Source organism: Notamacropus eugenii, chromosome 4 (assembly GCF_028372415.1).
Source record: "Notamacropus eugenii isolate mMacEug1 chromosome 4, mMacEug1.pri_v2, whole genome shotgun sequence".
NCBI lineage: Eukaryota > Metazoa > Chordata > Mammalia > Diprotodontia > Macropodidae > Notamacropus > Notamacropus eugenii.
This window is the reverse complement of record NC_092875.1, coordinates 144,055,068-144,199,246: the sequence shown is the minus strand read 5'-3', so window position 1 is coordinate 144,199,246 and position 144,179 is coordinate 144,055,068. Positions and strand designations below refer to the sequence as shown.

Sequence of the window (144,179 nt, the reverse complement as noted above, 5' to 3'; positions counted from 1 at the left end):
TTCACTATGAGATCTTATGTCCTAATTCCCATTAGGAAATTAGTGCCATTATGTCTAATATTTGTAAAATGTAGATAATTTCGAGTTGGGTGAAATTTATTCTAGTGAAATCTCTCTTCCTTTCTTCCTTTATAAGATCTCCAGTATTTTTCTTTCCCCTTCTTTTCTGTTTTTTTTTCTGAATAGCTTCCTATTGTTGAGATTTTTCCTAATTTTTCATGGTACACTTTTCCTTCTTCCTTATCTGTCTACTGTCTGCTTAGCATATTAGAATTTAATTTTACTTCTACAGCTAAAAACAAATTTGAAAGACTCTGCAAGAGGTTTGAGTAAAAGAAGCTTGAATGTTTAGCCCCATAAGAAGAACACTAATTTACACTGGATATAACAAAAAAGATTGGGTGAATATTTGTTTGGTGTGTCTAAAAAAAGTTTCTTGGTCAAATGTCTTATGGTTGATTGGTTGCTATACTGTAATTCTATGGTCCTTACAATAATGACTCAATGCAATATTACCATTTATTGTGATATTGGTACTTTTTAGACTGTCAGAGTCTTGGCAGAGTCTGTTCCGAACTAGGGTTCTGATTAATCATGAAGTTTTTATTAAGTCTTTAGTATGTGCCAGGCCCTGTGATAGACATTAACATATAAATGCATTTAAGAACAAACAAATAACTCTCTATTGACAATTTACATTCTAATAAGGAAGACTACAAGGAGACAGACAGGTAGATTAGATAGATAGATAGATAGATAGATAGATAGATAGATAGATAGATAGATAGATAGATAGATAGACAGACAGACAGACAGACACAGACAGACAGACAGACAGGTAGGTAGACAGATAGATAGATAGATAGATAGATAGATAGATAGATAGATAGGTAGATAGATAGATAACCTTAAACTAGGACATAAGTAATTGTTCTATTGAATAACTGTTTTGTTTATTTCCAAGGAGAACTTGACAATCATATTATGACAACAGGTACAATAGTTGTTTTTGACTGATTGCAAAAAATTGGTCATAACTATACTTCTCCAGTTGCTTCAAAGCAAACAAATGGTATTCTAAAGTTATTACTATGTACTTTATAGTTCCCTATTACCTTTTTAAATGAATATAATTTCCTGGCAAAAGGGGTAACAAATTCATTTTCCATTTCCCATGTCTATCTAATCTAATTTGACTAATCCATCTACACACATAATATATATGTAAGCATGTATATGTGCATATGTATATGTGTGTGAGTAAAAAGAAGTATAAAAAGAATAAATACAAATAAATAAAAAATAATTTGATGGGGAGTTTAACAGTTGAGAATATTCAGACATGGTTTTATGTAGAAGCTTTAGTACTTGATCTGCATCTTGAAGGGAAAGACGATTCTGTTACTCTAAGGTGAAGATGAAGCAGATTCCAGTCATGGAAGACAGCCAAAACAAATATAGACCGATGAAAGATGGACTATCATATGTGAGAACAGAGAGAAGATCAGTTTGACTGGACTGCAGGTCATATTAGGAAGAATAATGTCTAATGAGGATGCAAAGATAGGTAGGGCCAGGTTTCCCTGGCATAAGTATCAAGGATGGATGACATTGGACCTTTGCTAAAATACATGAGTAGGCTTCCAGTTTTAAAATCTGTTCTTTTTCATCATATAGAATTATAGAATCTTCTCCAAACTGTCTTTGAACTATTCTCCTGTAAAACATTCCCCAAATGGACAACTTAGGGGCATCTGGGTGAAGCAGTGGATAGAGCACCAGGCATGGAGTCAGAAAGACAGGTTAAATTCAGCCCCAGACATTTAGTAGCTGTGTGATCCCCTATGAAAGTCACTTAACCTCTGTTTGCCTCTGTTTTCTCATCTGCAAAATGGGCATAATAATAGCACCTACCTCCTCAGGTTGTTGTGAGGATTAAGTAAGATAATCATTATGAAGTCCTTAGCACAGTGCTTGACAATATAAATGTTAGCTATTATGAACTAACACCTAGCCAAAAAGGTTCGTTGCTATAGGTCTAGAAATACTTGTCCTCATGGAGTAAACCAGAACTAATAGTAGTGCCAAATGGCCTGTGGTCACCTTTCTCTATGTTAGAAGACATTAGGAAGATATGTCCCTTATACTGTATCCCCAACTTGGACTTCCAGAGTGGCAGCATGCTGTGGTAGGAAGAGTATTAGTCTTGGAGTCAGAAGACTTGGGTTTGAGTCTAGGTCTTACCATTTATATATTATTTGACTATACGTGATTGATTTCACTTATTTGGGCATCTAAGATCAACTACTTCTTTATACTTCTAATGCATTCTGGAAAGTGTTTTGTGATCCTGGTCTCCATTACGCCTTGGTAAGAAGGAGAACCAAAGATTCTAAGTTTTATAATTTATAAAATAAATTTACTTTTGATAACTCTGCTTTGATGAGTTAAAGCAAAATATCAGACTTTGTATCCTTGATGATATGGGAATGACTTCTTAGATAGATTACAGTCTAGGAGTTTGGCCAGAAGAAAGAGGAAAAGCCTCTAAATGGCATAGGGGTGAATTTTGGCACAAGATTTTACATTTTTTTATTCCATCCAGGATATGCTGGTAGCTTTGTTCAATTAATGTGGTTGAGAAAGATAATGCAGCTACTAGCGAATCATTCTAATAATCAAAGAGGAAAGACTTCTTATTATAAGTGATTTTTTTTAAAGGTTGGTTTCCAAGCTAAAGAACTGGAAGTATGGTGGTGAAAACTCAGGCTAACTCTGATTTTGATCACATTGTCTATCAATCAATAAGTTAGCTTTCAGTTTAAAGATAAACTAATACAGGCAATTTATATTTTTGCTCTTCCCCAAATTTGGCTTTTACCTTTTATGAGTAACACCGAACATGCAGTTAGTTACCCAAAATGAATATTCTGTTTATGCATATGAATTCTTTGGATTGTCCACTTTAATGACTCAACCTTTAAACTGATTTATAAATACGTAAGAAGAAAATGTCAGCATTCATTTGTCATCTGGCAGTAAACTGTCAGCATCAGTTTCTCAAGTAAAATAGAATATCTTTGCACAGATTGACATCATGGTTTATTATACAACCAGATAAATATTCCTGGAAATTGATAGAAAGATGTGATGCTTGCAACATACACCAACATTCCAATGAGAATTTGAGATTCAATCTTAAAGCTATTTGGCAAATTCAGGAGAATCTGGTCTTGGAAATAGAAACTTATTGCCCATTCCTTTCATTTAGTGTATCAGTAAAAAATTGTACCAGCCCACAAAAGGGAAGGAAGATAGGATGAAAGGAAAAAACAGGACACAATATAGGGAATAGAAGTTAACCATGAAATCATCTGTAGTTACAGGTTATCTTAAACAAGGACCTGAATAATTGCTCTATAGAGCAACTGTTTCATTAATTTCCAAAAGGAATTTGATCACCATATTATGACAACAGGCATGACAGTTGGTTTTGACTGATTTATTTTTATGTTTTTAACTGCAAAAGATGGTCAAAACTATAATTCTCCAGTTTCCTAAAAGCAAACAAAGAGTTTACTAAGGTCATCACTATGTACCTTGTAGTTCCCTATTATCTTTTTGAGTGAATATCATTTCCTTGTAAAGGGGAAAATATTCACTTTGCATTCCTATGCACTTTATAATCTTTCAACCTATAAATGCCTTACATTCAGGCAGACTTGACTGTAACTTTTACCACTTTCATCTTATTCTTGTTTTCCTGACTGCAAGAAGCAGAGAATCTGTTGCCAGTGACTTGGGTATTAGTTTTTGCAACTTCAAAAATCCTTCATGCATTACTATAAGTAAAATTTACGGGGAAGTAATTCCACCAGTAAAGTGGAGGCGTATTAATTCATTCTTTCTGTGAAACTTCCTCGAACTGATTTTGAAAATGCCTTTTGACAAAGAGCCGTGTGAAAGCACCCCATGTCACAAATTACAGAATCACAGAATGTCAGAACTGGAAGGAATTTCAAAGACTTGCTGAAACTATAACTAAACAAATATACACATACACAATCATATATACATACATACACATGTGTATGTATGCATACACATGTATATGTATGTACGTATGTGTGTATTCTTGATGACGTTCCCAACAAGACACCATCTAGTCTTGCCCTGAAGAGTACAAAGCAGGGAGAACCTTCAGTCTCCTGAAGTGGCCCATCCAGTTTTGGGACAACTAAATGTTAGGAAATTTTTCCTAACATGAAGCTTCTTTGCCAGCTCCATCCATCATTTCCATCTCTGCTTTCTGAGGTAAAGGACAAATTTAAGTCTTCTTGAACATGGCAGCACTACAAGTTTTTGGATATTGCTGCCCTGTCTCTCCCAAGGTCTTCTCTCCAGGACAAACATTCCCAGTTTATTTAACTGAATCCCATGTCTCAAGGACCTTCATGATACTGGCTACTCTTTCTCCAGCTTGTCGATGCCTACCTAAAATGAGGCACCTGGAACTGAACACAAAACTCCAGTATGAATGTAAAACTCTGACTAAAATAGAGTACAGAAGGTCTTCTTTCTGGAGGGAATGCCTCACTGCAACTCAGCCCAAATTACATTCATGTTTCCTGACTCCTACAACACACTGCAGAATCCCATTGAACCTGGAGTTCACCGAATCCCCCAGAGGTTCTTCAGAGCCTAACCAGATGTCTCATAGCCTATGCTTGTGAAACTGATACCTTGGGAGAGAATTCTGGGAAGACAGTGGAGTAGGCCTCAAAATGTCAAGCTCTCAAGATTTTCCTCCAGAGAAGAGATAAAATAGCACCCCTGGGGGAACACAGAGCCATGAAAACAAAGAGTAGGGGCAGAACAGGGGTCCTCTTGGGATGATCCAAAAAGACCTGAAGAAAAAGCCCAGGATGAGATTTCCTTTGGATGAAGAATAACCACGTCCAGGCTAGGGTCCACTTTAACAACGTCACAAGTTCTGGGGGCAGCTGGGTTGGGAGACTACCCCAGCTCAGCCACAGGAACTTTCGTCCCCAGGAAAGTGAGGGGAGGTGGGCATTTGACCTGGGAAACATCTTGAGAACCTCTGTTGACAAGGAACACCAGACCCACCTGTGCTGTGGAGAGTGATGAGTTCAAGATGGAACTGGCACACGCCCAGAAAGTGCAGAAGCAGTTGGGCAGGGAACATTGCTGGCTGTAGACACTTACAGGAGGCTGGAAGTCTTAGTCTGAGTTTAACGTCAGAAAGGTGAACCTAAGAGGATCAGAGGCCAGAGGTACCATCCACCATGCCATTGGACTAGAGGTGATTATAAAAACTAAATTGTTACCAAAAAAAAAAAATTATGCACAGGCAAAGGAAAAAGATTCCAACCACGAAAAGCTACTATGGGAATGGAGAAGACCAGAGTTCCTCTTCAGAGGCAGATACTGAAGCAAAGAAACCCTATTCTGTCTCAGAGAGTAATGTCAAATGGTCACCTGACCAAAAAGAATTAATTGAAGAGCTTTAAAAAGACTTTAAGAATCAAATTAGAGATTGAGCAAAAATTAAAAAGAAAAATAAGAACAATACCAGAAAAACAAGAAGATTATGAAAAGAAAGTCAATCATTTAGAAAAGGAGATCCAGAATCTTAAGGAAGAAAATGACTCCTTGAAAATTAGAATTGGGCAAGGGGAAGCCAGTGAAGTTATAAGAAATGAAGAAATTAAAATATATATATATATATATATATATATATATATATATATATATATATATATATATATATATATATATATATATAAAGAATGAAAAAATAGAAGAGAATGTGAAACACCTCATAAGAAAAGCAACAGATCTAGAGAACAGATCAAGAAAACATTGGACTACCTGAAAGTTCTGATCAAAAAAAAGAATCATCATACAATAATACAAAAAATAATTAAAGAAAATTGTTCTGAAGCATTTGAATAAGATGAGAAAGTAGAAACAGAAAAAATCCACTGATCACCACCTGAAAGAGATCCTATGAGGAAAACTCAAAGGAATATTATAGTTAAATTCTGGAACACCCAGATCAAGGACAAAATATTATGAGGAACAAAATAAAATCCATTTATGTATGATGGTACCACAATTAGAATCACACAAGATCTAACATTGGCAACACTAAAAGATTGAAGGTCTTAGAATACTATATATTGAAGAGCAAATGAACTGGACCTCTGGCCAAAAATATCATACCCTGAAAATTTAAGTGTAATTCTGAATGAAAAAAAATGGACATTTATCAATTTTCAGACTTCCAGGACTCTGTTAAAAAAACAAAAATAGTGAACTCAGTAGAAGATTTGATGTACCAGAGCCAAGAGAAATATAAGGTACATACCAATGACCAATTATAAGAGACTAAATAAGGATAAAATGTTTACCTTTTATTTATGGAAAAGGTAAAACCTATGTCTAACATTGTTACTAGTAGCTAGGTAGCTTATAAGAAAGAGAGGGGTAGATGTAAGTATGCTATGACTTTAAGAGGCAAAACCATTCAAGAACAGCTAAAAAGAGTAATTATCTAATACAAATGAGGTGCAAGAGGAAGAAATAATATAGAGGAATTAGACAGGGGAGAATGGCTATTAGTTCTGGAAACCTCCTCTCATTGGGAATGGGTTCAAGAGGAAAAATACATATATATCTAGAAGAGTATAAAAGTCTTCTAAATTTAGAAAGAAATAAAACTTTAAGGGGATGGTGAGGGGGGAGAGGATAAAGGAGGACTGTTTAGAGGGGAGAGTGAGAGAATAGGTAAAAAGGGGGATATAGAAGGGTCTAGATTTAAGGGAATGGGAAGATGAAAGGGATTGCTGGAGCAGGGATAGGTTAAGTAATAGGAGGGCAAGGTAGTTCAGATAGAAGTAAACTAGAGGAGTTAGGAGAGAGGAAAAAAGAGATATGCAAATATAAAAACAAAAGTAGAAGTAGAATCTCTTAGGGCAAGTATATATTTATATATGTATGTATATATGTATATTGTGTGTGTGTGTGTGTGTGTGTGTGTGTGTGTATCCATGCTCAGTTGTAGCCTTGGGGTGGTGGGTAGGGAGAAGGAAGGGGAAAAAATAACAAAGTGAAAAATGTATAGCTGAGGACAAAAGAAAACCTACAAGGAAGCAAAGAAAAGATCGACAGTTTTCAACATATAACACAGTATTTAAACTATAGACTTTCTTGAAATATTAAGCTATTGCTATATATTCTGAATCCTCCTCTATGTTCTGCTGTGCACATGACATATTTTTTTCTTATTTTATATTTTATATTTAAGTTTTAAAAAATTTTTTTTTGTTATGTGTTTAATTTCTAGTATTTGTCTAAAATAAAAAAAAAGAAATTGATTTCTTGAGCACAAATTTAAGGCTTGACAATCTTAACTCCGAGTCCAAAGTAGGTTAGGAGAGTCCTATAGCTGAGGTGCCTGCTTTTCCACCTGCAGGCAAATCAGTCCCATCTTAGGAGCCTGTGTGTTTCTTTTAAGCAGCATACTGTAGTATTTTGCTTTCCAGTCTATATTATAACCCTTCTCTGTTTTAAGGGGATGCCAGAAAGTGTGTGTCTAATGAAAACCTACTAGTTAGTGGCTATAGTTGTGGGGCAAATGATAGCAACCATGGAGGGCAGCAGTGAGAAGACAAACCCTAACCTGCCAGCTAGAATTGCTGCAGTTCCAGGAATCTCATCCTCACCCAAATATATAGTAGTCATACTCCAAGGGAGTAACACCTATGGAAATGTGACCAAGCAATTATCTTTGTAAGTATTGTAGCCCTTGACCTCCCCCATATTGTGGACCTAAAGAAGGTCCACAATACTGTCAAATGGTTCAGTATCAGAAGTATTGATGTCCTTTGTCACAGGAAGTGATACTAAAGATGTATTGCCATCAGCTTTGCATTGCACCTTAAGGAGCATAGAGTCTCTCTATCTGACTGAAAATCCTATAAATGTGAATTCCAACTATTAGAAGGTAAGCTCCTTGAAAACAGGAGATTGTTTTGCTTTTTTTCTATATATTCCCAGAACTTAGAACAACGCTTTTCACATATAAGAATATGAAAATTCTGAGGGAAAACAGGATGGAGTCCATCCTAGTCAAACCAGTATTTCTTTAATGATTGAGAGCACTATGAATAGATTAAACTATTATATGAAGGTAAAAAAGAGTGGAAAGTACATTTGGAAGTGACAGAGTCAAGATGGCAGAGGATCAGGAGGAAGTACAGACTGGAAGAGCTGACAAAACAGTCAAAACTAAAAAAGCTAGGGGTGGAGCCAAGACGGCAGACTAGAAAGACACACTTACGCAGGGTCTCCCCACACAGCTCACAAAATACCTGTAGAGAGGGACTCTGGAGTAGCAGAAGTGGAGAACAACAGAGTGGAGGAGATTTCCAGACCAGGGTGACCTGAAAGGCACATTGGTTGCACCTGATGCAGAGTGGAGCCCAGCCCAGCCTTGGCCACACAGCGAGATGCGATGAGACTCTGGGAGGAGGACACCTTGGGGGCAGAATCTTCAGCAGCAGTGGGTCCTCAGATACCTCAACCCACAGGCATCAAAGGTCAGTGACAGGGTTTTTTCAGCTGGCCAGGAAGGGAGAAGGGCCTTCCCATAGCTCTGGCAGCAGGCAGCAGCCACAGAGGCTTCACAGAAACCTGTACAGACCCTCCATTGTTGGAGCATAAAACCCCTGGGGGTACTGAACATCTGAATCTTACCTCAGCCCTGGGTGGAGGCCCTGGTCGAGCTGGTCTTTGTCTCATACTGAATGGTGGCCCTGCCCATACAGCTTATCTGAAAATCAGCCCCCAGTGCTGACTTGGCAGAACTGGAGGCCAGGTGACTGTGGAGAGGTAACTGCTAAGATTCTGGGCACAAAAATACCTCTCTGCGTCCAGACCAGTACACGCTTAATCATGCCACTTTGGAGGAACTGAGATCTCACAGATTCCCAGAGTATATCCTACTCTTGAAAAAGGACCCAAAAGTCAAGTAACTGGTTGGGAAAATGCCCAAAAAAGGGAAAAAAAATAAGACCATAGAAGGTCGCTTTCTTGGTGAACAGATATCTCCTCCCATCTTTTCAGATGAGGAAGAACAATGCTTACCATCAGGGAAAGACATAAAAGTCAAGGCTTCTGTATCTCAAACATCCAAAATAAATATTCAATGGACTCAGGCTATGGAAGAGCTCAAAAAGGATTTTGAAAATCAAGTTAGAGAGGTGGAGGAAAAACTGGGAAGAGAAATGAGAGAGATTCAAGAAAAGCATGAAAAGCAAGTCAACACCTTGTTAAAGGAGACCCAAAAAAATGCTTAAGAAAATAATACCTTGAAAAATAGGCTAACTCAATTGGCAAAAGAGATTCAAAGAGCCAATGAGGAGAAGAATGCTTTCAAAAGCAGAATTAGCCAAATGGAAAAGGAGGTTCCAAAGCTCACTGAAGAAAACAGTTCTTTCAAAATGAGAATGGAACAGATGGAGGCTAATGACTTTATGAGAAACCAAGAAATCACAAAACAAAACCAAAAGAATGAAAAAATGGAAGAGAATGTGAAATATCTCATTGGAAAAACAACTAACCTGGAGAATAGTTCCAGGAGAGACAATTTAAAAATTATGGGACTACCTGAAAGCCATGATCAAAAAAAGAGCCTAGACATCATCTTTCATGAAATTATCAAGGAAAATTGCCCTGAGATTCTAGAACCAGAGGGCAAAATAAATATTCAAGGAATCCACAGAACACCGCCTGAAAGAGATCCAAAAAGAGAAACTCCTAGGAACATTGTGGCCAAATTCCAGAGTTCCCAGGTCAAGGAGAAAATATTACAAGCAGCTAGAAAGAAACAATTCAAGTATTGTGGAAATACAATCAAGATAACACAAGATCTAGCAGCTTCCACATTAAGTGATCGAAGGGCGTCGAACAGGATATTCCAGAAGTCAAAGGAACTAGGACTAAAACCAAGAATCACCTACCCAGCAAAACTGAGTATAATACTTCAGGGGAAAAAATGGTCTTTCAATGAAATAGAGGACTTTCAAGCATTCTTGATGAAAAGACCAGAGCTGAAAAGAAAATTTGACTTTCAAACACAAGAATGAAGAGAAGCATGAAAAAGTAAATAGCAAAGAGAAGTCATAAGGGACTTTACTAAAGTTGAACTGTTTACATTCCTACATGGAAAGACAATATTTGTAACTCTTGAAACTATTCAGTATCTGGGTGGGATTACACACACACACATGCACACACACATGCACACACACATAGAGACAGAGTGCACAGAGTGAATTGAAGAGGATGGGATCATATCTTAAAAAAATGAAATCAAGCGGTGAGAGAGAAATATATTGGGAGGAGAAAGGGAGAAATGGAATGGGGCAAAATATCTCTCATAAAAGAGGCAAGCAAAAGACTTATTAGTGGAGGGATAAAGAGGGGAGGTGAGAGAAAAACATGAAGTTTACTGTCATCACATTCCACTAAAGGAAGGAATAAAATGCACACTCATTTTGGTATGAAAACCTATCTTACAATACAGGAAAGTGGGGGATAAGGGGATAAGCAGGGGTGGGGGGGATGATGGAAGGGAGAGCATGGGGAGGAGGGAGCAATCTGAGGTCAACACTCATGGGGAGGAACAGGATCAAAAGAGAGAACAGAAGTAATGGGGGACAGGATAGGATGGAGGGAAATATGGTTAGTCTTACACAACACGACTATTATGGAAGTCATTTGCAAAACTACACAGATATGGCCTATATTGAATTGCTTGCCTTCCCAAAGGGAATGGGTGGGGAGGGAGGGATGAGGAGAAGTTGAAAGTCAAAATTTTAGGAACAACTGTAGAGTATTGTTCTTGCTACTAGGAAATAAGAAATACAGGTAAAGGGGTAGGGAAAGTTATCTGGCCCTACAGGACAAAAGAGAAGATGGGGACAAGGGAAGGGAGGGATCTTAGAAGAGAGGGCAGATCGGTGATAGGGAAAATTAGAATGCTCGGTGGAGAGGAGGGGAGGGGAGGGGAGAAATGGGGAGAAAATTTGGAACCCAAAATTTTGTGGAAATGAACGTTAAAAGTTAAATAAATAAAAACAAATAAAAAAGCTAAAAAGTGATTTTTAAAAACCACATGAGAATAGTAATGGAAAAAAATGGGGGCAGGGGATGAAAATTATGAAAACTAGAGAATGATATTATGAAAAGAGAATTAAGAGATTAGAATGAGAGATATAAAACCTTTGCGTAGAAAACAACTTTCTGAAAATTGTTGTTCTCTTGTCCTTTTGCATAAAGACTTCACCTTCCACAATTATCAGGGTAACTGAACATGTGCAAGATAGTGTAATAATGGAGTGGGGGACTTCAAGAAATAGTTACGTTCATTTATTCCTGTACTTTTAAATATTTTTAACTAAAATGAGCATTGTATTTTACAAAAAGGTTTTTATGTAAATTGAAATAATTATAATATTGTATTGTAATCTCTTTATAGTTTTCCTAATATTGAAAAGTTTAAATACAACCTGGTCATAGTTTATAATCTTTTAAATATGTCATTGTAACCTATTGCTAATATTTTATTCATTTTTTATTTATATTCATTAGGAATGTTGGTCTATAGTTTTCCTTCTCCTTCCTTCTCCCTGTCTTTCCCTGGTTTGGTTATCAAGACAATGTTTAGAAGGATTTACTCTTTTCTATTTTTTGCAAAGAGCTATCTAATATGGAAATTAATTGTTATTTTAATGTTTATAGAAATCAGTTGTAAATATATCTGGTTCTTTGTTTTTCCCCTTTGGAATCAGATTTATGATTTATTCTATATCTTTTTAAGGCTGAAGTATTTAAATTATTTCTTGTTCTGTTAATCTGAGTATTTTATATTTTTGCAAAAAATTATGCTTTTCATTTAGATCATCCTATGTGAAATTGTTAATTTCATTTTCTTCTCTACTTTTAAAATTAAATTAGCTAGTCACACACACACACACATACATATATATATATATATATATATATATATATATATATATATATATATATATATATATATATATATATATATATATATACATATATATATTTTACTTTTTAAACCACCACCTGGATTTATTTATTAATTCAATATTTGTAGAGTTGCTTTCAATTTTATTCAACTCTTTGATTTTCAAGATATCCATATTTATGTTTTGTTGGGTTTTTATTTGATGCTTTTCTAGCTTTTTCAGATACATGAAATACTAAATCTTAGTGTAGTATTAAATTTTAATAATTTTAGAAGTTTAAATGCTACAAACTTACAAAATATCTGAAAGGTCAATTATTAAAAATTTTTAAGTGCTCATATGATTCTTAGGACAATTGAACATAACCATTGTCTTGTGCTATGTATTGCTCTAGTCAATTTTCCAACTTTGAATTTTTTTTTAACTTAAATCTTTCATTACATGCTGCTCCCTGATCTGAAGAACTCTATTTTTATTCCTTGATTCCAAAGAATTAAACTTAATATGTAGATATCCATCAGTAATGTCAGTTTTGACATGACCTCACAAGAAAAAAATCTAATGATGATAGAGCAGATGACCACAGTGGCCAAGCAAGAGGACCCCCTCTACCAATCCACCTGTCTCTGAGCATGTCATCCAAAAATTGTCATACACACATTGCATAATAATGGAGTTTCTTCTCTTGTTAAAATCAAAATTTAGAATTTAACATTAGAAGCTCAAAAAACAAAATTCAAAATAAGTTTAAACTTTCAAATAATTGTGTAAGTTTTTAATATTTATAAAGTTATTAAAGTTACAATTGCAATAAGAATTTGGGGACACCTTTTATACATTTTTTAAGGTCTCCTTTGGCTACTTTTCATATGTTTTAGTTAGTTGTCTCATTGTTGCCATTTTATTTGTTGAAATTATTATTTCTGTGATTTGTTTTGGACCCATCAGTTCTTGAGGATTAAGTTTTTTAGGCTCCATTTAAATGTGAATCATTTTCTTCAAGGATTCTTTATTTTTTAATTTTATTGCATTGCAATTATAAAGGATGTGTTTTACTATTACAGTTTTGTGATCTACATCTCCCTGTAATTTGATTTATTTTTTCTTTAAACATTTAGCATTGATATCACTGCATTATATATGGTGCCTTCAGGTATAATGCAATGTCCTTGTTTATCTCTTTTAATGCCACTTATTTTTGTTATTGACCTATTTGAGACTGATTATTACTGATTTTTAAAATTCAAATGAAGCATGTTAAATTCTGCTATACCTCCCAATTTTAGCTCTATGTGAATCTTTGTTTCAAGTGTATTCCTTTATGAATAACATATTTTGCATTGTACATTTTAATGCATTCTGTTCTCATTTTTCATTTTATGGGTGAGTTCATTCAATCACATTCCCTGTTTAGTGTGTTTTCTTCCATTATATCCTCTCATACTTTGTCCTCTCTTTGCTCCTCAATATCCTTTTTTAACAAAAAAGAGTGGTGAAAGAGAAGAAATGTGAATAACACCTGTGGTCTATAGCTGACATGATTGTATTCCACTCCACTGCCCTTGGTCTCTTCCTCTCTCTCAGCCCCTGATCAATGGCTCTTATATTTTTCCCTTTAATCTCCACTTAATGATCCACTCTCTGAAGTTTAATTCTATTTTACTCATGGTTATTTCCTCCTCAACTATATTTTTCCTCTGCTTTTCATTGTTTTGTGAAGCAATACTACTGGAAGTAATCTCATTATTTATCCACAGGAAATGTATCAACCAACTTGGGTGTTAAAAAAAAGTGTACAGAAGATGACTTCAGATCCAGGCATCTGGCCTTCTATAGTACTCCAGGGTTTTCTATTCTATAATAAACCCATTTCTCACTGCCACCTCCTACTAGGATTCCTTTGGGCCATACTTTGGCCTGTTCCTACCTACTATGAAATTTTCCTATGGCCTCGTAGAACATGTCATCATTGGACACAAGGCAACCTCAAAGGAGGAACTTCAATAGTCTGATCACCTATCACTGATACTCATTTCTCAATGATTAGTATACAGCAACTCCTTTGTATTATCCCTACCCCCGTGATTCTGGACTCCCAACTAGTAAAGTATAAACCTGTTTCTCAACCCTAGTTGCCTTTTCCATCACTCCCATTCCCCCAAGAAAGACTTTCCAGTAGATTTCTCTAGGTATGGGTTCTCGATCCTATGTGGTTTAAAATGTTTATCAATTGGCATATGAATACTAAGTGTACTATTTTTCTTCCTTCCTTCTTTCCTTCCTTCCTTCCCTCTTTCCTTCCTTCCTTCTTTTCTTCCTTCCTTCCTTCCTTTCCACCCTGTTTCTTTGTTTTGTACAAATATTTTTGCACACAAAATTACTAATGTGGAAATGTCTCACATGATTATACATGTATAACCTATATTGAATTGCTTACTCTTTCAGGAAGGAGGGAGGGAAAGAAGGGATGGAGAAAAGGAATTTAGAACTCAAAACTTAACAACTAATGTTAAAAATTGTTTTTACATGTAATTGAGGGAAAATATTTTTAAATGATAATAAAATGTTTATCAAAAATTTCAAAGATTTGGCTGAAGACAGAGCACAGCCTTATCAAAGTTTCAGATGACACAACCCTGGGAGAGAGAACTAGCATACTGAGTTCAATCTAATACAATTACTGAGAATATCCGAATCTTATATCTGAGTTTTAAACAACCAACTCACAAAATAAAGGATGGGGGCAAGCATGGTTAGAGAGCAGTTTGTCTGGAAATGATCTGGAGGCTTTATCAGCTACAAGCTTAATGTGAGACAGCTGCATGATAGGGCAGCCAAGAAAAGCCAATGTGATTTTATTATGCGTTGAGAGGTATTGTTTCTATTTAGACCACATCTAGAATATTATGTTTAATTCTAAGTCCCTGGTTTTAATAATACTGATATCCCTCATTTCACATAACCTTAAAGATTTTTAAAGGAGATTTACTCATATTAGCTCATTAGTAAAGACATCAAGTCAGACAATGTCAAGTCTGAAGAAAGGCAACCATGATGGTGATAGGACTCAAATTCATGCCATATAAGGATCCACTGGAGGAAATGGGAACCTTTAGAGATGAGTAGACTTAATCATAGGGGTATGATACTATTTTAAGAGTTATCACATGGAAGGGACATTTGACTTTTACTTTGTGGCCATAGATTGTAGAACTGGAACCAATAAGTGCAATTTGAAAAGTTGTCAAAAAAATTTCCTAATGGTTATTTCAAAGTGGAATGGACTATCTTGGGAGGAAGTAGATTCTTCCCTTATTGGAGGTCTCAACTACTTATTATATATATTGTAGATTCTCTAGGTATAGGTTATACTAAAGAACCGCTAAGATCTTTTCAGAAATTTTGATTTTACTATACTAGGCACTTGTAATATTAAGATTGTATGGTAGAAATAGTCAGAGGACTTTGGGTCATATTTTGACATTGTCACTTATTAGCTATGTGACCTTAGAAAATCTTTGAACTTTTTTGTGTCTCATTTTCATTAGCTGTCAGATTGGTGGCAATAATACTTGCACTTCCTAACTTACATTTTGTGTGTGTGTGTGTGTGTGTGTGTGTGTGTGTGTGTGACAAAATAAGATTATAAATCTTAACTAAATAAATGAATTATTTAAGTAGTGAAAAAAATGGCATAATTATTTCTAAAGATCTCATGATATGATAGATAGGATACAGAATGTATAAAGATAATTAAGTACATTATCAGACAGAGAATGATGGGAGATAAAGGAAAGATATAGATAAAATGCTATAGGAAATTTTGAAGTGGGAAAAAACACTTTCAACTAAGTGGGTGGGAGCGGTTTGGGGCTTTTCCTGGGAGGAGTTAGTACCTGATCTAACAATGAAGGAAGATAAAAACATTCTTACAGATGGATAGGAAGAAGGACTGCCTTCCTGTTTTAGGAACAGCTTTCTGCAAACACATGGATGCCAGGCCTAGAGGCCTGAGGGCTACCCGAGTCTTCTTACCTCTATCCCGGGGTCTTCGGTTGGCCAAACCAGATGCTCGTATGAGAGAAAGGACGTTCCAGAGTCGAACAAGGGTTGAGCTTTATTTCAGGGTCTAGTTACAAGTGCAGGGGAATTCTTCCTTAGGAGGGAGCGAAGAATCTCCCAAGGAGGCAAAGATCTTACAATAAGAGATTGGAAGTAGAAGTATAAGTGGGGAGAGAGGGGGAGGGGAGAGAAGAGAGAGGAAAAGCAGAGCCTTGTTGTCCTCACCGCTCCGCGCCCCTCCGCCCAAGAGAACTTTCAGGCTTTCCTGATCCTACTTAAACCCTCCAGCAGCATAGTTTGCATCTGAATACCGTGCTGTTAGATAACAATAGTGTGCCCAGATCCGGGACAATCTCGAGGGCGGGGAGAGCTCTCTCCCATCACGTTTCTCACGGGAAGAGGCAGAAATACACGAGATAGCTCGGTTCACCTCGATTCCCAGTCGTTTCCTGGGGGGTCTCGTGAGAACTCTAAGATTTAGAAGTTCCCACCTTTACCCGCCCGAGACTGTCCACCTGGAATTGAGCTTCCATCCCCAACACATGGATCCAGGGAAGAAAGAAAGCAAACATTTATTAAGTGTCTACTACATTCCAGGCAGGGCAGCTAGGTGGCACGGTGGATAGAATGCCAAGCCTGGAGTTAGGAAGACCTGAGTTCAAAATCAAGCCTCAGACAGTTATTAGCTGTGGAACCCTACCAAGTCATTTTATCCTGTTTGTCTCAATTTCCTCATCTGTAAAATGAGCTTGAGAAAGAAATGGCAAACCACTCCAGTACCTTCACCAAGAAATCCCCAAATGGGGTCATGAAGAGTTGGACACGATTGAAAAAAATGACTGGACAACATCAGGCAGTCTCCTAAGTACTTTACAAATATTATCTTATTTGATCCTCACAAAAATCCTAGGAGATAAGGGTCATTATCCTCAATTTACAGCTGAAGAAACTGAGGCAGACAGAAACCCAAGGTCACACAGTTAGTAAATGTCTGAGATCACATCTGAACCCAGGTCTTCCTGAGTCCTGGCCCAATTCTCTATCCACTGCATCACCTAGCAGGGAAAGACATGCTGAATCCAAGGAACAGCTCATAGAACAATTGTAATTTGGCTGCATGAATAAGGATAAGCTGAAATAAGACTGGAAAGTTAAATGAGAGCCAGATGGCAAAAGAACTTACAAGCCAGGCTGAGTTTAATTTTTTTCCTACCAGTTAAAGTTTTTATGCAGAAAAGTGACATGGTCAGAAGGATATTTTGGTAGCTGTGTGAAGAATGCACTAGAGACAAGAGAATACAAAAAGAGCATTGAGGATACTCTTGCAACCATCCAGGTGACACGTAAAGAAATTCTGAGCTAGGATATGAATGAAAAGGGCTGGGCTGGAATGAGTGCAACCAAGAGATATTCATTACAAATGATCAATAGGACTTACCATGGGTTTGATTTAAAGGGGTGGGATAAGAAGAGGCAAACATGACTGCAGATTCAAATATGGAATGTGGCACCATCAACTGAAATAGAGAAGATAGAAGGAAGAGGAAAGTAATGAGTTCCATTTGGGACAGGTTGAAATTAAAGTGTTACTGGTATCTAAAGCCCTTCCTAACCTGGCCCCTTTCCTCCCTCTCTAGTTTTCTTATACTTTACTACCCTCCATGTGTTCTATGATCGAAATACACTGACCTCTCTTTGCTCTTACACACACATGAAAGTTTGTGTCTTGTCTCTTTCTTTATGGCTATCCCCAATGTCTGGATTCATCCCCCACTTCCCCTCCACCCCTTTGTTTCACTGACTTCTTTCAAGGATCAGCTCAAATCCCATCTTGTACAGAAGACCTTTTCTGCTCCTCCTCCATTCGTCCCCCTTCAGTTGCTAGTACTTTCCCTTCTGAGAGGACTTTTCCAACTCAGTATACATCTGGCATGTCCCTAGTTGTTACATATTGTCTCCACAGTTAGGAGGTAAACTCCTGGGGGCTAGGGGCTATTTTATACTTTTATGGCTGGTGTGTAATAAGTTTTTTTTTTTATGCTTGTTGATTGCTTGGTCTCATCCAAGTGGGTATGTCTAGCAGGTGAAAATAAGGGGCTGAACTTCAGGCAAGAGATTAATACTCAGTAAAAGATCCGGACAAAGGAAAGCATATGAAGAAGAGACGAGGCCCTGAGGCAGAGGAGTTTCCAATATATGAAGATGTTTGTTTATTCTCTTTCTTTTCAGAAGGCCTGGCATGAAGAGAGCCTGAAGCCTGAATGCCAAAACAGAATGGATTTGCTCCTCAGCATTACATTTGGGGTAGGGAGATACAGAGCAGATGTTTGCAGGAGAAGTATCAGTGCTGAATGGGATGAATTCTCTTACAGTCAGAGAAAGAAAACAAACTCAAATTATGAGATGGGTCAACCAGCCAGAAAATGATAATTTTCCAGGCAGAAAATACTGAAAATATTAGAAAGATACAAAAGCACAAGATCGTAATTCCTTCTTCAAGGTCACCTAACCAGTGCCCTAGCATTGTCCTACTCCTGAGTTAACTGATACCTTTCTCAAGCCATGATCTCTTTTCACTGACTCATAAAACATTCTGTGTGCTTGCAGAATACATAGCTGGCACTTTGATCCTATGTTTGTAACAATTGCAGACTCTTAGACAACTAATCAGGTCAGAAAATCTCATAACCAGGAGAGCTTTTAAAAAGTAGTCAAGCCAATTTTGGGATGGGTCCCCTCGGACAGAAGCTCCTCTATCCTCTCTTTCAAGTCCTCCAGAGAAGATAATTCCATATCATCCCTCAACCAACAGTTCCCCAGTCTTGTAGGTTTGACTTTATTTTCTGTCTAACAAAACTCATTCATGTTGTAATTCAGGTCTCTTTTTTCTTATGCTAACTTCAGAGGTGCCAAGATCTGAGGGAACTTCATCTCAGAGGGAAGGTGTCACAAGAAATCAATTATACTACTCTCTGCTACTATCAACCTTTCCCCAGACAACATCTCCTCCTAGCATCATGGTTCATAGATGTAGGAATGGAAGAAGCTTCCAAAGTCATGCAATCCAACCATTTTGTTTTAGAGAGTGGGAAACTACATCACAGAGGAGTAAAGTGATTTGTCCAAAGTCAAAAGATTTGGGATTTGAACCCAGGTCTTCTGACACCAAACTCAATAATCTTTCCACTATGTCTTGCTGCCTCCCTTTATTCAGTATTATTCAAAAAAGATATGGAAAATTTAAATGAATGAAACTTCGTTTTCCAAGCAGCTGTGAATGAACACCTGTGAATTCTGAGGTGTCTAAAGTTGTGTGAAATTTGATTATGTGATGAGATCTATTAGAAAGTCACAATAGAAGTTTCTAACCAAGCATACAATCATAATGAAGGAAACTGTTGTGTTTTTTTTTAACCTGCTATAGCATATGTCCAAATATCAGAGCTTGTATGCACTTAATTTCTCAGAACTCTAGTGCTCATGAGTTGCTTTGTCTAATGTAAAAGGAAAATGAGCAATTCCTATAGACATTGGAGACAGACAGACAGACGTGACCATGTGTGGCTCTCACCAGGGCTGGGGAATGGAGAAGGCAGTTCCCCAGCCATGGTCACTGTCAATAGAATTAAGAATCAGTTGAGTTTCCAGAGGTTCCTGTTAATCATTCCCCTACCAAAACCAGTGTGGCTGTAGCAAAATTCAGTTAGCAAATTTGCTCCTAAATGGCTGTTTCTGTTCCAAGAAACCATTGCCCAAATGTTCTGACTCCCAGGTGCCAGTCCTCCCATAGCATTTTTCCAGACTGCGCCAACTCCCAGGTCTCAACTGGAGAGAACTCATGGCCCAAAAGAAAGAGCTCTGAATTTGTAGTGAGATTAAGTCCCCTACCTGCTACTTGTTATTGCATCTACTCTTTTGTATCATACTCTTTTCTGTCCTGACGGATCTTTCACCCATGTTCTGTTCTAGGTAACTGCTCTACTTGTCATTCTCCATGCAGGATTATCCATTTCTGCCTTCTAGCCTTTAAAGCTGTATTGATAATGCATTTTTCCTTATTGTTATGAATTTTCTGGTAAATTGTTATTGTATATAGATTTCTTTGTTACTATGATGGATTTGGTTTTCTGGTGTTTGAATAAATGTTTTGGTTCTGTCTTCTGTATGGAGAATCTGTTATACTTCTCAATTCAGAACTACATTTGCAAAATCATAGTTGCCCTCAGTGTTGTGAGTATTGCCTTGATGATACAAAAGCCCAAGAGATCTCCTGTGCTAAAATGTACTCCCTCCTGCTCTCTGTCTGGTAGAATCCTTAGGGTCCTTCTAAATCAGTAGTCAGGGGTTACTGCTTACATAAAGACTTTCATGACTTTCCCAATTATTAGTACCTTCTCTCCTGAGATAACCTCCCACCTACTTTTTAACTATCTCATATGTGTGTAATTATTTTCATGCTTATCTTCTCCATTACACTGTGAACTCTTTTCAGACAGAAAGTGTTTTTGTCTTTCTTTGTATCCTTTAGCTTAACATAATGCTTGGCACATAGTTGGTGCTTAATAAATGCACAGACTGATGCTTTATCTCTGGAAGTTCCTTTGTATTTATTGTATACCCTGAATCCCTTGAGTAGAAAGCAGATTCTTAAAGGACAAGAGACTTTTTGTCTGGGGGTCTGCCATCTAAACTGCAGGGCTCCTTAAATGTTTTCCACTGGTGACCCCTTTGACTTCTGAGTCTTGACCCACAGTTAAAGAAGTGCTTATTAGAGCACCATAGGACCTTGTACACAGCCAAATGCTTCATAAATGTCTGTTGAGTTGAATTTTTTCATCTTGGGCACAATACCTTCTCTTTCTTTGAAGGTTGGACTATCTATGATTCTGTCATTATCCAATTTAGAAGATTTTAGTCTTGGGATAGTAAATTTTATTTTTTTAGTGAGGCCATTGATCATGATACAGTTTGGAAAGTTATCCTAACCAACAGATTTCTGGCTAACTGTAATGACTCCTTTGGCCGCTGGACTGAAAGGGGAAAAACAAAACAAGAAAATGAAAACAAGCCAAACCCCCAAGGCCCTCTCCTATGTAATTGTGGTTGAGAAAGGCTCTAGCATCATTTGCTTAATGAAAAAACACAGTTCATACTTTCTTTTACCAGGGGAGGACAAATTTCCTATGACTCTCCGGACTAAATGGCTACAGGACAAGTGCTGGAAGGTTTGGGAACAGTTGCTGGGATGCAGAGGATGGCAAAAGAAGTGTCCCAGATTTTTAGAACATTTGGAAATCCTTCTCTAGGTCTATATCCAAATTGGACTCAGGGTAAGAAGCAAGGCTGTTCCATTGTGATACAATCTGCCACAGCCGGAAACATGACAAAGCTTCCCAGCCATGTCAGAGTCAGATAAACCCTAGGAGCAGCTTTCCCTGGCATAGAGAAGAGGACTCTATCAAAGCATGCCCTCCAAAAACTGAACTCAAAATCCCTTCTGCTCCTGCTACCCAGGAGGTACACACAGTTCTACTCCCTCAAATTCAGGAACACTCCCATCAACCGGTCCACAGGAGTAGGGCATTTCAGTTTCGACAAAAGTAGCTTTCTGTTTGTCTCATGAAGTCACAGTGTAGGGTGATGGATAAAACTCTGGGCTCTGGACTTGGGACTCAGAACATTTGTATCCATATCCCAGCACCATTAGCCATATGACCTTGAGCAAGTCGCTTAAAATCTGTGAACTTCAGTTTCCTAATCTGTAAAATAGTAGAGGGAAATGTACTATTCAACTCAGAATTGTTGGGAAGCTCAGATGCAAAAGAGTATGTAAATTGCTTTATAAATGCTGGCTATTACATTGCCACATTCATTCCACTGAAATTTGGGACCTATTTTAAGTTTTTCAGTGCAATCTATCTTCCTCTCCCTTGCCTTCTTCCTTTCCTTTTCCATTTCCACCCTTACAATGACCCCTTTCCTTTTTCCTTCCTTCCCCTCCCAATATGTATTTCTGTCATTCTCTATGTCTCTATTTCTGTCCCTGTCTGTCTGCCTTTGTGGCTCTCTCTCTGTCTATCTGTATCTCTCTGCATACATTATCAATGCATAGAGTTCTGGGTTTTCTGTTTGGTTTTGTATTGGTTTGGTTTTATTTGTTTATTTTCCCAGATATCAACTCTAGATAAAAAGAAATAATAAATAACTGGATTTATTCATAATAAATAAAAAATAACTGAATTTAATCCTCACAACAATCCTATGAAAGTTATCGTTATCCCCATTTTACAGATGAGTAGCCTGAGGTTTAGAGAAGTTAAATGGCATGCCTTTGGTCTTGCAATTAAAAAGCATGACAGGTGAGATTTCAATCCAGGTCACATCTCTCAACAAGACTAGTAGTCTCTCCATTATACTGTGCTTCATCTCCTGCCCAACTTTTCTGAAATTCTCTCTTTTTTTTTTTTATGGCATAGTGTCCTATATAAACAGCATAGAGAAGTAAGATTAGTTATAATAACCTTCTCCAAAGGAGGCTCATTGTTTGAATTCTTTACCAACTATCTCTTAGCCAAAACACTGGGTAGGATTGTTGAGAGATACAGTATGAGGCAAATCATCGTAGTAAATGGACCAGTCATTTCAGAAGACCTTTACTTGTGGCTTGGAGTCACCCAGGGAAACATGCCTCGAATGGTGAATGTGTTACAAATAAATCACTTCCTTTCAAATCCCTTTGGTGAAGGCTTCTGATAGGTAAGACTAATTTGATAGCACACTATTCAGATAGCAAAACAAAGTCTTTTCCAACTGAGATAGAAAAGTCTCTTCCCATGAAATAGAAGGAACTACAAAACTCTAATTTCAAAAGCAATGTTCTTCACATATCTACAGGATCAGCACAAGGAACTGCCTTTGCAAAATAACTTTGAGAGTCCTTTCTGCTAAGCCATGACCTGATTCATGGAATATTCACAAATCTGTAATATTCTTCCTTGTCCCAAAGAGAAATGGAGCCATGGGTAGGTATGATTTTGAAAGATGCATGGGTCTTCATTGAATATATGTAAGATAGAGCATTCAATACATCTAATTACCAGGCAAAATGCCATCGAATCCTTTATACCTAGCTTCAGTATTGTTATCCATTGGCTGCAAACCCTTCTTTTTGCCTGCTTAGTGAAAACTTTTTATTTGGCATTTGATGTTTTCTACAATCTGGTGCCAACTTTTTTTTCCAGACATGCCTCATGCTATTTCTGTTTAAATGTTGCAGGCCCTCATCAGGGTGGATTGCTCTCTGCTTGCATGCACACCTTTCTATTTTCCCACCTTTACCCCTTTATTTATATTGTTCTTCACATTTGGAATGTCTTCCTTTCTCTAGCCATTAATGTTAAAGCCTTCCTCAGTTTCCCAGTTGGTAGGGAATGACCTTTTCCCCTTTGGATCTCACATATCACTCCAACTGACCCTTTCTGATGTAGTTATTATGTATTGTTTTAATAATAGTTATTAGTGTATATACTCTACCCCCTAATAGACTCTAAGCACCATTTTCTAGCTAACATAAAGGCACATACCCAGAAGAAGAAAGAAGACAAGAGAGGCAAAGAAGAATAAATGTATTTTTTACAGTTTTTCCTATTTATGATGGTAGGGTTATATGATCTTCATATAACCCCCATAATGTTTACAAAATGATGGTCTCACTTGATTCTCAAAACAGCCCTGTGAGGCAGGAAATATATGGTGTCCCAAAAGTATATTGTAATAAGTCATTAAGTTTTTATATGTAAATCATTAAACTTTACTAGATCAAGACTGCACTACAACTTTTGAAACACCATAGGTAGATACTAGTGTCCTCATTTTACAGAGGAGGAAACAGAGGCTAAAGGAGAATAAGTATCTGGCATACCTATGTTTTATCTAAGTGTCAGAGGGAGGATTTGAAGGAAGGTCCCTTCTGACTCCAAATCCACCACATTCACCATGCTGGCTGAATGAAATCACTTAAAATATTACTGTATTGTTAGGGATATGGGGGTGAGTAAAATAAGGGGATTTATTCCAGAGGTTTATAGAAACTCCAGGAAACCTAGAATTAGGCAATAATTAGAAACCTGAAGGGAACACTAATGGCTGACTGAAGACTTGGGTTTTCTCTTTAAAAACAATCCAAAAAAAGTAACTGGTACAAGAAGGCTATGTCCTCTGAAGAATCCGACAAAGAATAGGGAATCTGAGAAAAATAGAACCTAATATGTCCCTTAAAGTCAATATCAAGAAATGTCATTGGACAAGGTGATTAAGAAATTAGGGTGATGGGATGGTGGCAATTCAGTGATCATCTACTATTACCATCTCATTTTATAGAAAAGGAAACGGAGGCTCAAGGAGCTTAAGTAACTTGCTCACATAAGACATTGTGGATATAGTTCAATATTAACATGTAAAGGGAGGACATTGGTTTCTCTTAAATACTCATTTTGCTTATTAAAATATAGTTTATTATTTAACATATAACTCATATATTTCACACAAGACTTATTAGAAGTTTTTGATGCTTGTCAGCATCTTTTCCAATTACCATATTACTAATAAACTCTTAGCTAGTACAGGAGATAGAGCACTGTGTCTGATGTCAGGAAGACCTGAGTTCAAATCCAGCCTCAGATACTTAATAATCCTACAGCCTGGGCAAGTCACTTAATGTCACTGCCTCAGTTTCTTCATATGTAAAATGGGCATAAATTATTATCATATATCTTAAAGAGTTGTTGCAAGGACCAAATGAGATAATATTTTAAAAGTGGTTAGAACAGCAGGAGGCACTTACTAGATCCTTATTTCCTTACCATATAGAAGCTGTAGAATTTTAACAGCTGTCAGCTTTTGGTAGTACCCTCAATGCTAATCAATCTTAACACTCTCATCAAGAATTGCTATTTTCCCAAACATTTTATGACATATGCTATGGACATAGCTGTTTGCATGTTTCCTCCTCACATTGGATTGTGAACTCCTGAGATCAGGGAATGTCTTTTAACCTTCTTTGTATCCTGGCCCTTAGCATTATTTGCTGGCAGATAATAAAGATTAATAAATGCTTATCAACTGACTGACTCTAAACATAGGCTTTTGAGAATGGAAAGGGGGAGAAAGGAGGCAAACCTGAATGTGGAAGTGAATTAAGAACAGATAAAACAAAAAAATAAATAAATCACAGTGACTCTCAAATGCCTTCCAGTTGATGGAAGGGAAGTGTGCAGATTGGATATATCTAATCTTTTCTGTAGCAGTAACTGTGATCATTTCCTCCTCTGATCCAAAGGGCTGTTACCTCAGTCAGGAAGCAGGTCGATGCCATCATGGCTTCAGTGCTGGAACTGGCGTATAGGGCACCTGAATTTGAATCTTGCATTAGATGATCACCAGCTGCATGAATCTGGGCAAGTGCCTTAATCTCTGAGCTTCAGTTTCCTCTTCTGAAAAAATGGGTATATTGGTACCTAGCTCCCAGGGTTGCTGTGAAGATCAAATGAGATAATATAAATAAAACATTTAACAAAACTTAAAACACAATGCAAATGTTAGCTAGTATAATTCTCTTTCATAGATCATAAATTTCAGTGTTAGAAAAGAGTTTTGGAGTCCTTCAGTCTACCTTATATCTGAACAGAACCCCATGATTACCGCACCCCTCCCTTTAAAAGCTTTCTCAGGAATTTAAATCAAGCTCTTCATCCATTATTTTGAGAACTCCACCCTCTCAAAAAAAAAGATTCAGAGTTTCCCCATCTCCAATACTATAGTACTACAGTACCTCTGACTCTCTGCTGTTCTCTATAACTTTTCAAAACTCTTCCAGAGGGCCTCGGCATCCTCCGCCAGTTCTTGACTTACTCTTTAGTGTAATTTGTTTGGACCAGTGACTTTAATTCACTGAGAAATGCTAGCTGTTTTCTTATTATCTCCTTATAGGTCTCAATTATCTTTTAAAATTTTTGATCCATCCTTCCTAGCTAAGATCATTAAGATCATTCTCTTTGGATGGAAAAATCAAAAGGAAAATGAGACTTGAGCTTTGTGGCCTTCTTTCTACCATCCCTTATGCTTGTCTAGCCTACTCAAAGTAGCAGGTTTGTTTTTTGATCTTCTATTGCCCCCAACAAAATGCACAATGGCCTTATTTTTTAAACAACATTTAGGGCAAATCTTAAGTTTTACTGAGCTATTGACTAGTTCATTGACACTATTCTTGCAGAATTGTGCTATTATTTTGTATCCATCCTTCATAATTTGTCCGTACTTCCATCTTCTACATGTGTTTTGATCAGGTCTAGGTTTGTTGATGACTTGTGTACAAAATCCAGGAGTGTTCTGAAGCTAGATCTGATGGGCTCAAGAGAGGCAATTATTAAATTTTCAGTGTGTTCATTTATACCTTAGAAACTGGAAAATACTACAAAGCAAAACTTGTTTTGTTTTTTTTATTGTCTAGATATGATAGAAAATATTTAATGTTGTAGATTAAACAGGAGTGTGTCATAAATACGTATAACCATATATAGAATATATATATGTATGTATTTATATGTATATATACACATTTGTGTGTGTACATATGTAATTGTTAAATAGTAATTGCTTCTCTTTTACCCAGGAACCCTGAGGGTCTTCCCGTCCCAGTTTGATTTTTTTTTTTTTATTAAAGGGGCCATTCCTTGAGTAACTGCTTCAGGAAGACTGGTCATTGAATGGGTGTATCTCATTCAAAGTGAGAAGGTGATAAGACCTTGTCCTGAAAGGGCCGGGGTCTCATATTGCGTCCTGGACCATCTCTAGTTCTCCTGGTGAATATCAGGCCTCTGGACCCAGATGGCACAGGCGATGAAAGTGAGGTTGGTGACCCTGCACAGCCCTCTCTCACTCAAATCAAAGTCAACTGCAAGTCATGTCAGCATCTCAATGTCATGATCCTCTTCAACAGCGAAGGACAAACGCAACAACATATGTAGGTATATATGTATGTATGTATGTATGATGACTAGTTGTCAAACATTTACAGCATGCCACCGTCCACATTATTCTTATAGTTTTATCATTTCTTTTCATTGGAATCATTTATGTGTATGTCATCTATCAGTTAGTCAGTCAGCAACCATTTATTTTTAAGAACTTCTCATTTTTCTTGGACCAAACTCCTGGGCGGAATTTTTGGTTGTTAGTCTCCCCAATCTTTCCCCAAAACCTTTGAAATAGGCTATCTCATAAGGTAGTGAATTCCTCATCAGCAGTTCAACTATAGGTTCACTGGGCAATCACTCTGAGGGGATGTTGTATTTGAGATTAAAACTTCAATTAGAAGCTGCACTAGGTGATCCCTGTGGTCCTTTTTCAGCTAAGACTCTAGGATGCCAATGTTAACCTTCAGTGATTAGAAGAGGCAGGTTTAGTTGCAATGTATTTAATATTTAAATTTGTGATCCTTACAATAGGGATTGACAGTGGGGAATGTTTAGATGGGTACAAGGGGCTTTTGATTTCTTGAAACTCTTGGGAGCCAGGGTGAGGCAACTTGTAGAATTAAATAACTCTGAAAGAGACAAAGAAAATTACTATAAAGATTGATTGACCCTAATTAAACTTAGACAGTATATTTTAGGGTCTGATTAAAAGGGAACTTCTTAAAGCAACTCAGTGGATCTCTAAAATAAATGTAAATAAATGCCCAGCAGGTGAGGCCCCTTGTGCCTAGAATAGTGCCAGGCATGTAACAGGGGCTCAATGAATATTAATAACAATGATAATCAGGGATGAGTAAGTAAAAAAAACTGAGTCTCAGGTTAATTCTTCCCTTCCTTCTATACCCATTGTCCTCTCCCATGACCTGCACAGTCATCTCTACATTACCAACTAAAGAAGGTCCAGTTACCATGAAGAAATTTCTGTAATTGAAGGTTCCATTTGATGCTGAGAAACTTAAATTTGTAAAAAAAAAAAAAAGCCATTAATATTATACATAGTGAACACTTACTGTACTGATAAATTGTTCTGTCAAGGCTGACTTCAACGCTGCACTGAAAAGCTTGAAACTTTAAAGTGCGGCCAAGCATTGACACATCACTAAAGCAGAAACCCTGATATTTGAGTCTTCAGACTGAATAGATTAAATGCATTTAAAATACCTTCCCTAAAAATATTCATAATAGTTTTAGGTGACAGTTGCACTGGGGCATCTCTATTTGTTTTGTTCAGCTATATTCCTTTGTTTCTATCTGAGACGTCTCAGTGACAGTGGACAATGGAATCTGCCAGATAGAAAATGGGGGGGAATGAAATTAACCCTCCAGAGCAATGGCAGCCACCTGTGCTATGAGCTCACTGTGAGATAGCCACCTACCTTGGTGACTTAGATAACGTCCAAAGTAATTAGGCACTGAGTATATAAGCTCAGTACCCTATGAACAAAGAGAGTGCTTAATGACTCCTAGACTGGAATGGTTGCCTCACTTTGGAAATCTAGTCTGGGAATGGTTAAAGGGGAGTGACTTTTACCAATATTTTTTGATGTCAGGTCACTCCACTGAAAAATAATTATGGGTAAATATATGTGAGGTGGAAAGGGAAGTCATGCATGCTGGAAATTCTCATTTAAGGTGTCATTTGTATAAAGCATGCCCAGGTCCACTTGGATGATTTTTTTCCCTACTGTCATTTATAATTCCAGGTTCAAGCAGCATTGTAGATAGAGAAGGGGTGACTTCACTTTGTTGGTATTCACTGCCTAAATTCTTCCTTCAATTTGCATGCCCCCCCCCCATTTGCTTCCTCAGGTATCCCTGACCCTCAGTAGTCACCATTCTTGTATATTTTGTCTTAGATTCTAAAGCCTCCTGGCTTTAAGCAGACTAGGATACCGACTTCTTTAGGACACTCCAAAGGGCCCTCATCTTTCCTCTGACATTGCCAACACTATGGTACAGGTACTTATCACCTCACACCTGTATTATTGCAATAGCCTGCTGGTTGGTCTCTCTACCTCAAGCTTCTCAACATTTCAATCTATCTTCCACTCAGCTGCCAAAGTGATGTTCCTAAAACCCAGGTCTTACCATGTCACTGTCCCATTCAACAAATCTTAGTGGCACCTCATTACATGGAAGATTAAGTGTAAAATCTTTTGTTTGACTTTTAAAACCCTTAATAAACTGGCTTTTGTTACATCTCCAGTCATATCCTATGTACTGGGAGATGCAGTAACATTGGTCTCCTGTAGTTTCTCACATAGGAAATGTCCTCTCCCTTGTCTGTATGTTTCCACTAGCTGTCTCCCATACCTGAAATCCTTTCCCTCTTCATCTCGGCCTTTGTGTTTCCCTGGTTACCTTCACATCTCAGCTAAAATCCCATGTTCTATACAATGTCTTTCCCAGTACTCCTTAATGTGTTTTCCTTCTGAGATTATCTTTAACTATCCTGTGTGTAGCTTGTTTGTACACAGTGGTTGACATTTCTGTCTTCCCTATCCCTACCTCCCACTCATTAGATTACGAGATGAGAAACTGTTTTTCCTTTTCCTTTCTTTGTAATCTGAGCACTTAGCACTGTGCTTAACACACAGGTTTTTAATAAATGCTTATTGACTTGGCTTCTTCTGCTCTAGCAGTATTGTATGGTGGATATAATCAATCAATAATAAATCAGCATTTCTTAAGTGCCTACTACATACCAGAACCTGGACTAAATGCTGGGGATACAAAAAGAGGCAAAAGACAGTCAGTCCCTGATCCCTAGGAGTTTACAGTCTAATAGGAAAGATATCATGCAAGCAAATATATACAAAACAAGCTATATACAGGATAAAGTAGTAAACAGAGGTAAGTTTCTAGAATTAAGAGGTATGGGGAAAAGTTTTTAGTTAAAGATGGGATTTTAGTTGGGACTTAAAGAAAGTTAGTAGACAGAGTTTTGGAAGAAGGGTATTCCAGGTGTGGGGCACAGCCAGAGGAAATGTTCAGAGCTGAGATGAAGTGTCTTCTTCATGGACCAACCAGGAGGTCAGTGTATCTAAGAGTATGTAGTAGGGAGTAAGGTCTAAGAAAACTGGAAAAGTAGGAGAAGGCTGGGTTATGAAGTGCTTTGAATGCTAAGCAGAGCTTTTTGCCTTTGATCTTGAGTTTATTGAGTAGGGGAGTGACAAGGTCAGATCTATACTTCATGAAAATCACTTTGGTGGCTGAATGGAGTGTGGATTGGAGCCGACAGAGATTTGAGTCAGGCAGAGCCACTAGCAGGTTATTTTAAAAGTCCAAGCATGAGGGCCAGATGATGAGGGTCTGCACTAGAGTGATCCAGTGTCAAAGGAGAGAAGAGAATATATACAAGGATGTTACAGAAGTGAAATGAACAGGGTTTGTCAACAGATTAGCTATGGGGAGTGAGAAATAGTCAGGAATTGAGACTGTAAATCAGAGGGACTGGGAGGATGGTGTTACCTTCTACAGTAAAAGGGAAGGTGGGGGGGAGGTAAGATGAGGGAAAATATATTGAACTCTATTTTGGACATGTTTCATTTAAGATATCTACTAGACATACTTTGAGATGTTGGAAAGGCAGTTGGAGGTCAGAAGAGAGATTTAGCCTAGAAATGGTGATTACATCCATGGAGCTGATGAGATCACCAAGCAGTGTAGTGGTGGGAGAGGAAAGCCCAGGACCAAAACCTGAGGGACACCTAAAGTTTAAGGGCGTGATCTGGATGAGGATTTAGCAAAGGAGACTGAGAAGGAGAAGTTAGATAAGAGGAGAACCAAGAGAGAGTGGTGGCCCAAAAACCTAGAGAGAAAACAGTATCAAGAAAGAGAAAAGGATCAATAGCATTGAAGGCTTTGCAAAGGTCAAAGAGAATAAGGATTGAGAAAAGGCCATTGTTTTGTCAACTAAGAGATTCATTCATTACTTTGGAGAGAGTCGTTATAGTGAGAGTTATATGGGATTGGTGGATTATTCAATTACCTTGGGTCTTTGGGAGAATATAATTTATTTAGAAGATTTGGAAGGAATATTGTCAAAGAGAAAATAAATTAGGATCAAATTGGGGGTCAAAATCAAATTTTCTGTGCCTGTGGTGCCATTGAGGTTAGATTTTAATCTCTTGGAGAGCAGTTTCTCTGGTCACCTTTTTGCTATAACCCATTTTTCTCCTTGTGCTCCAGGGTGATTAAAGAAGGAGGTAGGGAAAATCTTGAGATTACATAGTTGGGTGGGATCATCTAGTCTAACTGTCTTATTTTGTAGATGAGAGAAAAGAAATACAGAGACAGAAGGGAAGTGCCCAAAGTAATAGGAAGAGTCAGAACCAAGATTTGGACCCAAATCCTTTGGCTATAGTCAGTGAGTTTTTCATTTCATCATAACCCTAACCCTAACCCCAGTCCCACTAGTTTCAGAAAAAAAGCCAGAGCTGGGAAGAGACTTAAAAAATCATCTAAAACTTCCACCTGGAAAAACCCTTCTGCCACCCTTAGAAACATAGATTTAGATCCAGAAGAAACCTTAGAAGTCATCAAATTCAATCCTCTAATTTTGCAGATGAGTAAATTGAGACTGGGGCCAACAGGGATTAAATAATTTTGTGGAAGAACCAGACTTGAACCCAGGTCCTCTGAGCTTAAATCCGTTCTTCTTTTCTCTGTACTATGCTGCCTTACATATAAGGCATGTAAGTTGTACTGTAACACTAAAAGAATAACAGTGGATTTATTTGAATATTGTAATGTTTAAGTAACAATTAAAATCAAATCTTTATGTTTCTTCCAATTCTTGCTTCAAGTGAAATTTCTGTCTTTTGGCAACTAGATATTTAGGTCATATTAGGTGATTAAAAAATATTCTATGTACAGCATAAACAGTGGTTGCATCATGAGGGAATGTCTCTGAGCTCTAATCTTAACTCTTCCATTTACTAGACTATTACCTGGACAACAAGCAACAAACCAGCTATGTGCCTACTCTGAACAGACAGAACCTATTAGACAGATCCTTTTAATCATCTGCAGCATGATTTGCTAATTAGTAGTCCAGACTCCACTCAGCTCTAGATTTTCCAAACTACTGGGTTCAAAGGGAGCATATTTTAAAAGGTTAAGTGGGCTCACCTTTTACCTTACCTCAAGCCTCTCTAGGCTTGAGCCCCTATCCCAGTTGGCACCAGATTGGCAGGGTATGACTCATATGCTCCTTAACCCTGTCTATGCAGCTCCTCCTTCACATTGCAACCCTTATTCACCCCATAAATGTCCTCATCACCTATGAGGTCAATGCATCATGTGCTAAAGGCATATAGTCTCTTGAGGAATAAAGTACCAGAAACTTGTCTCAGCGACTCACTGGGTCCACATATCATTGAAGATGTAGTCAAATGGATGTGCCCCTCTTATATGAATAATATTCAGATCTCACATTGGACTTCATATTCTTTATTTTCGTTGATCTTCATAATAGCCCTCTAAAGGTAGTCCAGGTAGTGTCATCACCACCATTTTACAGGGGTCAAAAGGAAGGCCGAGAAAGACCCAGTGATTTGTCTCAGCTAAGAAAGTGAGTACTGGAAAGGTGAGAGATATAGTGGAAATTTAGTCAGCATAAAAAAAGATATAAATAAAAATTTGTTTTTGAGAAAAGTAAAACGTCTCAACATGAGAGAATAAAAGGGCTGTACTTACAGCTTCACTCTCACCATGCATTATCCAGACTGTTCAGGTCTGAGAAGAAGGAGACTGCCTGTTTAGTAAGCCCAAAATATTTTTTTCTGAGGGGACTGAAATGGGGGAAAATGAATCAAATGTATGGGAGGAGTAAAGGAGTGAATTTTCTTCAGAATGCTGATTCACTTGCAACCCCAAATTCAATTTCCTTTTCCAGGGGACTTTATGTGCTATCTTACATATATTTTATTTATTTTCTGTACCTGTTTATGAGTTTGTTTAAATTTTCTGTATCTTTTACAATTTTCGATAGTAAAACAAAGTCCATCCTCAACTTTAAAAAAAAAAAGAAAAAAAATGAGTCCACCGGCTGGGATTCCTTGAAAAAAAAAGGGACTTTTTTTTTATGTTCTATCTTCCATAGCATCTACAACGACACAATGGATGCTCAAGAAAATTCTTGAATCAATGAAATTCAGTTGCTTGGGTCGGGTTGAGAGTACAGCCTGGGTCCAGAGCATATACTTGGGGATACTTGTAGACTCTATATGTCCCTCTTCACTTTCACGTACATAGTGGAATGAAAAGTTCAAATAGAGAATTGGATTCATCCTCAGTGCAAGGAGTCTCTAGCCTAGTTTATTGTCCTCCTTCGGAGGGGTCTTTAATGAGTTTGTTGACTTAAAAAAAAAGTTAAACAGTTAGGAGGCTGAAATCACGAATGGTAATAGCTAACACTTATAAAGCACTTTAAAGTTTACAAAACACTTCACATATTATCTCATTCAATCATCACAACCTAGGAATCAGGTGCTATTATTATCTACATTTTACAGATGAAGAAACTGAGACTAAAAATGTTAAGTGACTTGCCATGTATCACAGAAACTAATTAGTGTCTAATTTCAGTTTTGAATTCAGGTCTTCCTGCTTCCAAGTCCTATTTACCATCTACATGACTCTGTTAGGAACTGAAGATCACATTCTATGTGGGGGCCTGAGTCCCTGACAGAGAAAGGCTTTAGGGTCCTCAATAAAACCCAAGTGAGAAGATCCCCTTCTCCGTCTTACTCTGACAGTGGACATCTTGAGTCTTAGAAACTAATAATTAACTGAAGCCTTTGCCTTCAAGAATAACACAGATGGGGCAGTCAGACATCAAGAGAGGCAGAGACTATCCTCCTCCCAACCATTTTTAGTTTTAATGGTCCATGTCCAATCCTTCAAACTCAAGCTTTATCAAGCCTCCCCCCACCCCTATTTTTTCTAGACAGCAGAAATCCTCCCTTGCAGGAGCTATTTAAAGTCTCTGGCCCTGCATTGAATCTGCAGATTTGGCAGTAGCAGGTTTCAACTGGATTTTCTGGGCAGTAAGTAACGCGCAGCAAATTTACTCTTTTTTAATATAATGGCAACAGTCCTTGGAAGTAACAGGAATGACTACAGGCTGTGCCAAAATTTAAATGAAAAATCTAACTATAGCTGTCCCTTCAGCTCACTGGAAGTGCTGTGAATGGTTATGTGGGGGGTTGGGGTTAAGGAGTGACCTCAGCAGGCTGCTTTGGAGATGAGCAAACTAGGCCATGTCAAATACTATAACATAGGTAAGGTCCTTGTCTTCTTCTAGCATAGGTGTCTCAAGTGGATTTGCTGGAACATTCTAAGGGGGTTGTGTTTGTGTTGGGTTAAAAACTAGCCGGTTGGGTTAAAATGGTGTATGTCTTACATCAAGTGAGTGAGGTTTTATTCTCACATGTTTTCTGTTCATGCCTAAGGGATAACATACAGATTACAACGCACTCACCCTACAACCTAGAGAATCTATGGTGTAATGGAAAGGACTCTGGATTCATATGGGACCTCGAACAGAATCCCAGCTCTGCTAATTTTCCAAATGCCATTGGATAAGGTACTTTGAAAGGTCACAAGGTACAATGCACTTTATTTGCAGTAAGAGGACCTGAGATCAAATCCTACTTGCATAGCCTTGGACAAGTTGCTTAACTTCTCTGGGCCTCAGTTTCCTCATCTATAAAAAGAGAGGCTTAGACAAGGTAGCTTGTAAGGTGCCTTCTAAGTCTAGCTCTATGCCCCTGTAACTCCTTCACTTCAAAAATGAGAGTATTAAGAAAACCTCTTAAGTGTCTTCCAACTATAAATAATGCATTGTTAGGTTATTTTTGAATGCTAAACTAAACATATCTACAAAAATGAGACCATGGAAAATGGGAGGAGTACAAGACAAGCTGCTACATCATGTATTTATTGTCGTAGAGAAAGCCTTCTAAACTTTTGCCAGGAGGCACAGTGGCTAAAGTGCTTGATGCAGAGCCAGAGAGGGCCTGAATTTGAACGTACCTCAGACATTTGTATAACTTTGAATAAATCACTTAATCGCTCTCACCCTCTAATACTTCATCTCTTAAAAAGGGGATAATAATAGCACCTACCTCACAGGGTTATTGTAAGGATCACATAACGTAGCATAATAAAAGATCAAATATAAGATAACAATTAAGAGATAACATACTAAAAATGCTCCATAAGTAAAAACTAATAGTAGTAGCTGTTTTAGTAATATTAAGTAGTAGTTGTTTTAGTATTAGTAATAATGGTAGGTGTAGCAGTGTTTGTAGTAGCATTAGTAATAGTCGTAGTAGCAGTTTTAGTACTGGTAATAATCATAGTAGTAGTGGTTGTATCAATAGTAATAACAGCAGTGGTAGTAGCAGCTGTAGTAGGAGTAGTAATAGTAGTAGTGGTGGTAGTAGCCGTAGTAGTTGTTGCAATAGAAATAATAGTAGTCAGTCAGAATGGCCTGGTTTCTGGTCTGTCCTCTCACACTTACTAGCTTTGTGACCCTAGGCAAGGCCAAACCTCCATGTCCCTCAAGAAACTCCCTAAGACATATTTAATAAGTCACAAATGGGTCAGTGGAGAGAGTTTCCAATCACAGTAATGCCCAAATCACTGATTCACACATAGAAGCACCCCTAACGATACCGATTCATTCTTTCCTGTAATCTGGAGCAACATGGAAAAAATCCTAGAATTACCGACTCAGCACTGAAATAGACCTTGGAGAAACATTTGGTTGACCCCACACATGAACAAGAATGGCCTATACAGCTAGAGACTCTCAATATTTTTATCCTATATCCTTATTCATAGAAATTTTGGCACACACACTTCCAATATGGCCATATTTGCTTATTTATAGATTGTATATGTCTACTACTATACTGATGCTTATGCATATTATAAAACTTACACAGATATGAAGGAAACATTTAATACTATTTGATGCTAGAATCCACAAAGTCAAAAATTTGGGGCTTTTGTTTATGGTATTAATGTTGTCAAATTTCAGATTTGGGAATATTAATTTGACAGCTATGTGGAGGACATATTGAAACAGGAAAAGACTTGAAGCAGAGACAAATTAGGAGGCCCCTGTAACTCTCTGGGTGAGAGTTGATGAAGGCCTGACTAAGGTGGGGATGGATAGCTGTGTGAATGGAGAAAAGGGGATAAATACAAAAAAAATTGTGGAGGTAGATTTGACAAGACTTGACTCCAAGTTGGAGTCGCAGGATAAAGGAGCTTGAAGAGTTAAGGACAACACTAAGATTGAAACCTGGGTAACTTGAAGGATGGTCATGCCCTCAACAGAAACAGGTCAGTTTAAAAGAGGACTAGTAGTTAGGGAAAAGATAATACAATGAGATCTGAGGTGAAAATTGAAACCAACCCATGCCTACACATCCTTTGGTATTTATTCTGTCCCACTGAGAAATTAAGGAGGGAAAGAAATGTGCGCCCTTACCGACCAGTCACTAACATGGTGTGAGTATGATAGAGATGGGAGGAATTTTGAAAGCTGCTTGTGTGAGTGCCTGGGCCATGTTGTAACCTTCCTCAGGGGCTGGCACCTTAAGCAGAAGAGAGTTTCAAAAATTGTACAGCCTTCAGAGGTCAGATGTGGAAGGAGGTCAATTAAGGGCGTGTTGGGAAATAATGAGTGGAGGGGTAATGGGAATTATATTGAAGACAAGGCCTATAAATTGTTGTCACAGGGAGGGTAGAATGTTACCACTCTCTAAGTGATTCATGATATGTTCACCTTGGTGTCATACAACTGCTCACTGGGAATGAAGGTCCATACTTTGGGGTCCACTGCTCTATAGGGACTCCATCCAGTGTCTGCTTGGAGATTTCCACTGAGGAGGAACACATTAGTTCCTGAGGTGGCTCATTTCACTTTTGGATAACTTTAATTGCTAGAAAGTTGTTTTGCTTTGTTTTCTTACATCATTTGAAAACTTCTTCCCTTTAGTGCTTACCATTTGTCCCTAGGACTGTCTTGGGGAGAAGGACAGAAAATACATGCTTCTAAATGACAAATACTTGTCTCTCCCCTTTGCCTCATTCTTATCTCTAAGGTAAACATAATTTTATACCTCACCTGCTTCATCTAGTATGGCAAGGCATAACATTAATAATGTCAACATTTCCTTCAGGAATTTTGAAGCCCTTTAAGTAAAAACTTGCCTGTAGGCAAAATCAGCTAGAAGGCATCACCTACTATAATACTCTTTGACCTCTGAAGACCAGTCACCGTGTTGCTAAGCATCTTAATTGTGGTATCTGATATTTCCAGCACAACACAAAATCTTCAGCACTGGACAGTGGCATTTGATGCGGCCAGCAGTGGGAGCTAATATTAGTACTCCTCCGGTCACTTAGGTAAGGTCACAGAATATAGGGTGGGGGAAGGGAGGGATGTAATGATTAGTGAGACTGAAAAGATAGGTTGGAGCCAGGTTATTTAGAGTTTTAAAATTTAAATAGAAGAATTTATATTTTATCCCAGAGGCAATTGGATGCCACATTGAGTAGGGGAATCCTGGAAAGCTCTCAGCAAGACTTAGATGTAAACTGGTTATCAATCACTCCCTGAATCTTGCCCCTACATTAAATCTCCCAGATTTTTAATATATGTATATTAGTCAGTCTTTCAACTCTGTTCCCACCCATGGGTCATTCCTTTTATTTTCCTTCTGATTATGATGTTTTTAGTTACTCAAGTCCCACCTGCATAGTTAGAACAAACATTTTATCAGATTAATAAAAGCATATTAAAACAGAAATTTTAATTAAGATTGTTATTAAATTTCATTTACCCATCTATATAATCATGATTTTTAATCTTTCAATCCAAGTTCTCTCTGTCCATCTCCTAAGTACAAAGTGGAGGATGTGAATGGAGTGACATCTTTGGGAGACCCACTTGCTTCATTGTCTCATGAAAACCTTGTATCTGGATAGTGTGAATCCCTTCCACCATGACACAGGAATTTGACTTGTTGGTACTACTGACCCAGAGCTAGCTCCCTCTGACTCATCTCAATGCAGTACACTCTTTTTAAATCATGTTTTTTTCACTTTTTTATTTAAATTTATTTTATTAATAATAAGATGCACTAACTTACTCAGGCTCTTTAAGGGTGTTGCTTGGTTATTTAAGTCTGAGAAAAGTTGAAGGGGACCCAGAGGCTGGCTCTCTCCCAACTACCATTATCTTTTTTCCCCTACTCAACTTTAGAAAAGTCCTTGCACTCCTCTGAATTTTCATGTCTCCTCCCTGAATTTGTTGTCTATCTCTAGATTAAAAACTGGACAAATGAAATTGAAATCAGTTCATCATGAATGTTGTTGCACCCTTCTTAGACCAAACATCTTACCTTCCCATCTAAGGACTTTCCAAATTTCTCAGAAGTATGACATTCCTCTGCTATCTTTCAGAAAAAAGCAAAATGTCATCAGGAAACACACAAAGACAAATTCTTCAAGATCTTTTCTCATGCCATATAAGGGAATGAAACAGTCTATGTGCAGTAAATAAATCAGATGCACATAAAGATATTGCTGAAGCCCTAAATGATAAACTGAAGGAATTCACTCAGTCAACAAACATTTATTAAGCTCCGACCATGTACCATTCACTAGACTAAACACTAGGGATATAAAGAAAGGCAGAACACAGTCCCTGCTCTCAGGGAACTCACAGTCTAACGGGGGAAGATGATACATAAAAAAGAAAAATCAGGCAGAATAATTCAAACGAGTAGCCTGGTGGGAAAAGAGAAGTGTACTGTGTTTCTTCCTTAAATGGAGGATCTGGGAGGAGCTCTCCAATGTCCTTCCTCCATCCTCTTCAGTCATAGGGAGAAAGGGACACCAGGACCACAGGGTACTGGGGAAGGATGAGTTTCAGAATTTTGATGCAGTCTTGAAGGAAGATGAGTTATTGAAGACAATAAAGTCAAGGACATTTTCAGCAGAAAATGATGAAGAAAGTGGCAGTCGTTCATCATGAGTTCCATTGTAGTTTCACTAGATAAACTGTTTCCCTTGGGGAAAAAAGAGCTAAAATACCTTCTCAACAATTTCTGTTCATCCTGACCAAAACAAAGCAACAATAACAATAAAATCATGTCACATATACAGTAGTTAACCGAATATTTGTCAAATCAGTTAAAAGGGAGACATTGGAAGGAATACTCGAGCACCATTCCACTTTTGTCATCCCAAGAAGAAAGATTCCAAACAGTCCTGCTGTTGCTACTGAAGCTGTATGAAAGCTTAAGCCAATGCATGAATACACTTTGGGATCAATGTATTTATAGACCTTGAAGTATCATCTTCCTGCCCTTCCCAGCCATACTTCTATGACTGGGCTTTGGAGACAGCCCTGCGGCACACTGCCTGGCATTACTCAGCCACCAAGTGAGAGATCCTTAAGATCAAAACTGCCCCATTGGAAGAACAGGCAGCATTGCTGAATGCTTAAAATGAAGCTCACACCAGGCCCCCAACAGGAGGGTGAGCAATGCTGCCCTCATGCTGGGCTTTGTTGTTTCCTGTATGTTTTGAACTCCATTACATCAGCCTAAAATCTATCTCCTCATCCAGACAGAAGGGAAGTTGGAGGGCCAGTTTTACCACAGAATCTGCTCATCTCTACAGATTTGCAGTGCCAGCTGTCATACATAACTCTGGGGGCATATGCTCGTTTTGTTTAAGGGCCAAAAACTGCAACTTAGTACAAAACCAGCCATCATATTTAATACCCACACATCAAAACTCTCTACTTGGTGGAAAGTCTCCCAGACTAATTCATAAAATAAAAGTAGCTTCAAACAAACTTATATAGAAGGCAGTATTAGGTTTTTAAACACAAGGTTATGGATTGAGAAAAGTCTGCAAATTTAAAAGTTTAAAAGTCAGTCACTAGTTTGCTCTCCTACCACTAATTTTTTTAAAGTTCTCATAGAAAACTAAGAGCAAATTGATCAAAAGAAACCAGACAAGACATCAAAAATGTTTATGCATACAGGATAGAGAGGATGGAGACCAGATGGCCACATTTCCACTGAGGAATGAATAGGAGAAAATGAATTTAAAACTGCAGCAGGAGGACTATAGATTAGACACAAGTAACAACTTCCTGTCAGAAAGGATTACTAAACATGGAAGTGTGTTATCAAGGGAAGTTTTAAAACAAACTAGGCAATCTATGCTGCACATGAGTGCCACTAATGGGGCACTGAGGCAGATGTTGGGAGTTTTTGATCACTCTCTATTATGAGTACTTATTCCCCTTTCCTTGTTTGCTGCTGTTCTCTCTCTCTGTCTCTCTCTGTTTCTGTCTCTGTCTCTCTCTCTATCCATCCATCCATCCATCCATCCATCCATCCATCCATCCATCCATCCATCCATTTATCCATTCATTTTGTCAATCTCTTTCTCTCCATCCATCTCAATCTCTTAAACCCTGTCTCTGTCTGTCTCTGTACCCATCCATTTTCTCAGTCTCTTTCTCTCTCCATTCATCTGAATCTCTCAATCTGTCTCTGTCTGCCTGTTTGTCTCTCTCCATCCATCCATCTTCTCAATTTCCTCTCCATCCATTTCAATCTCCCAATCTCTGTCTCTGTCTCTCTCTTTCAACAATTAAGACTGAGGGTCAACTAAAAGACTCTGGAGGGGCACATGGTAGATATACAAATCAGGAATTGCACAGGAGAAGCTGCCTAAAATGAAAAGGGGAATTAGTCACCAAGTGAGATCAAGGGATAACTGATAGACACCCTGTGGCATCCACATGATGTCTGGAGGAAGGCTTCAAGCATGTTGCTGGACCTCCTGCGGAGTATTTACAGGAGGACAACTGAAAGGGCTTGACAATCTATGATTGTATGAACAATTTCTAGTATGTATCTCGATCAGATCCCTGGTAGCTATTCCCCAATATGCAGAGCATCCCAGTGGAAATCAGTGGAATAAAAGCTCCTAAGGACAGGGACTATTTTACTTCTATACAGATAGCCTTATTCCCTAGAACAGTGACTGACACATAATAAGGGCTTAACAAATACTTGGAGTAGCTAGTTGGTACAATGGATAGAGTGCCAGGCCTGGAGTCAGGAAGACTTATATTTCTGAGTTCAAATCCAACCTGCGTGACTCTGGGCAAATCACCTAACCCTGTTTGCCTCAGTTTTGTCATCTCTTAAACGAACTAGAGAAGGAAATGGTAAACCACTTCAGTATCTCTGCCAAGAAAACCCCAGATGGGGTCACAAAGAGTTACACACTACTGAAACAACTGAAATAATACTTATAGATTGATTGGCTGATTCATTTATTTGTGCTCATGGACAAGATTCAAACAGAGTGGATAATGACGGAGGACATCATAAACTCTATAAAATATTGAGATTACATGTTTGAACATGTATGTACATATATACGCATATACACATATTTGTATGTGTGTAAGTACGTATGTATATGAGTAATAGAGTGGTTTACTGGAGAGTGACCCAGTCAAGGAGTAAGTAAGCAATGTGTACCCACCCTGTTTCTGACTCATACTGGCTATATGATGCTGGCAAGTTACTTAATTTACCAGGGCCTAAACCTCTCTGTTGCAGAGCAGTTGCCAACATTGAGTGTTTCTTCAATGAGTTTCTTATATCAATTAAATCACAGTTCCAGTCCGAAAAAGTATATACATATACATATATATGTATATATACACATGTATATATGTATACATATATGTATGTGTGTATATACATATATACACAAGCATATACATATGCATATACTTCTACATATACATATATGTGGTACATTCAGATATACAAAAAGCATTCCTTACAATGAACTTGAAGGGTAGACCATAGAGGTAGAATTCCTTCTTCTTTAAAGATGAGAAAACTGAGGATCACAGAGGTTATGCACTCTGCTCTGAATCACATAGCCAGTAAGTAATTAAAGTCAAGGCTTGGATTTCTTCTCATGCCACATTCCTAGACCATGGTTTTTCACTAGGACTTTGTTGTCCTTGGAAGCTTCAGGGTGTATTCCTGATTCTCTCCACAATGCTCCAGAAATCACTCTCTTCTAGAAGCTCCCTCCAGCCCTGGACACACATTGGAAGTACCACCCTTTTCAATGATCCTTTCCTCCCATTTTCTTGTTCCTTCCAGAAGCTTCGTTTTAAGGAGGATGACTTGACATCCATATCCTCATTCTTCCCTATGCTGTCAACAGTTAAGTATGTGAGGGTTTTAATGGACTGCCAATTAGGTGGCACCGTGGATAGAGTGCCTAGAGCCAGGAAGACTCCACTTTCCTAAGTTTAACCCTGACTCCCCTCCTGGAATTTGCCTTCAACTCCACCATTGCTTGCCCCCTTTTAGTTTTCCTTTGTGTATTGTCTTCTTCCCTTGCAATGTAAGCTCCTTGAGGGCAAGGACCATCTTTAATGCTTATTTTTGTATTCCCAGCACTTAGCAGAGTTCCTAGCACATAGTAAGTGTTTGTTGACCTAAGTACTAGGAAGCTGGCAAAGCATGGATGTCATAGGATGAGGAGTAGAGGACAGGTGTAGTTGAATACAGGGTCAAGAATAGGAAAGGAAGAAAAATGAAATCAGAGCAGGGGTGAGGGGCTAAGGAAGTAGTGAGGGGATTGGCCTAGTTTAGGAGATTAGATCTTGAAGGGATCCAAAAAGTCATTGAGTCCGACCCTCTCATTTTGTAAATGGGCCATTTGAGTCCCAGAGAAGTTAAAAGCCTTGTCCAAGAGCACAAAGAAAGTAAATACCTTAATTTGGATCTGAACCCAGGTCCTCTGACTCCAAACCCAGTATTCTTTTTATTGCACCATGCAATGGCAATGCCATGCTGGTGACTCCTACAAAGCATTTGTTTGTTTGTTTGTTTGTTTTCCAGTCATTTCAGTTGTGTCTGCCTGTTCCTGATCCCATTTGGAGTTTTCTTTGCAAAGATACTGGAGTGGTTGGCCATTTCCTTTTCCAGTTCATTTTACAAATGAGGAAACTGAGGCAATCAGGGTTAAGAGATGTGCCCAGGGTCACATATCTAGTAAGTGTCTGAGGCCAGATTTGAACTCAGGGAAAGGAGTCTGCCTGACTTCTGGCACTTTATCCACTGTGCCACCTAGCTCATATGCTTACCTGTTGTCCAGCCATGCCTTTTTTTAATGCATTTGTACAGTAGATTTAAAAAAAAAAAACACATATGGAAATTCTTTTTTCCTGTTTCATCAAATGGTTCCAAATCTACCTAATTTCACACCAGGCAGCTAGGTGGCAAGCTAGAGAGAGTATTGAATTTGAAGACTTGAATTTAAAACCTACCTTTGTTGCTTATCAGCTATGTAACCTCTCTCAGCCTCGCATGATATTGGACATAATATTACCAACCTCAAAGGGTTGTTGTGAAGAACAACTGAGATATTATATGTGAAGTGGTTTGTAAACCTTAAAATGCTGTACACATGTAGGCTACTGTTATGATAGTGACCAACTGGGCCATAGTTTTCCATCTTCTCCACAATGACATAAGAATCTTTTTTAAATGTATTGCTAAAATCTAAACATATTCTTTTGAAAATATTTCCCTGATCCATCAGTCCTGATGCCTTGTCAAAACCAAAAAAAAAAAAAAAAAAGAGGAAATTGTGTTGGCCCAATCACAAAACAAAGATCAAAACCTACTGGCTTTTAGTGATCACTCCTTCCCTTTCTAAGGTCTCATATACAAATCCCTCAACAATACTTTCTAAAATTTTTCTGGGAATAGAAGTAAGTCTTACCGGTCTGTAATTTTCGTATGTAACAGGCCTAGATCCAGGGTAAAATAAGTTACATTTATCTAATTTAAGAATCTTGCCATTTGCCCCTCCACTTCACCTTTGGACTTGGCAGTCTTTTCTTTCTTCCATTCAGTTCAAAATTTTTTTATTAAATTTTTTTATTTGTTTTCAGTGTTCTACAATCACTTCCATATATCTTAGATTTTTTCCCCTCTTTCCCCCTTCTTCTACCCTTCCTTACCACTCCCCCCTGCAACAGCATACAGTTTTATATATTTATTCCTATTTATTATAAGGTGAATACATTTTCACCTTAGTCATGTTGCATAGAAGAATTAAAATGAATGGGAGAAATCATAAAACAAAACAATACAAAAGAAAATGGTCTGCTTCATTCTGTGGCCAAATTCCATAGTTCTTCCTTTGGGTGTGGAACACATTTCGCCTCAAGAGTCCATTGGGAATTTTTTAAGTTTTTGCATTGCAATGAATTACTAAGTCTACCAGAAAAATTCCTCGCACACTGTGGTTGTTGCTGTGTGCAAAGTTCTCCTGGTTCTGTTCCTTTCGCATCATCAGTTCGTATAAGTCTTTCTAAGTCTCTGTGAAGTCGTCCTCTTCATCATTTCTTCCAGCACAATAGTATTCCATTGTATTCATATATCACAATTTATTCAGTCATTCCCCAACGATGGGCATCTCTTTGATTCCAGTGTTTGGCCACCACAAAGAGAGCTGCTATAAACACTTTTGTACACGTGGGGCCCTTCCCCATTTTTATGCTCTCTTTGGGATGCAGTCAACTTTTTTTTTTAATGTGCAGTCTCCCCTAGTTAGGGTGAAAGTTTCTTAAGATGAGAGTAGCTTACATTTTCTCTTCGTATTATGAGAGCTTAGCATTGTATTTGGTATACAGTAAGCACTGAATAAATGTGTCTCCCGTTCACTCATTCTTTCATTTTTTCATTCATACATTCCCTCTTCATTCTAGTGCCTTCCCTCTGTGTATCATCTTCAATTTCTTTTTTCTGTAGCTTGTTTATATGTAGTTGTTGGTGTCCTGTCTTTCCCCATCAGACTGAGAACTCCTTGAGAACAGAGGTATCTTTTTGAGTTTCTTTGTATGCCTAGAGCTTAGCCCAGTGCCCAGGTAAGGCCATGAATGAGCATGCCAGGATCAGGAGGTTGGTGTGGAAGAAAACAATGAAGACGACAAAGGCTATAGGAAGAAGTATTCAAAGTTTGCTTGCTTCACAATTTTTCCTGGGATTGACCCTGTCTGCTTTTCTTCTTAACCTCTTCTCTCCTGAGCTAAAAGAGATGGAGATGGAAGGAAGGGAGAAGAGAGTAAGATATTTCCAACAGGAGAAAATTCTTCAGTGTTTTAAATGGATAGCTAGTCTGATAATTCCCCCTGTTAGGAAAGGGAGACGCCTGGGGAGAGGGGAAGAATTCGTAGAACCCATGGGGGAAATCTGGGTGTGAAAAAGCATGATAATTTGTGTACTAGAATGACTCAGAGTTGAAAGCAAATCAAATAACTTGCTTTGTTTTTTTTTTTTTCTGATTTTTTTCCCTTTGACCCTACAATGGCATCAACATCCCAAGGTAACAGATGTAAAGGCAGGATGGGATTTTTTTGGAATCTGGCTGGCTCCTTTGGGCAATGCAGAAAAGCTTGGGCATAAATGACTGGAACAACACAGCCAATATGGGGAAGACTTCCTCTGTCTCTGAAGCTTGGCTGCCTTACTTGGAATGTTTATCTAAAGCATGTTTTCCATTCAGTTGCACAATTACCATGGGGTCAGGTGCCTCAGTAAAGTAGATGTTCTGTACCTTGGAAGAGGTCCCTGAGCTAGTCCCAGGATCAAACTGGAGCAAAATGAGGAAGGATCCTTTGGAAAACCCATCTTTGACTCTGGGGAGTAGGGGATGTTTAGACATTTTTAAAAATCCACTCCTGTAGTCTGTGCTGCAGTAATTTCAGATTCGGGGTACTACTGAGTTGAGCTAATTCATTACTAATGGTTTAACAACATCAATAATAATAACTGAAAGTATTGAGAGTTTTGAAGTTTGCAAGATGCTTTATTTATATCACAGTTAAATATCACAACCACCAATGAATTAGGGTATTACTATCCTCATTTCACAGATGAGGAAATTAAGGCTTAGCACAATGAAGGGACTTGCTAATTGAGATTACATAATAAGTATCTGAGATGAGGTTTACCATGTCCAATGGAATTTTGAAGATTACTCAGTGTTTGACACACAAGAACCAAGGGTTGACACCTGCCATTTGCAATAGAAATATGTCTTGTCCTACACAAGGGATGAAGTTAGACCATCTCCGAAGTATCACCCAATCTAAGGTTGAAACCACTTAGTAGTGGGCTACAAAGATGCATTTTGGTGTAGTGGAAAGAGTGTTCGACTCAGAGATCAAGTCTCTATTCTGCCACCCATCAGACTGTGACCTTGAGCAAGTCACTTAACTTTTATAGTTCTTGGTTTCTTCACAAATAGTCCAGTGAATAGAGAATTTGTCTCCCAGTGAGGAAAATCTGTGCATTAATCCACCTCTGATTCATATTAGCTATGAGATTTTATTTTATTATGAGAATATATAAATAAAAATATTTTTAAAATTATATTTTATTATGAGATAAATTACTTAATCTTTCAGTGCCATCAGGAAAGCCTCTATTGCTGAATTTCAGATTAGGTGGTTGTCTACATTGGTAGAGGGAGTTTCCTTACTGGGAATTCTCTATTTCAGTGAAATCTCAGTTCTTGTAAAAAAAACACAACCTGCCTCCATTGCCTTGCATTATGGAAGTGATCCTGGGTTCTTGAAAGCTTTGTCAATGGAATACAAACTCCAACAAATTCTACTAACACAAAAAGGTTTTGAGTTGAGCCCTGTGACAGATTATGTAGCTGTAATTTGGGAAATAATCCAGTTATTGCTAATGAAGAAGCTCGTCATTAGTAAGCTGGATCACTAGGGGATGACTTTGAAGGACCATGGAAAAATGCAAGAAGCTGTCCCTTTAAAGCTTGAAATTAGGATGAAATCACTGGTCTTCCAATTTACTACCCATGTGACCTAAAGCAAGTCACTTAAACCTCACTGGGCAAAGATGAGGAAGGCAGAACTAGATGACCTCTGAAGGCCCTTCTAAGTCTGCCTCTAGTGTTTTTTGGGGAAACACTAAAATTACAGAAAATTACAGAATAAAATTACAGAATTCTTGAGCATCTAAATAAACCTCTATTTGTTGATAAAGAATACTCCGTATGCTCATTCAAACCAACTACCAAAGCAGATTATTTAAAAATACAACAGAGTAGGTGCTTAATAAATTTGTCTATTTTTTAATTATACCAAAAGGTGTTTTAGACAGTAAGTCAGGCACTTGAATTCTTTTTCAAGATTCACTAGTCACTTGTTATATGATTTTGATCTAAGTCACTTCACTAAACTGGGCTTCAGTTTCCACATCTATAAATTTAGGGGTTGATTTGGGTAATTGTTAATTGTCAATGTGAGTGTCACCTGGGATAGGGACTGCACCAACGATTTCATGAATGTAGGGAATTATGGCATAAAGGGACTCTCTCTGGCAATGCAACTTATAGCATACCTAGAGCCCTGAGAACTTCAATGACATGACCAGGGTCATGAAGCCAACATATATCAATCAGAGGCGGGACTTAAACCCACATCTTCCCAGATCCAAGACTGGTATGCTACACATTCTTTTATGTTAGCATCTTCACCTTATAATTCTATGAGGTATGGAACCTATGGTCATATGGCAAGCAGTATGTGTCAAAGAAAGGACTTGAACCCTAGTTAACCTGACTCCAAGGATCCATCACACCATTAAGGTTTTTTTTTTTTGTTCAATTCCTCTATGTTGCCTAAAGGTCTAGATTATGTCCAATTTCTTTTATGTATTCTTACTATTCACAAATGAATTCAAACATGACAGTTTTCACTAACAATGGTTTACCCATGACGCTCCATTCACTTGACAAGTATTTATTAACTATATTATTTCATTACAATACTGTTCTAAGGACTGAGGCAAACACAAAAGTGTAAGTGGCCCATTAGCTCTTTTCATAAGCTTGCAATTTGACTAGTAACATAAAATATTTATTCAAAGCATAGTTAATTAATGGGGAATTGCATTATACCTAAAAGGTCAGGTGCCAAAAGTGAATGAGACAGACATGGTATTACTGTCTTTATCTGACCTTTATCTTTACCTTCAAGGTACAGACTGATTCATTTTTGTCTTTGTATAGCCACCACCTATCTCTGTGCTTTGTATGTAGTAGGCACTTAATAAGTGCTTGTGTAATCTAGTACAACTAACCCCTCCATCTTAAAGAATCATTGTGGATTTTTTTTTTGTCATGAAGTCATAAACTTAGATTTGGAAGAGATTTCAGATGTGATCTAGTTCAACCCTAGTGTAAACCCCAAATTCCCACTATAATATTCCCAACACATGATCATCCAACCTCTGATTGAAGAAGTTCTCTAAAGACTTAGCAACTCACTTACCCTAAGTCACCTGAATCTATTTTTGGACAGATCTAGTTGCTAGAGCAATTTTCCTTGGGTTGAGCCAAAATCTGTCTTCCTGTAAATTTCACCCATCATTCCTAGGCCAAGTAGAGCAAGTCTAATTAATCCCTCTTACACATGTCAGTGCATCAAATACTTGAAGACAGCTCTGATATGTGGGTGGCACAGTAAAAATAACACAATGAGCTTCCTTTCCTCAGACTTTAAAGGATGTGTGAATTTAGCTCTCATTAATAACATGAAGTGGAAGTGTTGGCAGCATAGAAGTTTAGTGTATGACCTTTTTACTATTATGCAATCCTACACAGAAAAGAAGTTTATCTAATGGATACAAAACTATATTTCCTGTCCAATACAATATTATTCATTCTGGGCATCCTCTATGTTCAAATAACATTGTGCCAAGTGTTAGGAATGAAAGATATAATGAAAAATAATCCCTCCTCATAAGGAGCTTACATTCTACTGACAGAGAGGGAGAAGCCACAACATGTATGTAGATGAGTGTGTCTATGATATTTGAGAGGACAGTATACTAACTAAGGAGTTGGGGAAAGCTTCTCATGAGAGGTAGCATATAAGCTGAGCCTTGAAAGAATCTATAGATTCTAAGAGCTAGAGGTGGGGAGGAAGCAAATTCCATCAATGGGGCACAGCCTATACAAAGGCATGTAGGTGGGAGATGGAAAATTGAGTCTGAGAAACAAAAAATAAGCTTGTTTGGCTAAGAAAAGAATGTATGAAGGGGAGTTTGTATGGAATAAGCCTAGAAAATATCTGGAGTCAGAATGAGAATAGTTCTAAGCATCACCATTAGAAGTTCATATTTTGTATTATAGATAACTGATTGGATTTAGTGAAGGTAAGACAGGAGAGTAAAGAATGAACCCCTTGAGATAGTGGAAAGGTGCTCACACTCTCAGAAGAAATGAGGAAATTAGGAAGAAGGAACATAGGATCATCAATGTAGAGTTAGAAGAGACCTCAGAAGCTATCAAGTCCAAATACCTCATTTAATAGATAAGGAAACTGAGGAAGAGAGAAGTTAAATGATTGTTCAAGGTCACATAACTAACAAGTACCTGAGGTAATTTGTGAACTTAGGTCTTCCAGACTCCAATTCTAGTGCTCTATACATTATCCCATGGTGACATAAGGAGATTTTTGTTGTTCCGTCAATTGCATCTAACTCTTCATGACTCCATTTGGAGTTTTCTTGGCAGAAACACTGGAGTGGTTTGCCATTTTTTCCTTCAACTCATTTTGCAGATGAGGAAACTGAGGCAAACAGGGTTAAGTGACTTGCCCAAGGTCAAATTGCTAGTAAGTGCATGAGGTCATTTTTGAACTCATGATGATGAGTTTAACTGATTCCAAGTCCATTACTCTATCCATTGCACCACCTAACTACCCAAGCAAGAAGATAATAAATTCTCTTTTGGACCAGTTGTATTTTGAGATATCTATGGAATTTCCGGAGAAGTAGCATGGCTAGATAGCCATCCTTGAAGCCAGGAGGACTTGGATTGAAAATCTGACTTAGACATATACTGTCTGTGAGACCCTGAATAAGTAACTTCTCCATGCTCTAAACACGTTATTAAGGCTACAACAATGCAGAAAAAGTGTTGATCTGCATTGATAGAGGGAGTTTCTTCATCTGGGAGTTCTCAAAAAAAATTGAATTACAGATCCAATCCCTATCCTTATGCCACAGATATCCAGGTAGAAATGTCCAGTAGGCAACTGGTAATGAAAGATAGCAGAAATATTAGAACTGGATTATAGAACTAGGAAAAGGCTGCAAGGAGATGATTTTTAAAAATTTATTTATTTATTGTTTACAACATTCAATTCCACAAGCTTTTGAATTCCTAATCTTCTTTCCCTCACCCTCATCTCCCCTCTCCCCAAGACAGCATGTGATCCTATATAGGCTCTCTATGTACATTCACATTAAACATATTTTCACATTAGTCATGTTGCAAAGAAGAGTTAGAACCAAAGAGAGAGCAAATATTATGCTTCGATCTGCATTCAGACTCCATAATTCTTTCTCTGGATGTGGACAGTATTTTCCATGGTGAGTCTTTTGGAGTTGTCTTAGAATCTTCCATTGCTGAGAAGAGCGAAGTCTATCAAAGTTAGTCATTGCAGAATGTGACTGCAACTGTATACAATGTTCTCCTGGTTTTGCTCCTGTCATTCAGCATTAGTTCATATAGGTCATCCCAGCTTTTCTGAAGTCCTCCTGTTCATCATTTCTTATAGCACAATAGTATTCCATTGCACTCATATACCACAGCTTGTTCAGTCATTCCCCAATGGATGGGCATTCTGTCAATCCATGAAGATGATTATTAAGTCTGCATGATGTTATTAAGAGAGAAGTTACAGGGAGAGAAAATAAGAGGACCTGGGGTGTAACTGCAAGGAATACCCATGCAGCAACAGCGGGACATGAATGGTGATCCAGCAAAGGAAACTGACCAGAAATAGTAAAAACAGTAAAGAGAGAGAGAACCAGCAGAGAAAACCAAAGAAGTGAATATTTAAGAAGAAGAACAGTGTTTTAAAAAAATCAGAGAAGTCAAGAAAAATGAGACCTTAGAAAAAGATCATCAGATTTATCAACCAAGAAATCCTAGATGCCTCTGAAGAAAATCATTTCAGTTAAGTGGTGAGATTGGAATCCAATTTCAAGACTATGGGGAAGTGAGTAGATGGAGAGAAGACAAGTATTAAGTGTTTAGCCCCCTGGGACTTTGCCTGTTAAAGGGAAGAAAGATATAATATGAAAATTTGAGGGAGTGGTAGTATCAGGTAGAAGTGTTTTGTTTTATTTTACAAATGAGAAGGACCTGGGCATGTTTGTAGGCTTCTGGGAAGGAGCTATCCCATGGAAAAATATCAAAGGTTAGTGAGAGGATGACAATAATCAAAGGGGATCCTGAAAGAAATGAGCACAATGAGAACAGTATGTAAAGACATACAAGCTGATGAACAGTGAAGTAAGCAAAACCTGGAGAAGAATATGCATGATATGGAAGACAATGTAAATGGAAAGAAGAAAAGTCAATCAAATGAAATGATGCTAAACTTATAATGATCAGATTTAGACCCCAAAAAGACACCTGAGAAGTCACTACCACTGCTTCATTGTAGAAACGGGAGATTCTGTGTGCAGAACACTGCATAAAATGTTCTATTTTTTTTTCAATGTGTTGGAAGGAAGTGATGGCTCTCTGAGAGGAGAGGAGTGGTTATGCATTAGAAAATATGGATTATGTAAAAAAAAAGCATATCATTAAAATTTATTTTTAAATATGCCTGAATTGTTTCAAAATGAAGAGATCAGAAAATTTGTCACTCAACAGTTTATTCACTCATAGTTATCCCTAAACCTGTTTTTCTTCTTGACTCCCTTATATCCATATTATCATTCTTTCATTCACCTAAGCTCTTGTCTTGAGTCATCCTGGATTCTCCTTTCCTCTTCATCTCCATCCCCAGTATATGATGATTCCACCTCTTCAATATCTCTCACATGTGTCCTCCTTTCCACTCCCTCTAACTTCAGTCTAGCTCAGGCTCTCACCCTAACTCTGACCTACTGAAATAGACTCTTAACTGGTCAGTTTTCATTCTCTTGATTTTCTAGTACTGCTAGATATATATTCTCACTTTTATGATAATATTACTCCTATTTCCTAGCCCTATGAATAGTAATAGCAAATTTTAAAGAAGAGTATTCTATGTGAAATAAAAGCTCTGTATTCAAATCTTGTCTAGGTTATTTACAAGTTGTGTGACTTAGACAAGTAACTTTTGCTTTCTTGGTCTCAGTTTCCTCATTGATAAAGTTAAGGGGTTGGTCTAGAAGAGGGGTTGGGAACCTGCAGCCTGGAGGCCACATATGGCCCTCAAGGTCCTCAATATTCAGTCAAAGGGCTGCTCTTGAGGGTCTAGAGGGTCACATGTGGCCTTGAGGTCACAAAATCCCCATCCCTGATCTAGAATAATCTCTAAGATCCCTTCCAATTGTAAACATGTGACAATATTGTCTATTAAATCAAGTCCAAATTCCTTAACCTGGAATTTAAAGCCCTTCTTAATTTCGTCTCACCTCCCCTTTCCAGACATCTCACAGTCAGCTCCTCATATATTCTATATTCCAGTCAAACTGAACTCTTTACTATCCCTTCAAAATGTCTTGACACTCTACTGTCTCTAGACTTTGGCTTTATCAATTAATTTTAATAATAACAATAATGGCTAACACATATAGTGCTAACTATGTATGAGGCACTTTATTACTACTTACTATGTGGTAAGAGCTTTACAATTATTATCTCATTTGAATTTCAAGACAACCCTGGGAGGTAAGTGGTATTATTATCACCATTTTACAGGTGACAAAACTGAGACAGAGGTTCAATGACTGCTCGGGGTTACAATCAATAAGTGTCTGAGGCAGTATTTGAACTCAAGTCTTTTTGACTCAAGGTTGGGTGCTCTATCCATTGTACTATCAGCTGCTTCATACATTTATTTAGTACAATATATGCACCATATTAGTTATTGGGATACAACAACAAACGTTAAACTTTCTCCTACCTTCAAGGGGTTTACAGTCTAGCCAGAGAAAAAAATATGTATGTGTATATATGTATATATAAATATGTATACACACACATAGGGCAAATACGAAATTATTTTAGAGATAGTCACTAGCAGCTAGAAGGATTAAGAAAACTCTTGTAGAAAATGCCTCTTAAGCTGAGTTTTGAAGGAAAATAGGGATTCTGAGAGATGGGAATGAGGAGGAAGTACATTTCAACCAAGGGACTCAGTTCATGCAAAGGCTTGGAAATTTAGTGCTAAATAAGAGGAACTGCAAGATCAGTTTGGTGGTACCACAAAATGTTTAGAGGGGAGAAATGCACAAGAAAGCTGGAAAGGTGGGTTGTAAAGGACTAAAAATCAAATAGGAATTATATGTTTGATCCAGCAGGTAAGAAGTGGCTGTTGGAGCTTACTGAATTGAAGAGTAACATGGCCAGATATGTACTTCAGGAAAATGATTTGGCAGATAGGTGAAGGGACAAATTAAGGAGGAGAGTGGCGAGAATAATTTGGAGAGTACTGGAATAGTCTATGTGTGAAGTAATAAGGACCTGAATTATGATGGCGCCAGCGTGAATAGAGAAGAGAAGGATCCAAGATCATGCCCTTTAGAAACAGTTGAGGGAAATAAGACCATTTAACTTGAAGAAGACAAGGAAAGGAATCACACATCCATGATTTAGATCAGGAAGTGAATTGACATCCAAGGTTCTTAACCTAGTGTTATGACTGTGTTTAAAAAAAAAAATGTTTCCTTTATAATCATATATTTTATTTTGTGAATTTTTAAAAAAACACCACTATTCTGAGAAAGGGTCCTTGAACATAAAGAAAGGTAACAACATCTGCTTAACAGTTTATGAAGCTCTGTCCCCCTCATTTTACAGATGAATAAACTGAATAAAATGACATTAAAAAATAAAATATAGAAATGATATAAAAATGTGAAAAGTATTGTGGAAGTAGAATCAACAAGATTGTGAAAATGAGCACATTTGCATTCTGAACAGCACTTTGGAACCTTGCGTAAAGAGGCACTAAACTATGCCTTCACTTTGACTCAGAGATCCCATGACTAGTCAAATACTCCAAAGAGTTGTTCAAGACAGAAAGAATCAATTTGTGTAAAAAATGTTTGTAGTAATACTTTTTGTTGTAGCAAAGAACTAGTAACTAAAGGGGAAACTGATGAATCGGAGAAATGGCTGAACAAATTATGACATATAACTATAAAAAGAGAAATCTAAGAAAACCTACACGAATTGATGAAGAGTGAGACAATTAGAACCAGAACAATTTACAAAATGATTATAATATTGTATAAGAAAATCACTTTGAAAGACTTAAAACCTCTGATTAATGCTATGACCAATCCTGGCTTCAGATGAAGCATACTTCTCACCTTTTGACAAAGAAGCGATAAACAAGATCTGTACAATAAGACAGCCATTTTTGGACACGGCCAACTTGTGAAATTGTTTTGTTTGCCCACATTTTTTTTTAAATAAAGGGTAGTTTGTATTTAGGGGAAATTTGGTTGTAAGGGATTGGTGGGGGGAGGTGCTTAAGAATAATGATAGCAAGATACAAAAAGAAAACGGCACCAAAGAAACACTAAAAAAAGAAATAAATCAACTTTGTTACTGTTATGTTAAGTTTAATAAATACTGAGAAAGCAAGAAAAACAAAATTCATTACAAAAAGTGAGGTGTTCAGATATGAAGGTGAAGGTAGAAGGCAGTGTAAGGACAAGGAAAGAAGGGGTTTGGAATAGCCAGTGTGACAAATGGAACTGAGACTCATTTAGGGAGGAGTTAAAGTATTGCTTTGTTGCAATACTTTGTTTCCCAGTGGAAATAAGATAACATAAATGTGGAACTCCTGTAATCTCATATTTGTAGAATGTTCCAACTTTAATTTCTCCCATATATTCCATCCATCCATCCTTCAAAGCTGACATGCACATAGGAAAGCAGGTGATAAGAACTTAATGAATGTGCTATCTATCTATCTATCTATCTATCTATCTATCTATCTATCTATCTATCTATCTGTCTGTCTGCCTACCAACAAGATAAAAATAAATGCCTTTAAAAGGCTTTATATTCTACGAGAGTAATTTAGTTTGATATAAGAGGAAAACAAAAACAACATAGTAATTAAGGCTACCCAAAAGTTGAGTGGACAACTTTAGGAGGTAATGAATTCTTCCTTTCTAGAGGTCTTCAAGCATTTCATGATGTCAAACTCAAATAGAAATGGATCCCTGAAGATCTCATATTGACTTAAAAAACCACAAATTAATATTCTTTCCACTGTACTATGCTTTAGTATTTTTTGTTAAATATTCCCCAATTGCATTTTAATTCTGTTCAGGCCATACTCAGAAGCATTGAGGACTGAAAGGGCTATAAGCTATAAGTTTGATACCTCTGCTCTAGAAAGTATTCTTGTCAGGTATAAGTTAGACTAGAAGGCCACAGTGGTACCACTGAAATTCTACAATTTCGCATCGTGAACACAGAATAGTATGATTCAGGGTAGAATATAATTTAGCAAGGTACCACCTTAAAACTATCATATTGGCAAAGTTGACCAAAAAACAAAACTGATAAATGTTGGAAGGGCTATGGGAAAACATGTATTTTAATACACTACTGGTGGAGGTGTGAACTGGCATAACCATCCTAGAAAGCAATCTGAAACTATGTCCAAAAAGCTATTAAATTGTGCATAGCCTTTAACCTAAAAGACACAGTTAGTAGGACTATATCCAAAAGAGACAAAGAAAGAGGAAAAGGACCCATATGTACAAAAATAATATAACAGCTCTTTTTGTGGTGGCTAAGAATTGGAAATTGAGGGGTGTCCATCAGTTGGGGAATGACTTAATAAATTACATTATATGAACTTATGAAATACTATTGTACAGTAAGAAACAATGAAAGGAATGGTTTCAGAGAAAACTAGGAAGATTTGTATAAACTGATGCAAAGTGAAGTAAACAGAACCAGGAAAATTATCTAAGCAATAACAATGTTGTAAAGACAAACAACTTGAAAAATTTAGTATCTCTAATCAACACAATGACCAATCACAATTACAGCTAACTCATGATAAAATATGTTAAACTGCATCCAGCTAGAGAGTTAATGACCTCAGAGTGCAGACTGATACATTTTCTAAAACAATGAATAATATAGGAATACTTTTTCTTAACTTTATGTTTGTAATGGATTTTCTTTTTCTTGCTTTCTCAATGAGTGAGAGAAGGGAGGTGAGAGAAGATAATTCAAACATGAAAACAAAACAAAATTGAATAATGTCATTGGCAAAGAGATATTCAGGCAGAATTCTTTAGGAAAAATAAAAATTTTAAATTCCCACAGAGAAATAAAAAAGAAACTCTAGGAAAAGATCATATCTGAGTCAAGGTTTAAAGGAAGATTATTCCGAAAATTGTTTATGAAAAAAACTGCAGTCTAGATATGGAGTACAGCCAGTATATATAAATAGAAGTAGAAGGTGGGATATGAAGTTTGGGAATAAATTAGTACCTTAGTTTGGTTGGAATGTAGATTGTGTAAAAGGGAGTAATGAATTAAGGTTATAAAAAAGGTAAATTAGAGCCATATGTTAGTTCAATCATCTTTTAGCTGTGTCTGACTCTTTGTAACCTCATTTGGAGTATTCTTGGCAAAAATACTGCAGAGGTTTGCCTTTTCCTTCTCCAGCTCAATCAGGGTTAAATGACTTGCCCAGGATCACACAGGTAGTAAGTGTCTGAGGACAGATTTGAACTCAGGAAGATGCATCTTTCTGACTCCAGGCCTGGCACTCTATTCATTTTTCTTCCTAGCTGCTGTTGTCCTTAGAAATTAGAGGACCTTAAAGGTCTAGGATGCGCTATGACCATGTGATGGGGAAAGATCTGTAATGAATATCAGATATAGGCTCTCCCAAGGTCACTGTGGAGTTCACAGTAGCTGCCATGTCCTCTGTGGTCACTGCTATGGGTATTTAGTTCAAGCATAGATGTCACAAACACTTGAGTGGAGCATGTCCTGCTGGATTAAGGAGTAACAGATGGTCTGGCAGATTCGTGCTTAGTGCCTTAAGCTCAAGGTCCTTGCTACATGACTGGCCTATATTTAAATACCACAAGGGTCTATGGGGAAGAGGGAGAAGAATGGAGAGGTGACAGGTGAATATATATCCTTTCTTAATGCAAAAGAACTTTCTAAAGGAGTTCAGTACCAGTTGCATCAGAGTAGTCCCAGAGTTCTCCTAGACATACAATAAATGGGTGATGTGACAATTTTGTGGTTAAACTAGTAATCACCCTGAGAAAAATAGGAGATGTGAGAGATGTTTCAGGCTTTGCTCTCTTATATGTGGGGAGAGATTGATGTGGGTAAACAAGGGGGTGGCTTCTCCTCCTATTAACAAAGAATTCAACCTTGCAAATTTGAGCCACTAAAGGTTTCATGGTTTAGTAGATACAATGAAGACCTGGGTTCAGATTCTGCTTCTGATACATACCTACTATATTAATTGTGACAAGTCTCTTACCTCCTTAGACCATTCTCTAAATTTTAGAGGTTCTTAATTGGAGTCTTTGAACTTTTTTAAAAAATTATTTTCATAACAGTATTTTAGTATAATTGGTTTCTTTTATAATCCTATGCATTTTCTTTGAACTCAAAAACTTTTAGAATGAGTCCATAGACTTCACCAGACTGCCAAAGGATTAAAGGTTACTTTTATGAATCCTGTATGACTATAATTTACAAAGCTGGTACCAACATGAGCTGGTCATTGGAATTTTCTTACATAGGAGTTCTCTGTACTGATGGAATCCCAGTTCCAATCCCTATCTCCAAAGAGTTGAATTATACTTGATATCACAATTACTAACCAACAGACTGACGTGAATAGAAATATTGTGTTCTGAGGTATTATGTTCAATATCAAATGTCACATTTTAGGAAGGTCACTGATAAACTGGAAAGTGTTCAGAGCAGGGCAGTCAGGATAATGAAGGACTCAAGAACACGTCTCCTTAGAATCAGTTGGAGGAAATAACATTTAAGACAAGACAGGGGATCACATATCCATCATTTAGATGAGAAAATGAACTTACATCTAAGGTTCTTAACTTAGTATTGTGACTTTGATTTTTAAAAAATTGATACTCATTTCAATATAATTGTTTTCCTTTATAATCATATATTTTATGTATTTTTTAAAAAAATCATTATTCTGAGGAGTCCTAGGGCTTCACCTGACTGCCAAAGGGGTCTATAACACAAAGAAAGGTTACAACATCTGCCTTTGAGCTTTTAAAGCTCTATCCATCTCATTTTATAGTTGAATAAAGTATGGTCCAGGTTGATTAAAATGATATTGAAATATAAAATGTAATATAAAAATCACCCAGGTGTTAAGGGCAGAGCAAAAGTTAAAACATAGGTTCTATGATTTAAAATCCAAAGCTTTCCTTTGAAGTCATCTTTAAGACTGTAACTTGGAAATAGACTTCTGTTTGGGGGAAAATGAGGTTGGGGTGGTGGCAAAGCTATAAATAATGAGTTCAAGTTGCAAAGAGGACATTTAAGCTTGATGTCAGGAAAACTTTCCTAAGAATTGGAGCTCTCTAAAAAAGAGAATAGGTTAACTCAGTAAGTGACAGGTTTCCCTTTTCTGGAGGTCTTTAGTCAGAAGTTCAATGACTACTTGTTGGTTATGTTAATGTTTCGGTTGGATTTGAATTGACCTAGATGCTTTTGCATTCCATTCCTACTCTGTAAATCTATAATTCCATGAGAGCCAGCACCATGTTTTTCCTTTCTTTGTATCCCCAACACTTGACACTGTGCATGGCACATGTTTTTTCTTTTTTTTTTCTTTTTTCATGTAAATTTATTTACTTTCAGTTTTCAACATTCACATCCACAAAATTTTGAATTTTTAATTTTCTCTCTATTTCCTCCACCCCTATCCCAGGACTGCATGTAATCTGATTGCCCTTTCCTCCAATCTGCCCTCCCTTCTATTACAGGCTCTCCTTACCCCTTTCCCTTCTATTTTCCCATAGGGTAAGATAGATTTCTATACCCCATTGCCTATAAATTTATTCTCGAGTTACATGTAAAAACAATCGCTAACATTCATTTTTGAAGGTTTGTGTTCCACATTCTCTACCTTCTGCCTTCCTCACCTACCCTCATTGAGAAGGCAAGCAATTCAAAAGGTATATATGTGTGGTCATGCAAAACACCTCCATAACAGTGATGTTGTGAAAGACTAACTATATTGCCCTCTATCCTGTCCTGCCCTCCATTGACTGAATTCTCTCCTGTGACTTATCCCTCTACCAAAGTGTTTACTTCTGTTTACCAGTTCGCCCAATCTGCAGTCCCTTCTCCTCTCTTATCCCCTTTCCCCTACTTTCCTGTAGGGTAAGATAAATTTCCATACCCAATTGAGTGTGTATGTTATTCATTCCTGAAGCCAAATCCAATGAAAGGAAGACTTACTTATTCCCTCTCACCTTCCCTTTCTTCCCCTCCATTGTAAAAAACATCCTTGCCTCTTTTATGTGAGATGATTTACTTCACTCTACTTATCCTTTTCTCTTTCTTTTAGTACATTCCTCTCAACTCTTTATTTTCTTTTTTAGATATTACCCCTTCACATTTAGGTTACCCTGTGCTCTCTCTCTCTCTCTCTATGTATGTATGTATGCATGTATGCACACATATGTGTATATATACACATACATACACACATATAATTATAGTATATATTATATTATATATATAATTATAGTATATACATTATATTGTATATATACTGTTATATTATATATATATATATATATACATACACTGTTTCTAATCAAAGACTTGATTCAGACAAAGATTCTTGATTCAATGAAAGGTGAGACTCAATCAAAGGCACTTGATTAGCTAAAACTCAATCCAGAAAAACAGCAAAAAATCCTACTTTGCTTGCTGTTACATAAGGCAAGTTTTATTGAAGTCAGAGAAAAGCACCTATATTATAGTAGACAGAAAGCTGGCCTCTGGACTAGAAATACCTGGGTTCACGTTCTACTTCTGACAAACGTTGTCTCTATGACTCTGGACATGTCACTTAACCTTTCAGTGCTCTAGACAACTTTCCAAGGCTGTCAGTTGCAGAGAAGATGCCTCTCTGAATCAGTAGGAGTTTCCTTATCTGGGTGTTTCCTAGATAAATGAAATCACAATTCCCATCTATATCCTATTATTGAAGATAGGGAAATGTATAGAGGAGTACCATTCTCCCTTCTTTTTTATTTCAAAGAAGAAAGAATGGTAGGGGCAAGAAAGAAGCACTGGAGAAGCGGTGATAAATAGTGGTGATAGTTGTGATGCTGATGATAGTAGACATTGAAAGTCTTAGTGTAGTGTTAAGCTTTACAGTCTAAAATATAGTTCTATAGTTTTAGAAACTATAAACTTATGAGCTTTATAGCTTAAAACTGCACTAGGACTTTTAGAATGCCTTGTATTGTGCTTTCAGGTGATAAGGCACTTTACACACAATATCTCATTTGATAGTCACAACATTTCTGTACAGAAGGTAGTACAGATGATATTATTTCCATTTTGCAGATGGGGCAATCAAGCTGCAGAGAGAAACTCAGATTTGAAAGGGAACTCAGAGATTATGTTCTCCATTGTGTGCAAGATTCAAATAAGTAATTACTTAACCTTTGGTTAAAGACCTTTGAGTAAAGCAGAATTGCAGTAATTCAAGGAAAATGTGAGATGTAAAGATCTAGAGACATCTCTATCCTAAATGTTGAAATGGACTATTTCGTGTCCAACCTGTGGTAGAGCCTTCCAAGCTCATATTGGACTGATCAGTCACAGCTGAACATGTTGTACCTGGATCCAACATTGTGATGCCACTGGTCTTCTTTGAGTACAAAGGAAGAACAAAGGCTTTCCATAAGAGTGAACCCCCATTTCCTAAGACAGTACTTTCTTGAGGCAGCTTTAATTGTTGGGGAGTTTTTCCTGATAGGAATGAAAAATTTGTCTCTCTGAAACTTCCACCCCTTTCTCCTAGTTCTGATCTCTGGGGCCAAATAGAACAAATCCAACCATTTCCCAAATCATTGCTCTTCAAATATTTGAAAATAGCTATTGTGTCCCTACTAAATCTTTTCTCCAAGGCAAAAAATCCCCTTTTCCTTTTAGCAATTCACATAGGAAATAGCCTCTAGCATCCTCACCATTGTCCTCTGGACACTCTCCAACTTGTCAAAGCTCTTTCTGAAATGTGGTACCCAGAACTTAGCACAGCAATTCAGATGAAGTCTGACCTGGGCATCACCTTACTGGTTCTGTACGATAAGTCTCTCTTAATGCAACCTAAAATAGCATTTATGTTTTTTGTCTACCACATCACATTATTGATTCACATTGAGTATGCAGTCTACTAACTCCCCCTTCTCTCTCTCGCTCTCTCTATCTGTATATGTACATATATATGTACATATACACACATACATATATACGTATACACACATATACATACACATATATAGATATAGATATACAGTTTCATTAAGCAGAAATCTATGAATTAAAGTCATTGTATATGTGTGTGTATGTGTGTGTGTGTATTTACTCCAAATCTTTTTCTGAATCATCCCTCCCTACCTGTATATGAATAGTTAATTCTTTGTACACAAGGGAAGGACTCACAGTTGACTCCATAAAATGTGAGGCTATTATATTCATCTCCTTATTGTAGACTGTCTATCATTGAACATGTTTGCTATCCCTCTTTGCTCTGAGTGACCTGCATATCTCACAAGCACAATAGTCACATCTTTATCCAAGGAATTGACAGAAATGTAAAAAAGTATAGGGGTAAGGACAAATCACTGAGATGCTCAACTAGAGATCTCTTTCCAAGATGACATTGACCTATTAATGACTCTTCATTGGGTTCTGAATTCAACCAGATCTGAATGTGGAAGTTCTCTTGTTCTCTGTGCCCTTCTCACCCTATAATATCCCACACTTTTGTGGTCAATTTTTCCCATTTTTGAATTCCTCCCAGAACGTCCATTTTGAGGAAGAGTCCAGGCTAGTCATTCTTTATTTATTTCTCACCCCAGCTCAGTTTTTGATTCTGTAGACTTTGTCACAGTGCCTCTGATGTGTACACCCCTTGCATTTTTAGCTCTGTTTTCCTCCAGCTTAGAATATGCTTTACATGATTGCACATAAGTAAGCTGTATCGAATTGCTTGCCATTTTAGGAAGAGAGGAGGAAAGGAAGGGAGAGAGAAAAATTTGGAACTCAAAATTTTGTAAAAATGAATGTTTAAAATGGTCTTTATATATAATTAGAAAAAATATTATTTAAAAATATATACATATATGTACCTATATATACATATATGCAAACATGTATGTATATGTGAATATATACATATATATTCCTTAAGGGCAGGGACTGTCTCTTTGCTTATATTTGTATCCTTAGTGCTGAGCTCAGTGCTTGGCACATAGTGCTTAATAAATACTCTTTTTTTATCTGAAACTATATGTATTATCATCTCTCTCATGTCTATTCATTTTTCCCCCATAAGAAAAGAATGAGAAGTTTTGCTACAGGTATTGCTTAAATTATGGTCTACTTTATTTCTGACATTACCTTGGCCTACCAGACTTATAACCTTACAAAAAAAAAAAAGAACAGAGAGTAACTTCACAAAACCCCTTATTGATAAAGATATTCTGTCTCTTTTTTCCCTATTTATTTATTTTTAGTTTTTAACATTCACTTCCATAACTTTTAAATTTTTTCCTCCTGTCTCCCCAAGACAGCAAGTAATCTGACATGGGCTCTACACACACATTCCTATCAAACACATTTTCACATTAGTCATGTTGCATAGAAGAATTATAACAAAGTGCAGAAACCATGGGAAAGAAAAAACAACAAACAATAAAACAAAAAAGAAAATATTCTGCTTCACTCTGCATTCCAACTCCATGATTCTTTCTCTGGATGTGGATGGCATTATTTATCATGAGTCCTTTGAAATTGTTTTAGGTCCTTGCATTGCTGAGAAGGGCTAAGTCTATCAATATCAGTCTTCACACATTGTGGCTGTTTCTGTGAACAATGTTCTCCTGGTTCTGCTCACTTCACTCAGCATCAGCTCATATAAGTCTTTCGAGTATTTTCTGAAGTCTGCCTGTTCATAATTTCTTATAGCATAATAGTATTCCAGTACATTCATATACCACAGCTTTTTCAACCATTTCCCAATAGATGGGCATAACTTCAATTTCCAGTTCTTGGCTATCACAAAAAGAGATGCTATAAATATTTTTGTTCATGTGGGTCTTTTTCCCATTTTTATAATCTCTTTGGGATAAAGCCTTAGAAGCAATATTGCTGGGGCACAGTTTTATAGCCCTTTGAGCATAGTTTCAAATTGCAATCCAGAATAGTTGAATCAGCTCACAACTCCACCAACAATGAATTAGTATTTCAACTCTCCCACATCTTCTCCAACATTTTTCATTTTCCTGTTTTGTCATTTAGCCAATCTGGTAAGTGTGATGTGGTATCTCAGAGCTGTTGTGATTTGCATCCTCTAATTTATATTGAATTAAAGTATTTTTTCATATGAATATAAATAGCTTCGATTTCTTCCTCTGAAAACTGCCTGTTTAGATCTTTGACTATTTATCAATTGGGGAATGACTTGCATTCTTGGAAATTTGACTCAGTTCTCTATGTATTTTAGAAATGAGACCCTAATCAAAAACACTAGTTATAAACATTCTTTCCCAGTTTACTCCCTCCCTCCTAATCTTAGTTGCATTGGCTTTGTTTGTGCAAAACTTCTTCAATTTAATGTAATAAAAATTATCTATTTTACATTTCATAATGTCCTCTATCTCATATTTGGTCGTAAATTCCTCCATTCTCCATAAATCTGACAGATAAACTATTCTTTTTTCCCCTAATTTGCTTATAGTATCAGCCTCTACACCTAAATCATATACCCATTTGGACTTTATTTTGCCATACGGTATCAGATGTTGGTCTATGCCTAATTTCTGCCCTACTATTTTCCAGTTTTCCCAGCAGTTTTTTTCAGATAGTGGGATATGTCAAATAAGTGTCAAAAATCATATGATTATTTCAACTGATGCAGAAACTAAAAGTTTCTTGTCCCAGTTCTTACCCCAGAAGCTGAGGTCTTTGGGTTTATGCAACAGTAGATTGCTATTATCATTGACTACTATATCTTGTGTACCTAACCTATTCCACTGATCTACCCCTCTATTTCTTAGTGGGTATCAGGTGTTTTTTGATGATTGCTACTTTATAATACAATTTGAGATCTGGCATGGGTAGGCCACCTTCCCTAGCATTAATTTTCGTTAATTTCCTTGATGTTCTAGACCTTTTGTTCTTCTAGATGAATTTATTTCTTATTTTTTCTAACTCTATAAAATAATTTTTTGTAGTTTGATTGTATGGCACTGAATAAGTAAATTAATTTAGGTAAAGTTGTCCTTTTTTTTATTATATTAGCTTGGCCTATCCAAGAGCACCAGATGTTTTTCCAATTATTTAGATCCAAATTTATTTGTGTGAAAAATGTTTGTAATTGCATTCATATAGTTCCTGGGTTTGTTTTCCCAAATAGTTTATAATGTCCACAGCAACTTTAAATGGAATTTTTCTCTCTATCTCTTGCTATTGGACTTTTGTTAGCATTATATAGGAATAAAGATGATTTACATGGGTTTATTTTATATCCTGCTACTTTGCTAAAGTTTCTTATTATTCCAATTAGTTTTTAATTTTATTCTTTAGGATTCTCTAAGTATATCAGCATATCATCTGCAAATAGCGATAACTTCTTCTTTGCCTATTCTAATTCCTTCAATTTCCATTTCTAGTACCATATTAAATAACAGTTGTGACAATGGACATCCTTGTTTCACTCCTGATCTTACTGAAAATGCATCTAGCTTATCCTTATTACATATAATACTTGCTAAAGGTTTTAGGTAGATGTTATTTATTATTTTAAGAAGGCTTCATTTAGCTACTCAGTACAGCAGCAGCCCTTCTTTCTCCACAGTGGTCAGCTGTAACCCCTGACTCCCCAGCAACCATGTTGAAGAGACCCACAATTGGCATTGATCTTGGCACCACTTACTTCTGTGTGGGAGTCTTCCAGCATGGGAAAGTGGAGACCATTGCTAATGACCAAGGAAGCAGGACTACCCCCAGCTGCGTTGCCTTCACTGACAGAAAGTTTAATCGGTGATGCTGCAAAGAATCAAATTGCAATGAACCCCACCAACACAGCTTTTGATAACAGATTTGATGATGCAGTTGTACAGTCAGACATGAAGCACTGGCCTTTTAAGGTGGTGAATGATGCAGGCAGGTCTATGGTCCAAGTGGAGTACAAAGGGGAGTCCAAAAGTTTCTGTCCAGAAGAAGTATCTTCTATGGTCTTGACCAAGATGAAAGAAATTTCTGAAACTTACCTTGGGAAGACTGTCACAAATGCCATAGTCACAGCACCAGCCTATTTCAACGATTCCCAACATCAGGCCACTAAAGATGCTGGAACCATGGCTGCTCTCAATGTGCTCTGAATCATCAATGAGACAACAGCTACTACTATTGCTTATGACTTGGACAAAAAGGTTGGTACCAAGAGAAATGTGTTGATCTTTGACATTGGAGGTGGTACTTTTGATGTCTCCATTCTTACCATTGAAGATGGGCTCTTTGAAGTCAAGTCCACCGCTGGGAAAACTCACTTGGGTGGAAGGACTTTGACAACCCAACGGTCAACCATTTCATTGCCAAATTCAAGCAAGAAGGATATCAGTGAGAACAAGAGAACTGTTCACCATCTTCACACAGCTTATGAACATACAAAGTGCACCCTCTCTTATAGTACCCAGGCTAGTATTGAGATTGATTACCTCTATGAAGGTATTGACTTCTACACATCAATCACCTGAGCCCATTTTGAATTGCTGAACGCTGATCTCTTCTGTGGCACACTGGACCCTGTGGAAAAGGCCTTAGGAGATGCCAAGCTAGATAAATCACAGATTCATGACATCATCCTGGTGGGTGGTTCCACTCGAATTCCCAAAATCCAGGAGCTTCTGCAAGACTTCTTCAATGGCAAGGAGCTTAACAAAAGAATCAATCCTGATGAGGCTGTTGCTTATGGTGCCATTTCATCTGGAGATAAATCTGAGAATGTGCAGGACTTGTTGCTGTTGGATGTCACTTCTCTTTCCCTTGGAATTGAAACTGCTGGTGGAGTTATGACCATTCTGATCGAATGTAATACCACCATCCCCACCAAGTAGACATAGACCTTTACCACCTTTATGAAGGTGAAAGAGCAAAGACAAAGGATAAAAACCCACTTGACAAATTTGAGCTCACAGGAATCCCCCAGCACCTAGAGGTGTTCCACAGATTGAAGTAACATTTGACATTGATGCGAATGGCATTCTCAATGTTTCTGCTGTGGATAGGAGCACAGGCAAGGAGAACAAGATCACCATCACCAATGATAAAGGACGTCTGAACAAGGAAGACATTGAGTGAATGGTCTAGGAGGCTGAGGATGAGAAGCAGAGAGACAAGGTGTCTTCCAAGAATTCTCTTGAATCTTATGCTTTCAACATGAAGGCTACCATGGAGGATGAAAAACTGCAAGGCAAAATTGGTGATGAATATAAACAGAAGATCCTTGACAAATGTAATGAAATAATCAACTGGCTAGATGAGAACCAGACTGCTGAGAAGGAAGAATTTGAGCATCAGTGGAAAGAATTGGAGAAGGTCGGCAAGCCCATCATTACTAAGCTTCACCAGAGTGCAGGGGGCATGCCAGGAGGCCTGCCTGGGGGGTTTCCAGGGAGTGGAGTAGCCCCATCTGGAGGTGCTTTTTCAGGACCCACCTTTGAAGAGGTGGACTAAACACATCAGAAGAAAGATCCACAAAGCTTTCCAAAAGTTGAAGGACTCAAATTTGTAGACAAGGCAGTAGCAGTTTAAAAGTAACATTTAAGCTACTATGTAAATCTAGGCACTAAATACTTGAATGTGTGCAGAGGGAGAGAAGTGAACAATACTGTTGTGCTGTTACAGTACTTTATCAGTACTGTAAACAAGTGGAAATATAATTCTTATCCTGGAGAATAAAAACTATTTAAAAGTGGCACCATAAAAAAAAAAGAAGGCTTCATTTATTCCTGTGTTTTCTAGTATTTTTAATAGTAATGGGTGCTGTATTTTATCAAAAGCTTTTTCTGCATCTATTGAAATAATCATATGGTTTCTGTCATGTTTGTTGTTGATATGATCAATTATGGTGATAGTTTTCATAATATTGAACAAGCCCTGCATTCCTGGTATAAATCCTACCTGATCAAAATGCATTATTCTCATGATAAGTTGCTATAATCATTTTTACTAATATTTTATTTAAAATTTTCTCAATTATATTCACTAGGGAAATTGACCTATAATTTTTTTTCTCTGTTTTGGCTCTTCCTGGTTTAAGTATCAAGCATCATATTTGTATTATAAAAAGAATTTGGTGGGACCATGCCAATTTTTCCAAAGAATCTATTTAGTATCGGCATTAGTTGTTCTTTAAATCTTTGATAGAATTTACTTGTAAATCCATCTGGCCCTGGAGATTTTTTCCTAGGGAGTTCATTGATGGTTTTTCAATTTTTTTTTTTCTGAGATGCAATTATTTAAGTATTTTACTTCCTCTTCTGTTAGTATGGGCAATCATTTATATTTTTGTAAATATTTATTCATTTCAATAAGATTGTCAAATTTATGAGAATAGAATTGGGCAAAATAATTTCTAATTATTATTTTAATTTTCTCTTCATTGGTGGTGAATTCACCTTTTTCATTTTTGACACTCATAATTTGATTTTCTTCCTTTTTTAAATCAAATTAACTGAAAGCTAATCAATTTTATTGTTTTTTTCTTCATAAAATCAGCTCTTACTTTTATTTATTAGTTCAATAGCTTTCAGTTTCATCAATGTCTTCTTTGGTTTGCATCCCATAAATATTGATATGTTGTCTCTCATTATTATCATTATCTTGAAAGAAGTTACTGATTGTTTCTATTATTTGTTGTTTGACCCACTCATTCTTTAGGATTAGATTATTGAGTTTATGATTAATTTTTAGTCTGTCCTTCCATGGCTCTTTATTACATATAATTTTTATTACCTCATGACCTGAAAAGGATGTATTGACTATTTCTGACTTTTTGCACTGAACTGTGACATTTTTATGCCCTAGTACATGGTCAGTTTTTGTGTATGTGCCATGTACCACTGAGAAAAAAGCATATTCCTTTCTATCCTCATTCAGTTTTCTCCAGAGGTCTGTCATATCTACTTTTTCTAAAATTCTATTCACCTCCTTAACTAATGGGGAGATTCAGGTCCCCCACTAGTATAACTTTGCTATTTCTTCGTGTAGCTCCCTAACTTCTCTCTAAGAATCTAGATGCTAAACCACTTGGTGTATATATGCTTACTAATGATATTATTTCATTGTGCCTTTTAGCAGGACATAGTTTCCTTCCTTTTGTCTTTTCATTAGATCTGTTTTTGCTTTTGCTTCATCTGAGATTAGGATTGCTACCCCTGCTTTTTTACTTTAGCTGAAGCATAATATATTCTACTCCTGCCTTTTGCCTTTATCCTATGTGTGTCCCCCAGTTTCAAATGTGTTTCTTGTAAACAACATATTGTTGGATGATGCTTTTTCTTTAATCCATTCTACTCTCTGCCTCCATTTTATGGGAGAGTTCATCCCATTTACATTCACAGTTATGATTATTATCTGTGTCTTTCCATCCTATTTTCTCCCTACTTATACTTTTATTTTTCCCTTCTCCCTTTCCCTCCTTAAAAGAGTTTTGCTTTTGACCACTGCCTCCCTCAATCTTCCCTCCCTTCTATCAGCCCCTCTCTCTTTTCTTTTCGTTTTCCCTCAATACTTCTTCCCTCCCTTCTAACCACTCCTCTCTCTTATTTACCCTTTCCCTTCCTACTGCCTGTAGGGCAAATTAGATTTCTATACTTAACTGAGTATGTTATTCCCTCTTTGGACCAAATTATATGAGAGCAAAGTTCCATCAATGCTTATCTCCTTCCCTTCTTTCCCTCTACTATAAAGTTTTTGTGCCTCTTCATGTGATGCAGTTTACACTTTTCTGCCTCTTCCTTTCCTCTTCTCCCATTACAATCCCTTTGCATCTCTTAATTAGATGTTTTTTATCATTACATCAGTTAATTTATACCCACACCCTCTGGCTATGTATATCCTTTTAAATTTCATAAAAAAGATACAATTTTCAAAATTTACAAGTATCATTCTCTCATGTAGGAATGCAAACAGTTTGCTCTTATTGAATAACATAGTTTTATTTTCTCTTGTTTACCTTTTTATGCCTCTCTTGAGTCTTGTATTTGAAGATCAAATTTTCCATTGAGCTCTGCCCTTTTCATCAGGAAGGTCTGAAAGTCCCTTATTTCATTGAATGTCCATCTCCTTGCCTGAAAAATTATGCTCAATTTTGCTTGGTGGTATTGTATCTCTGTATTGCCACCTCTTCCCTTTATACATTCACTCCAAGCATTTGAATTGAAAATTGGAGTACTTGCCTATCTCCGGCCTTTTGAGACATCTCCTATTGTCTATGATCTTTCAAGGATCACAAATAGCATCATGATATGGGTGTCCAACAGGAATGTAAATCATCTGGGCTTGAAGACTTGAAATTGGTGAAGGGAGCTAAGTAATCTCTTACTATCCAGTCATTTATCTTTCTTTTCAGCTTCCCAGTCAAATGATCATAATTATTGGTAGAAAAAAAATAAGCAAAAACAGAGGTGAGGAATTCTAATTCTGTTTCTGAATGTCAGGTTTCTGAGCTCCTCCAAAGAGGAAAAGAGTGTATTCAACGGGAGAAAGGAAGCCTAGAATACTGGACTTACATATCAGTGCAGAAATGAGAGTACCCTAACATATCCATTGAAGAAGTAGCCAAAGTCCTTCTGTACATATCAGGGCCCCAAGAACAGTGTGTAGATTGTGCCAACATCAGGTATATGCATGAAATTATATGGTAAGGAGGTCTGGGCTGTATTCTGTTCTAATCTCTACCTTGCTTCATGCAGCAATATTCAGGGAAGTGGAATGGAGTGGAGTGGAGAAAACCTTTTTTTATACTTCTCTTAAAAATCTAATTTGATCAAATGTGCTAATATTTGTAGTGTTTGACACAGTGCCTGGCACATCATAATTGTTTAAGAAAGGCTTATCTCTTTCCTCTCCTTTCTACTATCCCCTAATCTTGGATACTCACAGACACTCAAGCCCTAGGTCCCACTGCCTGCTATACATGGGGTCTTCTGGGACATGTACTCCCTAACAAGGTGGTCATAACACTTTTTTTCATACTGCTCATATTTTTTGTTTTTGTTTTTGAGTTGTTTTAATCATGTCTCACTCTTCATGACCCCATTTTGTCATCTTCTTGGCAGAGATACTGTAGTAGTCCTTCTCCAGATTATTTTACAGATGTAGAACTGAGGCAAACAGGGTTAAGTGACTTGCTTAGGGTCATACAGCTATTATGATCTATCCACTGCCTCACAAAGCTGTTCCTGTGCTTAATCTATAAACCTTAAACTTAGAGCATAGTTCATATGTAAATGAATACACTCAATTCAAGCTTAGAATTCTGGGCTCTGTATGCATAGTTTCATCAAAATTTGCAGGGGGTCTATCTGAGAATACTGGATTTGAGTTAAAATTCCAACTCTGCAATGAGCTAATTGTGTGACCTTGGGTAAGTTATTTTTCCTAAACTTCTTAATTTCCTTGAAGATAATTTCATCTTTCAAAAACAGGCAGAGTCAGACAAAACGATTGAATTTAAACCTGATTTTGAATGTCATGAAATCACTGGTTGCTGAAACAGAAATGATGGTAGTCTTGGGAGGAAGTGGTCTCTTTTTATAAGTTGTGGTAGAAAAAGAAACAAATATAAGTCAGCCACAGACTTTTGCAAAGAGGAAATTTCAGAGTTTGAGAGGAAAATAAGCAAGATCTAATTCCTGAAATTATATGGAAGAACTGAGTTTAATTGTAATAATGGTAAAAATTCATTTATTTATTTATTTTTGGAAGCAATCAGGGTTAAGTGACTTGCCCAGAGTCACATAACTAATACATGTCTGATGCCAAATTTGAACTCAGGTCCTCCTGACTCCACTACACCACTTTTCTGCCCCTAGCTTTCATTTATATAATACTATTTATATAATTTTCAAAGTACTTTGAAAATGTAATCTCATTTTATCCTCAAAACAACAGGTAGACACAGTTGGTATCCTCATTTTACAGATAAGGAAACTAAGGAAGAAATAGGTTAAGTGACTTTTCCAGGGTCACACAACTAGTAAGATGGATATCAAACTCACATATTTTAGACAAAAAGGATTAGAAACAAGAATTAAATTGTAGTAACATGAAGAGGTAAATTAGGGGATTTGGATAGAAAGCCAGTTTTAGGGTTGAGAAGATCTAGTTCCAATACCTGCCTTTGAAATCTGCTAACTAAATGTGAGTGATGCTGGACACGTCACTTAGCCTTTTAGTGCCCCCAGGTGTCAAGGAGGGAGTGTTTTCTCACTGAATTCCCTACAAAACACACACACTCAAAAAGAGAAGCTACTTTTATGAGGAAGAAATAGGGGAATTGTTTATGGATTGCAGTGCAGATGTGAAGAGAAAACAGTAATAAAAAAATAAAAGCCCACATCTTCCCATTCTATTGCATGAGGCAGGTGAGACACTAGGACTCCAAACACAGCTTGGAGCTAAATAGCATATATTTTCACTCTCTATCACTGTATTATAAGTTATTGCTCAGTCTTCCCACGAATTCTGTGTGAAATGGAAGAGTATGTGCCTCAGATTTGATGGGAGAGGAAAATGTGCTATAATAATTCTTCTTGTTATATCTTTTCAGTCTTTCCCAGTACTTTTAACTCTAGTGCTTTCCTCTTGTTGTATATACTTGTTTGTACTTATTTGTTTACATGTTGTCTCTCCTATTGAGTTTATTGTGAGTTTGTCAAGATTGTGAGTTTATTGAGAGCAAGAACTGTCTTTTTGCCTTTTTTTTGTATTCTCAATGTTTAGCACATAGTAGGCACTTAAATACTTACTAACTAGATTATCTCTTAAAGTTAATGGAGTCAACTGTTGTATTGTTAATGGGAGCACATCAGTGGGGGCTCAGGACCAGCAGTGTCAGAAATCGCCAACTGTAAGCATTACCCTGAATCCTAAAGGGAAATGTAATCAGTCTCCTATGTGTTGGGACCCTTACGTGTAAGTGCAAGTGGTCAGTCACAGTGGCTCCAGAGGTATTACACTTTGTTTGGTTATGTTCTCAAACCCAAAACCCAATTATTCAAAATTCTTTTCAATTTCCTTTCCAATATTATTTGGGACATTGATGCTGTTTTGTCATTAATTTTATGATTTGAGACAATTTCTGAATTTTCATGAAGTGAATATTTTAAATAACCTGATTCTTCATTTTTCCTTTTCAGATTTTAGTAGTGCCTCATCTAGTCTTAGGCATAAAAGGAATTCTTTATTCTTTTTCTTTGTTTTCTCTTCTCTTCTTTTTATAATTTCCCTTCACTGGTTAGCAATATACTTCTGTGTGACTACCCACGTTAATGGGTAATGTGATTATCCATCAACAAAAAGCAGTGTAGAACTCTTGCTTAAATTTAAACTAAATTGCTTAAACTCTTGTCTTCTGTTTTCCATCTTGTTATGATATAGTATTGGTGTATTGTGAAAGTATTCATGTATTTAGTCCATTTTGGCCCACTCATGGTTTACTTTCTTTAGTGGTCAGTGCCACATGCAAAAAGGCAAAATACCCAGAATGTAGAATATTTAATTTCCTGATTTGTTCTGGGATATCTTGCTTTCTTGCAGTACCAGAACACAAGGAAGTGTTAAGCATGCTTCTGTCCTCGGAGTCATGCTTACCATCGAGACAGTTTCAGGTAGGACAAACCAGCCGCCCTATGCTCCCCCATCTATTTATTTGTCTCTGCATTTATACTGTATATTCATCCAGTCATTAGTATTAGCAGAAACAAATTTGCCAGCATTTTTGAGTTTCTGTTAGGCCTTTACAACAACTGTAGTTGCCTCAAGGTGCATCCATTTCCCATTGATTTTCCCATACTTTACATCTTCCCATAGTGGTATGTACAATGAATGGAACTTGGAGGATCTATTATTAATAATGATCATCATCGTAATTTTTATTATTGTGGTGGTGAGTGGTGATAGTACTCAAACAAAGTTAAGAGATCTGGAAGAGATCTCCCAGCATGTTAACTCAGCTAAAACACCTCTTTTCTTCAGTATGCTTCTCTCCATTTCTCCAATGACCTAAAGTCTTTCTTCATGAGGTTATTTCTACTTCTCACTCTGCATGAATTTTGTAGGCACTTAGTTATATACATGTTTTCTTCCCTTTAGGATGTAAGCTCCTTGAGGTCAGGGACTGTTCTGTGTCTTTCTTTGTATCCCTAGAGCTTAGCATAGTGCCTAGAACTTGGGTATTAATAAATGCTTGGAGACTGATGAATTAATGTTGGGTGGACCCAACATGATTTATTTATAGTAGCACATGATTGAGAGTCACAGAGGTAGAGCATGCATGGAGGGGTTGTGAAATGCTTGACTAGAGAGAATAACCATATGCGTGAGATTAAGGATCCATGAAAGTTAATCAAAGTTTATAGCACAATTTAAAGTTTACAGGCGAAAAGAGCTTTAAACCACAAGAGGGCAGCAATCTCACATCTTGTACAAAACACCAAGTTCCATAGTTTCAAAATGCATATTGATTCTGTAATGAAAAAACAAAACTATTGTGTTATCATTACGTATTTTCCTTCATATGCCTTGGATATCCTGCCCCTATTATTAATTATTACTATTTAGTCACCCCAGTTGTCCTTAAAATAGTTCATGTGACACTTTGTTGGTAAGAGGAGAGGGGATAAAAGTTACCAACAAGAAGCATATGGAAGTAATTTTATTGGATGAGCTGAATTGCTAATTAAAATTAGTTACTGAGTATACTGAATTTTCCTTCTGGTGTATTACAATTAACACTTAGAAAATTGAATAAATTAGGGAAGATAGGGGACAAGTATCTTAAATGATAATACATCAAAAATGATGCTCAGGTAAGACATGGTATATTTCAAGGATTAGGAAATAAAAGAGGGAAATTTTACAGGAATGAACCCTAAAAATGACTGAGTAAAGACTTCGGCCAAATCCCAAACCTTCTGTTAGTGAATTTGTAGGAACAAAGGTGCAAGAACTTCATCCCGCCACCAGATGGTGCTACTTGTTTGAACACTGAAGTAAAGTTATAAGAGCTGTCAGAACTGTTTAGAATGCATTCACCTAAAGGCTCCCTCATCAGAATTAACCCCATTGTAGACTGAGTTTAGGTGCTGTAAAAAACAAAACAAAACAAAACAAAACAACCCTTCATTTAAAAAAAATGCAAAAGCTTGGGGAATTTGAAATGCTCCTAAACAGATGTGCAACAGAATTTCTAGAAGGTGATTTAATGGAGAGCTTTTTTTTTCTTAATATGTAAAGTGACCCTTTCATGATAGAACTAAGGATTCCATCTGACTAGAATCTTCCCTTTATGAAAGTTACTCATTTTCACTGGACAATGTCACTTCCACCTCTATGTATGATCACGATAATAGTAGCGAAATTCCCTCCTATTATTTCTGAGTAAAATGTGCTAATCACATTTTAATATCACTTCTACTATGGAAAAATTGAAAATAGCTCCCTGGTCTGATCTAAGAGGAGAAATCAAGGATGTGACATTCCAGGGGCATTATGATAAACTTTCTAGGTGACTTACCCAGGTGGTGATTGTGAACTTTATGTTCAGTTACTTTATCTGATAGGACTTGTATTTCAAAACATTTCACTCTATCTAGATACAGCACAAAATTATTGTATTTGAAGACATTAAATCACTTTCTATGAGGAAGGATATGTTTTCTAACTATTACAAGTTTAAATGTTTTAAAATATCTCTTTTGGGGGAAGGTGGGAGAGGGTCAGGAAGGCTACATTTCTCTCCTTTTGATTGTGAACTACCTGAAGGCAAACATTAGGCAACCCACTAAATGAGATATTAACTAAGTGATGACAACCTTCTATTTATGTAAAAATCAAACTGAATCTATTTTTATTAATAGTTATTACATGACCTTCAAGAACATGTTTGAGGTAGGCTATATTTAGGTTTTGTTCTTTCATTGAAATTTAATTTGTCAGTATGTTGAACTGATGCATGTGTGAAAGGATTCACTTAGACCTCCTTAATAGCCATTGGTAACTTTATTATATGAAGCAGCATGGGTCTTCTAGCAAGAAAGATAAGTGAGACCCTGATATTTGGGGGAATATGCTTATATACAAGTTTCAGAATGATGATGCAGTTTTAGAGGTTTTTATGGTGGTTAAATATTAAAGACTAGGTAAGAAAGGATTTTATAACATAGGATGAGGGAGACAAAAGCATTTCTTTTGGTACAGGTTCAAGATAAGGAGGAAAGAAGTTTACTGTACTTCACAAACAAAGCAGCTCTTAATCCTTAGTGCACCATTTATATCCACATCAAGTACACATGATTAATTTATAAGCAAAGATTAAAAGATACATGCAATCTTAAATTCTGTTGGAAGAAAGAAATTTTTTTGTCTTTCTTTATATCCCTATTACTTAGCACAGTGCCTGTCATAAAATAGGCTCTGCTTACCAGAGTAGCTAGGTGGCTCAGTGGATAGAATGCTGGACCTAAAGTCAGGAAGATTACTTTCCTGAATTCAAATCTGGCCAAAGACACTTCCTTGCCCCGTGTAGCCCTGGGCAAGTTACTTTAACTCTGTTGCCTCAGTTTCTTCATCTGTAAAATGAGCTGGAGAAATAATGGCAAACTACTCCAGGATCTTTTCCAAGAAAACCCCAAATGGGGTCATGAAAGTGTGAGACACAACAGAAGAGCAAAGCAATGCATATTGATAATTTGACCATTTTAATAACATTGCTTCCATTTTTTCTTAAGGTAAGAGGTTCATAATCTTTCTGTGTGCCATGAACCCCTTTGGCAATCTGATGAAGCCTATAGACCCTTTCTCAGAAAAGCTTAAGTATATAGGATGACAAAGTAAATAAATTACATTGAGATATGGATGTCAAAATATTTTTCAACCCAAGTTCACAGATGCTTAGTCACACAGATCCAGTCTTAAAATAAGTGCCTTTAAAAAGAGACTATTCAATCATTCGGTATCTCCATTTGCCCTCCTTTCATACCCACCAGTTTCTTCATGTGCGAAATAAGGGAACTAGAATAAATGACTTCTAAAATACTGCTCAGCACTAAGTTCATTCATATTCTCATCCCAAATGCTAGGAGTAGAAACCTAACATATCCATGGCTATGTATATGTATGAATATATTTAAACATATGACTATTTATAGGCATACACATGTATGTATATGTACAGAGAGACAAACATAAGCAATTGTGGTTTCTACACATTTATTGTGTAGCTCCGTAGCATAGAATGTAGCAGGCTGGCCTTGGAATCAGGAAGACCAAGGTGCAAAGACAGATTGCTGAGCCTGGGGTCAGGAAGACCTGAGTTTGAATAAGACCCCTGACACTTGCCAGCTGTGTGACTTTACCTGTTAGCCTAAGTTTCTTCAGATGTAAAATGGGGATAATAATGGCACCTACCTCCCAGGGTTAATATGAGAATCGAATGAAGCCATAGTTGCAAAATGTTTACCATGGCACACATAATCATTACTATTTAAATACTAATTCTTATTGCTGCTGCCACTATTCTGATATTGACTGGATTTATGGCTCAGGCTCTAGGGAACTCTCCTGAAACTAGAAGGTACAAACTTGAGTTGGTTAAGGTGTTGGGGAAGGAGGGAGGGAAGTGCTCACAGCTGGTGAGATTAGTAAAGGCTCCTATAGAAGATGGTGCTTAAGCTAGGTCAAGGTGGGGAACCTACAGCCTCCAAGTCATATGTGGCCCTCTAGGTCTTAAAGTGTGGCTTTGACTGAACCCAAATTTCACCAAAAAATATCCACTTAATAAAAGGACTTGTTCAGTAAAACTTGGACTCAGTCAAAAGGCTGCACCCAAGGACTTAGAAAGCCACATGTGGCCTCAAGGCTGCTGGTTCCCCAGCCCTGGACTAGGTGTTGATTTTGAGAGACAGAAATGAGGAAAGAATGTATTCCAGGCATGAGGGGCAACCAGTGCAAAGACACAAAGGTGGGGATGAAGACCTGGCTGTGTATGAGAAACAGAAAGAAGGCCAGTTGGACTGGCATACAATGTGCTTGATGGGAGGCAATTAGCAATAAGTCTCCCATTGACTATGGGAGGAAAGAGCTGGACTGTGAAGGACTTTTAGTACCAAACAGAGTAGTTTATATTTGATCCTGAAGGTAATAAGGTTAATAATCCTGAAGGTTATTGAACAGGGAAATAAAATGATCAGACATACACTTTAAAAAAATCAATTTAATAGCTTTGTGAGTGATTCAGGGTTGTTGTGAAGCTTAAATGAGATAATAGATAATAAAGCATTTTGCAAATCTTCAAGTGCTATATAAATTCCAGCTGTTATTATTGCTGGTGCTATTTTTATGATCACTATTATTGTTGGAGAAGAATTTTTCTTGACTCGATGTGGAAAGGAATCATGGCAGGGGCCAAAGTATGAGAAACCCAAGAGTGAAGAGGATGAGCTTATTCCTACATGCAAAATAGAGATGAAGTCTAATGAAAAAAATATGAAGAACAAATAGAATAAAGAGTTTATCTTGTAATGTAATATGAACTTCACTAAATCAATGGATTTGTGGTTGTATTGTGCGGACATTCCATCCATTTACAGAGATCACAAATCCTTCATGCCTCTTTGTACTATGTGAATTTTGTCCCTGTCTTTCAAATCATCCCCCACACGGTGCATCCTCAATGTGCTGGAAGCCTTCCTAATGTTTATAACCATACATGAACTCTCCATCTTTTATCCCTTTGCTATTGATAGGGTGCTTGAACTCCAATTCAAAAATCACATTTCTCTCTAAAATTCACATTTCTCTCCAGCCTCAAAACACTATTCCAGGCAGTGTCTCCCCAGTCCAGGAACAGCCTGCCCCCGCAACAACCATTATCTCCTTTTCTGCTAAGTAGCCAGCTACACCTATGGAAGTTTCTAGTTTGAACCAGCTGTGCACGGCTGAGCTGGCTGTGTACTGGGTCATAACAACATTTACTACTCACTGACCAATTACATGTATCCTAGGCTTAGACATAAATATATATACTCCACTACATTATCTTGTCTAATGTGACGTTGGTGAGAACAGCTCGGTATTCCTTAGTCAGTCCTGTTAGTTGATTTAGTAACGTTTCAAGCCTAAAACCACACCTCCATGTAGTGCCCCCTGGGGCTATTTCCCAATGAATTCTGGGTAAAATACCTGTGAAGTAGATACCAAAAGTGTATGTTCCTTTAAGAACTAGCCACTCCCTAATCCCACCCCGAATCACCTAATCAGCAGACTTGGCACATGTTATACTATAGGATATACTATACCTAATATACTTTACCTATACCCCTCTAAGGCTGCAAGTTCCCTAAGAACTCTTGCCTGCTGAGAAGCATAATAAATCTTTACCACCTTGGCTTCAAGAATGCTTGAGTCCACTAGGTGATCTGCTCCTGCTACCCTGGTCTTTAGTGGGGCATCTCACTCTCCCCCCCAACCCTCATCATATCATCATTCATTTATTGCATTTTCTGGTCAGCAGCCAACCAATTGAGTAAGCAATAAGCATTTATTAACATCTGCTATCTGCCAGGCATTATGTTAGGTTCTGGAAATACAGGAACAAAAGTGAGACAAACCCTACACTCAAGAAACTTCCAGCTAAATGGTGATGCACATCTTTACACAGTTGACATCGTGGATAATATATGAAATCCCCAAAGTCTTGAAGCCTTTTCAGTTGGGAAAAACCTACCAGTGCTTTTGTTCTTAGAGTCATCTCTACAAGAATTGTTTCCATGAAACTTGATATTTATGTATATAAACCTGAATGTTCTTTGTGCAAAATCTTTTAAAGAAATATAATATAATGTGATCCTTATTACTACTATTTAAAGACTATTGCAGTGACTTAACTCCATACCTATGGGGGACACTAGTGACTTCAAGTAACTCCCTAAAAGACACAGATCTCTCTAATTAGATCATTTCTTCTATCAGTCTCTGAGGAGAAGTCAGGAGTTAAATAGACCTGACTAATGAATTCTCAATGTCACTTTCATTTTAACTGGGCTTTCATTGACACATATGTCAGGAAGGGCTTATTTTAATTAGCTACATATGTGAAATTTTAAGACCACTGAAGGAGGTCTCTAATTTCTCATGTTACTCAACAACTTGAGTGAATGTTATTTTTTTCCAGCTGTAGAAATAAAGGGGCACTGATACATGTAAAAAATCTTTTATTTTATTGGGGAGTACAACAAATAGATATGAAAATTCTGGATGGGAGTCCAAGCAGCTCTAATGGACAATGAATAAGAGGTGCAAAGGTTTAGAGTAGAACAAACCTTAGAAACAGTGGTATGCTGGTAAATGTTTAATAACTAGTTCTCTAAAAAAAGTATATACAATACATTTTAAAGTTTAATCTGCATTATTGATATTTTCTATTAAATATAGAAAATCAACAAAATAATATGTTAAACCTTGCTTTGTAGTATTTCCCAATTTCTGAGGTGTTAAGTGCTTACTTTGAAAATTAAGTAATTGGGTCTCTCCAGTCAGTTGGAGCTATCTCCACTACACCCTTGCTCAGAGCTCATATAAATCAAACCTATTATTGTACCGCTGAGAAGTTAGACCTAAGAAGATGAGAAGACCTACCCCAATTCACATAGTAAGCAGAGGTAAAATCTGGACTCAAGTCCTGAGACTTGAAATCCACTCTCCTTTACATCACACCATGCTGCTTCTGTTTCCTGTTAAACATTTTTATACTAATCACTTCCCATCTAAACAGAATTTGCATTTGGGGAGAAAACAAAAGTAAATTAGGAAATTAATAGTTCTGATTTCTCTTTATCCACTAGTCTTCCTATTTCTCTAAGGCTTGGTCCAGTCGTTTTCTTGATCCCCTCTTTGCCCCTTGACATAAGGGGTCCTTACTATGTGTCATTATCTCAGCTCATACTAGATTTAACCATTTCTTTCTTTTGTAGTAATGTTCAATGACCTGCCTCCCCTAGCATCTCTGCTGCATGTCTTTTTAAAATATATGCTCACTGATGAGCTCCCTTTGCAGCCACATCAATCCCCTCAGGAGCTCTCCTCTTCTATTCCTCAAAGAGAATTATGTAAGGAAAGGATAGCGTCAACAATAGAAACAATTTGATCCTTACATTCTCTCCTACAGAAATGATTTCAAGTAGAAATATGTTTATTGAAGAGCTATAAAATGTTTTCCCTTTTGATTCTTCCCTCCACTCCAGAACTGAAGGGTCAAACCCCCAGAGCAATGGGTCATTGACCCATCCTTAAGAATTAAATAAGTGTAATGATGAACCTCCTCTTGGATTACAGAAAATATGCTAAACTTAATTCATGCATTGATTTATAATTAGCCAATTTTAATGACTCTAAAAATAGTTTGAGTTGATTTGGAATCCTGTAAAAGATGATTGCAGAGTGGTAATGTACTTGTAATTAAGAATTTTAAGTATTTCCCCCTTGGCTCTAAATCTTCTCCAGTCTCTTCTACTGATTAAATCATCAAAATTGATAAGGCTGGAAAAGTCTTTATCAAATTCTCCTGCAAACTATTTTTCTGCCCATATCAGGAGGTTCAGCAACAAACAATGAATAGCCTGACCTGTAATATGAAAAATTAATTTTAGAACCCAGATTCATCTTGGAAAAGTACTGTTCATACCTTGAGAGACACCTCACCACAACGTGACAATGGTATTCATTTTTATCATTAACAAACCACAATGCCATTTGTTTTTAAGCATCTCTAAACTCCATGTTTTTTACGTGTGGGTGACATTTGACTTCAAAGGAATCACAAATTGAGACTAAAGTAATACCTAATTGCCATTATTGACTTCTATTATTGTTCATTTTTGCCCTGTGTCAATAGCCTCAGTTCCCTGACTTTCTTGGCTTTGTGAAGCTCTTAGGAATGCAGTGAGCTTTCTTTAGGAACTGACATCGCAGTCTGAGAAGGATGAAATTATAAACTCTGTCCTAGTCATGTCCCATTCAATCACAAATGTCAAACTGTAATATAAACTAAAAGAAAAGATTAAAGAAGGCAATTTGTAAGGAAGTTTTGTTCCACTTGTGACCTTTGTCTTGGCCTGACTACTTGATTTTCTATTTTGACTAAAGCGACCTGTACAATAAATTGGTCAATTCATACCCTAAAACTGTAGTTAGGTGAACTGAGATCTCATAGGAATGTCTTACTAGGAACCAGCCTCCTTTTCAAACAAGAATTCAACATGGATTCGAAGAGAAAACAGAAAAAAAAAGATGTAAAATGATGCTGTAAAAAAAATCTGATTTTTTTAATACTGTGACATTTACTACCACTTTGTAAGTTTGAGTTTGTAAGATCAGCAGCAATTGAGGGGATGTTTCTCTCCTCCTAGATACTTTAGACAGAACAATGAGAATTCCCATTGGCATGGTAGATGGAGAGGAACACAGTCTACCATTTGCTTCCACACCACCATCATTATCCCTCCCCTTCTCACCCATCTTCCCAAGGAAAATCTCATCACCAGGGAAGTAACTGTCCCGTAGATTTCATCAGCTTTGGTTCAGACGCTTTATCAGCATCCTCAGTTGCCTTTGTCCCTCTGATTGGAGATTTGGAGGGTAGGGCAAAAAACTGCTCCCAAAACCCTTTCAGAAAGCCTCAGAAGCCTATCCAGCACTTCATTTCCCACCAGATGCACTGTGCTTTTCGTGAGGGGCCAGAAATGAGGGTACCTTCTTCCTCTTCCATACTTTTCAATTTCCTTGTGTATTATCTGCCCCCAATAGATTGGAAACTCCTTATAAGCAGGTACTATTTTTCTTTCTCTTCTTTGTATCCTTAGTGCTTAACACAGTGCCTGGTACACAGTAGGCACAATGTGTTTTATAGTATTATTTTGAAATTTTTTATTGAAAATATGACTCTTTGTTTCATTAGTTAACCTTAATCATTAACCAAAATTATTGCTCGTATTGAATTAGACTAAATACTTAGGAACCAAGCATCAATCGTGGCTTTCAAATACTCATCACTTAACCTAATGCCTTTTTTTTAGTGGAAGCTTGACCAGATCTCGTCTTTCTGTTTACTTAGAATCTCTTAAAATCTCCCTGGATAAGGGGGGTACAGAACTGTCTCTGAGAGGCTTCAAAATAGCTTAATATGAAAAACCCTTTTAGCGATTTTTGGAGTACTTAAAGTTAGAAAATCCTACCTGGGCCATTGCTCTTTTCTACAGTCTCGATAGAAGTAATTCCATATATACAATATATATATATTTTTGTCTAATGGTCGCCATGGAGGGGGAGGGAATTTACATGATAACTTCATTATACATTTAAAAGAAATAGCATGTTGTACAAAACAGATTTGCTAATTCGTGTGCAATCATCTTTTTTTTTATTATATTGAGTTATAGAAATGCTTCTTATTCCATAAATTAAAAATAAAATAAATATTTCAAAAAGAGGCTTCCAGGTAGGGTCTTTGGTTTATGAGAGAGGCAAATTAACACCCTTTCATTAATCATTTGCTAGGCATAATAAAATTATTAATCACCCAGGAGGGGAAAAAAACTATGAGGCAGCTAAGTGGCATCTCTAAGAAACTATGAAACTCCTTTGGGCCTCAGTTTCCTCATCTATAAAATTGGAATAAGAATATTTTGTAGCTCATGTTTGTTGAGAGTATCAAACAAAATAATGTATAGAAAGCCCTTTTTGTACCTTTCAGTTTGATGTGTTGGTTCTTGTTATTATTATCAGACAAAAAAGATGCATGTTTCTACTTGCCAGACAAATAGGGATTAGGTTAGGCGACACAGGTTTTGAGGTTTAGAGGGATAAGCCAGAATAAGCGCAGCAGCTAACCTAATGACCAGATGGAAGGAGAGCCTCGGGATGCCAGCTGGCACATCCTAACCTAGACCAGCTCTGCCGAAATTGTAGTCATTCGTTTCTTTCCTGGGGTCAGTGAGACTAGGAAAGAAGGAATGCAAAGCACACTCAGTCTGGAGGCTTTATTATTTTGATAGTCGATCAAATGCCATTGATTTTTCAGACAGTGGTACTTTAGATGACTCATAAGCCTCGGTAATGTCCCTAGCACCTAGGTCCTAGGGGATCTGTTTCTTACATAAAAATGAAATTTGCCTCATTGCAGTTTCCATCTATTTTGTCTTTCAGTGCCAAACAAAATAAGTCTAATTCTACTTACATATGACATCTCTTTAAATGGTTGAAAATAGTATCATGTCCTCTCCTTACACTTTAACCCACTAGCATTCCCTGTTTGTTCTCTAGGCTAAAACTTCCCAGTTCCTTTGATTTATAATACTAGTGAATTTGATACACAGGATATGAACTCAAGGTCCTATAACTCATAGATGGTTGCTGTCTCCAATGACCATAGATAGCATTTAGTCAGGGTTCCTTACCTGTTTTTCTATTATGAAACCCTATAGCAGTCTGGTGAAATCAATGAATCCCTTCTCAAAATATTATTTTTAAATGCATAAAATATATAGAACTATAAAGGAAACCAATTATAATGAAATAAAAATGTTTATAGACCCACCCCCACAATCTAATCCAATCCCCTATTTTTATAGGTAAAGAAATCCAGAGAAATAACAAAATTTTTCAAAGGTCACATAACTGGTCAGTGAAATAATATCCACCAAGACCCTGGTGTTCAACTCTTTGTATGTGTATGCACCACCCCCCACCCCCACCCCATCTTTCATCCAGTTCTCTGCATGCTGTGAACAGCTAATAGAAACTGTTGACTATTTTAAGGAAATAAAAAAGTAAGAAAAGGATTGTCAATTTAGGAATGCAATTCCATTCAAGCACCACCAGATGCTGCCGTTGCAAACAATATGATTGTCATCCGTTCTGTGACTGTTATGAGACTATCAGAAATGTCACTGAGATGTACCAGGAAATGATATTCTCTCTTTAAGGGAAGGCCTTGGCCACTGCAGTGCTCAGGACACAAGATAAATATTGTCACCTCACGCTCTTCTCATTTGCTGAATAGATTGGAAGCAGAGCCCCTGTTTTGAATGCTATTGTTGCCCTTGCTGCCTAAAGGACCTTAGGCAAATCAGTTCTCTAGGCATCGGTTTCCTCCTCTGTAAAATAAGAAAAATCATTCTTGTGCTATCTAACTTACAGGATTACAGTGAGAATCATTTCCAAGAATGTCGATCAAGTCACAGAATACTACGTAAACATGCATGACTCACCAAAACATTATTTTCAGAGCAAGTGTTTCACTTTCAAAGGTCCCGGCCAATCAGTCCAGAGTACCCGAGGCAGGGGGTTGAGAGATGGGAAGAAAAGGAAAGGAAACAAGCAGTTTGTGCCACCTACTATGTACAAGGTATCGTGCCAATAATTTTTTATGAATATTATCTTATTTGAGCAGGAGTCAAGAGAGAGAGTTCTGGACCAGTCTCTGACTGTACGACCTTGAGCAGCTCATTAGCTTTCATGGGCTTTAACTGTAAAATGATAAGACTGGATCAGATAATTACTAAGGCCTCTTCTGACTCTTAACATTCCATATATATCTATTTACTGAGTTCTCTGAGTTTTAGGCAAGCTACAATGCAAGATATTTAAAGGGGTTGCACAGGAAGTTGCAAAGCTCCATGGCATGTCATATCTACTAGTGATGAATAAGTACAAATATGTTTTGTATGTAAACATACCTTTTCAGAAGTAGCACTGTGGATAGAATGCTGAAGGCATGAAAACATGAATTTGAATCCTGTTTCAGACACTTACTAGTTATGTAACCCTAAGCAAGTCACTTGACTTCTGTTTTTCAGAGTCCTTGCTTGTAAAATGAAGGGGTGGGAATTTATAGTCTCTAAAACCCTTTTCATTTCTAAATATATGATCCTATGATTATAAAATCTTCCTCTTTCCCAACATGGCTTCCTGTACTAGGAATTATGAGCTCTGGCCCTTCCCTGCTCTTTCCAGAGTTCTTTCTGAAAGAAGCCTCAGGGTATCTGCATGACAACTTAACTGCCCTTGGGAACAATAGGACTCACTTCCCAATTGGAGTGAGGGTGTCTAAATGGGACTGCCCTGGGTTTGGGGGAGAAAAGAGGGAAACTCTACTTATTCATCAAAGCTCTAGATGGGATTGGAAATAGAGGCTTATATGAGCTTTGAAAGAGGAGTTATTCTCTGCAAGACTCAATGTTTTAGGGTAGCACTGTGAGAATTGGCTCCTGAATGGTTAAATGACTTGTCCAATAAGTAACCATACCCATAGGGGCAGCAGGAGTCAGGAGGATCTGAGTTCAAATCTCACTTCAGATACTTGGCACTCACTAGCTGTGTGACCGTGGGCAAGTCATTTAACCCCAATTGCCTCATCCTGGGTCATCTCCAGTCATCTTGTTGAATATCTGGTCACTAGATTCAGATGGCTTTGGAGGACAAGTGAGGCTGGTGACCTGCACAGCCCTCTCTCACTCAAAGTCAAGTGCAAGTCACATCATCATTTCTCTGATGGCATGGTCTTCTTCATCAATGAAGAATGAACACACACAACCATCCTATTGACTGTGTGTGCTACACAGAGCCTGTAAGTGTCAGAAGCAGCACTTGAAATTAAGTCTTCTAGACCTCCAGTCTGGTCCTCTGCCCTATAAACCACTCTGGTTTTCTTGATCTGCTCAATTACATGGCAAATGCAATAAAAGTAGTACAGAACAGACCTGTTACATGAAGTCCAACGAAGAAGATGGAAATGACATGTACCTCTATATGAACCCAGTGTCCCAAATGAATATATACACAATTAACTCTAAAGTGACACAGTCAGTTAGGTCAGGAAAGATTATCTGGCAGAGATGAGCTTTATTATTTTTGTTGTGTGTCCTTCATTCTTAAAGAGGATCGCTCTAAGCAGCCTTTAGAGGAGATGGTCTAGAAATAAAATCAAGGGGAGGTCATTTCAAGAAAGGGAAATCAACATCAACAGATCACAGTTGATAATAAACATTGACTGTATATAAAATTATAATAATAATGCCCTTATTTAAAGATCATTTATTTGACCTCAAATATCTACAACAAAACAAGAACCAGGAAAGAGATGTACCCCACACTCATGTATAGATAGGTCCACAAATATACACCCAGGATGTTGTGTCACTGAGTAGTCATCACAGATGTCTCAAAGACCTTGCCTTCACTCAGAACCTGTGATTTCTTATTTTAGACACGGTTTCAGATAACCAGCTTATTTAAGGAAAAAATGTGCTCCCCTGACAATTGCCTAGAGGAAACATAACAGCAGGACAATAGGGAGAGGAGGAAATGTGTACAGGCATACATTTCCTAACGTTCCCAAGTTTCTCTTCTCTCCACCTTTGTAGATATACCCAGTCTATTTATTCCATCCTGACTGGTGGCCACCTACCGCTAGCTGCATGTTACTTGTTATTGTTTGACTGCCACTGTGTCCCTGTGGGCACAGCAAAGGGCAAATTAAGACAAATTCTGGAAGTGCAGAACCAGGGAATTGTGATGCCTTAGGGGAAATGTGGGATTAGTAGGATAGGCCCAGGAGACAAATTAATGATGCCATGAAACCCCAGCCACTGATGGGAACAGGCTGAAAGATTGATTCCTGTCCCTGATTTCCCCCTATTTTCTCTGATTGTTTGCTAACCCAGACCAGATTGGTTCCTGTCATAGAACTCCTTCCCCTAATCTTTCTCCCCATGCCTCAGGAGCAGTAAGAGTAGTTGGGAAGATTATGCAACAACTTTCTTATAATTTTTATGTGTTTGATAAATTATGAGAATACTAACAGGTCAATAATCTGGTTATTCTAAATGAGTTTTGATGATCTAGAGGAAATTTTGCAAATATGAATATTGGGAAAAACATTTATTAAGTGCTTAGTATGTGCAAAGCATATTTATAATTTACAAATTAAAAAAAAAATAGTTCCATTTCTCAAGGAGCTCATCTCCTAATCAAAAGAAAACACATATGGAAAATTTCAGCTACAAGTCAGATGACAAAGTCCCATGGTTCTTAAGGTACATCAGCAAAGAAGATGTTCATGCTTCTTCTTCAGTGTCATTTCCATTGATAAAATCTTATTGGTTTCTGAGGTTGAACCGTTTAACAGTGTTGTTGGCAAAACTTTCTTCAGTAACTGTGGTGCTAGTACCTGTAGGAGCAGTAGCTAAAAAGTGGCCTCTGAGCAGGATGATGGTGGAGGATGCTGAACTGGAAGCAGCTGTACTCCAAAGACTCTTGTGCATCCATCAGCATCTGAGAGGAGATAGTGTCAAGATGGTCAAAGTGGTTTGATCTGCCTAACACATGCTGCCTTTTATCTCTCTCTTAAGATGTCTTGCAGCTTTTCGATAGGCTGGCTTGTCTGCACCGTGGGTGGCAATTGATGGGGATAGCTGGTCCTTTCTCAACAGAAGTTGCTTCCCCACATGATGGCTTGAGGCCTGGACCACAAACAGGACCCCTGGTCTGGAAGATGCTACCAGTGTAAAGGCTCTTATGCCTATCTCTCTGTTAGTTTCAAACAGTTGGCAGTTGCTGCTCCTGGTGTTGAGGAAAGTGGTCCCGTTCTCCCCAATGATCTCTTTTCTAGTGACTGGTTCTTTGCACAATACTTTGCACATAGTAAGTACTTCAATAAATGACTTTATTCATTTGTTGATTCAATTACTTATTTACATTTGTGAAATCTGCTCAAGATCATCAGGCCTCAAATTATTGACTTATTAGTGTTTACATAGTTTATCAAAACATGGTAACTCTAAAGAAGTTCTTGGACAGCAGAAGAATAAATAAATTTCTTTATCTAGTCATCATTCTTGTTAGTCTTCTTCTATGTGGTAGGGAAACAGAGCCACTGAATGAACAATATCAACAAATTTAACACTTCTCAAAATTCAGAAAAATATTCTTTCTTTTTCTTTAGGCTGAATTTTTAATCTTACCCTTGCGATACAGCAAGTTCTTTGAGCAGCAAGATAGGAGGGGGAAAGCATTCTGAAAGTGCAGGCTGACCACCCTCTGGTGGACAGTGGAAATAATGTGGCATTTAGGAACATAAATACATGGGTACTGAATGCACATGTATAATGAAGGCTTTTAGTGAATGACTGGAGCATAGAATCAACACATGGTCAAATTATTTACTAAACTTCCTTGTTGAATTAATAGCCTATTTTTTGGTAGGCTGGCAGAAAGCAGGGAAATAAGCCAGAAGGGAGGTACAACTAAGATATTTAGAACACCATCATGGTACCCATAGCCCACACAACATTGATATTTATAAGGTTTACCCAGCCCATAGAAGCTTGGAAGTGGCAGTGGTGGTTATTATAAACAATCATACTGATAAGTGATAAGTGACAACTGAGAGTAATCAAAGATTTAAAAAAATAGACAAAAAATTACAAAGCTTTTAAAAAATCATGGTCATCTATTATTGGGGCAAAAAACTGTATACATCTGTAAAATAAGGAGGCAGAACTATACGATCTTCCTGCTCTCAGTTTAAGATGAAATAATCACAGTAACCCCAGAGGTTATCACCATATTATATAATACAAAATGAGTGCTGTTGATGACTAGAACTGTTAAGTAAAGGTATATTGAATATCCTCTTTTATAAAAAATTACACTGTGGGTAGAACCAAGATGGTGGATTAGGGACAACCGCCCAGCTGAACTCTTCCAACATTCTCCTCTAAACAAATTTAAAATAATGCCTTAAATCAAATTTTAGAATGGCAGAGTCAGCAAAAGGGTGAGATATTTTTCTGGACTAAGAAAACTTAAGAGGTCAGCAAGGGAAGTCTATGGCATTTGGGTGGAGGGCTTCCCAGAACCCAATGATGCCAGCAGCAGCAGCAACTTTGGTAGCTCTCAGTCTAGAAATTGTAAAGGGATTGGACAAGCGGTCAGAAAGAGATTACAGGGGACCCTTTCCTGGCACTGGATACAGCTGGTGCTAACAACTCTATTGCCCATATGCAGTTCTGAGTCTGTGTTCCAGGGAGGAGAGAAGTGTTTGTGATTGGTCACAAGGGAGCAGGGTCCTGGTCATAATATCAAAATAGAGAGGAGAGCTAGCTAGTACTTGCAGCTGCAGGAGAAAAAGAGCCTTTCCTGGTTAAAGATCAGAATGCAGACTAGGAGAGTTGTGACCACACCTCTACCAGGTTCATACCCTTCTGGAAGCACCAAAAACTCTCAGACTCCCAGAACTAGCTCTGAAAACAGTAGCATAAAAAAACTTGAAGCTGGGGACAGTGCCTCCCCATACAAGATGAGCCCAACTTTACTATAAATTTCAAAGTCAAAAAATAGGCTAGAAAAATGAGCAACAGCACCAATAACAAAGAATATGTCCATGAAACACTGCTATAAATTCAGAAGTAGATAACCAGAAAATTATAAAAAGAGAATTAACAGCCTGGTAAAAGATGCACAAAAAAAATACTGAACAAAATAACACCTTAAAAACAAAATTGACTAAATGATAAAAAGAGGTACAAAAATCCACAGCTTTACTCCTTAAAAAGCAAAATTAGCCAAATAGAAAAGAGGGTACAAAATCTCATTGAAGAAAATAATTCCTTAAAAATAGAAATTGGGCAAATAGAAGTCAATGACTCCATGAGATATCAAGAAACAGTAAAACAAAGTCAAAAGGATGAAAAAAAATAGAATTAAAAATATCTCATCAGGAAAACAAGTGGCTTGGAAAACAGATTGAGGAGAAATAGTTTAAGGATTAAAAAAGGATTATTATACCTGAAAGTGATAATCAAAGAAATCCTTGACATCATAATTGAAGAAAACTGCTCTGATATCTTAGATCTAGAGGGCAAAAAAGAAAGTGAAAGAATTCACTAATCACCTCAAAGAAATCCCCAAAAGAAACTCCCAGGAATTTTGTAGCTGAATTCCAGAGCTCTTGGGTCAAGGAGAAAATAATGCCAGGTGTCAGAGAGAAACAGTTCAAATATGGAGCCAGTGTGAGAGAACCTAATATTTAGCAGTGTCCACAATAAAGGATCAGAGAACTTTGAATATGATATTACAGTAGGCAAAGATTATGATTAAGAATCACCTAGCCAACAAAACTGACTATAATTCTTCAGGGAGGAAATCGATGTTTAATGAAATAGAGAACTTTCAAGCAGTCTTGACAAACAGACCAGAGCTGAATAGAAACCCTTACATTCAAACGCAAGACTCAAGAGAAGCATAAAAAGGTTAACATGAAAAGGTAATCATAAGGGAGTCACTAAAGTTAAACAGTTTACATTCCCATATGGAAAGATGATACACGTAACTCCTAAGAACTTTATCATTATTATGCAGTTAAAAGGAATTTACATAGATAGAGGGTATGGGTGGGAGTTGATTACTTTAATGATCTCCCCCCAAAAAAATATGGAGTAAGAAAGAAGGCTACACTGGAAGAAAAGGGAAGGGATAGGTAGAATGGAGAAATTTATTTCACATAAAGGAGCCATAGGATGGAGAGCTTTTATAATGGAGGGGAAAAGGAGGGAGTGTTGGCAGGCAAGGCTTGAACATTGCTCTCATTGGAATTGGTTCAAAAAGGGAAGAACACATACGTGCACACACACACATACACACACACACACACTCAATTGTTTATAGAAATATAACTTATCCAAAAGAGAAATAGGAAGGGAAGGGGATAAGAGAAAAGACAGTGGGGGGTGATAAAAAGGAAGGCAGATTAATGGAGGCAGTGGTTAGAAGGAAGAGACTTTTGAGCAGAGATAGAAATAAAACCAGGGAGAGAAAGAAATGAAAGAAAATGGAATGGAGGTGAAATATATCATAATTATAACTGTGACTATAAATAAGAGGAGCTCATACACGAAATGGAATCATATAGCAGAATGGATTAGAAACCAGAAGCCAAGAATATGTTGTTGAGAACTTGAAACACTTAAAACAGAAAGATATACACAGTTAAAATAAAAGGCTGGAGCAGAATCTAATATGCTTTGGCTAAAGTAAAAATCAGGGGTAGCATTCATAATCTCAAACAAGGCAAAAGCAAAAATAGATCTAATTAAAAGACATAATTATGGAAACAACCTTATGCTAAAAGGTATCAGAGACAATGAAGCAATATCAAAATTTTCACAGCAAGTTTCTCTGATAGAGGTCTCATTTCTCAAATGCATACTAAGTATAGAACTGAGTCAAATTTATAAAAATAAGAGCCATTCCTTAACTGAAAAAAGTAAAAGGATATAAACAGGCAGTTTTCAGAAGCAGAAATCCAGGCTATCTATAATCATATAAAAAAATGCTAAATTACTACTGATTGGGGAAATGTAAATTAAAACTACTCTGAGGTACACTTATCAGAAATGACAAATGCTGGAGGGGATGGGGGAAAATAGTTACACTAATGAACTGCTGGTGGAGTAGTGAACTGGTTCAACCATTCTGGAGAACAGTTTGGAACTATGTCCAAAGGGCTATTAAATTGTGCATATACTTTGACCCAACAATAATCCTACTAAGTCTATACCCTAAAGAGACTTTTTTAAAAAAATAAAAGGCCATATTAGAACAAAAATATTTATAGGAGGTTTTTTTTGTGTGTGTGGTGGCAAAGAATTGGAAATAGGATGCTCATCAATTTGAGAATGACTGAATAAATGCAGGCATAATGATTGTGATGAAGTATTATTGTGCTATAAGAAACGATAGAGGAGGGACGTTTCAGAAAAAACATGACAAGATCTCTATAAACTGGTGCAAAGTGAAATGAGAAGAACCAGGTGACCATTGTGCACTGTAACAAGAATGTCGTAATGATGATCAATTTTGAAAGACTTTCCTACTCTGATCAATACAGTGTTCTGACACAATTCCAAAGGACTCACAACGAAAAAATACTACCAACCTCCAAAGAGAGAACTGATAAACTCTGAGTGTAAATTGAAGTATAATTTTCTCACTTTATTTATCTTGCTTCTTTATATAGAGAGAGCTAATATAGAAATATGTTTTGTTCATGATTCCACATGTATACTTGATATCATATTGCTTACCTTCTCAGCGGATGTCAGAAGTCATGGAAGGGAGGTAGAGAATTTGGAATCCAAAATTTATTTTTTTGGGGGAGGTTGACTCTTTTCTTTCTTTTTTTTTAAATTTGTTTATTTAACTTTTAACATTCATTTTCACAAAATTTTGGGTTCCAAATTTTCTCCCCATTTCTGCCCTCCCCCCAACCCAGAACACCGAGCATTCTAATTACCCCTATCACCACTCTGCCCTCTTTCCTGTCATCCATCTTTTCCCTTGTCCCCATCTTCTCTTTTGTCCTGTAGGGCCAGATAATTTTCTATACCCCTTTATCTGTATTTCTTATTTCCTAGTAGCAAGAACAGTACTCAACAGTTGTTCCTAAAACTTGGAATTCCAACTTCTCTTCATCCCTCCCTCCCCACCCATTCCCTTTGGGAAGGCAAGCAATTCAATATAGGCCATATCTGTGTAGTTTTGCAAATGACTTCCATAATAGTCATGTTGTGTAAGACTAACTATATTTCCCTCCATCCTATCCTGCCCCCCATTGCTTCTATTCTCTCTTTTGATTCTGTCCCTCCCCAAGAGTGTTGATTTTAAATTGCTCCCTCCTCCCATTGCCCTCCCTTCCATCATCCACCCCACCCTGCTTATCCCCTTCTCCTCCACTTTCCTGCATTGTAACATAGATTTTCATACCAAAATGAGTGTGCATTTTATTCCTTCCTTTAGTCAAATATGATGAGAGTAAACTTCATGTTTTTCTCTCACCTCCCCTCTTTTTCCCTCCACTAAAAAGTCTTTTGCTTGCCTCTTTTATGAGAGATAATTTGCCCCATTCTATTTCTCTCTTTCTCCCCCCAGTATATTTCTCTCTCACCCCTTAATTTCATTTTTTTAAGATGTGATCCTATCCTATTCAATTCACTCTGTGCTCTCTGTCTGTCTGTGTGTGTGTGTGCGTATGCATGTGTGTGTGTGTGTAATCCTACCCACTACCCAGATACTGAAAAGTTTCAAGAGTTACAAATATTTTCTTTCCATGTAGGAATGTAAACAGTTCAACTTTAGTAAGTCTCTTATGACTTCTCTTTGCTGTTTACCTTTTCATGCTTCTCTTCATTCTTGTGTTTGAAAGTCAAATTTTCTTTTCAGCTCTGGTCTTTTCATCACGAATACTTGAAAGTCCTTGATTTCATTGAAAGATAATTTTTTCCCCTGAAGTATTATACTCAGTTTTGCTGAGTAAGTGAGTCTTGGTTTTAGTCCTAGTTCCTTTGACTTCTGGAATATCATATCCCATGCCCTTCTATCCCTTAATGTAGAAGCTGCTAGATCTTGTGTTATCCTGATTGTATTTCCACAATACTTGAATTGTTTCTTTCTAGCTGCTTGCAATATTTTCTCCTTGACCAGAAAACTCTGGAATTTGGCCACAATGTTCCTAGGAGTTTCTCTTTTTGGATCTCTTTCAGGTGGTGATCAGTGGATTCCCTGAATACTTATTTTGCCCTCTGGTTCTAGAATGTAAGGGCAGTTTTCCTTGATAATTTCATGAAAGATGATGTCTAGGCTCATTTTTTGATCATGGCTTTCAGGTAGTCCCATAATTTTTAAATTGTCTCTCTTGGATGTATTTTCCAGGTCAGTTGTTTTTCCAATGAGATATTTCACATTATTTTCCATTTTTTCATTCTTTTGGTTTTGTTTTGTGATTTCTTGGTTTCTCATCAAGTCATTAGCCTCCATCTGTTCCATTCTAATTTTGAAAGAACTATTTTCTTCAGTGAGCTTTTGAACCTCCTTTTCCATTTGGCTAATTCTGCTTTTGAAAGCATTCTTCTCCTCATTGGCTTTTTGAACCTCTTTTGCCAATTGAGTTAGCCTGTTTTTCAAGGTGTTATTTTCTTCAGCATTTTTATGGGTCTCCTTTAGCAAGGTGTTGACCTACTTTTCATGCTTTTCTTGCATCTCTCTCATTTCTCTTCCCAGTTTTTCCTCCACCTCTCTAACTTGATTTTCAAAATCCTTTTTTGAGCTCTTCCATGGCCTGAGCCCATTGAATATTTGTTTGGGATACAGAAGCCTTGACTTTTTTGTCTTTCCCTGATGGTAAGCATTGTTCTTCCTCATCTGAAAGGATGGGAGGAGATATCTGTTCACCAAGAAAGTAACCTTCTATGGTCTTATTTTTCCCCCCTTTTCTGGGCATTTTCCCAGCCTGTTACTTGACTTTTGAGGTTCCTCTCCACACCCACCTCACCTCCACTTCCACCCAGCTAGTGCTTAGGGTCTGAGATTCAAATGCTGCTTCCCAGCCTCAGGGCTTTTGGTGGGGGCGGGGCTGCTATTCAGTGTGAGATTAAGCTCAGTTGCTCAGGTGGGGGCAGGGCCACCACATGGGGCTCAGTTCTCTCAGGGGGTTTATGCAGAGACCTTCAACAATGGATCTGAGCTCCTGCCTGCTATGGAAGCCCTTGTCCCCTGCAGCCTCCACTGCTGCCTCCCGAGTGGGCTTGAGTTATGGAGACACCACACTCCTTTCTTGGCAGGCTGAAAAGACCCTCTCACTAACCTTTGGCGCCTGTGGGTAGAGGGACCTGCACAGCTGCTGGAGGTTCTGTCCCTGAAGCCTGCTCGGATCTGCTCCCCTCAGTGCCACGAGGCCAAGGCAGGGCTGGGCTCTGCTCTGGGTCAGGTGCGCAACAGACCTTTTGTGTCAGTTTTTCAGGTCTCTCTGGAACAGAAATCTCCTCTGCTCTGTTGTTCTGTGGCTTCTGCTGCTCCAGAATTTGTTGGGAGTTCTTCTTTACAGGTATTTTATGGGCTGTGGGTTAGAAGCTAGCATATGTGTATCTTTCTACTCTGTCATCTTGGCTCCTCCCCCCTGGAATCCAAAATTTAAAAAGAAAATCATGTTTAAAATAAATAATTTTTTAAAAAAAGAACAGTGGGAATTAAATAAAGCATTTGGAAAAGAGGGCCACTTTGCTAACAAAATGGTGATCAAAAGGTGATCTGAAATGGTCAAAAATTTTTAAAAATTCGAATATGTCTATTAAGTAGTAAACTGTAGCTTTCTGGAAAATTAAGTTTTATAGAGCATCTTTCTCTCTTAAATGTTTCATATTCTAGATAGGTGAGGTATTATAGTATTTAGGATTTAATAATAATAAAAATAGCTTTTATATAGTGCTTTAAAGCTTGCAAAATTATTAGTGAATGTGATCTCATTTTATTCTCACAACAAATATGGGAGGTAGGTGCTATTATTATTATTCCAATTTCATGGATGAGAAAACTGGGAAATACAGAGGTTAAATGATTTGCTTGGGGTCACACAATTGATGAGTGTCTGAAACCTGATTTGCATTCAAGTCTTCTGACGCCAGATGCACTGCATGACTTAAAGTGATATTTTCATTTATGAAATTAACCCATGAAGTCTTAAAGCTTAAATGACCGCATAAATGTGATTTCTCTTCTTCTTTTTCTTTCAATACACTATGAAACGCCTAATTAGTAGGGGAAGATCCTCACAAAGGGCTCTGTATATTGCTGAAATCATAGATCCAGTCAATTTTTTTTTTTTAATGAAAGTTTTGTAATGAAAGATTTCACAAAAATCAAAGGATGTCAAAGTTGAATGTGTGTCAATGGTCAACAAGCCTAAGCTACATAAAACATCTTTCATAGTATCCCTAAAAGAAATCCTCCAGCTTTTGCTTGCAAATCTGCATCGTGGAGGACACTTGAGACAGCTCATTCCACTTTTGGACAGTTTCACTTGTTTTCCCTGCTATCTGCCTCAGTTTGCTTCTTTATAACTTACACCTTTATTTTCTAGTTCCATTCTTTAGGTTCAAACAGTTTAACTTCTTCTCCATACTGAACACATCAAGTTCCTTCAACCAATCCTCATAAACAGCCAGGTGGCATTGTGTGAATATAGCGTTGAACCTGGAGCTGACAGGTCCGAGGTCAAATCTGGTCTTGTACACTTAGCAAATGTGTTGATATGGGCAAATCACTCAGCTTCTCACCCTGAGTTTCCTTACCTCTAAAATGGATATTATGACAATACTTGCCTCACAAGGTTGTTATAACAGATTATTATGTGTGTGTTCTACCTTTGTTGCCAAAGAAGACCATGCCATCAGAGAAATAATGACACGACTTGCACTTAACTTTGTTTTGAGTGAGGGAGGGCTGTGCAGGTCACCTTCAGGGTCATCTGAATCCAGTGATCAGATATTCATCAGGATGACCCAGGATGAGGCAGTTGAGGTTAAGTGACTTGCCCAAGGCCACACAGCTAGTGAGTATCAAGTGTCTGAGGTGAGATTTGAACTCAGGTCCTCCTGACTCCTGCACTGGTGCTCTATCCACTGTACCACCTAGCTGCCTGATTATTATGTGAAAGACTTTGCAAATCTTAAAGTATTGTATATATAAATATTAACCATTGCATCAGCCAGTCAACAAGCATTTATAAATACTTGTTTAACAATTAATAAAATAATTAATTAATTTTAATTAAAATAATTAATAAAAGCACCTGCTATGTGCCTCTAGGCTACAAAGAAAAGCAAAACAAAAACAAACAAACAAACAAACAAAAACCCCACAAACAAACCTGTCACTACTCTCAAGGAGCTCTCAGTCTAATAGGGGAGTAATATGGCATGACCTCCAGATTCTTCACCATCCTGGCTGTTCTCCTTTGAAGGTGCTCCAGCATATCAATGTCCTTCCTACAATGAGCCATGTAGAACTAAACAAAAAATATTAAATGTGCCTCCATCAAAGCCTCTTAAGTTTGTATTAACCTTCTTGGTTGTAAAATCACACTGTTGACTCAAATCACGATACCTCAAACCCCTAGATATTTTCCACTGATATTTCCGTCTAACCATGCCTCCCCCATCTGACAACATAACTCAAAATCTAGGTAGCTAGGTGGCACAATGTATAGAATGTTAGAAAAAAACTGAGTTGAAATCTAGGTTTAGACACTTATTAGCCATGTGACCTTGAGCAAATTATTTAACCTCTGTCTGCCTCAGTCTCCTTATCTGTAAGATAGGAATAACAATATCAGCAAACTGTCCACCCTTGTGAAAATAAAATGAGATAATATATGTAAAGTACTCTGCAACCCTTCAATGGCTACATAAAAACCGGCTGTTACTATTATTTTAAACCATTCTTTCATTCATTCATTCATTCAGCAGCTATCTGGTGAATACCTCCTATAGCCAAGCACTGATCTGTGTATATTCAGAGGTTTGGATGTCTCTCCATTTGTTTCCAAAATCCTTTCTTTTGTTGAAAAATAGATATTGAAACAGCTACTATTTATGCAGGACTCTGCAGTAATTTCCTGGGTTCTAGAAGCATTGCTCAGAGCCTGTGGAAGGAGTGCAAATTAGCTAACAAATCCCATCATCCCCTATCTTCACTTTTTTAATTGATGCAACAAATAAGAAAATGTAAATGTAACAAGTTGAAAAATCATGATGTATAAGACATACAAAAAGAGAAGAGGGAAATCTATCTTTACTCAGTGGAAAAGAATATTCAAATTACTTTTTTTTTTCAAGAGAATTTTACCAAGGTTGGAAGGTAAACAACTAAGAGAATATACTTTAATAAATGTGCATGAGGATGTCAACTTTCCCTTACTGTACCTCAGCTTATTGCTTCCAATTTTTCTTCTTGTTGGCTTAGCATCACATTATTTATATATGGCTAAATTTGCTCAGTTGAAACCAAGAGGGGATTTAGGTAGACAGCATATGCAAATATAAATTAGAAGTTGGCAGAGATTTCTCTTTATCTTGCTTGCTTGCTTTTACACTTGGCTATGAAATTCACTGTGGTTGCTGAAGCAGATGCAAATTTCTAGTTTGCAGTGATTCACTTATCTACTAGTTAGTTTGGTTAATTTCTTAACATCCCTAGACTGGTTTTAGTGTCTCCCTTCTTCCTTCTCTTCTCTTCCAGAGTGGTTAGAGGGTTAGTGATTACATTATACAAAGACTGACAGAAAACGCTTAGGCTCATAAATCTGCTGGAAGGAGCTTCAAATGCCATCTTGTGAAGTCTTCTTATTTCACAGATGAAAAAACTAAGACCCTGTCCCAGGTAATAAGCACTGAAGGTAATAATAATATAATAATAGCTAGCATTTTATATAGAACTTATTACCTCAATTGATTGTCACAACAATCCTGGATGGTAGGTGCTATTATTATCCCCATTTTACAGAGGAGGAAACTGAGACAAAGTGACTTGAAGTGAGTTGCCTAGAGTTACACAGGTAGTAAGTGTTTGAGGACAGATTTGAACTCAGGTCTTTTTGATTCCAGGCCCAGGGCACCACCTAGGTCATATTTGAACTCAGGGCCAGTGCTTTTTCCACTGGATCACAATGCCTCCTTTTCATGTCTATCCTACAGAAAAGAAGATAAAGGATGAATATGATAGCCACTTTTGAGTGTTTCCAGAGTTTGTGAACCAGAAATTCAACTTTCTCTTGTTGGCCTCATTGGTCAGAACTAGGAACAATAGTGAAAGATTAGCAAAAGAGATTTCAACTTTATATAAGAAAACAAATTACTAAAGGTGACATGACCTATCTTAAGAGCTAGTGAGTTTCTCATTGCTGGAGGTCTGCAAATGAACACTAGATAACCCATTCTCAAGGAATGTTATAGAGGGCATTCATATTTTAAATAAATTTTGGACAAGAACTTCCCTCAGAAATTTCTTACAACTATAAAAGTTTTGAGATTTTGACAATGTAGAAAAGGATGGGGGGAAGGTCAAGGACATAACCTTGAGGGTGCACCCCCTGAATGACAGATCTGAAATCATGACAAGGATTTATGACCATTTACTTCCTAGAAAATTTTATACAAAAGTACTGTTCCATTTCCATTCATGACCTGTTCACAAATACTTCAGTGCCCTCATGTCATTTCCAAACTCTCTGCATTAAAGTCATTTATTTTCCAAGCAGCTAATAAGAAAAGTAACAGAATGTGAGCAGAAACCAAGTTGAAAATTCTATTGTAGTTCAAAAGGATAAAATTTTCTACAAGTCTGCACAAAAGAGGAGCACCACCTCCCCTATTCAGTAGTATTAGAGAAGACATTTTAAGGTGATTGTGATATTGCTATAAGAACAGTGTAGTGATGGAAATAGTGTCAGACTGGAGTCAAGGGGCAGGAAGATCCAGGTTCACAACCTATTTCTGCCCCTTCTTAATTGAGTGACCCTGTGAGTTACTTAGCCTCTACATATCTCAAGCTTCTCTAATAAATTATAAATAAGGTACAATTTCCATTGGTATAGGAAGTTCCTATACCTAGGATTCTCCACCAGTCCTTCCTCTATACTATAATACTGCTATAAAATCATCAATAGGCTCTTGTTGTGTTTATATGGTGATCAGTAATTTAGAACTTAAGAAATACCTTTTCTCAGTTATCTGCTCACTCTTCTGTCTCTTAAATGCATTCTTTTAAGATCACAGCTTCTCAATTTGGAACTATGCTCAAAGAGGTTCAAAAAAACTGTATGCATGTCCAGCAATGTCACTACTGGGTCTGTATCCCAAAGAAGTTTTGAAAGCCAGGGGTGGGGGGGGCACGGATGGAAGGGGTTAAGAAGACCTATTTGAGCAAAAATATTTATAGTGGCTCTTTTTGTGGCAGCAAAGAATTGGAAATTGAGGGGATGCCCATCAATTGGGGAATGACCAAACAAATTGTAGAGTATGATTATAATGGAATAGCATTATGGTACTAAGAAATGATGAGTGGGATGATTTCAGAAAAATCTGGAAAGATTTATATGAATTATTGAGGCTAGATTTGAACTCAGGTCTTTTTGATTCCAGGTCCAGTGCAGCACGTAGGTCGTATTTGAACTCAGAGCCAGTGCTTTTTCCACTGGATCACAATGCCTCCTTTTCATGTGTGTCATGATGCAAAGTGAAGTGAGCAGAACCAGGAGAATATTGTATACAGTAACAGCAAAATTGTACATCCAAGATTATTCTAAAGGATTAATGATGGTAAATATTATCAACATTCAGAGAAAGAACCAATAGAGTTCTGAACTCATGATCTGAATGAAGATCATTTTTCTTGTGGGAGGGATTTTTAAGGAAGGTGTTGTATCTTCTTTCACAATGTGACTCATATGGAAGTATGATTCGCGTGATTGCACATGTCTAACCTCTATCAAATTGCTTACCATCTCAAGGAAAAGAGAGGGAGAAAGAGAACTTGGAACTCGAGCTTTTTTAATGAATGCTGAAAATTGCTTTTACATGTAATTGGGAAAAAATAAATATTATTAAAGTAAAAAAAAGATCATATCTTCTCATTTAGTTCCTTGGACAATCCTTGTTTTCTTTCTTCTTCCTTGGAATCATTTTGACACTTTTACAATTTGTTCTTCAGAATGTCTTATTCCTCTTGATCTGACTCGCCTAAGGTCTTGAAGTCCTGAAACCCTATTTATTCTGTCTGAAGCTGTTGAAGTATATTCTCACAAAGTCTAGAGTACATATTTCAACATATTTGGTATTCTCCTTCTCTCCAGGATTTTAGGATGGCATGAGTGCTATGTCCTCAGGCTCCTTCAAAATTCCATTTCACTAACCAGTCCTTCCTTATTAGTAAAATCAAATCCAGAGTAGAATTTCCCTCCATCAGCAACCAGATCTTTTGAGAGATGAAATGATCAGCCAGACAAAGAAGGAATTTCTTGGCTGGTCTGCTTGTGTTACAGAGAAATCTCCAGAAGTTCTGATTTCTGTTTCTTAGTTTCTTAGCCTTCCTACAGGCTTTAGGATCATCACTAAATTTCAATTTACTATCTATTTCTTCCATTTGTGTTGGTGGTCTGTTGCAAACTTCAGATTACAATGCCTAAAAGACTATTTAAAAATTCCTTTTATTTTACTGTACCCTCAAAAATATTGCCTTGTACAAAAAAGGTCACTGCTATCACTCAGGTCATCTCCTTGGTTTCTCTTTCCATTGAACATTAGCCAAATGCTCTCCAAAAGGTTTCCTCATACAAATTTATAGATTTCCTTACAGAAAAATATCTCCTTGATATAAATTCTCATGCCATCTTCTCTATCTTATTTGTTCTTTTTGAACTTAAGATGCCCGTTACTTGTTCTATACAAGCTGAATATCAGTCTCAGTGACAGTTACTAGGTCAAAAGTCCCTCATAACAAAAGATAATAAGAAAAGACTTAAAGTTTCTAGCTCACTTTGCTTATTACACATAATCGTACATAATACCCATGGTCATTGCTAATAAATATCTTTTCTTCCCTATTTCTGATAATTATCTCCTGGGAAATATGAATCACCTTCATTACTACTTCCTTCCTTTGTCATATTTGCTTCTCTGTGTCATATAGTCTAATAGTTGTTTGGTGATTTGTTTTTACCTTTCTCTTATTTTTCTCTTGAAGCTTATTTGATTAGCCAGTTCTTGGTTATTTTAAAATATACTTCATCCCTGGACAAGAGGTCACCAATCCTTCACCTTAAGGTATGATCCAGAAAGTGCTATAGAACCACTGTGACATAGTAGATAGATTTGTTATTGTTCAGTCATGTTTAACTCTTTGTGATCCCATCTGGGGCTTTCCTGGCAAAGATACTGGAACTGTTTGCTATTTCCTTCTGCAGCTTGTTTTATAGATGAGCAAACTGAGGCAAAAAGGGTTAAAGGACTTGCCCACATTCACACAACTGCCAGGCCTAGAGGCCTGAGGGCTACCCGAGTCTTACCTTACCTATCACAGGTCTTCGGCTGGCCAAACCGGATAAACGTATGAGAGAAGAGACTTTCAGGAGTCGAACAAGGGTTAGGCTTTATTCAGGGTCCTTCTTACATGTGCAGGGGGAGCTCTTCCTTAGGAGGGAGAGAGAAATCGCCCAAGGAGGCAAAGATCTTACGGTAAGAGATTGGAAGTAGAAGTGTAAGTGGGGAGAGAGGGGGAGGGGAGAGTGAAGAGAGGAAAAACGGAGCCTTCTGTCCTGTAACGACCCCTCCCGAGCTAAGAGTGCCTTCAGGCTTTCCTGACCCTAATTAAGCTCTCCGGCCGAGTAGTTTGCACCTGAATACCGTGCCTGTTAGATAACAATAGGTGTGCCCAGATCCGGGACAGTCTCGAGGGCGGAGATGCTCCTCCCATCACATTTCTCACGGGAAGAGGCGGAAATACACGAGATAGCTCGGTCTCACTCCTCGATTCCCTGCTGTTTTCTGGGGGGCCTCATGAGAACTCTAAGATTTAGAAGTTCCCACCTTTACCCGCCCGAGACTGTCCACATGGAATTGAGCTTCCACCCCCAACACACAACTATTTAGTGTCTAAAACTAGATTTTTAATTGAGATCCTCCTGACTCCAGGATTGCCCTGGTAAGATAGTGCATCTCAAAATCAGAAAGACCTTAATTCAAGTTCTGCCTCTGATACACATAGGCTGTATGAGCCTGGTTAAGTCACTTACCCTTTCAGTGCTGTAGTCAACTTTCTAAGACTATAAGTTTCAGAAACCTACCTACATCAGTAGCATGAGTGTCTTTCCTGGGAGTTCCCTATACCAATAAAGTCACAGGGCCAGTTCCTATCTCCTGTCCAGGAAGTCCTAATGAAAGAAAGACCTTGCTTAGAAAAAAAATCTTTAAGATGTACTGCCAGGAAAACTCTAGGCCTTCTCTCCTCTTCTCACAGTTCTCTTTTATCTTCTGTCTACTTCTTTGCTACCTCCATTACTGGGTTATATAAAAATATGAGCAGAATAGTCTCAGTTACTATAAAATCTAGTCAACTATTCTTTCTAGTTATGGTTACTTATAGTTAAGAGGCAATTAAAGATATCTAGATGCTACAGTGAACAGAATACTGGACTTAGAGAGGGGAGTGGAGGGAGACCCAACTGTGTAGTCATATAACAGGGTATAGTGCATCAAAATCAAGCCTCATCAGCCTCTGAACCTTGTCAAGCCATTGTAATCTTCTTTTGCCTGTTTTCAAAATTCACACTCCCATCCCTGAGACTCTAGACCCTGAGAGGTATGCTTTCCCCTCTTTGTTTAGCACTAGGTCACCTTGATATTTCTTATCTAATTCCAAATGACTTTGTGTCAGTGACTGCCAATGTCTTCCCACTATCGATTTCTAGCTCTACTTTATTGAAATCCAAGCTCCTGGAGGGCAGGGACTATCTTGTTTGATTATGTTTGCGTTCTCAGCACTTAACATGGTGCCTGCCACATAATAAGGGCTTAATAAATGTTTTTTTATTCATTTATTCCTTTTTGATTCTGATATTTTAATAAGCTCTCCATTCATCCATTTTTTACACCAGTTCTGAATAAATCTGAATGTGCTATCATCTAGGCCATATCTTTCCATCTTATCTACAAGGATGGTATAAAATAGCTTTCATCTGAAATCAGTGCATGTTATGGCTATAGACTTTTTTCTGATCTACCATTCTAGTAATTCTGGGATGAGTATTATAATATAGGTCTGTTGATTATATAAAAATATGATAAAAGATAAGTATTGTCTATATAAATATTTCCCTTTGTTTATTCCATCTTACAACATGGCAAAATAATATTCATCTCTTTGGGTTCCCCAACTAAGTTCAAACACAATTTTCTTTAACCTCATATTTACAATGCTGCTCTCATTTTCAAGGCTTAATCCTAGGACTTTGAAAGAATAAATATACAGTTATTCTCCATTTCTCTTTCCCCAGATAGCACATTAATTGCTAATCATGTGGTTTTCTAAAGACTCTTCACTAAGTAGCTGAAACTGCCTAAAGGCCTCTGTAATCACAAATAAATTAGTCCTGAGATTGGCATTGTGACTACACTACTGGTGCCTATAGTTGGGATACTGAAGATAAATGAAATTCTGTAGACTTGAATATAAGAATATGCCTTGTAGATCTTAACCCTTTTGTCTCTGAGATTTCCCCTCTAGTCTTTCTATTCCCTTCCCAGGTCCTCCCCATTGGTGAGATAACTGCTACTATTTCAGACTGGCATTAGCTATACTTCACTCCCTCATCCTAGGTCATGTTTTGACAATTGCCTGGTAGTGTTCCCACAACACTCCCCTTCCCCTCCCCTCACACTAATGTCTAGTTTTGAAACCATGATTTCCACCACTTTTCCTGGAAGAGGTGTATTAATCTGCTCCTTCATGGTCTCACTCACCATCCTACTACCTCAGGACCAAAGTTCCTCTTTCAAGGGACCATACTTTCCTATTTATGTAGTCTCGTATTAGAATGTGGGCCTTTTGAGGGCTAGGATTGTATTTACTTGTATATTTGCCCAGGGCTTATCACATAATAAGTACTTTAGATCATTTACATAAAATAAAATTGTAGAACTAGAGTAGATGTGATTGAAGTCACAGGTGAGAGAAGTGTACTTCAATTTACTTGTACAATTGTACTTTCAATTTACTTTTCCTATCTTACTAAAAGCTAAGTAGAGCCTTTAGATCAATTGTACCATGAAAGAGTCACTGAAGAGTGGAAATACGATGGAGAAAAGGAAAAATTGGAAAGGCAAAATTATGCCATACAGAAAACTACGAATTGAGTTTTAAAGGATTGGCTTGTTTTTGTTTTTGTTTTTTTTTTAAATAACAGGCTCTGAATCTCTAAGTATTTCTGTACTTGTATATTTCTATACTAATTATATAGTATTTTATTGAATTGATAGTTGTGTATTTTATCACAGGACCAATGATTCTCATTTAGAGAAGTCTTCTGTGTAGCCCAGATGAGATTTCTGAGTTTATTAAGGAAAAATCACAATTAATCTGGAAGCTGTTGCTATATACATGTTTATATTATCGTTACATAACAGTACACAAGCATGGTGGAGATGTTTACAATTCATGAGTCTGGGAACCAGAAACTGTTATGGCCATGGATCCTGGGAAACTAAACTGTAAGAAAGAATAACAAAAATCCAGGTTACATAAAAAGGCCATATTTGAATTCATATTTGAACATTCTATCCAATGCATCCTCTAGCTTCCCCATTTGGCAACCATTTGAAAATCACTTGGTAACTATTTGAAAAAATAATAATGCATATAAATTGAAAGAAAAAATAAGAATTTATTTCACTCTTAAGTAACTTAAGTAAGAATTTATTTCACTCTTAAGTACAACTCATTACTAATTTGTTCTGTGAAGTTTGGATTCAATCAAAGAGCCACACTTGAGGACCTAGAGGAACACATGTGGCCTCGAGGTCACAGGTTCCCCACCCCTGAATCTACCACCTTCATTTGCTGTTCCACAGAATTTCCACATTGATTGTCATATAGCAAAGATACTGCATCAACAAGTGAGATGGTTTCAGATGTCATGCTATAGTAGAAAACACAGGTTAAAAAAAAAGATATATCTCAAATATTTGTAAAATAATATATCATAATCAGATGTGAAAACTATGACCCATCTTGAGTTCAAACTTTTCTTGGTGTCCAGCATGCATCACGAATCACTGAGCTACCCTCAAAAAAAATTAAAATGTCCTGAGGAAATTTCCCAAAATTTCTGTGTTCCAATGGTACATAGTTTAAGTCTCAGCTTTAATCTCTCCCTTGCAGGGATGAATAGGGACTAACAATCAGTCCTGGCACTGGAATCCCACAATCCATATTTAAGTATCAAAAGCCAAAACTGAGCTTTGACCTCCTACTGACACACCTTCACCTCAACCCAAGAAAATGCCCCATGTATCACCTGAGGGACAGGGCATGGCAGTCAGGCCAGTCTTATTTGAAGAGTAGTCACAAAATGAAATAAGTAAGGTAGAGCTAATGAGATAACTAGATGTTCATCTTCTATGCATATTTCTGCTAAATAAATTAAACCTTGGCCTCTTAGTGGATGGAGAGATCCTAATAGTCCAGGAAATAAAGGGAGATACTTGGAGGATAACTCCACATGCATAGAATACAGGGCTTGGAGTCAGGAAGCCCTCAGTTCAAATCTAACCTCAGACATTTACTAGCTGTGTGATCTTGGGCAAGTTACTTTACTTCTGTTTAACTCAGTTTTCCCATCTGTAAAATGGGGGTAGTAATAGTATCTTCCTTGAAGAGTTGTTGTGAGCATCAGATGAGATAAATACTGTAAAGTGCTTGGAACGCAGTAGGTGCTATATAAATGTTAGCTATTATTATTACCTTGTAGGGTTATTTTGACTAACAAATGAGGTAATAGACTAAAAAAACCCTTAAAGCATCCTATAAATGTTTCTTTCCTGTTACAGAACTTTCAATTGTTGTCGTTGTTGTTATATCTAAGTAAAAATTGAATTTCTGCTAAGGGATTCTCTTTCTTTCTGCATGCATGAGGAAATGGCAAGATTTTACTAATTGCCAGTTAAAAGCGAGTGAACAAACTGCATTACACAATCACCAGAAAAGGTGAGAAGCATGACTTAAATAAATAAGCCTTACTTAGGAACCCTGGAGATTAAATATACATGGAAAATAAGCAGTATGCCAATTAAGCATAAGGTTTAACCAACAGAACCACCAAGTACTATAGATTTTCCTTCAAGTAAGTAAGGAAAGCAAGAGGAATTCTGAAGTTACCTACAGAAATTATACTCTTCCTCTTTCTTCCAGTGCCAAATTATTCCCATTTCTGTCCAAAGCGCAAGTGCAAAGTTCAATCCTTTTCTCATCAAGAGAAAATGAAAGAACTGAAGGAATGGATGTCAACTCTTCAAATTTTCATGGAAAATAAAAATATTCCTTGATAGAATGAAAGAAATACTTGAAGAGAAAAAAAGATAATAATATGAAAAAGTAGAGAGGAATTCATGTCTGTGTTATACTATTGTTGAGCAGGTGGAACGATGTGAAACAGGAGGAGAAGAAAGAAAATTGAACATTAAGAAATAAGGAACAGATGTACTGGCAGGTTAGTGTCATGAGAAAGTTTTCAACTAACCTTATTTGTCCTTCTCACCGTATTAGTAATTCATTGAATACATAGATTCCCCATTATAAATGCTGCTTCTCTGCTCTGGGAAGTTTTATTCAAAGAATCTATAATACTTCCTGGTTTTTTTTAAGTATTGAATCCCCAGCCAGAGAGAGTGCTCTGGCAAAACACTTGTGTTAAGTCTCTATCTTTTCTTGTTTGGTCCTTTTTTCTCAGTTACCTTTTTCCAAGTGCACTTTCAAGAAAAGGACTCGTAGTAGCAAAGGACAAGCTAAGGCAGTTTATATAAAGGAAACATCTAAAATAAAGAAATGCAAGAAGTCTTTCTCTGTGCCCTTCTTAAAGGTTTCAGGCTTTCAAGAGGGAGAAATGAGATAGAGGATGATTGCCTCAGGGTTTCCAGTGGGAGATGGGGACTTCATCAATCCTGACATACTTCTGCCTCTGTTGGCTCAAACCTGGAGTTCCGATCCTTTTGTTTGGCATGGCTGCCTTTGCTTATAATTCTTTTCTCTCATCTCCATGAGGTTTTTTTACATTCTTTTATTCTCCAGTTCTACACGTCTTGTACATGTCTCATAAGAGGGTTTCTCTTTTTTTAGTCTGACTTCACTTCGGACTAACATTAAAAGATTATCCAAGAGATACAGTCAATTGTTTTGTTTTTTTCTTAATCGTATATGGATTGGACTAGAACCAGGTGGTCTTCTTGGTGTCTTTCAGCTGTAAGATTCTATGATTATGAGTTCTACAGCAACTTTTAACTAGCTAAATATCTCCTTAACAAGATTTTGACCACTTGAAAATGTTTCTGTGGCTTCCTGAGTGCTGATACCCAGGAAATAGGATCTTGGACCATCCAGGAGTTGCTCCTTGATTTTTCTGAGCCCAATGTTCTTTGATGTCATTAATTTGCTCTGCCTTGCTCCACCCCTATCTCTGGACTTCATCTTCATTATGAGGTTGTTTTTAGGACTGTAGACTCCCACAAAAGCCAACTGGATTTAGAATATAAGCTTCTAAGGACAAGGCTATTTCACTTTTGTCTCATCCCCAGTATACAGCATAATGTGAGGTACAAAGTAAGCTCTTAATGATTGTTTGATTAATTGGTTTTCATTGCTTTTTTTTTCAGGTGTGATAATGAAGAGAAAGCTAACAGCTGGGCAACTGTATAACAAAGCTACCCTCAAGGGAACCAGTGGACTGAAGAGAAGATTGGAGGGTAGTTTTGAAGACCTTTATTTTCTATATGCTTGGTTTTTTCCTAGATATGTCTTTAGTTAAACTATTATCAGTGATTTCTGGAGTCATGTGTCCATTTGCTAGAGTAGCTGGCATATATAGATTACTCGTTGCAATTCTTTATTACTTGACAAAGGGGGAAGATGCTGATATCAATTTATGCCTTTGAATTCCAAAAACTGCTGAGAAATAAGACATCCATCCCTTATAAATGGCCATATGGTTTGATACCCTCCCAATTTTGCCCAGTCCTCCCTGGCACAGCACAGCAGTGTGAAAATGCTGTCAAAGGCTGATCTAGCATGATAAAAATACTATACCTTAGCCACAGCAGCATTATGAGTTTTGTCCATGCCTTCTACTGTCGATATATCCCAGCCATTTCTTACAGGAATTAAATGGCCTGAAAGCAGCCAAGAAAACACTAATCAAAATGACATCTTGTCAAGCATAAGACTGAAGGAATTGATTTATATTTTTTATCAAATTAAACTCTGTTGCTTTTCTGGAACCTTTGTACAACAATATCAACTGGTCAGCAGCAAAACTCAATTGACTTATCCCCAGCTAACCTTTCTTATTTAGGGATTAAAAAAAAGAAAGAAACTTACAAAGTCCTAACAAACCATTTTCATTCCCATCACTGAAGAGTTTGTTGCAATCAACACCAGATTAAAAACAGATTATTTAGAAAAGTTTCTCCTAACCAACAAAGACGCTTATGAAATGAGTTTTGACATCACAATTCCATTTAGTTTTTTATGTTGCTTCAGAGGGAACTCCAAATTCAAGAGAAGAAGCAATAAAGTGGCTGTTGCAAGAAAATACCAGGTTAACTCAGCTTTACACTTCAAATCTGAGAAAAAATAAATTGAACTGCTAGGCTCTGAGCAATACACAATTTTGGATGTAAAAAGTACTGCCTCAAGATAACAATGCAAAACAAATAATGGATCAGCTAGGGTTCCAGTTCTTGACCAAGCTCAGCCAACAGTCTTCTAACTCAACGTGCCTGTCAGGCTAATTTGTCCACATGGACTTTCTATCTACTCTCTCCATTCCATTGCACAGACTGTCTCTTATGCCTGGGATGTACTTCCTCCTTACCTCCTCTGCTTAGAATCAGCTGAGATCCTGATTTTATCAGGCCCCAATGCTCTTCCCCCATTACCTTGTACTTAATTTGCATATTGCATATCTAAGATTGCAAAAGAAGCTGCATAACATAGTATATAAAGAGCACTAGCTCTGAGTTTAAGTTCAAGCTTTCCCATGGACACATATTGGCCGTGGGATTCTGTGCAAGCCATTTGATTTCTCAGTGCCCTAGGCAACTCCCTAAAACTATACATTTCAGAGAAGGTACAGCTTTGGATTAGTAGAGGGAGTTTCCTCATTTAAGAGTTCCCTTTGTCAAAGAAACCTTAGGTTCACTCCCTATCACTTGGCCTTATTTTTTGTACGTTTTGGACATAAGAACAGTCCATATTTGTATAGTACTTTGCAATGAACCAGCTCTTTCACAGATACTTCATTCATTTCATTTGATTCTCACCATAACTTTGTGAAGGAGGTGCCATTATTATACCATTTTTAAAATGAGAAAACAGGTTCAGAGATGGCAAATAATTTCCTCAAGGTGGCACAGCTACTGAGTGCCTGAAGTAGAAATTCAACTCAGATCTTCCTAGGTCCAAGTCTAGCTCTCTGCTCTGTTGTGCCACCTTGCCCATGTCTACTTCTAAGTAGATATGTCATTTCATGTAATAGAATATAAACTACATGAGAGCAGAGACAGTATCACTTTTGTTTTTTAAATACAGCGGCAAGTATCATCTCTTGTTGATGTGTCTCAGATCTAACCTCAGCCTTACACTTCCAGCTACCTTTCAGATATCTTGAACAGAGTGTCCTATAGACATGTTAAAGCCAACACTTCCAAAACTGACCTCATTGCCCCTAAACCTTCCTCTCCTCCAAAATTCTGTTACTTTTCAAGATGCCGGCATTTTCCCAGTCCCTTCTTGACTCCTCACTATCTCTCACCCTTTCATACCCAGTCTATTGCCAAGGTTAATCTATTTCACCTTTGCCACATTTCTAGAATATTCTCCCTTCTCTCCTCAGATACTTCTACCACCCTGGTGGTGGCCCTTTTCTTTTCATATCTGAACTATTGAAATAAATAGCTGGTTGATTTTCCTATTCTAATCTCTCCCCACTCTAGCACATCCTCCACTGAACTGCCAAAGTAATTTTCCTAAAACATAGTCTGATCATGCCCTATTCCTTCAACCCACTCCCCACCCCTATTCAGTAAACACCAATGGCTCCCTATCATCCTCATGATTCAATATTGAATCCTGTTTGGTTTTTAAAACCTTTCATAACCTAACTTCCTCCCCACTACCCCATCACCTTTCTAGTCTTCTTACATTGGTAGGAGTATGTGTGAGGATGCTGTTTTGTTTTTGCCCATGTTGGTTATCTGTGCCCACATGAGTCCATTTAGATGTGGTTCACAGGAAAATAAGAATAGATATTCTTAGCATCCCCAACTCCCACTCTTTTCCAAAGAAGATTTTAATTCCTGACAAGAGAGAAAACAGGAGGTTGGGGGCCGGAGAGTAGCCACTCAGCTCTCCACAGAGAGAAAAAGGACTAAGCTAGATTTATGTTTATCTGTTCCCTTAAAATTGTGTCTAAGGGAAGTAATTTTTAGGTTCAAGCTATACTACTCATCACTATCCCTTAACAGGAAAGAAGTACCCCAAGCTATATATCTAAGACCTGACTTCCTTCCCACCAAATGCCAGTTCTACAATGAATATACAAAGCAAATAAGCTCATAATGCAAGCTAATAGCAAAATAGAAATCAGAGAAAGTGTCCATTGGAAAATATATATTAGACAATTCAGAATGAATGAGCTTTCATTGGGAATGAGAAAACTCAGCTCAGTCAAAAAAGAGAGAGCTCAGATCTCACCTAGGGGGGAATTTCCCAATGTCTTTAGGGTAAAGAATATGATAGAAATCACCAGCTCTTTTACATGTTAGCTTCTTCCCAGAGTCTTTCTTTCTCTGGGGAGATATGAAGAGAAATTGAAATGATTCATTTTCTTTCTCAATGTTGGATACCTAAAAGACCATGACTTTTTTTCTCTTCAAATCAACACAAATCTGGGTTCATGCAGGCTTAGACCTTGATCTCATCGAGGAAGAGTGACTCATAACAGGAGTTTTTTAGGCTCAGATTACACACATTCCACCTCTATTCCCTACCCTAGGTACATTTTAATCCAGTAACCCTGGCATCCTTGCTGTCCTGTGAACAAGACAATCCCTTTATTCATTGCAGGCATTTTCTTTTTTTTTTTTAAATATGTATTTATTGATATTTTCTGTTTCTTACAAGTATTCCATGTATCCCGCTTCCCCCCAGAGGGCCATTATTGTATGACAAATATTATTTTTTGGAGAAAGGAAAAAATCAGTACAACAGATTGATACATTGAAAAAGTGTAAAAATTTGTGCAATGTCCAACACCTGTGGACCTCTGACTTCCAGTATTATGTTCTCTCAGTTACTTTGCTATTTTTTTTTTAAGGTGTCCCTCTTCCCACTGGCTCTCTTTTCCTTTTCCTTGATCTCCTCTTATTTGATGTTCCCATTTCTTCTTTAGCTGGTTCTGTTCTTTAGTTTTTTGATTTAATTTTGTTGCCCCTTTTCAAAAACGATATCTCTTATTGTCTATCCATCTCTTTCTGTTTACTCTAGACCTTCATTCTCTGATTCATGACCTCGCTAATTATCTTGTCTCCCCCTTTTCTCTGTATTCTTCATGCAGTCAAAGCTTCCAAGATATCCATTCTAAGATCTCCTCTCTAGACATTTTCTGATACTGCCTTGTAGGGCTTGCCCCATGGATTCCCCTTTTCCATTTTGTCATACTTGAAGAACAATGCCAATTATTGCAGATGTCAGAGAGGACATTACCTCATGGGAGGGTCTTTCCCCAATATATCCTTGATCTATACCCTCTCTTTTTTACCTTTCTTTTCTACATTGCCCTACAAATCTTCCTTTGTCCATGCACTACTACTTCTCTGGTTGCTGCTAGGGAGTTCCAACTCCCTCTGCTCACAGGACAAGAAGATTTTTCAAGCATCAAATCCTCCAGGCTTCATCCAGTGTATGATCTTCATTTCCTTTAGATGATAATTTCTCTTCCCCCACAGGAACATTTGTCAATGCTACCCCCTCATCTCCAAAGTAAGGCATTCATTTCATCTATTTCTCTGTAGGCTCTTCTCTTTCTGAGACCACAGATTTCATTTTCTTCTCATTGCCAACCCTTGGTGTATCACTTACTGCTCTCTATCTCCCTGATTCTCTTCTCCTTTTATGTATTCCCCAATACTGTAACACAGTTACTCAAAAGAAGCATTCACCTGTAGGTAGGGTATCACCAGGTTCTGTCCAAAATGCCCTATCTACCTCTTTATTGCTACCTCTACCAGATTTTTGACTTCACTTTTGTCTGCTTCTGTACATTTAGACAGAAGTCTCTTACAGGTCATTCTGTTGTCACTCTGTTACTATGGCTGCCCTTGCCTGCTGCATTTATTCATTACTCCTGCATCTCTACTGTTTAGGGTATTTAAGAGGCAAATAATCTCTTCAGTTTTGGTTTGCTTTCTTACAAAGCTTTCATTTTTTTTGTTGCCATTGACCATCTTTTTTTTCCTCTGTAGTTAAGCTCAGAATCTGGACTGTATCCTGAGCTCCCTTGCTTTTCAGAACACATTCCATTCCCTTCTCCCTTTTCTAGTGGGTGTGGAATAGTCTTGCATTATTTAAACGTCCTTTCCGTTGTATTTGAAGGTTTTTATCCAGATGGTCTGCAGAACTTGTTTTGGAATTGAATTGTTAAATTTAACCACTATATGTCTTGAAATTTGCAGCCATGTGTTTATTTGTTTCTACTGCTGAACTGAATTCTTTCAATTAAGATTTTTATTTTCTATATTTAGAATTTCTGAGTGGTTCTTTTTTATTATGTCCTCCAATATGACATCAAGGTTTTTTTTTGTCGTTTTACATTCTTATGGAAGACCTAAGATCCTTGGGTTGTTTATGCATCCTGTCTTTGAGTTCACTGTTTTGCTTGCATAGTGAGCATGTTTTCTTTTAACATTCTTGTTTTTTGCTTCTCTTATATATCACCCTTCAATTTTATGTATATGTATTCCCAATCTACTGTTCTCTCTTTTGTCTCTTTGGTGAGACTTGCCATAATAGATTCAAGTTTTTCAATTCTGTTCATTATTTTTGCTCTGCCAGATATAGATTTTGTTCTCATTTTTTCTCAGTTCTCTTTTAAAACACTCAGGAATAGCATGTTGTGGGTTCATGTTCTCCTCAAATTCCACAGGGTCCTGTGTTTCATTCAATGTTATAGAATTGTCCTTTATTTTTCAGTATTCATTCATACATGCCTGAACTCATTCAGTAGATACTGAAGCTACTTCTATAGCTGCTGTTTTTCTATTGATTTATCTATTTATGTTTAAGGTCTTAAGAGTTTTCTTCTTCCTCAAATCTTTGATAATTTGTCTTTTTCTCCTTTATTTTCTTTATCACCCATTTGGTGACTTCCTTTTCCATCGTTGTTGTTTCTTTGGGGGCTGGATGTCAAAGTGCCACAGCCTTTCTGCACTGGGCAACTGATGGTCTACTAGCCAAGATCTGCCCCAAATGACTTTTGAGTAGTAAGAACTGGTTCCATTTGGATGCTGTGTTCTTCCCTCTTGCTATACAGCTCCCTCCATGCACAATGTCCTTTCCTGGTGATTGCTCTGATTCTTTCTGTTTCTCAGGCCCACCATCAGCAGTGAAAGTTCATAGATTTACAGTGTTGTTATCTCCAGTTTGCCACCCTAGACAGGCTTTTGTTCATTAAAGGCTATGGTCAAGCTGTCTATCAAGGATTGGGCAAACTTCTGAAGACTGGAGTGGGGGTATGTCTCCATGGTACTGGAAAGGTAGGGGTAATAGGGTGCAAGGGTGGGTTTTAATGTAAGCCTGTGTCATGTCTTTGAGTTTAGTAGTGTTGAGATTTAGGGGTTCTGAGACCCCAAAATAGTGATGCATGAGTCCTGTCTGAATGAGTTCAACCCAAGCCTTCTTTCAACCAAAGAAAAACAGAATTTGTTAAAAATCTGTCATATTGGCCTGGACTCCTAAGGAATCTAAACATTTGTAGCACTAATGTAAACAGACTGGATTGAATCGGAGTCCTTCATGGAAACAAGATGGATCTTCTATACAGTAAGACTATAGGAGACATCTGGTGTTGTGTAATGTTAATGAGATTTATGTTAATGAAAGATCTTCCCTTCCCATTAATAGACCTCACCTGGAGCTCATTAAGGGAAGCTTGATTAGGGGGAGGCTTGTTTTGTAGGAAGGCTCACACTTTTGTTAATTAATGAGGGACTGGGTCAAAAGAGATGTGCCCTCTATATATACTCTGAGATAAAGTTTTGCTTTGGGGGCTTGGAAGAAGGCTTGTATGCCAGGTGAAATTCTGGGCAGCCATGCCTTCCCTCCCCCCCAACCCCTTTCAAAATACAGATGTTGGTGCTTCTCTCTCTGGTAACTATGTACGTAATGGTCAGACAGTTAGATCTGTCTGTTGATCTGTGATGTATGTATCACTTATGTTCAGACAGTTAGAATCCCTGTCTGTGGGTCTTTATTTCTCTGCTTGTACTATCTCTGTCAGTGAGTGTAATTAAAGTAGATTGTTGACCCATCAACAGTTGCTTTCCTTTTAGAAAAGCAGATCTAAGAACCCAGCAAGCCCTCTGATTTATCCTAGGGTGCTTGCTGCTACAGGTTGGCCAAGTAGTCTGGGGTGATTGGAGGAGGGATCTAGGGAGGATCTTGATGGGAGTGGCCAGTAGATTGAGGTCACTAGAGGTTGGAGGCCAAGAGAATGAGGTTTAGAAAGGATCAAGGGTGAGAAGTACCTTGAGGTGATCTAGAGATAACAGACAATGAAGGCCTAATCTAAGTTAATGGTAACAGAGAATTGAGCCTAGAGCTAATAAAAGACCAGCAGAGGGGATTATAGCCTCAGGTGACAGCCAGATCAACTGGGAAGGTTCAAGGGCCTGTATACGTACATACATATATATATATATATATATATATATATATATATATATATATATATATATATATATATATATATATATATATATATATATATATATATATATATATATGTATTCAAGGTTCCAGAGCCTGTATACCCTTATTAGTACAGCCTTGATGTGGGTAGCATGGGAGGTGGGGTGGGATGAGGTTCTGAGTAAACTCATGGTCAGTGAATATCAGTTCCTAGTTTTTTGTTTGTTTGATTTCCTTTAACCTTCTGTAGGATATTGGGTGACCTAGATCCTGGAGGCAACTAAGGTGGCTTTATTTTGGGCCCATAGTTTCTTTTTTGCAGAGGTTTTAGAGGCCATGGAGATTAAAGTAAATGTCTGATCTGCCATCTTCTACTCCAGACATTTTCACAGGCTTTCCCTTATTCTTTCCTAATGTCAACCTGACTTCCTTCAAGTTCTAGCTAAAACCGCACCTTCCATAGGAAGTCTTTCCTAATCCCTTTTTATTCTAGTGCCTTACCTCTGTTGAATATTTCCTACTTATTCTATACATAGCTTGTCTATATATATTGAATTGCAGGTCTCTCCTCCATTAGATTGTGAGCAACTCAAAACTCAATGTTTTGCCTTTATTTGTATCCTAAGCACTTAGCACAATTCCTATCATATAGCAAGTGATTAAAAATATTCTCTCATCTCTAGGCTTTCAAGGCACCACTTTCTTGTGATTTTCCTATCTGACCATTTCTTCTTGCTCTCCTTTGCTGGATCCTCAACCTGGTCATGTCCACTATGAAATCTGAGTATTCCCCAGGACTCTATCCTGGGTCCTCTTCTCTTCTCTCTCTTTACTACTTCATTTGGTGATTCAGAGCTCTCCTATGGATTTAATTATCATCTGTATGCCAATGAATCTCAAATCTACTCATCTAGGCCTAAACCCTTCACTGATTTCCAATCTGTCATCTTCAACTGCTTTCAAATTTCTTGAACTAAATATCCAGAAGACCTCTTTGAACCCAATATGTCTAAAACTAATCTCATTGTTCTTTTCTCTATACCTTGCTCCTTCCAAACATCCTTTTTACAGTCAAGGGTACCATCATCCTCCTAGTCCCCCCAGGATCATAAGTTGTCATTCTGGACTCCTCACTATCTCTTACCCTCCCATATCCAATCTATTTCCAAGGTCTGTCCATTTCATTTTCACAACATCTTTCAAATAGCACAATGCCTGGCATATAGTAGTGTTACAACTCAAATTAAGATACATGGAGGCACCAAGTTCTGAGTATGTTCAATTTATTGGCAAGGCTAGCAATTACCAATAAAAGAGTTCTCTCAGATCCTTGATCATTCAAAATACCACAATATGGGACTTGCTACCTTTCCTTTCCTTCACATTTGAAGGTCTCTCTTGAGATAGCTTGTAGAACTTGTTTTGGGAAATACAAGACAACAAAGAACAGGAGGCATCATAGATGGAAAAAGATATGATTGGTCACAAAGCTTATAGCATCATAGGTATGAGAAACAGTATGACTGACTAGAAATTGTGAATGAGTGGCTAGCTTCCATCTTGTTTCTAGGACATGTTCATTGTTTGATTCCACCAGCAAGGATAGTTTAGCAACAGTGGACCAGACTACCTTGGATAATAGACCAGAGTTCCAGACTCCCTCACTTGCATTCTTCAAGGGTATTTCAACAGATTTCTTTGTGGCAAGAATAGAACAGTGATTAGCAGGAGATCTGAATTTCTAAACTTAACTCAGAGATAATGAGTGGTTTACAGGAAGGCTGAATTTCCAAACTTAACTCTGAGACAAAGGAAACATGACTTAGGCAGTTACAAAACTGTCGGCAATGATACAGAATGAAAGTAATTACAATAATGGAGATGATGTCAATTTTATTTTCTCATTGGTGCTTATACCTACTTATTAATTCACTAAATGCTTATTGACTGATTGATTGTCATATGATAAGTGCTTCTTAAATTGTAGACAGTCTACCTGATACACAGTAGGAACAATAATTTTTTTTTTATTTATTATTTGAGTCAGGTTGCAAAAGGGTTTATATGCAAAACATAACATTTTATATTACATCCTGGAGGTAATAGGGAGCCACTTGGATTTTTTGAGTAGGAGAGTAACTGTACTTTAGGAAAATGGCTTTGTACTTTAGGAAAATAACTTTGACAATTGTGTGAAGGAAAGATCAGGATGGTGAGAGATCCAAATAACTGTGTGAAATAATATAAAGGGAAGAGAAAAAGCCACAAGAGTCTTGTGGGATTCCCAAGCTTAGTAGGGATGATCTGGATGGAGATCCAGCAAAGGAGAGACATAGAAAGGATGTTTAGAAAGACGAGAAGAAAACCAAGAAATAACACTGTCAGAAAAACCTGGAAAGGAAAAACTATCCAGATAAGGTTATCAACAGTGTCAAAGGCTGTAGAAAGGTCAAGGAGATTCAAGAAAGAACCATTAGATTGGCCAATAAGAGATTACTGGCCACACCTTACTCTCCTCCAAGTGTTCTGGGATCCAGAGACACTGGTCTCCTTGCCATGACTCACGCAAGATGCTTAATTGACTGACTGCATTTTTTTCAAGCTCTCCCTCATGTCCGGAATGCTCTCTCTCCTTGTTCCTGTCTCTTGGCTTCCCTGACTTCCTTCAAGTCTCAGCTAATGTCTCAACTTTTTCAAGACTTTCTTGGTTCTCTTTAATCTTAGTGCCTTCCCTCTTATAATATCTCCATTTTATTCTGTGTATATTATGTTGTTCATGTTTCTTTATGTTGCCTCCCCATTTAGACTGTAAACACCTTCAGAGCAGGAATTGTTTTTCTCCTTTCTTTGTATCCCCAACACTTAGTACAGTGCCTTGACGTGAACAAACACATACAGAAAGGGAAATTGACAGGATCTAAATGAATTGTGCTGATCCTTATAGTTTTTAAAAGTCAAGGTGTCAATGACATTCAAATTCCTGCTTATGCTCATAAATTATTTATAGTTTATATATTTATTTTGTCTTCTAGACTTTATTTAGTTCTAAAAGCAAAGGTCCTGGATATTACACAGATTTTTTAAAAAACAATTTCCCCACTAAAAAGAACAATGTATTCCAAACTTAATATCTTTATCAGTTCTTCAAAGACAATAATGCAAACTACCTGATAAAATGGAGGTTGTATTAGGTTTCTTTTCATGTAAATTACACCATAGCATTAAGATGCAACTGATTCAATACACACCTCTCTCTTGATTCTGATTAACTTCAATGCTAATCATGTCCAAAGAGCCAAACATAGAGAGTTATGATTATAATTTATCTCTTTTCATCAATGCTGTCAGATGAAAGCAGTCATCTGGAGATCCATTTACATTTATTAATTAAAGAACAACAAAAAATGCACATCAGCTTACTTAAGCTCTTAAATAAAAAAAGGTTCAAAAGTTCATTCTTATAACATTGTCATTCCAAGGGGAGGGGAAGGAGATGGTTCACCTTTAAAAAAGTTAGTATTCCATCTATCTCTATAGTAACCTTTATATTCTGAATATAACTCTTTGAGGGCAAGTATAATTTCAAGTTTGCCTTTGTATCCCCAACACCTATCTGAATGCTTGACATACTGCAGGTGCTTAAAAAATCTTTATTGAACTGAACTGAGACTGAATGAATAAGATAGATACCAGATGAGAGGAGACAAAGAGGGGCCAAAAGAGAAGATTCTAACTTACATAGAAAGTACTTCTGAAAAGACAAGACAGAGTACTAAAAATAGCATTTCCGGAGGTCCTGTTGGCTCTTCTTCTTGGGGCTTATTGAAATTCTTGATTATGGAGAGGGAAAGAGAGACAGATAGGAAAAGAAATGCATATTCTATGAGTTTTTGAGTTCCCAGAGTGAAAGCAAGTGAGCTTCTGGAAAGAGAGAGTACCATTCTTTTTTTTTTTTTTTTGTGATAAAGACTCACTTGTTTATTATGAACATGTACATACAGAGACATACATTAGTTACTATTGGTATGTACATGTTGAGATTCACATAACCTCATTTCAATTTATTTTTTTAAATTTATTTATTTATTTTAGTTTTCAACATTCATTTTCACAAAATTTTGAGTTCCAAATTTTCTACCCATCTCTCCCCTCCCCCCACCCCATAATGCCTTACATTCTGATTACCCCTTCCCTCAGTATCCCCTCCTTTCTATCACACCCCTCCCTTCCTTATCCTCATCTTCTCTCTTTTCTTATGGGACAAGATAGATTTCTATACCCCATTACTTGTATTTCTTATTTCCCAGTTGTATGCAAAAACAATTCTCAATATTCGTTCCTAAAACATTAAGTTCCAACTTCTCTCTCTTCCTCCCTCCCCACCAATCCCCACTGAGAAGGCAAGCAATTCAATATAGGCTAAATATGCATATTTTTGCAAAAGGTTTCCATAATAGTCATGTTGTATAAGACTAACTATATTTCCCTCCATCTTATACTGCCTCCCATTTATTCTATTCTCTCTTCTGACCTTGTCCCTCCCCAAAAGTGTTTACTTCTACTTACTCACTCCTCCCATTTGCCCTCCCTTCTATCTTCCCCCCCACCTCACTTGTACCTTTCCCCCTACTTTCCTGTAGTGTAAGACAGTTTCATACCAAACTGAGTGATCATGTTATTCCCTCCTTAAGCCAAATGTGAAGAGAGTAAGCTTCACTTTTTCCCTCTCACCTCCTCCCTTTTCTTCTTCATTTCAAAAGCTTTTTTTTGCCTCTTTTATGAGATAATTTGCCCCATTCCATTTCTCCCTTTCTTCTCCCAACATATTCCTCTCTCACCTCTTACTTTAATTTTTTTAGATATCGTCCCTTCTTATTCAACTCACCCTGTTCTCTCTGTCTATATATATGAGTATATACCTGTGTATGTGTGTGTATAATCCCTCCAACTACCCAAATACTGATAAAAGTCTCAAGAGTTACAAATATTACCTTTCCACATAGGAATGTAAACAGTTGAACTTTAGAAAGTCCCTTATGATTTGTCTTTCTTGTTAATCTTTTCATGCTTCTCTTGATTCTTGTGTTTAAAAATCAAATTTTCTATTCAGTTCTGGTCTGTTCATCAAGAATGCTTAAAAGTACTCTATTTCATTGAAAGATCATTTTTTCCTCCAGTTTTGCTGGATAGGTGATTCTTGGTTCTAATCCTAGTTCCTTTGACTTCTGAAATATCATATTACAATCCCTCTGATCCCTTAATGTAGAAGCTGCCAGAACTTGTGTTATCCTGATTGTATTTCCACAATACTCAAACTTTTTCTTTCTGGCTGCTTGCAATATTTTCTCCTTGACCTGGGAACTCTGAAATTTGGCTACAATATTCCTCTTTTCAGATCTCTTTCAAGAGGTAACTGGTGATTCTTTCAATATTTCTTTTGCCCTCTGTTTCTAGAATATTAGGGCAGTTTTTCTTGATAATTTCATGAAAGATGATGTCTAGGCTATTTTTTTGATCATGGCTCTCAGGTAGTCCCATAATTTTCAAATTGTCTCTCCTGGATCTATTTTTCAGGTCAGTTGTTTTTCCAATGAGATATTTCACTTTGTCTTCTATTTTTTTCATTCTTTTGGTTTTGTTCTGTAATTTCTTGGTTTCTCATAAATTCATTAGCTTTCATCTGCTCCATTCTAATTTTTAAAGAGCTCTTTTCTTCAGTGAGCTTTTGAACCTCCTTTTCCATTTGGCTAATTGTGCTTTTTAAAGCATTCTTCTCCTCACTGACTTTTTGGACCTCTTTTGCCAACTGAGTTAGCCTATTTTTAAAGGTGTTATTTTCTTCAGCAACTTTTTGGGTCTCCTTTAGTGTAAGGGGCCCAGAGGGTCCCAGAGGGTGCAAGTCAGAGGCAAAGCCTGTTCCTATGGGAACGGTGCTGATGCACACCCTGGCAGAAGCTCTGTGTGACCCTGACACCTGATGTTCCTGCAGATACCAATGTCCTGTACAGTAAAGTTACAAGTGAGCCTGGGAACCCAGGAACTAGCTGCAGGAACAAGATAAGCTTCCTTCCTTACTGTGGGTGTAAGGATGTGGAATAGTCATGAGATGGTGAAGTAATGGGATGAGCTCAGCATGTATGTGATTGGTGGATCAGCCTTTATAAACCCTAACCCTTAGCTGAATAGAGAGTTGTTGCCTGGATCATCTTGTCTCTGGTCTCCTTCCTTCAGGGCCCACAAATTAGAGGCCCATGGGTCAGGGGGATCCAGGGGGCTCGAACCTTGACCCCGAGCACTTTAGCAAGCTGTTGACTCATTTTTCATGATTTTCTTGCTTCACTCTCATTTCTCTTCCCATTTTTTCCTCCACCTCTCTTACTTGATTTTCAATCAAAATCTTTTTTGAGCTTTTCCATGCTCTGAAACCATTGCATATTTATTTTGGAGGTTTTGGATGCAGAAGCCTTGACATCCTCTGATGGTAAGCATATTTCTTCCTCATCTGAAAGGATGGAAGGAAACACCTGTTCACCAAGAAAGTAACTTTCTATAGTCTTATTTTTTTTCCCTTTTTTGGGCATTTTCCCAGCCAGTTACTTGACTTTTGAGTCCTTTGTCAAGAGGAGGGTATACTCTGGGCACCTGTAAGTTCTCAGTTCCTCCAAGGTGGCACAATCAAGGAAGAGGTGTTTACTCCTCTGCTGACCTGCACACTGGTCTGGGAGCAACCAACAACTTTTCTGCCCAGGATCTGGGAGTAGAATTCCCTCTCCACCACTGCTTTCAGTTCCATCACCCCAGGATTGATCTCAAGCCTGAGATTCAGATCAGCTGCTCAATTCCCCCAGGGGCTCCAAGTTGAGGGCTCCAAAAATGGATGCTGCTGCTGTAGTGGCAGCAGCCCTGGGTCCAGACCACGCTCCCTTCTGGGTGAAGGAGCTTTCTCACTGACCTTTGAAGCTGTCTGTGGTATTCATGGGTCAAGCAATCTGGGAACTGCTGCCACTGGTGGCTCCCTGACGTTCCTGCCTCCATTGCACCACGTGGCCCAGGTTGATCTGTGCTCTGCTTGGTGTTGGTGGGATAGAAACTTCCTGTTGGCCCTCAAGGCTGCCCTGGCTGGAAATCTCTTTCACTCTGTTGTTCTATGACTTTTGCTGCTCTAGGATTTGTTTAGAGTCATTTTTTACAGGTATTTTATGGGCTATGTGGGGGAGCTTCTACAGGTCTGTCTTTCTACTCTGCCATCTTAGCTCTACCCAGAGAATACCATTCTTGCTACCCTCTAGAGAAAGGAAAGTGCTCCCAAAAAGCTTCCTTCCAAACACACTATGCTAGTTTTTATTAACTTTCTTACTTTTCCATAGCAATGTTATGTTAGGCATTCTTCATGTGATGTAATTTTCTTTTTCTTGCAGGGCAGCTAGATGATACAGTGGATAAAATGCCAGCTCTGGAGTCAGGAAGATTCTTCTTCCTGAGTTCAAATCCAGCCTTAGACACCTACTAGTTGTGACTGGTGCACTCAGTTTTCTTGTCTGTAAAAGGAGTTGGAGAAGGAAATAGCAAACCACTGCAGATCTTTGCCAACAAAACACCAAATGAGGTCACAAAGAATAGGACATGACTCAACAAACAACTTTTTCTTGTGTGATACTAGTGCAGGTCTAACAACTCTACCCATACTTCTATCAATTATAATATAAAATTATTATTTTAATATAATGATATATACCCATATCTCCCAACTCATAATTCTCTTATTCTTCCTTTGTGGATGACTTGCAAACCCTTTACTATATTTATTTTCATAAATTTGCAGCTGGAAGTTGCCAACTACTAAAGGACTAAGCCATAGTGTAGGAGGATGAAGAGAATGATCAGAAGCACACTATTACAGATCTTGACATACAACCCATAGGCTAGCCTTTGTGTGTTGCAACTTTTTATTGTGCCTGGTCTTTTGAAGCTTGTTTTAATCCTTTCCTCCTCTGCCTTTCAATCTCAGAACTGAAAGAGTTTCAGACATTCTCTAGTCCAGCAACAACCACAATAGCTAACATTTATATAGTGCCTACTATGTGTCAGGCACTGTGCTAAGTGCTTTATAAATAATGCCTCATTTGATCCTCACAACAATGCTAGCAACTGTATATCCATCATTCATTTGAAGATGTTCAGTGAGGAAGAACTTACAATCTCCTGAAAAAATAGTCCACTTCTACCTAGATAAGGCTCTGTCTGATGGTGAGGATGTTTTATCATTCCATTAGAATGTTAACTCCTTCTGTGTGTAGTCTTTGTATCCCTAGCAAGTAGTACAATAGTTTGCACATAGCAGATGTTTCATAAATGTCTATTGGATGAAATTAAATTAAATTTATGTCAAGTTATAATCTACCTCACTGTTGGTTGGTTGGTAGGTTGTTTTCCTTCATTCCCAAAGAGGACCAAAATGACATCACCATGATAAAGTAAAAATTGAGGGTGTCTCATTGTGATTGATCGGACCAATATGAGCTTGGAATGCTCTATTGCTGGTTGGGCACAAATAGTCCGTGTGAGTATTTGGGGTGGATATTCCAAATTTGCTCATTCTACACTTACTTTGTGCTGTCTCAATTCTGCTTTGCTCACAGAGCACAACAAACTTTCTAATGTGGGTACTCCATGTTAAGCAGTTCTGTGTCAATGTCTCCCATATGGCACAGTTAAATGCAAAGTTCTTAAGAGAGACCTTGAGAGTGTCCTTGTATAACTTCTTCTGACTACCATGTGATTGCCTGCCCCATGTGAGCTCTCCATAAAATAGTCTTTTGGGCAAGTGTACATATCACATTTGAAAAATGTGTCCAGCCCATTGGAGTTGCGCTCTCTGAAACGTAGTTTGAATGCTTGGCAGTTTGGTTTGAGTAAGGACCTCAGTGTCTTGTACCTTATCCTGACAGGTGATTCTCAGAATCTTCCTAATACAGTTCAAATGGAAGCAATTCAGTTTCCTGGCATGGCACTGGTAGACTGTCCATATTTCACAGGCATACAACAATGAGGTCAGCACAATGGTTCTGTAAACCTTCAGTTTGGTAGTCAAATACCTCTTCTCTCCCAAACTTTTCTTTGGAACTTCCCAAACACTGAGCTAGCTCTGGTAATGTGTGCATCAAACTCACTGTCAATGTGCACATCCCTGGAAAGTACACTACCAGGATAAGTAAATTTATCCACAGCATTTAAAACTTCTCCATTTGTTGTAACTGATGGTTCCACATATGGATGGGGTGATGGCGGCTGATGGAGCACCTATGTTTTCTTGATGTTAATTATTAGGCCAAAATTAGTACATGCAGCAGAGAATTGATCCATACTTTGTTGCATCTCAGCTTCAGAAGCTTCACTGAGTGCACAATCATCTGCAAACAGAAAATCATGCACCAACACTCCCTCCACCTTGGTCTTGGCTTGTAGCCGTTTCAAATTGAAGAACTTACCATCAGTATGGTAGTTCACCTTGCTGCCGTGTACCCCCTCATTGAAAGCATTTGACAACATGGCTAAAAACATCATGCTAAAAAGCATGGGAGCAAGCACACAGCCCTGTTTCACTCCACTGGTGACTGGGAAGGCACGAAAACATTGTTCACTACCCAGAACTCAGGCAAACATGCCATCATTAAATTGATATACAATATTGATGAACTTCTCCTGGCAACCAAATTTTGACATAATTTTCCATAAGTCCTCAGGCCCAACAGTGTCAAAGGCCTTGGTCAGATCTACAAACATTGTATACAGATGTCTTTTCTGCTCCTGACATTTCTCTTGGAATTGTCAGGCAGCGAACACCATATTGACTGTTCCTCAGCCCTTTCTGAAGCCACACTGGCTCTCAGGTATGTGATCGTCTTTCAGACAAAGGATTAGCCTATGAAGAAGGACTCAAGCAAGAATCTTGCCAGCAATGACTGAGAGACTACCCCCTGTGATTGTTACAAGATAATGTATTCCTTTTACCTTTATAGAGATGGACAATGGAGGCATCCTTGAACTCCTGGGGGATAACCTCCTCTTGCCATATAACCTGGAAAATTTCACTCAGCTTTTATATGAGCAATGGTCCCCCTACCTTTTAAATCTCAGCTGGAATAAAATCAGCACCAGGTGTTTTGCCACGCGAAAGGAGCCTAATGGCCCTCAAAACCTCTTCTTCAGTTGGAAGTTCAGCTAAAGAGGGATTGACTTCAACCTGAGGTAAACAGTCAATGGCCTCAGCATTGATTGATAATGGTCTGTTGAGAACACTATGAAAGTGTTCAGCCCATCTCTCTAGGATCATGTCCTTATCACTGATCAATGTGGCTCCATCAGCACTCACTGTAATATCTACCTGTTTCTCCTAGTTTTTCCTTCTGGGACCACCAAGCAGAGCAAAACTTCTCTTCCACAAGATAACCTTTAAAATCCTTGAAATTTACCATGTTGGCATTTCTAACTATCCTATTCTCCAAGCTAGTATCCCTAGTTCCATCAACTGAATGCATATGACTGGTTTCCAATGTCCCTCATTTCCCCTTTGGACCTTACCACCTTATTCCCTTTTTGGGCCTTTCCTTCTTAAATTGTGATGCTTGAGTTTTGATTCAGATATTTTCTCAGAGTTGCCAACTCATCCAAATTTTTCTCACCACTACCCAAGGGATTTAGTCAACCAGGTCTAGGCAGGGGCTTTTCCTCTAAAGGAAAATTAATGGAATGCTAGAGAAAACCAGCCAACATCTTTTTGTAGCCACTTCTCTAATGTTTCCCATTCATCCTAGATATTCTTCTGGGGTTCCTTCATTAATCAGATTATTCAGCCTCATTGTTATGCTTGGGGCTAGTTGTAAATACACTGTGTGGCCATGAAGCAACAAAAATTATTATATTTTCATTGCAACCTCCCTGAGCACGCTTTTCTGTTCTGGATGGCACAGATTCATAGAACTGTTTTGGCTCCCTGGTGGTACTGCACTGGGAGGGAAGATGCATTAAGGCAAACTATTCAGAGGGTAATCCAATTAATCTAGGAGGTTATTGTGCTCTATCATAATGAAAAGAAATTTCCTACAGCCTCAAGGGGAAAAAATAGGACAATTTTAATGCAAAATTTTTTGTTTCTGGTCATTGGGTTCATAGTGGAATAGGCAAATAACTTAGGCAATTTTTGCAAGAGGGAAAATTAACAGACAAAATTCCAGATAGAACTGGGTTCCATGAGAGCTAAGTAAGAAAGGCAAAGAAGGAGGATCTAAGACACTTCTAATAGCAGAGGTAAAATTATAACAGAATTATAACAGGGAAGTGTGCTGCCCATACCTTCTAGTAGGACCTGGGACCTAGGACCTAGCCTTTTGTCTTGAATGAATGAAAAAGGCTTGACTTGGGCTCTGAGACAAGCACTGAGAATTCTATGGCAAATTGCAAGATAGTCTCTGCCCTTAGGGAGCTTATATTCTAACAGAAGAAAACAATATACCAGAGACAATGCTAGCTAGAGAAAGAAACTTTAGTGTCTGAAAGAAAGGGGATGGTGATTAGATTCATTTGATAATTGATTGACATAGCTTTTCCAGGAATGGTAGTGGTGATTTGATTTCTACAACTAGAGGTGAAAAAGAGGAGTGACAAAGAGAAGCAGAACAGGTAGATGATGGGGAGCATGTTCCTGGGTCTTAGATGGGCTAAGCATGGTAAACACTCACCAAGCAGAAGAACAGGTCCCCAAAGCCAGAAGGTGGAGGCCAGAGTGCAGGAGAGAGGCAGCAGTAACTACCCAGGAAATAGTTCTGTCATATTCCTCATAATCACCTTGCCAACGAGTGGTTAAGTTGTTCTTAAGACAGGTCTCTGGGTTCTAAAGATTTGAATTCCAAATTTGACTGATATTAAAGCAAACATATAGAGGGCTGGAAAAATTCAGCAAAGAGAAAGATTTATGGCAAGAATATAGACAGCTTTTAGTTTGTTTTAAACTTATGGCCTATCTACAGAGACTGCCAGAGATTTACTTTTCTTTGTACAGTGAACTTTGCAGTATAGTGGAAAGTAAGAGAATTAAATAGGTTGCTAGTATTTGTTAAAATAATGCTTAATAGGGAAAAAAACATTGCTTTTCCTTTGAATTCTTTTGGGATTATTTATATGACTATGAGTTGCATTTGTGATCATTTTATCTTTCAGAGTGATATGGGGCTGGGGAATTGTTGCTCTTTACCTGATTCTCACTGAAAAGAGGGAACAGCTTGTGTCAGATTAACTTCAGTTTCTTTTCTGACAGGGCTATTCCCTCATAGGTCACTGTAGGCTATGGATACAGATCTGAATTTCATTAAAGCATTTGACAAAATCTCTCTAGAAAGCTTTGCAGATAAGACACAAAGGTATGGACAAGAGAACGACCCAGTTGGTTGGATTCAAAGCTTGGTAACCAATCAGACATCAAGGGGGAGAATAATGAATAGATGCCATCTACTGGACATATGACCCCGGGGAAGTAACTTAGTCTCTCTTTACCCCAGACCATTCTTTTTATGAGTTGTAGAACAGGTACTGACTTGGATACATAGATGGAGTTCCTCACTGGGAGGTCCCTACACAGATGAAATCATGAGTTCAGTTTTTAAAAATCATTTTATTGTGATTTGTTGAGTCTTTCCTCAACTAATAGGTACCCACTTTGTTTCTAGTTCTTTGCAGCAACAAATGCTGCTATAAATATTTATGTACATGTGGGTCTTTCCCCTTTGTTTTTGATCTCTGAGGTAGTGTCAAAGGGTAGTTTAGTGAATGGAATGGGTATGTTTTTAAATTGTTTTCTGGAATGGTTGAACTGTTAGTATCCATGTCTTCTCATAACTCCTATGATAATTGCCATTTTCATTTTTTGTTATCTTTGCCAGATCCATCATTGCAAAATGACAACTCTGATTTCTTTTAATTTACACTTTTCTTATTATTAGTGATATGGAGTATTTTTCCTAAGGTTGCTGATACTTTGCATTAGTTAATTCATTTGAAAACTGTGTATCCGTATTGTTGGACCACACATACTTTGGCTTTATAGGCCATCTCCACAGAGGAGAAACCAGTTAATATGTAATAATAATAGTAATAAGCAATTGACGAATAAGTTCTTTGTAGGGAAGAACCTACAGGAGCTGCTAGCTCTAATGGGGAATGGAAAGGAGTTCCTCCCCTCAGCCCTTTCTCTGAAGGAGAAGAATCCATCTGACAGTTAAACAGAAACATGATATTTGAATTCCAAGGGACATTTAATTCACAAATGGAGGGAAAAACCAAGTTCTCTCTGGTGCTCCATAATCTCACTAACCAGCCTCATCAGTCCTTGGTCAAGGGGGAAGGTCCCGTCTTCAGTCTTTATCATTTTCTGGAATGGAAACTCAGAGTCTCAAAGGAAGGGTCAGGGGAGTTGGTCCCCATTGATCAGGCATTCTCTTTAACCTAGCCCCTCAAACATGGTAGGGAATTAGAATAGTTGTTCTTCCTGGCTCCTGGCTTTCCTTTTCCAAAAGCATCCAAAAGCAATGCCAGAAGTACAAGACTTCTGGGATGGTCTCCTTGAGCTTTATCTCTCTAAAAGCATTATCTGGGCTAGGATCCTATGATACCAGGGCTGCAATGAAGTGATGTTTCTTGTTGCCTTAGGTACGTGATGAAATTAACTTCTCCAATTTCTTCTTTTATCTCTCTAAGGAAAAGTTATTAGCAGCCTCTTCTATTTAACTGCAACTTCATTATGTCTTCTGGTTTCTTTTATAGCAAAAATGTCAATAAAGATGTGATTCAATTATTTCAGTCACATATCCACTCCAAGGTCCTTGGACAGGTTACAAATTTAGGGAACTGACAATTAAATTTAGGTTTGCAGATAATCTAAAACCTGTGTGAATCTGCCCCTCTTTTGGCCGGACAATGGGAAATATACTGGATAAGGACTATTTTCTTTTTTTACCTGGTACATAAGTTGCTGTAGCCTATCTCTGGTAATGAGCCTTTCCCTACAGAGCAACGCTGGTCCTCTGAAAACAGAAATAGTCTGGACTAGGACTGCAAGAAAAGTCGTTTCACAAAAGGTTTTCTTCCTTACTGAATGAGATAATATTTGTAAAGTCCTTAGTATAGTACCTGTCATGTAATAGGTAGTTAACAAAACCTTATTCTCTTCTCTTTCCATTAAAAAAACACTCTAATATCTCACTACATTGTAGGAGAGACCCTGTCTTCTCTAAAAATATATATATATCTCTGACCAATTCTAGCACGACAATCTCTAGCTTTATTAAATGTGTATTTTAGATTATTTTCTTTTTACATGATAATTTCTAATTATTTCTTTAGGGGATCAAGAATTCAAATTTCTCTTCTAAGATTCCCATATTCTAATCTTAGTAAACAAGTTACCATTCCATTTAATCCCCAGAGGGTTCAATTAAACCTGTTCTCTCTGAACCAGATAGTAGGTATAATAAATTGCAACATGAACATGAATCAAAACTGTTGGGTTTTTGTTTTTTTTTAGTTTTTCATTACTCTGGGTGGCATCTGCTGGTGCAAAATTTCTGCAACTCAGTCGAGCGTCCATTCTCTATGCCAATGATTCTTAATCACTTTACACTGGTAAAACAGTTTTATTATTTGTTTGATTTCATGGCACCCAAAGGTGGTCTCATGCATCTACCCTCCCTGACATCTTTACCCCCTCCCTTTCATCTCTTTTCCAAGGAGCTATATGGCATAAGCTTAGGTTTTTGTCTTACATTATCAATGCATTTTTGTTTTATATCGTGTTCCTTTCTAAATATTTCTCTCTCCACTCTCCTACCTTGTCAGCTATAACTAAGATTTTAAAATAGAGATGGGGAAAAAGCAATTCAGCAAAAACCCACCAATCAACTCTGCCTGACAACGGAGACAATATTTCACATCCATCGGCCTCTACCTCTGCGATGAAATGATGCTTGCGTACTTTTTTCTCACTCTTCAACTTTTGGGAATGAAGCTTGGTCACTACAATTACAAAACATTCAGTTTTACTTTTTTTCCCCTTTGTTGTTATTGTTGTCTCCTTGTTGTAGACACTGAGTGTATTGGGTTTTTTCGTTCTTTTTATTTCACCTTGTACCTGTTCATAGGGATAGAGATAAGAATTGGATCTGTGATTTCAAGGGGTAAGAAAACTCCTGGTTGAGGCAAATCCCATGAAAGTGGACACCTTATCTGCAACTTACATTGTTCAGTGCTCAGAACATTGATAGATTAAGGGATTGGCCCAAGGTCAGACAGTAGTTTCCAGATATAGGACTGGAATCCACATCTTCTTGCATATGAGGCCAGCTCTCTATGTGCTACACCATGACATCAGTTCATAGGGTTTTTTCCTTTGTTTTTTTAATGAAAGAGAATTTTCTTAAGAATTTCATAATGCCCCTTTGAAATCATGGAGCCACTTTATGGATATAAATCCAAATGAGGCAAGGACTCTTCTCAGCGCTTAGTTTCATTTTATCAGTTTCTGTACTAGTTTATATTCCAGTGAAAACAGAAGCATACCTTGGGCTTTTCCACTTAACTCAAAGTCTCTTCTGGAAGTTCTCTTAAATATTCCTTTCTTCCCAAGATAATTAATGGGCCCATAGAGTTCTCCAAGGAATACCTACCAACTGACTTCCCTCAAGATTCCCTAAGATCCCCTGATTTTAATTGCATTCTTCCAGCAATCTGGCTCTCCATTTACTTGTATACAGACAAGCTTCCCTAAGGCTAGAAGTTTTAATGAGTTTTAAAATATGTCTTTTTGATCAGTTGACCAGCAATTTTCTTTTTCTTCTGGTAAAGACTATTGCTTATTTTTTGCATGGCTCACACTCATATTTGTTTTTCTGTAACATTTGATAGTTTTTTTTTCATTCTCCATATATTCACTTTTGAAGGTCTCTGGCCTTTTCAGATCACTTACCGTGTTTTTGTTTCCTCTGCAATATAGCCTTTCCAGGGTGTTATTTTCAGGATGCACTGTCTTCTCTTCCTTATGCTGTTCCCATTTTCTTTAATGATTATCACAGCTTTATGGGTGGGAAAATTTTGTTAACTAGGAAAATTGATTTCATAAAACATATGGCATCATAATTAAATTAAATAGAAACTAAGAGATTGGATTACTCTGAAGATGGGGTGGGTGGAGTTCTCTTTTCTCCTAGCTCCATGTTTTCTCCACGCAATTTGGGGATGGTTAAGTAAGCACACTCTTGTTTATTTATGCCCATTTTTCTCGCTTATATTCAACGTTAGCTCTAACTTTCCAATGAATTATTATAGGCCAGATTTTTAATGAAAATCCAAAATAATATTGGACCAATTGTTCATCAAGTTGAGGTACCTCTAAATTTGGCTTGAAATCATCCTTCCAGACTTACAGCTAAAATGCACAACTAGTTGTTTTTTATTTTTAGTAAATTCTTGATAAGAAATCAATAAGCATTTATTAAGCTCCAATTACATGTCTCATGGGAGATGCTTGATTCTAGGTAACTACATGACTACAAGAAGGACTTTTTCTTCCTTTGTTCCCCCCCTCGCTTTTTGTTGCCCTGCTAATGCCGCCTAATCTTGGCAAGCAACATTTTATTTGCTCATATACCAAACATAGGGGAGTGTGGGATGCTCTGACTTTTTTAAAATTCTGGCTTAAAATGTGTATGTTTCACTTGAATTATACCATTACAATGTCTAGTATGTCATAGATACATGATGAAATTGATATGATATTATGGACCTATGTTTCTTCAGCTTATTTAACAGTGGTTATCTTTGACTGCAGGAGGCAATCAAAACAGGACTTTTCACTACTGTATTCATTTCTGACCTTCCCCAGTCACCCATTCCTATTGCCCCATGATATTTGACTTCCTTTCCTAATTTTAAGGAAATCTTGTTTGTTTAGCTTATGGCAAGGCCCAAAGATATTTGTAAGATTTGTAAGATTATCTATCTATCTATCTATCTATCTATCTATCTATCTATCTATCTATCTATCTATCTATCTGTCTGTCTGTCTGTCTGTCTGTCTGTCTGTCTGTCTGTCTATCTATCTATCTATCTATCTATCTGTCTGTCTATCTATCTATTTGTCTGTCTGTCTATCTGTCTATCTTTCTATCTATCTATGTGTATGTATGTATATGCATCTATATGTATCAGTCAACAAGCATTTATTAAGCACTTAAACTATTCCAGAAATTCTTCATAACCTCTGGCGTTATAAAGAAAAGCAAAACCAGTTCCTGGTTTGAAGAAGTTTGCACTCTGAGAATACACCTATAAGATATATACAGAAATTTGAGGCATAGCATGAGCAGCTGAGGGACCAAGGCTTCCTACAGAAGGTAGAATCTGAGGTATGTCCTAAAGAAAGCCAGAGGAACTAAGATGCAGATATGAAGGGTGAGCATTTAGAGGCAGGAAAGACTCATGGTAAGCAGAGACATCAATGAAGGCTATTGTAATGGGTTTGTAGATCATATAGAAAGAAGTAAAGTGTAAGAAGACTGGAAAAGGTAGGAGGGGGCAAAACGGGAAGAAAGCAAGAGTCCATTAAAAAGGGGGATCATGGGCAAGTTAAGGAGTATGGGATCTTTCTTAGTTTTGCAACATCCTTTAGTGGGTGATCCTAAGGAGAGCATTTAGTTTTTTTGCTTCAGTTTAATAATCTGCAAGATTGGTTTAACTCTGTTTTTATTCTGGAAAGATCAGTGGGGTTGAGCCTAGATTCATATTCGAGCAAATGCCACTTATTATCTATATGGCCTTGTACTGGTTACTTAATCTCACTGGGTTTCAGTTTCTTCATCTGTAAAATAAAGAGATTGGATTTAGATTTAGATTATCTCTATATAAATCCAATGATCTTATAAATAATTATATATAATATATAATATTATAATATAATATATGTATAATATATAATATCATTCACATGTGTATATATGGGGGGGAGGGTCTAACAAATAAGTACAAAAGAATTTATTTTACCTTTGAGGGAAAACTATACTGCTTAAAACTTTTTTATATCAAAAGCAATCCATTTAGATTTCATGTACAGACTATATTCAGAAAATGCTCCAAAAAAACTCAAAACCCACCACCTCCTCACTCCCTTGCTTTGACTACTTTCTAATTAGTTGGCTTGTCCTGAATGAGCAAATGTTTTAAGAGTATTAATTTCCCCCCACTAACACATTATAATACTTTTCAGGAAAGCTTATAATTTTCCTGTCTAAATGTTTCAAATATTAGGAATTGCCATGAACGTTAGAATGATAAAATAAATGGCTGTTAAAATTAGCCCCTATTACTAGAGACCATTGGTTCTTTGGGGGATTCGTTGCCTGCAATTTTGCTCTGATATCTAGCAAATGTCACTGACCGGAAGTGAAATAGTCTGTCCATTCAATGTCCTGCATCCAGACCTCAGTTTGCTTAGGAAACAGGGCTCTCCATTTTAATTTTAGCTTTCATTTTGGCTTAAGTAATACATTTGGCTTAGAAGGTAATTGCATAGATTTTTAAATAACTCTTGTAAGTTCTTCAGCTATAGATAGCACATGGACTATCACATCTGAACAGATAATTTTTTCTATGTTATTTTAGTGTTCTCTACCAGCTGGGTTGGGCTGCAGTGATCTTCAGCCAGCATTGTCCCTATCAGCCTGGCATTACTAGACACATCCACATCTAATTTAGCATAATTCGTATAGATATCCTTAGGCAGACGTTGAGCTGCTCTTTTAAGGTCTTTTTACCCAGGAAGAGCTGCCATTGACTGCAAAGTGTGGGTGCACGGGAGAAGACTCAGATTTCAGTTCATTTGTCAGTCTAGAAGGTATAAGGGAATGTTCTCAGTGACTTTTCCAGTCCCAAAGCTGAGACAAGGATATAGAATAGAAATATTATTTCAAGGATTTAGAGAAAGATGTAAAATCAATAGAACGGATGTAAAACAGGGACAAATGCAGAATTGTCCAACAGGGAGTGACAAAGCAATAACCTCTCATGCCAGGGTATGCTGGATTGTTGCATATCTATCTAACACCTGAGGCCATCACCTCATTTAGAAGCTCAAAGGAAATATGCCCCAAGTTCAGTTCATTCTGCTATGGCAACATGAAACACACATCATGAATCTCACCAACATGTCCACTTTTACCAGACAGGCAAAAGTACATTAGATCAGAGCAAAAGACATTTAATCAAACACAATTTAAAAAAATAAAGTAAAACAAAGCAAGACAAGACCCCAAGACAGCAATATGGCACACGATCTCACAAATGACTATCATGGTAATAAAAAGAGAATCCTTTTGAATGGGGATCATTTATCATGCTCAACATCATCATCATCATCAATCACTAATATTTATTTAGTGCTTACAATGTGCCAAAGGTTGACAGGTATGTGTAATTCTGCCTCACTTAAATCTAATTAATGAGTAAGTCAAGATATCCGTCCCTTAATGTCATTGTCCTCTTTGAAACCAAGGACAAACAATAGCTATGCGCCAGCACTGTACTAAGTATTTTACTATTACTATCTCATAGGTAAGTGCTATTGTTATCCCTGTTTTACAGACGAGGAAACTCAGGCAAACATTGGTTAAGTGACTTGCTCAGCATCACAGGGCTAGTGAGTGTCTCAGGCTGGTTTTGAACTCAGGTCTTCTTGACTCCAAGCACAGAGCTCTATCCACTGTGCCATTCATGGAGGACACATACTTAAGGAGCTTCAGTAGTCAGGAAATATGCATGTAGGGACACACACAAGTAACCCAAGTGTCCAGGGCATGCACATGGAGGGCAACTGATACTTTTGATGCTGATAATCCATAGGAGCTCTAGAAAACTACTGATTTTCTTCTGCAAAGTGATCATATTGCTCTCTACTAGAGCAGCATCTCTACTTTCTCTTGAGAAGATTGTCTCCACTGGTTCCCATCTTCTCCAGCAGATTGTCCCCTCTATTATCTCTACTGTCTCACTAATCTTTAATAACTCTCTACATATTGGCTGCTGGCCTACTGTCAACAAATATGCTTATTTTTCCTATCTTCAAAAAACCCTCATTTGCTTCATCCATCCATTGGAGGTAGAATGGGGCAGTGAGAAGAACACTGTGCTTGGAAAGATAGGACCTGAGTTTCAGTCTTGCCACTTGTATGACTTTGACTGAATCATTTAAAAATGATAGAATTGGTCGAAATGACTCTAACTAAACTCTAAATAAACTCTATTTCATCTATAAATCTATCATTCTATCAAATGGCTATTATTTTCTATAGATTTTGGTTCTGAGCCCAGTATTATTTAGTTTAATAATTTTATCAGTGACCTAAGCATTTTTATAAATGAATAAAGAGTATGCTCATTAAGTTTCCACCTATGCTTTCCTTTCCATGGAGACTCAGAATATGAGAGGATAGAATCTAAGAAAACAAAAACAGAATGAAAACTTGTCTTCAGGGGTTAGAGGAGGATCAGAAATCAACACAATGAATTTAAAGTGTGGACAAATGAAAGATAGTCCAACCAGGCAGCAACAAAGCATAGTCACCTCCATTGTTTAGAAAAACCTAAATAGATTTAAGATGGACAGGGATCTTTGAGTAGCATCAGCAACATGGGACAAAAGTCAGAAGCTCTGCTCATTTGCATTCAGACTCCAAAGTTAAAGGCAATTTCTGTGGTCCAGGTTGTCTTCACCAGCTCCTGAAATTGTTTGCTTTTTCTGAGTTGACTTCATTCTTCTACAGGGAGTGTTAGGGGCAATATCTTTTGTTCAAAGGCAGCTCTTCTGTGAGATTTTTCAAGGACAGCATGCCTCAGTGGCTAATTTATACATTCGCAGCTTTTTCTGCTCATCAGGTTTAACACATCCAGATGATTAAAGGTCATTTGATGGCTGTGGAGACCCGTTTTTCTTGATTTACCATTTTCTTCCATTGGAAAATTCACCTTTCCTGACTGGATTAGGGAGGGTGAAATATCAATGTCCATCACACCTTAGGCACTTGGGGGTCTAGGACTTATAAATTACCTCAAAACTTTGATAAAAGTCAAAAGGAAACTCTTAGCAACATTAGCCCAGAATTTGCTAATAGCCCAGAGATTATAGCTCTTTACTAGGCTCTTTTCTGCAAAAATCTCTTTTGCATTGGATAAATAAGAAACAATTTAATTGCCTTTGAAATATTGCTTGTACTTATTGGATTATATTAGGTTAAAAAATAGGTGATACAGTGGATGGAGTGCTAGACCATGAGAATGGAAGACCTGAGTTCAAGATGTTTTCTCAAATAACTTAATAACTGTGTGATGCTAGTTAAGACATTTAACTTAACTTCTTTCTGTCTTCTTTTCCTCATCTGTAAAATGTAAAACTCCCAGAGTTGTGAGGATAAAATTAGATAATATCTATAAAGCATTTTGCAAACCTTAAAGTGTATAATAAATGCTATTTTTATTATTATGGAATTGTATGATATTCTGTGATAGTTGGGTGGTACAGTGGACAGAACACTGGGCTTGGAGTCAGGAAGTCATTAGTCCAAATCTGGCCTCAGACACTTACTAGTTGTGTAATCCTGGCCAAATCACTTAGCCCCTATTTGCCTCAGTTTCTGAATCATAAAATGGGGACACACTGGAGAAAGAAATGGCAAACCATTCCAGCATCTTTACCTAGAAAACCCCACAGACAAAATAGAGTCAGACATGACTGAACAACTGAACCACAAAAACGTGATGTTCTAGGAATATACTTCAAACCAAACAATGAAGTCACACTGTGAAAACATGACTGAGGGAAGCATGAATGAATGACTTCATGAATTTATTAATGAATGCTTTAAGTAACTCATGAAATCATTTTCCTTATGAAGAGGAGAAACATGGACTCAATGTAGCAACTTAACCTGCTTTCCTGATTTTCAACTTCTTGATGGCCCTTTCTCAGTGCAAGGAATCAGAGCCCTGGCTCCTCTCAAATGGAAGCCAGTCTCTAAACCATCCTTCAAACTAGACAAATGGCTAAGAGTTTGTCCTTCAAAAGGTTTTGAGATATCAACCAGGCTATAATTAAGCATATTAGGTGATGTCAATAGTGAGTTAACTAGATGTCACCACTGTATTACTCAAATATATAGTAGTAACTTTCAACTAGTCTGAAAGAAAGACTTGCAAAAGGTCAGTCGGAATTCAGGTCATCTACCTTTCCTTGTCTAAGGGCTGACTACACAGAGGCAATATTTGTTCAACAAGAATGAAAAAAAAAACTCCAGTCCAACTGGCTGTTTGGTGTCATATCAGTAATAAAACAGTAGAAACAGCTAACTCCACTCAGATCAAGCTTACCAAGGTAAACACTGATTTGTAACATGCAAAATGGTGGCATTTAATTATTATTCATATTTACAAAGGAAACATTCACTTATATGAGGAACATGAGCAAAAAATAAAACTGGAATCCAATAAGTGCATTATCCCTGGAGTAAAGATGCACAAGTAGAAAAATAACTTACTCCAGGGCTTTATTAAGAACATAAATGGACTGTGCCTACCAGCTACAATTTAAAAGAGAAAAATCATAGTGATATATATCTATTTTGAGTATTTCTTTAATAAAACTGGAAAGTTCAATCATGTTAAAATAGGCAAACTGATTTCCAAAGGGCTGGTTTACTCTCTGGTTCAGGAACTGCTATTGTTGGCTTGTTGGCCAAGAGCTGGAAAGAATGGACTGGTTCTCAGAGTAGAAAGGAAGCTCAGAGGAAATCTAGGCCAATCCATACTGGTTCAAGAATCTCTTCTAGTCTACCTGACAAATAGTCATGTGACTTTTTCCTGAAGACCTGCACAGAGGCAGTTAGGTAGAGCAGTGGATAGTGCTGAGTCTGGAGTCAGAAAGACCTGAGTTCAAAACCAACTTCACATACTTACTGGCTGGTTGATCCTGGGCAAGTCACTTAAAGGCTGTTAGATATAATTTCCTCAGTTATTAAATGGAAGTAATAACAGAACCTACCGCACAGAGTTGTGAGGACCAAATGAGATGATATTTGTAAATCACTTATCACAGTCCCCTTTCTCTTTCCTTTAGTGAGGGGAAATGCATTAACCCCCAAGGTATCCCATTCCACATTTTGGATGGCTCTAATTGTTGGCAAATTTCAAAGGCGATGACATTCTCCACTTTGGAACTTTGGAACTTCTATTCATTTCTCCTAGTTGGTCCAAAGCAGAACAGGTTTAATTTTTCCACATGACACCATCTAGCTACTTGGAGACAGGTGTCATGTCTTCTCTTTTCTAAACTGACTATCCCACATTCTTCAGTCAGCCTTCATTTGTCAGGAACTTGAGACTCTTAATGGTCTTCTCTAGGTGCTCTCTAGCCAATCAATCTTCTTTAAATGTACCTTCCATAACTGAATACAATATTCAGGATATGGTTCCACCAGGGTAAGGTAGATTTTCCTAATGCTAGATACTTGGATTTTTTGATGGATCTATGATCCTACTGTCATAGATCCTATTCCAGTGATGTAAATGGCAACATATTCATGTGTTCTTTTCTGTAAGACTTATCCCTATCCTCTTACAAAAGGTTTGCTTAATATTCTGGGAGCCTTCCCCTAAACTTCCTGCCATTTCATGAACACTGTTGGAGTTTATATGCTATTCATCCGTTCTCCCTCACTTTTACCACATGTTCACCTTCTTTCCTGGTCACATATTTCTCTAATAATATCTTTTTTTATACTGCTTCATTTTCTTAGACATTTATTGGTAAAAAATGTTTATGTTATAAGGGTTCCTCTCCTCGTGTGACCAAGGATGGCATTAGTGCTTTGGTGCCCTATCACACTGCTGACACATATTGAACTTTTAATCTAGTAAAATTTCCAAATCATTTTCAGAAAACTGCTCTCTGGACACACCTCCCCAATCTAGGACATTAAGTTAATTTCTTTGCTAAACAAATACTATGTAACTATAATGTTTTTATGTGTTATGATAAACACTATGTCCAAAACACCTAAAAGCAATCTGAAGACCTAATCAAGAGATATTTATACAGTCATAGATATAGAACTGAAAAGAGCCTTAGAAACCATCTAGTCTAACACCTGAGTTTTACAAATGAAGAAACTGGTGCCCAGGTTCTTTTTTTCTTCTTCTTATGATGTGACATACTTTTTAAAAACTCATTATCATATTTGATTTTCACACAACAGATATTTCTTAAGTTTAAACCCTCAACAAGGATGCTGCTTCCTTCCACCCCATATTCCCTGAAAATAGTTCTGTAAACCCTTCTATTACTGTGATTCTAATTGGCAGGTGCAAGGATCACTTTCTACTTTTGTAATTAATTGATGATTAACAGAAAGAGCCAAGACTTTTCCATTTCTGGGAACTAAGATGGCGGAGTAAGAAGTAAGTCAGTCTCACTCCCCCTTATTGACTGCTAAAAGCCCAGAAAATATCTCCCCAGAAAAAACTCTGGAACAGCTAAGCCAGCAGAAAGACAAGGTGCAATAGTCTTTTAACCTGGAAAGCTTGAGGGATTAACAGGAAAGGTCCCTCTTGCACTGGTGGAAGGGGAGCAGTGCAGGATAGGAGGCATCCCAGAAAGTCAGTGGTAAGCCTCGCCTCAGCAAACCAGTGGGAGAACTTGAGCCTCAGGATGGTGGAGCAGGCAAGCACCAACACCAGGAATCCCCAAGTACCTTCACACAGGTAGGGGAGTCAATAGACTCCAACAACCAAACCTCCCTGGGCTTCAGCACAACTCCAAGAAGCACATCTCCAAGCAGGCAGGTGTCCTCCAGCAGCCAAACCTTCTGGTGCTTCAGAGCAGCTGTCCTGGGCCAGATCCCTTTCCACCCTGAGAGCTTCAGTGTTGCTAACCTCATCTCAGCACCAAGTAAACTGTCAGATCCCTACAACCTCCAGCTGCCACCACCTGAGGCCCCAGTATACAGGGTCCCTCAGCATAAGAAGCTTGGGTCAGTGCCCTCTGTGCTCCAGCAAGAGAGCTCAACATTAAAAGCCAGGAAATAGGCAAACTTCATGAACGAAAAACAGAAATAGACAACGACCATAGATTCCTATTATAGGTCAGAGAAGATCAAAGCACAAATTCAGGAGAGGCCAATATTATCAAGATAACTAACAGGAAGGAAGGATATACTCTTCAGCTTTTTAATAAAAGAGTTTCAACATTTACCAATGGAATTTAAAGATATGTGAGAAGCATAATGCTACAGTAGACAGTTAATCTCAGAGTATGGAAGACCAGACTCTAACATATGAAATGTAGGTTCATGGAAAAGTAACTTACTTTTCCATATCCCAGGAAATTCTTTAAAGTGAAGACTAATGGGTAATCTACATTGGTGGAAGGTACTTCTACATTCAGAATTCCCTACCTTAATGAAATTATGTCTGGACCAAAAAGGAAAATAAATTAAAAAAGAAATATTATATCAAAATACTAGGACAAAAAATCTTGGCAAAAACATTTTTTTTTGGTTCTAGGAAAATAAAATCATTAATTCAATAACAACAAACTATTCAAATACTTTGATCTCTTGCTTTCCAGTGCAATTCATTTTGAAGGAATATTTTTCAAACTATTTCAGTTTCGAAGCAAACCAAGTTTTCTAATACAAATTTACACAAATGATTTCCAATGCAGAGCTAATCTCTGGATTCCTTTCCATCCAGGTTTGTAGTTGTATCAAGAACTGGAAATTTTTGATTCATCTCCCAGATGACAACTCAGATTCCTTCAGCTGTTACAGAAAAAAGACAACTGGACATGAATCCTTAACCACCAATGGATTGTGACAGATCCAGACCAACATCAAAGCAGCGTATTGGTAAAAGCATCAAATTCATTTAAAAACAATGAAGTATTCATTCGGATATTAACCCAATTTCTAAATAACATTAACTGCTACTACAACTGGCTATGAGTTCTAAGATGCAGAACTTCCTGAGTGCCCTGATAATTCTAAATTTTTGTTCATGTAGGTCAAAGTCCACTGTAAAAAATTATTATTATTATTATTTGTAATACTGCAAGTTATAGCCACTATATCATTTATTTAAGCAACGTTTGATTAAAGAAGATTCTAGAACAACTATAGAATTGAAATGGAAATAATAATGATCCTAATAAAGGTTACATAGTGCCTGGCACATAGCAAGCATTCCATTTATTGTGATTAGAATAACATTTGTTTCTTTTGCCTCGGGTTTGTTTGGAAACTCAGTTGGGATTCTTCATTTTAAAATATATTCCAAGCTCTGATAAATTCAGTATCTACTTGCATTGCCTAAACTTCAGACATCAAAAAAGAGTATATGGAATGCCAATTAATAAATACCTTATAACTATTTTTAAAAACATATGAAGCACCATGAAAATGCTGCTTATTATTATAATTGGGAAGTTAGGTGGCACAATGGATAGAGTGCTGGAGCTAAAGTCAAGAAGATTCATCTTTTTTAGTTCAAAGCTGGCCTCAGACACTACTAGCTGTGTAACCCTGGCCAAGTCACTTAAGCCCATTTGCCTCAGTTTCCTTATCTGTAAAATGAGGCAGAGAAGGAAATAGTGAACCATTCCAGTATCTTTGTCAAGAAAACTCCACATGGGAAGCGGAGCCAAGATGGCGAAGTAGAAAGAGGCACATACACATAGCTCCGAACCCACAAACCACAGAACGGCTAGAGGGGACCAAGCCAGGGCGAATTCTGCACCCAGAGACCACGGAGTATTGCAGCGAGGGAGATTTCTGCTCCGGAGAGACCTGCGGACCTCTCGCGGGGGGGTCCTTTGCGCCGCGGACTGGGCGCCGGGACGGGGAGCGGAGTGCGGCCCTGCAGCGGCCGCGACACTGAGGGGAGGAGATCCGAGAGGGCTACGGGGACGGGATCTCCAGCGGCCACGCGGGTCCCCCCACCCACAGAGGGACCTGCAAACCTCTCGAGAAAGGTCCGTCGCGCTGCAGATGCCGAGCCCAGCCTGGACCTGCAGCGGCGGCGGCTCCGAGAGGCAAAGATCTGAGAGGGCTCTGGAGGCGGGATCTTCAGCGGCGGCACGGCCCCCCCACCAACAGGTGACTGACGGGGGTGGGTGAGAGAGTCTCTTTGGCGGGTTGAGAGGGAAGTGGGGTGCTCCCATGGCTCGGGCCCCCCCGGGAGGTGGGGGCTGAGAGGCGGCTGCAGACGGGGGCTCCCCAAACGGGCAGGAGCCTGGATCCATTGTGGAAGGTCTGTGCATAAACCCCCTGAGGGAACTGTGCCTGAGAGGCGGCCCTGCCCCAACCTGACCATTTGAACTTAATTCTCACACTGAATAGCAGCCCTGCCCCTGCCAAAAATCCTAAGGCGGGAAGCAGCATTTGAATCTCAGTCCCCAAACGCTGGCTGGGAGGACCAGGAGGCGAGGTGGGTGTGAGGAGAACATTCAGAGGTCAGGCCACTGGTTGGAGAAAATGCCAAGAAAAGGGAAAAGAAATAAAACTATTGAAGGGTACTTTCTTGGAGAAAA

The 144,179-nt window shown here is 37.7% G+C and overlaps 1 long non-coding RNA gene and 1 pseudogene across 2 annotated transcripts; both read left to right on the top strand.

The window, feature by feature from the left end:
- Nucleotides 1–65,498: 65,498 nt before the first annotated feature.
- LOC140498267 (heat shock cognate 71 kDa protein-like) lies at nucleotides 65,499–67,345 on the top strand (annotated as a pseudogene).
- A 17,865-nt stretch (nucleotides 67,346–85,210) lies between these two features.
- LOC140498266 (uncharacterized) lies at nucleotides 85,211–142,807 on the top strand. Of its 2 annotated transcripts, none has more exons than XR_011965042.1 (4): nucleotides 85,211–85,298; nucleotides 107,969–108,041; nucleotides 109,201–109,290; nucleotides 142,346–142,807. It is a non-coding gene; the product is annotated as an uncharacterized lncRNA (long non-coding RNA). The 2 variants fall into 2 exon arrangements; XR_011965041.1 differs by lacking the exon at nucleotides 142,346–142,807 and adding an exon at nucleotides 123,928–124,887.
- Nucleotides 142,808–144,179: the final 1,372 nt, after the last annotated feature.